Here is a 121,896-nt window from a genome sequence, read left to right as displayed (position 1 = left end):
AAAATGTGAAGTAAATTGAAAATGATGCAATCATTTTAATTAGAGAAAAACAAAAAATGGAAATAAAAATACAAGTAAATACCCTTACTTTTTCCTTTGTATTATGTTATCGAATGAAAAATGGAGGTCATTTATGAATAAAAAAGTGTATTAGCCAAGTATTGAAGAGCTTGGCTAGCATGATATACTTCAGATGGAATAAAATCATAATATCCTTGACCAACTTCTATCAGAGTAGGGAGATGTTTGGCCAAAAGGATAGTGAAAATAATAAACAAACAACCTTTGGTAATGTATTATATTCATCAAATATAATATTAAATATATACACTCACACAAAATGTTAAAATATTATATATTATGTTGAATAAAATATTAAAATATATTATATTCAACAAATATAATATCTAAATATTATCAATAAATTGTTGCTTTAAGTAGAATTAGATTTGAAATCCTTTAACAAATTTGAACGAAAAAATTTGATAAAAAGAGAAAGCTTGATTAAACTTGCGATTGAAATAGGGGAAAAAGAGTGGAAAATAAGAGAAAAATAAATAAATTTGAATCAGAAGAAAACTGAGAGAAAAGAAAATTTTAAAATTTTGTTTCTTAAAATCAACTTTACTTTTCCTTTTCTCTTTATTTTCTTTTAAACTAAACTATATATATATATATATATATATATATATATATATATATATATATATATATATATATATATATATATATATATCTTGAATGTGTGTTTTATTTTCTCTCTATTTTCTTTTCTTCGTACGAAACAAAGTGTAAGGGTAGTCATTAAGCCTTTTTTTTTTTTTTTTAGTAAAACACTCATCGAAATAATTTATACTTTGCACTAATTAAAATAGTATAAAAGATCTAAATATTTAATCATATTATTTTATTTGGCAATATATTAAATGTAACTAACCAATCAAATTTTCTAATATATAAAAATTATAATATTTATTCGATATAACATATTTGTTAAATATAATAATATAATATATTTATTGAAAATATGATATATATATATATATATATATATGTACATATTAAAATTTCCATAAAAAAATTATTTGTATTATTATTTAAACAAATTAAATTAAAACATACATATCAAAATAAAGTTAAAATATTTTAGCATATTATTAATATGTTGATAAATATATAATAATTTACTTCATAATTTTTTATATTTAATAAATATAGCATTTAATATTTTTTGGATATTTAATTTTATTACAATATAATAAATTTTAATCATTATTAGAGATCACAAATATTTATAATTTTTTTTAGCAAAAACAGTTTTTCTTCTATCAAAAGCATTCTAAAATAATATCTTTATTAAACCATTTATTTATTAAATTTAATAAATATAAAATATTTTAAGACACTATTTTTTTGTTATTAGCTACGTAATTAATAATTAAATTGCATATTATATTTAACAAATACAGTATTAATGTTATGGAATGGTCGAATAGTCAACATTATCTTTTCTGATCTTTTGGAAAAATAGTCACTATTATTATTATTCCAGAAAATACTGCTAATATAATAGAAGAGGAATGATTTGGGATTGTCGGTAGATCTATCTATTTTTCTATTATAATTAATTAAATATTTTTAACAAAAAATATAAGGAGTGAGAACAATTATCTAATAAATATCAATAATTAAATAATATGCATAAAAACATTTTTAATTAATACTAATAAATAAATAAATAAATATATATATATATATTAATTTTTTTTCTTGATATAATTTTTTTTAATTATACTTGTAGTGACTAGTCAGGATAAATGAACATTATAATAACAAATAACTAAAGGTTATTTCACCTTAAGTTTTTTTACTCATTAAAATCCTTAAGGTAAACTTTTAACTACAAATTAATTCAAACTTTATTCTTTATGATCATAGAATAATATTTTATTTTTATAAATGCACGAAGAAATAAGAATAAGATGAGTTTAAGATATCATTAACCAAACTATATTATATAAAAATAATTAAGCTAAATAAGTTTGAGTATTTTTCATTATTTAAAATTTAATAAAGTATAGTTTACATAATTGGAATGTATTAAAGAATATTATAAAATAATTAAACGACATAAACTAGGAACACCTCATTAATTATTAAGAGTAAAAGATATCATACATTAAACAAGTAAATGAGGTTAGAGATACCTTACTAAACAAAAATAATAATATATAAAATTTAAAAGGATAAAGATCTCCTCCCCTTACCTTGGTGTAAAAATAACCAAGTAATTTTTTTTTCACTCCTTCCCCGTACTTGTAGATAAGTATATAATTTTTATCCAAGATTTGTCCAGATAAGGTTTTCAGATAAAAACTATTTAATTACTATTAGTTATATAAAAATATATAGAGCCATGACATGAACCTTTGACATGAAACCTATGGTTCTTATGCAAAACTAAACAAGCCATTGAACCATTCCATTTTTTATGTATATGTTATTATATAATTATAATATATCTAACGTTTTTCACTTGTAATTATAATAATTAAGTTATTATTAAAAAAATTATAAATATTTATAATATAATTGAATATTATACATTTTTTTAGTCTACTGAAAATATAAAATTTTATAAGGTATTGAAAATAACACATCAATATTTATCTATTTATTTTAAATATGGTAACTAAAAATTAAAAAAATATTAAATATAGTAACTAAAAATTTAAAAAAATATTATTTTAAGAATAAGATAATGATAAAAAAAATTTATAATATTGTATTTAAAAGTTTTAGAATATTACAGAAAGATCTCAAATAAGGATACATAAATCAAATATGAATGTTTCTGCTATATTTAATGAGAGTGGTGAGAAGAAATAAATTATTCAAACATTACTTTGGTTATTTTTTAAATTAAACTAAAAATTAAATATTATTTTGTCACATGTCAAAATTTACTTAGAACTAGAATAAAGAATATGTGTCAATGTAATAATTAACTATTGTCTAGTCATAAAATTAATAAAGTTAGTAACTAAATATAATTAGATGACTAATTTGCATAATAAAATTAAAGTTTAGATACCAAAATGCCAAAAAAAAAATTCAAAAAATCTATGAACAATCTCTACCATATTTCAAGAAGCAAATTGAGTATTTATTCTATAATTATATAATATTTTCTCTTACGTTTTAATATTAATAATCCGATTGCATATTATATTTAATAAATATAATATTTAATGTTTTTAGACAATTAATTTTACTCACTCATTAAAAGTTATATTATTATATTAATTATGACACTTATTAAATATAACATATATATTAAATTTAATAAATTTTATTCGGTTTTTAAATGTGAGACATTTTGTATGAATATATTAACACACATATATTTTTAATTTAAGTTTAAATATATTCTTAATTCCTGTAAAACGAACTAATTTTAATTTTATAAAAAATATTTCTTTGTTTTTCATTCTTATAAAATTTAAAACTATTATTTTTAGTTTATGCTATTATATAATTATTTTTACTACTTATTTATTTATTTATTAAAATATTAAGTGATCATTTAAGGTGTTAGCCATAATTATTAGTGATTTATTAGTGATATCATATTAGTTTGTGACACTTCTAATTTTTTTTATAGGTCTTTAAAATAAATATTAATTATCTACATAAAATCATGGTTAGGAATCAATAATAATAATTTTAGATTTTGAAAGGATGAATTTTTTTTATAGAAACCAAAATTAAAAATCACTTATTTTACAAAAAATTATAAATATTTTACCATGACTAAAAATAATGTTTACAAATTTTAGAAAAAAATAATTTTTTTTACAATGACCGGAATCAAAAACTCACTCATTTTTAAATGAATATATTTACTTACATATACTTTTATTAATAAGTTCAAATCACAATAACGACGCGTTTTTTCTCTCTTTAATTAAGATAATATCGGTGTTTTTATTTTATATTAATATTTATATTCTCTTACTAATTTTTTCAGACAACTATATATGTCTTTACCTATTGTGTCAAAAGTCACATTACTAAAATGGTAAAAAAAAATATTTTTGTGTAAAATGAGGAATATATAAATAACATTAAAAATATAATCAACAATGAAATGCTTAATAAATGACTTCAAACAAATATAATATTTTATATATTTCATTTTTTAATCACAATTTCATTAAAAAAATTTGACAATTCGTATTATTAATCTAAACAAAAATTCACATATTATCTTAAAAATATTATTTAGAATGAATCGTTTATAATAATGTATAAATTGAATAAAATTTCATTTTGCACATGCTTTGATCATATTTTTTTATATTCAATTACAATGCAGTAGTATTACATATAGTTAAAGTAGTAACTTAGACCACCAATCTAATGGTTATAATTATTTTTTCTTCTATTTTTACCTAATATACTCTTTCTTGCATACTCCCACTTTTTTTTTAAGTCATGTATACCCTTTGAACTTATATACAAGTAAAAAATATTTAAATATTTTGAATTGAAATATAAATAAATTTTTAACAAAATTAATTTTATTTAATATTCTTAATTTATAAATATTTTTAAGACAATAAATAATAATACTATCTAAAATAAATGTAATTAAAAATATTAAAAAATATAGTATATATTTTATATAAAATTGTGAAAATTAAATATATTTCCTTAATAAGAGTGAAATTGACTTTTGTTTATACTATAAGGGAGTACAAAAGAAGCTAGAGAGACTGAACATAAAGGAAGGCACTATATTTACTTTGTCCATCCACTGCACCACATTGTTAGGCCACTCTCTTCAATACTGAATTGCTGAATATTCAAAGCTGGGTTGGCCTTGGCAAGACCATTAAGTCAACTGAGTTTGGTGAGCCTCTTATTCAACCAAATCCTTCTCTAAAAGTGTCTTCAAAAATGGAATTGGTACCCATTCTTGTTTTTTTAGGCCTTCGGATTTATTATTTGTGAAAGGCTGCTAGCATTTCATAATCACATTTGTATTTATGGCATTTGAAAAAGCCATTGAATAAAGATTGTACCATTTCAAATCTGTACCTCAATATGTTTGACTTTGTATAAACGTTTCCTCTTATGCATTTCAAATCATTGACCAAATCTTGAATGAACATACCAAATGACTATAACATTCCTAAACTGCATACGTTACTCAATTCAGGGATCAGGGTCATGTTGGTCATTGCATCTGAAATGGGAATACAATACACCTAATAGTAACTGCTTACTTCTATTGAAAATTTCAGCGAGCAAACCCAATAGCACAAGACAAAGAAGGACAAAAGTTGCAATGATCATAAAACATAAAACGTACAATAGCTTTGTAGAAACCTCATTGTTATTGTGATCTATGTTCCTCAGCATTCATGGCTTTGAATGTGATGCTTCTTCTTATTCTGAGCCTTGTTTTACAAGGTTTTGTAATACCAACCTGTCATAGCCAGACCAATACACCTCAGAACATTGAAACTTTCTATCCAACCCAAACTTCTGAACCAACCCTCACAACTCAACCTCCTGAGCTACCACCATCACCAGGACCAGTGGCTGCAACACAAACTTCTTCCTCATCATCCAGTAGAAAGGTAGCAAAAGCTGTGGCTGCAACTGCAGCAGGTACTGTAGTTCTTTCTGGTATGATTTTCCTCTTGGTTCAAAGGTGCTTCAGAGCAAGGAGGAGAAAGAAGGTGACAAACACTGCTTCTGCTGCAGAAAGGCGTGTGGTGCCTCAGGTACACGTGTTTGAGAGAATGGAGGGACATGTCAAGGGATTGATTGTTGATGAGGATGGTTTGGATGTGGTTTATTGGAGAAAGCTTGAAGGTAAAAACACAACAGACAAGGATTTCCAAAGGGGGGTCTTGCATAGCCCCAAAGACAAAGAAGAATATGATCATGGGAAAAGATCTGAGTCCATTCAAGAAATTTCTCTCCTTAGAGAGAGACCTTCATCTTCCCACATGAATATATTTCCTCCAGAAGATTCATATACAATCATGAGTATTCCACCACCTGCTCCTCCTATATTTCCTCCAGAAGAGTCACCATATACAATCATGAGAATTCCACCTCCTGCTCCTCCTCCTAATGTTCCTTCATCATTTGGAAGCTCTTCTACAAAATCATTTTCTCCACCTTTTTCCCCTTCATCACCAAAACCATTCTCCAATTCTTTCTCATCAATTCCAAAAATGACAAATCCTTCACCACCTCAAACAACTCCTGATAAAAAGAATCAATTACCAACACCAACACCACCACCACCAATTCTTGGTGGAAAAAGCTCATCACCACCACCAATCCTTGGTGGAAAAAGCTCATCACCACCACCACCTCCACCCCCACCAATCCAAGGTGAAAAAAGCTCAGCAGCAGCAGCAGCAGCAGCACCCCCACCACCACCAATCCAAGGTGAAAAAAGCTCAGCAGCAGCAGCACCACCCCCACCACCACCAATCCAAGGTGGAAAAAGCTCACCACCACCACCACCACCTCCACCACCACCAATCCAAAATAAAAAGAACTCAGCAGCACCACCTCCTCCACCACCAATTTCTGCTAGAAAGAGTCCAGCACCACCTCATCGTCCATCAAAGGCAAGTGGTATGAAGTCATCATCAAAACCACCACCTACCCCTATTGGAAGTGCATCAGTTACCTCAAGTAAGCAAGGCAACACTTCACCTGAGGTAAAACTGAAGCCCTTACATTGGGATAAGGTGAATACCAACCTTGATCACTCTATGGTGTGGGACAAACTTGGCCGTGGTTCTTTCAGGTAATCTTAATACACTAGATTTTGTAAATATCTAAATTTTGATTCCTCCATTTTAGCATTGGCTGATGATGATTTCTTGAACTTCAGGGTTGATGATGATCTTATGGAATCTCTCTTCGGGTATGTTGCCACCGGCCGAAATGATAATACCCCAAAAGTAAATAACTCAATCAGTCCTAGAAAGGATGGTTTGGCTCCATCAGCAAATGCTTCCCTTCTTGATCCCAGAAAATCACAAAATATTGCTATTGTTTTGAAGTCTCTGGCAGTCTCGCATATGGAAATTATTGATGCACTGACTGATGGTCATGGTCTTAACACAGACACCATTGAAAAGCTTGGCAGAGTAGCTCCAACAGAAGAAGAACAGATGCTTATACTTGCATATGAAGGAGACCCTTCAAAACTTGCTGCAGCAGAATCTTTCCTACATCACATCCTCAAAGTTGTTCCTTCAGCATTTAAGCGCTTGAATGCTTTATTATTCAGGTTGAATTATGATTCTGAAATGGTAGAAATCAAGGAGTTTTTGCATACCCTTGAGCTGGGGTGCAAGGAGCTTCGAAACCAAGGAATTTTTTTGAAGCTTCTCGAAGCAGTGCTTAAGGCTGGAAACCGCATGAACGCAGGCACTAACAGGGGTAATGCTCAAGCTTTCAACCTGGCTTCTCTAAGAAAGCTCTCTGATGTCAAGAGCACTGATGGAAAAACAACATTGCTCCACTTTGTGGTTGAAGAAGTAGTGCGTTCTGAAGGTAAACGCGCCGTACTTAACCGCAATCACAGTTTGAGTCGTAGTAGCAGCAGGAGCAGCAACAACAGTGGAGACTCGGAGAACTCTTCTGCTTCAAATGAACAAAGACAAAAGGAATATATAACACTAGGATTGCCAATTGTAGGAGGGATCAGTTCTGAGTTTACCAACGTAAAGAAGGTTGCGGTTGCAGATTACAACAGTTTTGTTGGCTCAATCTCAGCGCTCTCAGCCAGGATAGTTGAGACTAGAGAACTTGTTTCCCAGTGTGGAAATGATAAGGGAGGAAACTTTGTGAGAGAAATGAACCATTTTCTTGAAAATGCTGAGGAGGAACTTCGGTTAGTGAGGGAGGAGCAAACAAGGGTAATGCAACTTATGAAAAGAACAATAGAATATTATCAAGGGGGAGCTTCAAAAGATAGTGCACAACCTTTTTATCTATTTGTCATAGTTAAGGATTTTCTGGGAATGGTTGATCAAGCATGCATTGAGATTGCTCGTAACATGCAAAAGAGGAAGACACCTAAGGTAAATTAAGGAATAACACTGTAATAGTCTGCAGAGGAACCAGCACAAAGAACATTTGAAACATTTGAGGTTTAACATTGCAGGTTATCCAAGTCTAGCATTTGCCTAACAAATTTAACCATTTTTATTGGACCATTTGCCTAATGGAGCTGAAGTGCTAAAAGACAGAGTTCAAAATGATAACATTACTTGCGTTGTTCCATTCAAGATATAAATGAGATAGGTCCCAATTTGTGGTGGCTTATAAGAGAGAACCTTGTGCGGCTAAGTGCTATCCATTGAAGGTTCAGAAATACTGTGAACGCTTTTGCATTGACAGGTACAGTTTGTGTCTGGCAAATTCAGAAGTTAAAGCCATTCTTGTAATGTTATCAATTTTGCACAATTTTGTACAGAGAATTATTGTTCTTGAGCATTTTTAAGTCTCGTGTATAGAGATTTCGGATTCTTTTGTCATCAACCGGAAGTCCAGATCCTGCTCTGTTTCTTCTCATTTTCTATTGTATTTGTAAGTTTCACGAATGAATTTTCTTTCATTTAACATAGTGACGCTAAGTAGTTGACATAGTAAACTCATAAATCTATTGGTTTGGTGGTTGTAATACTTGTTTTGGAACATGAATCATATTTTATTTTCATTTATGTTAAAATAATATTTACCATATGGAAGTCACGTCTTACGAACATACATTTGAAATACTTTGTAAATCATATGTTACGGGCAAAAAAAATAAAAAAATTAGCACAACTCACAAAGGTACTGATCTAGTGCATTGAATTCATGTCATCAATGATTTTATTTTAACTTAACTCATGAAGACATTGAATCAGATTTGCTTTTGCAAAATAGTTAATACTCAGCAAATTTGGAATTACTATCTTAGCTGCATATCTCTCAGTATGCGTAAGAAAATATTCATAAATTGACTTACCATTGACAACTATATCTGTAAGTTTCTTTTAGCAAGTTTACGTTTTATTATGAAGGTTGGGTGGTTTTAACATTTCAGTGACAACTGTACCTGCTTATACATGCATTTGGGTACACGCAGTGTTAAAGCATGTTTGAAAACATGTTCGTACACCCAAAAATTTCACGTTCATGGTCTGAAAAATGAAAAAAAAACATGGTGAGTTCAACTTACCATGATTTGTAGAAGCAACAAATAGTTGCTTTAGTAGTAAACTCATCATGATTTTTATCCACAATGAGAAAAATCACATTCATGATCCGTTTCCAAACATGCACGTGGACAACTATATAACCCTATAAAGTAATACAAATTTTAATAGCGGGTGTGTGGGAAAGAAAGGATAATATATATATATATATATATATATATATATATATATATATATATATATATATATATATATATATATATATAAGTAGGAAAGTTTTTCCCTTGATGCCTTTCTGTACAGGTGTTCAAACCTCCATATTGCTAGAACGAGAATTTTTCCTCGTATAGGTAGCACAGCCAGCAAAATTTATTTTCGATTAATGTAATCTGCATTGTGTAACCCACTTAATTAGTCCTTTCCCTTGATTCTGAAAATACTTCAATCATGTTTCCCAGTGTAACAAAGTCTTGCATCAATGCACGTGAATGGGGAGATGGGTGAGTTGAACTCTACTGATCGACAAGGTTTATATCACCTAAGCTTCTTACAGATTTATGGTCTACAACGAGTTAAATAACATATAAATCACCCATAGGACGGGTAAAGAAGAAAATTGATGCCACCAATTACAAAGATATATGCACATTTTACATTACATACATTATACAATATTATTCTCTAACCAAGATATAGCCTAGGAGACTAGGAGGGGTGCGAGTGCCTTCTCCTTTCTCTTACTCCTCACAATGTTCACAAGCTCCTATATTTTAACTAGAGGATTGCTCCTCTGTTGCTTACTAAACAAGAATATCATAGCATTGAACTGTTTCCATTAACACTTCCCCTGAACATACAGATCTACCTGACACACTGATGTATTTAACCTCTTTTCTCCTTCCTTTACCATTTGTGGGGCCATTAAGGGTTCTAAGTTTTAGCATCGCCCTGCATGAGTAGAATGAAACAATAATAGTTAATGGAATAGGCTTTTCGTCAATCCCTTTTGCACCCCCCTCCCCTTTTTCCTTGGTACATATTGATGTAATAGATATAACATAATAGCACAATTTAGTAATGTTTATAGAGGTCTAGTTTTCTAAAAAAGAAAGGCGCACTATATAACATCATTGCAAAATTTCTCTAAATTAATAAATAAATCATGCCTCAGGGCTCATTTAATGGGATATAATTTGGATTGTTAATGAATATCTGAAAAAAAAAAAAAAAAAAAAAAAAAGCAGAATCCAACTTGGACGCCTAGATTTTGTATTTGTTGAATTTAGGAAACCAAAGGACATCATTAACACGTTTAGAAGGGAAATAGTAGAGGTTAGTAATGACTGACAAGATATCCCGGAACACGTTGATAAGTTGAGATCATACATTCTTAGTGGGTACTGTATTCCTAGAAATGCTATTAGAATGTAGTATAATGTAAACAGGAACTTTTATTATTATGTCTGGTATGACCCACAAACCACTGTTTATTTGGCAGAAAACAGGTTTATTTTTCAGCAAAAAAAAGTAGAAAAAAAAAACTAGGTCCCCTAGATCTCCCTAACTGGCCGGTCAACAACAACCAGACAGGCACCAATTATAAGTTGAGGAACGCAAGTTTTAGCTTACTTGAATCAAAAGAAGTTTTATAATTCTAGTCATTTTTTTTTGCATGTTTCTCCGGAATGCGATCAATCAATAAAAATAATAGTAGTTGTTTTTCAGATTGTTTTATAGCATTAAATAAAAAGAAAAGAAATAGTTAGTTGTTACCCCAGAGATAAAAAAGAAGGTAAGAAACAGTCAGTTGACAAACATTAACTGCAATTTATGTAGGGTACATCAACATGTATCAGATCAAATGCATAGCATATTATAATATTGGCATGTACCTTCTCTGGACGACTTTTCACTACTTTTTGACCACGGTAAAAAGCAGGTAAGGGTGTGCCTTTGACATTATGTTTTAACTTTTTCATCTCTGCCTCTTTTTCCTCCTGTGTTGGGGCATACAGAGTTCAGATAAGCCATTTATTCTTTATATATAGATGAAAATAGCAAGGACCATCTAAAAACCCCAGATCACCGATTCTACTGATTAGTATCATTATGCTTATCTTCAAAGTTTAAAACTATTATCTATACACTATAAATATAAATATATAAATTTATGCAAACACACTTAAGTGAAGCCAAGCGCATGATGGAATGTATGAAATGCTAGTCATTCTAGAGAAACATTCTGGAACATGGAAGAGTGCCATTTACCTTCAACTTTGATTGAGGACGCATTCTTTCCACCCCTTTTGTGTTAGATTTTTCCTCTATTTTTCTTGAAGACTAGTTAAGAAACAAAAGGTGAAAAAAGGCAGTGTTTGGTCAGTTGAACTATCATAATCTAATGAATATTGTTCGTATTGTAGGCACTGGAATGTGATAGTAAAACATCAAGAGCTAGTCCTACCTCTTTCCCTTTCTCTGCTCTAATGTTACTTTTTGGGCCCAAAGTATTTCGTACGACATTTCCACTTTTATCCAGACTCTCAACCTTAGTTGGCCTATTCAACAATAACATCAAGAGGGTCAGATTGAGAAAATTTCAACTTATGATGAAATTTCAATTAAAATTACAAGGAGATATTGTTGGATAAAATCAGAAGTAATAATATATATTTGAACCACTTGTATAACAGTATCTCCCTAACTTTCCCCATTTATTCTATCCATTTATCTATAGTTTTCTTGGTTAGAATTCTTCAAAAGAAATCTACCAACAAAAACATGATGTCATCAGATGGTATCTTAAGCACTTATCAATGCAGATTAAAGGAAATGAAACATGTGCAAATGAAAACACATCATAATGCAGATTAAAAAATTTACCGTCCATTTTCTTTCCTCAAAGCTGTAGATGTTGGAACCTTTGACACGGTCCCTCTTGAAGGAACCTACCCATAAAGAGGAAAATATTTTTTAAAATCAACATGATTTTTTATACAGTTAAAATATGCCCGTTTATACTGGATAAAAAAAAATCTGAAAACAATAAACAATTTTTCATTAAGATTTTCTAATTACCTGTTTCTTTATCAAAGATCTGTCTTCACCAGAACTTTTTTGCTGGTTGAAACTATTCTGGAATGTCTTAAATGCTCGTTTGACTATGTCCTTATCCCCCATTTTCTCCATAATCAAAGATCTCCTCATGGTAGTGTGAGGAGCTGGATCCGGATTACTTGGAGCCAAGCTCATGGACATGTGCAAAGATTTGTTAGCAACTTTTCTGCTCTCCCCACTGGAAGCAATTTGCCTCCTAGTTAAAGATGGAGAATTTCCCTTCTTAGTTGAAGAAGTCGGTGTGACTGTTTTGGTAGGAGTTGGTGCAGGCTTTGAACTTCTTGGTGTGGAAATTTGGGGTGCCTTAGCAGTAGGTAACTCTGACTTCTTCTTAGTCTTGACTGCATTGCTGACCCTATTCACAGATTTAACCTGTCCAAAATAGATGCCGAGAAATTAAAAAACAGGCTAACCAAATAGCTAAGCTTTAAGAAAGAACTTGAATTTGATGGATATATGAATTAATTCAAACCTTAGATTCCTTTGGATGATCCAATTTCACATCTTTTGCTTCAATTTCTGAAGCCTTTCCTGTCTCCTTGTACACAACATGTGAAATTTCCTTCACATCTTCAGCTTCAATGTTAGGATTTTCTTCTTGTTTCGTGCATACATCTTCAGGTTCATATATCTGGAAGAAACTATGTGAATGTGATCTAGTTTCCGGTTCTTTATTCTCAACCTCAACTGATGAACTTTGGTAATCACTTGAAACTGCAACTTGCTCCGCAAAATCGTTAACAATGGTCCTATGGATCTCAGCAGAACTTTGTTCTTGCTGAACCCCTTCATTGGAACCTTGAGTGGTGGATACATCAAGTTCTGCATCAGTGTTACCACTCAGATCTATTCCACTTTGATCTTGTGATCCGAAAGAATCTTTCTCCCTTTGCTTCTCTTGTGCCAGCAATTCGGCTTTCCGAGCAGCAACCTTCTTGTAATGGGCTTCAAAGTAAGCTTTCTTCTGGGCCACTGATCCAGGAGTGGCACACTTCTCAACCTCTTCTAAGTACTTGTTGGGAGAGAAAGAGGACCATCTCTCCCATGACAAGGAATCGTTCTCAAATCTACCAAACGAAACAGACACTTGCAAAGATGGATTGGAAGCAGCACTCTCTCCCATCTGCTTCAGTATCATGGAAAAAAACAAAAACTTGAGTGCATGATTGCAGACAACAACACAAGGACAACTCACAAACAACACCAAAAAGAGAACAGGATTTTAACAATCATAATTTGGGACGTGATCCAACCAGAGAGCAAGACAGATTTGCAAGGAACAATAATGTAAATATAAAAGAATCAATTTCTAATCTGAAAAAACCTTAATGAAAAATGGGTTCACCTTATCTTCAAGCACTGTTTCATCCACAAGAAATTCACCCATAGAAGTAAATTACTTCTTAGCCACAACCCCAAAGACAGAAGCTATGCACAGTATAGCCTGCAAACAAGCAACCGGAGACTAATCATTCCTGGATATCTCACTGAAAAGACCAGGAGTAAGAATGCTCACAATAGGACAAAAAGAAGAGTCTAAAATAATTTGCAGCAAATGATGAGGAAGGGAATAGCAGGGACATGTGCATGTGGATTTTCGAGTGAGAGAATACTCATTTTTTTCCTTTACATCAATTTCTATTTCACTTCTCTACAGTAACGAAACCCTTTGTCTGCTTGTGGTACTTCAGGAAACTCCTAAGATGAAAAAACCCAATCATAAACAATCCAATATCCCCCACAAGCAAGAATTAGAGCAAAGTGCTAAATTTCTTCAGGGTTCAAGATCACAACTGTATATTTTATTCCTAAAAGAAGAATTAACTTTTAATGGTAATAAGTACCACTCCTTTCTAGTGAGGGGCCAAGGTTGAATCAGTTTTGATTAGACTTCAGGGATCACAAGGACAAGACATAGAGCAATGAAGGGAAAACCTGTACATGGTAAAAACTAAAATAAAAAAATGGAACAAAAATATGCTATACCATTTTAGCAAATAATTATACGGATAAATGTGATTAGTTGTCTCAATTTATTCACAGAACTTCAATTAAACGAAGTGGGCATGCATTGAATAATAAAACAAGGAGATCACAAGTCAAGTCACAACCATACTTGAAAATCTTCCTCTAATTAAACTAACGAATATCTCTATACTAGATGGTTCAAAGAAAGAGACCCAGTAACAATAACCCCAAGGCGGTGATGATTAGATCAGATCAACAATGCAAGGCAAGAAAGGAAGGCCCACATCAACAAAAGCTGAACTATTGTGCAGCGTTTGGAAAGGTTGCATGTGACGGGTCTCAATTTATTATACATGTCACTTGGGCCACATGTGGACCATTATTGAATTAGATGAACATAATCCAAAATATATATCATACCATCTGTATATATAATTATGTATATGGAGTTTGTCATTACTAATTACTAATCTCGAATTTGAGTCACTAATATATTATATTAGTAATTTTGAATTTAAATCATGAATATACCATATATTAATAAATACTTTGAAAATAAATTTTATCATCTGATCTTATCTTGTCTTGACGAATAAAATGGTCTCTCAGAATATTTAGTTGTGGTGTACATAAAAAAAAAAAAAGGGTGTTAGTCCCTACAACCTCAAAGAAGAACAAAAACAATGTTGTACTAGCCCCTACTACTTCAAACGACAGCGTTTGAGTTGTAGAGTGATAGTCCATAAATGGGCCCAAGCCCAATTAAAGAATGAAATTAGCAACATTGGCCCTGGCCTGGGAATATTAAGCATGTTAATCACAAATCATTTTCAGTCGAATAGAATGTATACATCACCCCCCTTGTGTGGCTTACTATTACTTGATCAAATTTTCTTTAAGCTTTAACTTGTCCCTTCCTCAGCCTATGCTCTTAAGCTACTCAATCACCTCACCCCACAACACACATGAAAAGTTAAATCAACATCAACATCCACCACCTGCTCTCTCTCTCTATTCTACGTGTATATATACAATTTGGCTTATGCTGCTAGAATCCACACTCCAACAACGGTGCCACATAAATTATTATTGTCCTTTGACTTGTTTCCTCAATTATACCCAAAATGAGAACCCATTTTGATTTTCACTTTCTTCCACTATTTTTGTTCACCCTACTCCTTCTATTGGGCCAAGCCAGACCCGACCCTGACCCACTTCAAGACTACTGCGTTGCAGATAACAAAAACGAATTTTTCATCAACGGTGTTCCTTGCATCAACCCAGAGCAAGTTTCCCCATCCCATTTTGTCACTTCTGCTTTGTCCAAAACTGGCAACACTAGTAACACATTCGGCTTCAGCGTCACAGCCACTAACACTGTTAACCTTCCTGGGCTTAACACATTGGGCCTGGTACTGGCCCGCGTTGACATAGCGGCTAATGGGATCGTGCCACCTCACTCCCACCCACGGGCCTCGGAAGTAACCACTTGCCTTAAGGGCCTGCTTCTTGTGGGCTTCATTGACACAAATAACCGCGTCTTCACCCAGAACCTGAGGCCCGGTGAGTCATTTGTGTTCCCAAAGGGCCTGATCCATTTCTTGTTCAACCGTGACACGAAAGAGCCCGCACTGGCCCTTTCTGGGCTCAATAGCCAGAACCCAGGTTCGCAAATTGCATCACTTGCAACATTTGCTAGCAAGCCCCCCATTCCTGTGGAAATTCTCAAGAGGGCTTTCCAAATTAGCACCAGAGAAGTGGATATTATTCGTGAAAATCTTGGAGGGTGATTATTATGGTGATCCAATTATTGTTACAAATATTACTTAATTTCTTATTGCGTTTTGTTTGGGATCCTAGGTGGAAACATGGTGTTAGTTTGGCATATTTTAAATGTCAGATTGCGTTTTTAAAAATTGAAAAGAAAGAGACATGCAAACCGTCATGTTACAATACATGTTTTATAATCAAATTAAAATCAGGTGGTTGATCTGAGTCGTGTATTGAATATTATTGTGGAGTGAAGTACGTTTATCCTTTTTTTCCCCTCTTTGAATGGATGGATTGCTTTGCTATTTTTAATTTGTTGACATATTTTAAATAGCTGGCACTTTATTTTAAGGATAATGAAAAAAGTGAAAGTCTAGTAATCTGAATGTCTGTAAACTCTACCCACATGATCCATCAAATTACTCCGAGTATAACTGAATTTGAATTTCTTAAGGAATAAAAAAATAATAACTTAGTATGATACAGCAATAAAAATTATTTCTCTGTTTATACCTTCTTTATCTCAATCATTGTTCTTTTGAATTTTGATCTCATTTTTGCTGCAGACATGACGCAAATAATGCAATTGGGAGCATGTTTTTCAGTTTCCACTTTTAATTTTGACATTTTTCTTGAAAAGAATAAAATAGTTTTGTTCATACATGTTAGGTCATAGGTGTTAGGATTTGAATGGAGGAAATAGATGGATATAAATCATTGAAATTTTTTGATAAAAGTGAACGTCTTGTGCTATATTCGAAAGTCTGTAGAGCAAAAGTTTTTATTCCTGTTTAAATCACTGCAATAACTAATTTACTTTATGTTCCCCCAATCATTGTTTTATACAACTCATTTTTGTTGAAGACATGCTGCAAATAATGTAATTGCCAAATGCCAGCATGTTTGGCTGCAAATAATATTATGAAAATTTCCCCTGTAGTTCGATTCCGCAAGCAAATGCAAAATTTCATTTGAAACTGACATTATAACGGTACACCTCATCTGGTCAACTTTTCTAAACCAGGAAAGCAAGCCATGACTTCATGTTCGACACATGGCACGCAAGTCCTCTCAATGAAATAAATAAATAAATAAATAATCAGCATTACTATTTTCATTTGATATTTAAACTTATTTTAATTGATATTTTTTCACTAAATAGACAATTTTGAAATGTCTCCCATAATTTTATTTAGAAATTCAGAATTTAAAACTAACTAAATTGAAATGATCTTTATCTTATTCGAGTGGAATTATAAGTTTAATAGTATTAATTACGAAGTTTAAATGGAGAATAAAAAGTGTCCAAATTGGTATTAATGGCTTCCTTGGATTCTCTTGACGTCTTGAGAAGAGTCCGTGACATGACGGCTGTGTAGAAAAATTGGCAACAAGGCGAAGTTGCAATGATTTATCCTTACGCGTAGAACTTTCCAAATAACATGAGCTGTGTGGGGTCTAAAGTTGTTGTTGATAAGTGAAATTTACGATCACTTAGGTTAGGCATTTCAGTTTCCTCAAGCCAAAGGAAACAACCGTGAGTTTCCCCTTCCCTTTACCCTTAAATCATAGTCATTCCGTGATCAATTCTCAATCATAACATGACAAGTGGCAATGTGCCCTCACAAGCACCCTTAGCTACTAATTCCTTTTACAACTTTTTTTCCCAATACATAAAACAAAACAAGCCTCTCTATACTTTCCCTATTATAGGTTTTCGTGACAGTTTTTTTATCACTGTGTGAGACCTAAAACACTTGACGATTCATCACTCTGTGATGGTCACAGGTAGGAAAGGAAACAAAAGATGATAGAAACGCAATCCAAATAAAACAATGAACAACTGTCTGTTATTCTGCACTTTGTTTGGCACATACAATGAATGGTCCCATACAAACCCACCAAAATTGTTCCAAGAGAAGGAACCCCCCAGCAGAGAAAAGAATCGAAATTCCATATTTTGTAATAAAGCACAAGAATTTAAACACCTTAAAAGAAAAAAAAAGAAGAGAAATTCTACAGAAAGAATGAAGCCCCAACAAATCTCCTCTACCGAACAATCTGTACATCGCTAACAAAGAATCTCTGAACAACAAATGCACCAAAGAATCAGCACCACCACGACGATCATCATCATCATCATGATCATAACAAATCATGAGCATAACCAACCAAAATAGAAGAAGAGAAACCCCAATTCTGATCCCTAACCGTATCATCCCTGAGTTGCTTGGGCTTATACAAATCATAAGGCTCCCAAAGACGATCCAAAGGACAAGGCTGCTTGTCATCAAGCCTAACCCAAGGCTTGCCCTTACCACTCCAATGCAACAAACTGACAGGCCCAGGATGAAGGGACCTACAAACACCATTGACGTTGTCCCCACCAAGCCCATGCTGGTTCCACCGATGGTCAATAGCCTCAACATTGCCCGCAAAAACAAGCAAAAAAGGAGGCAAAGACCCCAACTCGTAAATCCTCTTCTTCCTCTGGAGTTCCATCCAGTTCTCGATTTTCTTCCTAAAGTTCCCCTCTCTCCACCTCACCAAGTCCATCACCATCACCCCCGTGTTGAAGTAGCACGGGGTCCGAGACGCGAACACGCGCGACAAAACGGGGTCGTTCCAGAACTCGTCCGTGAAGTACTTGGTGAAGTTCGCGTGGCAATACTCCGGCGCGCCGATCACGCGCGACCCTGCGAGTGCCACGCGCCAGAGCTTGCGTACGTCGTCGACCACGACCACGTCGGAGTCGAGGTAGATCACGCGGTCCACGCAGGGGTCCAGCATGTCGCCGAGGTAGTTGCGCGCGTAGTTCAAGGGGTTTTCCAGGGCTTGTCGGATTGAAGAGGAGATTAGGTTTATCACTGTGTCTTCGCGAAAGATGTAAACTTTGAAGTTCAGAGAGGGGAAGATGGAGCGAACGAGTCGGGTCAGGACCCGGGGGCTTGCCGGGTCGAACTCGGCGGCCACGAAGTGGAAGAACACGTTTTCCGGGCAGGAGGAGTGGCGGAGGACGGAGTGGACGGCGGCGATGGAGCCGCGGAGGTAGCCGGAGTCGAGGGTCATGGCGATGTGGACCAGAGAGGGGTCGCAGGAGGGGAGGAGGGAGTGCCCGGAGGAGGCGGCGGGGCAGCCGGCGCCGTTGCGGTAATCCGGGGCCTCCGCGTAGCGGTGGCCGCCGTCTTCGGTGGTCGGAAAGGAGCGGATTCCGAGGCAGAAGGGGGGGAGGAGGAAGCAGAGAATGAGGGACGAGACGACGGCGCTTAGGCGGAGGGGAAGCATTGGAGTAATGGGTCGGTGGCAAAATCGGTTCTTGGTGGAAGAAAATGAAAGGGTGCTTTGCTACAATGGCATTGCTGTGAGAAAGAAGAAGGAGAAAAACGGTGGCATTTCTTGTTCTGTTCTTGACTTTTGCGTTTCGCTTTCTTTGTTTCTTTTGGTGGTGCGTTTTAAAGAAAACGCGGTTTCGGTTTGGGGTTTTTCTCTGGAACGATTCGTGAAGTTCCAGAGAGAGAGAGAAGAAGCTGGAGTTCTGAGAAAGTGAAATCTATGACCTACTTATACGAGATTCATTTCATTCATTTATTCATCCATCACTTTCTCTCTCTTCTTTTATTTCTCTCTCTCTCTCTCTAGTTTTGGACGTGTCTGGTTTTAACACATTGGCTGCTCCTGTTAAGCAAGGAATTTCCTTTTCCTTTTCTCTTTTACGTATACTTTTTTTTTTTTTGCTTTCTGCCACCTGGTTCATTATTGGTGTATTTTTTATTTCCCTTTTTGTGAAATACAAAAGTATGATTCTTGTTGTGACATGTAATAAAATCGTCTTATCAAGACCAAAGTTTAAACTGGATACGTAATTCGAAACGCTCCCTATTAATTGCGTTAATCAATAAATACGTATTTTGAGAATATTTTGTATAGTACTAGTATTGAATTGGATTTGATTTTGTGAAAAGAGTTATGATTGTGATTAGGGAAATTGTCGCAGGGTCGAAGCATAAGAGCAGAAAGGACATGTGGATACGCAGTGAATAGGTAGGTGCCAAACACATTTGCTGGCATACGCTGTATGTTTCGAAATTGAATTCAACAAATAAATGTCAAATTTGTAAACGGATTATGGCACTTGAAATATGAACCCCATATGCTCAAATATAATTATTCACACAAATGGTAATCTCGATGTGGGTTGAAATTACAAGGGTAATTGATTTTGCTCTTTCTCTGCTAGCTTTGTAATGGTAATTTTTGATTATATCCAAATTCTCATATTCATCTGATAGCAAATAATAGTTTCAGGGAGAAGCATGGGATGTCTCTAGCTGTCAACTAAATTTTGAAAGCATGCGTATGCGTTGTTACGACTTACGATATAGGTTTGTAAAAAATTAAGAAAAAAATTAATAATGTTTTCCTTTTTATTAATTACTAGCAAAAATTTGGAGAAAGCCTTCAAATTTTAAAGATGTTTAATGTTTGTATATGTTAATAGTTTTTTTATATTAATAAAATAATATACTGATATCATACATTAATTAAGATCTTGTTTATAAGGGCCGATTAATTAAAAGATGAAAATATATCCGATCAAAATATAATATTTAAAATTTTATTATTACATGAATATATTATATTCTCTCGAACAAAATTATAAAATGAATATATGATAGTCACTTTGAACAATTTAATTTTATATTCTATTTACTAAACATTTATATTTAACTTATTTAATAGGTAAGATTGTCCACATTAAAAGGGCATTTAGTACATAATAATTTTTTTCATCTCCAAATTTTTTTGGAAATCATAAGTCTTCACAATTATAATTTTCAAGAATTATAAAAATCTGTTTAATTTATCATAAACTTTTTTAAAAATATTTTAAAATATTATATAAAAATCAATAATTTTTTACTATATTAAATAATCAAATAAAGATAATATAATATTATCTTTATTGTATTAAAATTTTATTTTTACTTTGAAAAAGTTAATTTTTCATCTTTTCATGAGAATAATTTCATCAAAAATTTATGTAAAAGTCATTCCCAAAAAATAATATTTTCTAAAAATATTAGTTTTTAAATAACAAACTAAATTCAGACTTACATAAAAAAATAAATCGTTATATATATTAATCTTACAGTTATAATATATTACTACATGTATAGTAATTTGGTTATATTTTATGACAATAATTAAATATATTTAATCAATTAATTAATATATTAAATTATTAAATTAATTTGATTGGTTATTTGATTGATTTATTTTTTCTTTTATTGATTACAAAGATTATTAAAAGACCAATTTTTATTAAATTTCCATAACAAATAATAAAATAAATATAACTTTATTATTTTGTTGTTCAGATACTTTATTGTTATAAATTAATGGATTTCATAAAATTAAATTATTTAGGTTAAATGTTTGTTATATTACTTAATTTTTGTAAAATAATTATTTACATAAATTATTTATAGGTTAACCTATTTTTTTACAATAACTTTCAGCAATGAATCTTTTATATATATATATATATATATAATTTTAATTTCAGTAAATAATTATTACAAATTATTCTAATAATAATTCATGTAATTAAGTGTTTTCAAAATTATGAATGGATTATTATTTTACAAAAAAATCATAAATTTATATGAAATTACTTTTTTAGATGTTTTATTATAATTAATTAAAAATTAACTTATTACATTTTTTAGTAATATTGTTTACAGTAATTGTTCACATTAACTATTAATAAATTAATTTTTGTTAATTATTTAACACTTATAAAGTTGAGAATTTTTCAAAAAAAATAAAGTTAAGATAATGAAATATTAAAAATATAAAATAATTTAAATATATTTTTAGTTCCTCAAATATAAATATAATCTTTTTAATTTTATAATTATAAAAATATTCTAATTTTTATATTCAAATTTTTTAAATAATTTATCAAATATAATCGCATAAAATTTATTTATTAATAAAAATATTATATTAAATCTAATTAATATTACATAAATATTTACATCTTTGAATGTATTATTAATAATTTAAAAGATTAAAATAAAATTAAAATTTAATTTTAAAATTGAAAAAAAAATCTGAAAACATATTTAAGTGGATTAAAAATGTGAAATCGAGGGTGTAGTATTTATTACAGCATTTACCTAAACCTTTTTTACCACATTACCGTGACAGCTAGCTATGAGCATTCACAGTTGGCACATTTGAGATTTTAATATTTTAATTAAAGTTTCCATAACGTCAGAGTAAATTGAAATTGGCAAATTGCATTGCATCTCCTCATGAGGTGCAGAGGCTCTTTATGAACATAAATGATGTTTGACCACTTCGATGCAAAGGAAAAACCCATGCAAACAACTCTCTGTCTCTTTCATCAGAATATTTAAGACCTCATTTCATTGGAAAATGGATACTCTTTTCTCTTCATTTCTTCCATGTCATGATTAAGATTAATATGAACCCTCAAAAATGCATTTATGCCATGCATTACTATTTACTCCATCTGCTTATAAATATACTCCCTACGTTCTATAACATTTATCATATTTAAACAAAATATTTTTCATATTAGTAAGCGATATATCAACAAAAAAAAAAAAATAAGTGTATTTCCTCTATTTTATAATGATTGTATTTTCAAGTTTTTATAAACACATTAAGAAGGAATATATATATATGAGGAGGATTCAAATGATATTGATGTAATTTTTACTAAGTATTATATTGTTCAATAATTTTATATTAAATGTGAATTTTATAAATTCAACCGTTAGATTGAAAGTTCATATCACTTTATATGTATATACCAAATTTTGTTAAAATTAAACAACAACTTGAAAGCAATCAAAGTGTTCATATTTTATTATATTTTAAAAAATATATATATACATATATATTTATATATATTACGTCAATTTTATTTTATAAGAATGAAGTATCAAATCATCTTGAATTAATATAAAATTTTGTATATATGATATAAGAGTAAAAAAAATTTAATCTAACGGTTGAATTTACAAAATTTATATTTAATATAAAGTTATTGAGCAGTGTAATACTTAATAAAAAATTTAGGTTTTTTTACTTGTATATAAAAATTAAAAAGAGTATATAAAGTTACTTATATATTATTTTTTATACTCTTTTTAATTTTTATATATAAGTAAAAAAATCTTATATTTTTTTAATTGAAATATAAATAAATTTTAATTAAGTCAATCTTATTTAATGTTTTCAATTTAAAAATATTTTATAAAAATATTATCTATTATGAATATGGTTAAGGATATTTTTTAAAATATAATATATATATATATATATATATATATTATGTGAAATTGTGAAAAGTAAATATATTTAATTTAATTTAATTTTTCTTGATTTTATCTCATCAATTTTATATTCGTTGATTATTAAATTTTGACATTATTTAAAGATTTATTATCATTTAAGTAATGTGATATTTAGTGACATAATGTACAAAAATAAAATAAAAAATAACATACAAAAATCTTTGTTTCTATTCATTTTTATAAGTAATTAATATTTATTTTATTAATAAAAAATCTTAATTGTATTTTTTAAATTTTTTTATTTCTAAATATCATGTTATTAAATGTCATATCACTTAAGTATAAGTAAACATTAAAATTTAGTAATTAATAGATGTTAATTTGATGGAAAGACCAAAGTTTTGTATTTTTTAAATTAGAGCGATTGTGGATTGATGAACATAGATGAATCAAAAGTGCAATTAAGCTAATGTATTTAATGAACTTTATTAATTTGTATGAAATTATTTATTTTTGCTTTTATATACAGATAGAGTACAAAAATAATTCCCTTTATTAATAAAATATTATTTTTAGTTGTGGTGGTTTAATAATTTATAAAGGAGCAAATTAGAAAGAAAAAAAAAGTCATTTCATATTAGATCAAAAAGTAAAAACATCGATTTCTTGAGACATTTTTTAAATGTTAAAATTACGGTCATTGTAAGACAAAGGGCGTAAAAAAGACCAATCTCAAACACATTAAGAAAGTTAATTAAATGCATTTAATTTTCACAATTTCACACTAAATATATGTTATATTTACTAAAATATTTATAACTACAGTTATAATTGATAGTACTCATAGTAGTTTTGGTTTAAAAACAGTAAGTAACATTGACTTAATCAAAATTTGCTTATATGTTAACCCAAATATTTAAGCATTTTTTTTGCTTAGATATAAGGGCTAAAGGGAGTATTAATTATATATTTTTTATTTATACTCCATATAATATCATTTAGAAAGTGATTATTGTATTGCATCTTTCTGAAAAAAAATTAACTATATGGTTAATTTTGTACTATAATCACTATTCCTTATAGACTTATATATAAATAAAAAATAATAATTTTTAAAACTGAGATATTATCAAAATTTGATTAAGTTAAATTTATTTAATATTCTTAATCCAAAAATATTAAAGTAATAAATGAAAACACTATCTACAATAAATGTGGTTATAGATATTTTAGGAGATGCAATATATTTTATGTTGAATTGTAAAAATCAAATGCATTTAATTGAATTTTTTAATCTATATGAAATTAATCATTTTTTCTTGTATAAAGATATAGAAAAATATATTATTCATTTATTTTTGTCTATAAAAAAAATCTAATTAAGACAACATTTATTATAAACTACAAAGTATTATGAGAAATTAGGTGATATATAATTTAATCATAAATTACTATTGATAATATATTATTAATTTTATAATAAACAAAAGATATATAGTATACATAATTGATTAATAATATTAAATTATTTTATATTATTAGACTCATAATATTTCACCTATAGGAGTAAATTAAAGTAAAAGAAAAAAACGTCTTAAAATCTAAGATAATACTAAATTATTGTAGAATATAGTGAATATAATTCTAATATAGGGATTAAATATTAACATTTTCATATACATTTTTATCGATTGAGAAATTATAATAAAAGAAATGAAAATCAAACTTAAATCATTTTCTATTTATCTCAACTCCTTTTATAACTACTGCATCTTCATACATTTACTTGCGTAAAAAATCTATGATGATACTTATTAGAAAATATATAAAAAAAATTACATTTTTTTAACAGATTAAACATAAACATTCTCAAACATTTTTTTATTGATAAAACAATTATAAAAAACAACAATAAAATTTAAAACGAAGTCATTTTAGATCTATTCCAATAGTCCCTCCATTTTAAAAAGAAAATAAAAATCACTACTTATTCATTCATTTATGCTATTTTCATGTATCTTTTACAAGAAAATTAGTTAATTTACTATGTAATATTTACTTCTTTTAATAATTTAAATTGATAAAAATTATTAAATCAATAAAGAATCTAAAATTTTTGGGGTGTCAGTGCGGAGTTGCTTGGAGTCATTCTTCTTCCTCTTCTCTCTTTCGGGTTCTTGAGTTCCTAAAGTGAGGGAAGTTAGAATTGAAATTCTTGATGACTTTTGGAGTTGCATGTAGTTTGATTTCATCTTATTGTGAATGTGTTGATTGAATTAGAGGATAAAAAACTATGTTTTGAGTTTTTAGTTGGTTTTGAATAAGTTGTGAGGAAAATGATGATTTGATGTTATTAACTGGTTGCATGTTGAAATTTATGGCATTTCTAAGTTGGTCTTGTTGTGTAGAACTATTTTCTTGTATTGCATGTTGAATTTCCTGGTTTTCAAGTGATGAGACCAATTTTGTGATCTATTTTGTGCAAAACTCATAGTTGCGTCGAACGTGCCTTCACGGTATCAGATGCAATTCAACTAGGGACAATTTTGTCTAGCTCATGTTGGACATAGGATTGGTAGTACTAGGTGTGAGAAAAGAGAATTGTCTCAGGTTGAATTGACGTCGAGTGTAGGTTAAATGATGTTAGGCATAAGATGAGAGAACTAACTCTACTTGGATTAACACCTTACACTAAAAGAATGACATTTGGCACAAGGAAAGAGAATCATTTTAGGTTGGATCACATTAGGCTCTAATGGAGTGACACCAAGCATGGATTAACTCAAGGCTCTCTACATGGTTGGAGTCAAGCATGCGTCAGGGACCTCTACCTAATCATGTCGAGTATGGTTCAGATGGTGTTGGGCATGGATGAAGTAGAAAGTCCCTATCTCATATGGCGTCGAGCACAAATTTAATAATGTCAAACATGGGTTGTATTATTTTAACGTTGCTTTATGATAAAATCGGTGAACATCTATAAGATAGTTGGACCTATTACATGTGTGATTATTGAGTTGTATTGTATGTTGTATATTGATGTAAGATATTGAATCCCTATACATTAATTTAGGGTAGTTGATTTTATTGAGCTGAGTTGCATGATTTTGTTGAGTAGTTGTGTTGAGAATGCTTAAGGCATGTTGTTGGAAGTTGTGTTTATTAACTTAGGATTAGAGGCAAGGTTGTTTTAAAGTTACATATCTCATTGTAAGGATATTGTGTTGTGGTGCTTTAAGAACCTAGTTTATTGAAACTCTTTTTTTGGAAGTTGACCCTTGAAGAAGATAGTAAAGTCTCCTCTAGAACCTTAATTGATATAGTATGTGAGTCAGGTCAAGACATACCAACTGAGTTTTACTGATTACAAGCGGCCAACTTGAGTAAAATACAAAGTCGAGGACTTAGTCCTTTACTGAGTATCGAATAGGCAAAGTATTTAGAGGGTATTCGGTGGACTAATCCCATAAAAGACTTAGTTAAGCTAGCTGATGTCATGATAGGCCTATCCCCAAACTATTATATCTTGACCATAATACTTGACTTTCTAGTTTAAGTGACAACGTCTAATAAGCCATGTTGTTAAGGATTGATATCACATTTGGTTGTTGATCTAGCTGGATTGAAAAGATTGGATTGTTGGTTCAGTAAGATCAAACCACTTAGATTGCTCAGTTTTGTTGTTGGAGATCTTTTAGTTGTAATGCATGATGATGTACATAGTTATTTTGTTGTGCATATGATGTGTTGATTAAGTTGTGTCCATATGTGATGTTGACTTATGATGAAATGTGTGTTGTGTTGCAAATTGAGATGATGTTTTATTGTGTTAAAAGGTTGTAAAATTGATATTGTGTTGTAGGAAGTTGAGTTGTTTATGTTGATTCTTGAAACTCTAACCTACACTTACATGTTTTCATGTGGTTAAATTTTGATAATCATACTTGATATAAAAGCAAAACATAGATAAGTTGTGGTTAGAGACCTTTGGAGGCCAAGTCTATTAGCAGAGCTCTTGATTTTGGAGTTTATTATTTATTATTTGGATTACTGTATATATTTATATACTTGTTTGGATTGAATTCTAATTTTATAATTGTTGTTGAAAACTCCTAAGTATGTATTATAGTATGTATTTTTTATATATGTATAGAATAATAATTCTAAATTTAGTAGATATTTTTTACACTATTAGTTATGAACCGTTAAGTATAGGTATCATGACGGGTTGTTATAAAACTCAAATCAAAATAATAATCTAATCAAACTCAAATAAAATTACTTCTAATAGAAAGGATAAATAAAAATTTATTTTCTTATTTTTATCACATTATGTAAATTATTATTCTTATATTTATAATTTTCCCTTTTTTTAGGACTAACTAGAAATGAATAATACTAAAAAAATTTATTAAAATTTCGTACTAGTTCTCCAATTTTTTTAAATGGTAAAAATTAATGTATTTATATATACAAAACATTGAATATAGTTAAATTTTTTATATAATGTTTCCTTCGGTCTTTTATATAATAATTAAATAATAAGGGAGTTTAGCTAGCGTGTGAATATTATAAATTTCTTAATTTTGAGTTCAGATAAAAAATAATAATAATTAAAAAATTAACTTATCAACACTAATAAAAATAGTTAAATTATTTAATTTAATTCGATAAAAATTTAAATTTAAATTTAATTGAAATATAGTCTTTGAATTAAATACTGTAGTTTAGAGTGTAATTGTATTTAATGATGCTATACTTAAATAATATTTTAGAGTGAAATTACATTTTTTAGTTGGGAAAAACTTACAAGGAACATGGTGGTTTAAACTTTCACAATATCTATAGTTTCAACCTCATAATGTTTGGTGTAAAAATTTGACAAGTCGCTACACTTAGTATAGTTTAGTCACTATGTAGTGAAAAAATTAGATAGGATACAACTAACATAAGATTTTCATGCAACAATTATCAAGTTATTCATGTATAAGACAAAAAATATAATACTAAAAACATAAAATCTCCTTACGGGGTTATACACACACCGTGAACACATACAATCTACATAACTATGTAGAAAATAAAACCTACTTATCGATCTAGCATCTAAACATCAATTATGCTACATTAGAAGAATATGTTGCCTCCTTGCTAATGAAACTTGGTCTTTAGTTTTGTTGTCTCCTCGCTGACAAGCCATTGGCTGCAAATGAGTATTAATAAATATAAGGTGCACTTAGTAGCTAAAGAGTTTCATCAACAACTAGATTTTGATTATACCGAAACATTCTCTCTAGCTGTTAAACTTGTCACCATTCGTGTTATCCTCACATTGGTTATTACTTACAAATGGTCCATTCAATAGATTGATGTCAACAATGCATTTCTTAACGGGCATCTTCAGGAGGAACTGTAGATGGTTCAACCTCCTGATTTTGAAGCATCTCACAAGTCTTTGGTTTGTTGCCTTCACAAGGCATTTTATGGACTCAAAAAGGATCTTAGGGCCTGGTATGAGAGGCAAACCAACACTTTGTTACATTTTGGGTTTGTAGCCTGTTGTTGTGATCCTTCCATCTTCATTCTCAAGAATGGGCATGTATGTATATATGTGTTGATATACGTTAATGATATTATCATTACAGGCTCCTTAATTGCTCTTATTTCGGACTTGATTACTAGGGACACTTGACTACTTTCTTAGTATTGAAGTTAAGCATATTCCTACTAGATCTCTTTTGCTAACTAAGTTTGAATATATTTGTGATCTTCTGCATCAGGCTAAAATGATTGATGCCAAGGATATTTCCACACTTATGAATATTGGCAACAAATAAAGTAAACGTGGCACAAACACTTTATCTTATCCTTATTTATATTGATCCATATTGGTGTTCTACAATATTTTACTCTCACTCATCTATAAATTATATTTAGTGTAAATAAAGTTTGTGAGTTCATATACAATCCTTTGACTCCCACTAGTAAGCTATGAAATAGATTATTTGTTACTTAAAAGATTTTATGTCGTATGAGTTGATTCTCTAACCAACTTCTCCTCATACTTATTTTCTCATACAACCATATTCTGATTTTGACTAGGCTAGTAATCTAGATGGTTGCAGGTCTACATATGGTTATTACATCTTTTGGACCAAAATTTTGTCTTGTGGTGGTCTCAGAAACAATTTTTTGTTGCTCGCTCCACCACTAAAGCAGAATACTGAAGTATAGCACAAACAATTGCAAAATTTTAATGGCTTCACTCCCTTCTAACTAAACTTTGAATTCCTCTTGGTGTTCCTATGTTGTTCTACAACAACTTAAGTGTTATTTCTCTTTCCCACAATCCTATACTTCATGTCTGCAAAAAAAACATTTGAGTTAGATCTTCATTTTCTTCGAGAAAATTATTTCCAAAGTTCTAACTACTCATTATGTGCCAAGAACTTATCAAATTGTTGATTCATTGACAAATCATTTATTTGTCTCATAGTTTAGTGAGTTACACACCAAATCAAGGTGCATTTTGTTTTACTAGCACCCTTAATTTGAGGGAAGCTATCAATGTACATAGTCATTAAAATGTATATAACAATATTTTGTTAGTTAGTTATACATGTTAAGTCAACATAATATTTAGATTTCATAGATGTATATATATTATTATATCATTGTATCACTAAGAACAATAATATTCACTTTCAATTTTTACTAAATCTGTCCTTGTAATTTTTTTTCTCTACTCTAGTTACTTCTTACACACCACCTTAAGGAACAACCATCGACAATAATAAACCGAATGTTCCTAGTCCTTGGAACCTAATTTAGAAACTGAAAGTCTCCTCCTCAACTAAAATGTTTCTTAGTTAATTTTATTGAGTTTATAAAATAAAATTATGATTTATCAATTTAACTCTTCTTATTTATCATTAAATTTTTATGAAAAATATGAAAATATTATCTATATCAAAACTTCTGCACTAATACAAACAAAAATGATAATTATCAATTAGAAAAAAATTTAAGAAATGAGAGAAAAAAAATGTTCAATCTTTAATAAATACAAAAAAAAATTAATACTTTTTATAAATTATAATACACCTTATTAAAAAAGATAAAAAATATTTCTTCTTAATTTTACCTTATAAAAATCTGAAGGAATATGTAATGAATTTTAACCGAGTAAAATATATGTTAAAAAAGTATTGAGTATTTCAGTAACATAATTGATAATAGTATTGACGATTAAAGAAGGGGAAAAATGGAAAACAAACAGCCCCAACAACCGCAGAGCACTATGAAGAGAGGAGCAATATGAACTGAAAGAATATTATTTAGTTTGCACAATGATGATGATGATGACAGTAAGAGACACTGTATTCACCATTTTCAGTGGCGTGGCTTCCACCACCATTGTCAAACAAACCGGTGACAGGTCACATATTAATTTTGCAAATCAAAAGAAACTCCAAATACAGTAACAATTAACAAATAAATAATATATAATTTCTCTACCAGACAACATAAACAAAAATACTTTACACTTTTCTGGAAGGTAATACAATGTTTTGTTTAAAATTTGTGATATTTTAGGTGAAACATGACTTTGAATTACTTACTAACAATATTTTATATAACAAATTATCAATACATATGCATTTGATAATAGCAAAAATTGTTATCAATATTTTATACACATCAATACACGCATTTGGTTTTTTTAATATAAGATAATATTTTAATGATATATATATATATATATATATATATATTTTATAGTTTACGACTAATGTAAAGTTGACTGTCTATTAAATAATAATTATGTTACACGTGATTTTTAAGCTGATTATTTAAAAAAACAAGTTATTATACATGTTAAATTGTGATTAAATAACCATATAAATCTTTTACATTATTGGGACATATACCTTTTTTATTTAATACAAATTATTTTAATATTTTTATTCAAAAAGTAAATCAGAATGTTTTCCTAAACTTGAAATTTCACGAAATATTCTCCCAATTCAATTCTATCTAAATATTTAATTTTTTTTGCTTAAATGAAAAGAAAAAAATACAATGTAAAAAGAGATAAGTAATTTATTGAAAATAATATATACTTTTCAAATTAAAATTAAAAATATAATTTATAATGGATAGATTATTAAATAAATTATAACAATTAGATAATAGTTCAAAACTAAAAATGAATGATGTTGATTATAATAATAAATTTATTTTACATTAATATAGAAATATAAAAATCAGAAAAATTGATAATATATACTAAAATTTAAATTAAAAATAAATAATTTTTGTAAGAATATAAAAATAATTTTGGAAAATTTAAGATGGATGAGAGTCTTAATCATAAACAACTTTCTTATTAACATAAAGACACGTCTATCAATAATTAGGCAGTAAGGGAATTGCGTGCAAATAAATAAATATATAAATAATTAAAAATAACAACAATAATAATTTTATGACGAGCAATAATTTTATGGGAGTTACTACGCTAACTTAAAAAATTGAAGGATTTTGATATATTTTTCTATGTAAATTCATAAAAAAAAAAATATTAATTTAATTATAAAATAAAAAGTAAGATAAAATTATAAAAATTAAAATTATAAGATTTCAATAAAACTATAAAACATTAAAATAGAAAAGAAATAATAACTAATAGAAATAAAATATTATTATAATAAAAAATTCAAAAATTTAAGATAAAAAGACAAAAATATAATTAAAAAATTATTAAAATTAAACTATTTAAATATATAATAATATTAGTACAGAGAAAATTAGAACAATATAAAATAAAAATAAAATGACTAAATAATTTTAAAAGATGAAAAAATAAAATATCATAAATATTATATAAATAAATTCTAAAACTTAAACATTAAAAAAGGAAATAATTAATAAATAATAAAAATAAAAAAAATTATTAAAATTACAATATAAAAATTAAAAAATTTAAAGTGAAAAAACAAAAATATACTTAAAGAATTAGTAAAATTAAACTATTTAAATATATAATAATATTATTACAAATAAAATTAAAATATATAAAACAAAATAAAATAATAAAATAATTTTAAAAATAAAAGAATAAAATATTATAAATATTATTTAAATAAATTATTAAAAAATAAAATTATAAAATAAAATTATAATTACAACTATATCGGTACCCTCTCAAATGATGATAAGGGTACCATAAAATTTCTCTAATTTTATTTTATTATTTTTATCAAAATTAAATTTTTATCAATAAAATATTCCTTTATATTCTTGGCCTAGTGGAATGAAAACATATTTAAATATTAATAATCTTATTAAAAAAGTATCGAAACGATTAAGATTAAGAATGTATTTTCTCATATATATATATATACAGAGAGAGAGAAAAAAAAAAAAAAAAAAAAAAAACGTTTATAAAAGGTGATATTCTTTGCGTCCAATGATGTGTAAACAGTTAAAATGAAAGTGATGCAGACATTGCTTCGCTGGCACTGCTTCAGACCATCCTATTGGTTACAACCCATGTGATCACGTGCCTCCCTACTTTCCTATTTTCATTTCAAAACCACTATTATTTTTTCATATTACAATATGCTACATCATAAAATATAAATATAATATGCTATTGCTACTTCGCATTTCATTTTATATTTTCCCCATATTTCCATTTTATTCTATTTAACTTTCTTTTTTTGTTTTTCCCTCAAGGATTCTTTCCATTAGTCACTTTCCGTACGTCTCCGTGTTACGTATTCCATCATAATTATAACTTCAAATATTTAGTTGCAAGACAACAATTTGAGTTTTGGAGTCTTATTCATTTTGGGTCTGCCATTTAACTAAAACAAATGAAGGGTCTTCCCATTATTTCTCTGAAAGTTACACTTTTAGAATTATAAATTGAACTATTGATGTTTAACAACACCTAACTATGTATGTGGTTAGGTCATTGAATAAAAACTATGATTGTCGATCAATTATCTACAATTTATTTGCAGAAATAATTGATCAATAATTCAAAATGATTACATTAGCCTTTTTTTTAGATTTCTTAATCTCTAAGTCTATGAATCTTTATTTTGTCAATGAATTACTAATAATTTACATTATTCAGCAAGTTAAATAATAAGAATACAGAAAATATGAATAAAAAGGGCGAGTAGTGTTGTATACGTGCTTCACATGCAAAATACTTTATTTTTATTTTGTTTGATGAAACTGTGACACGAAACATCAACAATATAATGGTGGAAGTTTAATAGCTACTTATATGATTTATTTATTTATTTATTTCTTCCTCTCTCTCTATTCTATATATTAATCAATGTCCCACATAAGTTTTTTTTGGGAGGTCTATAGTCTGTACACAGTTCCACTGTATGGTTTTGAACAAAAAATGTCAGAGAAAAACCAATGAATGATATCACACACTATAAAGTTCCCATGTCCTGAAAGTAAAAATATATAACATTATTTTCTTCAAAGAAAAGGACAAATCTACGTGAGATTTATGAATGAGGAAAAACTAAAAGCATGAGGTAAATTGGATGAAAACGTGACGCCAGAAAGTGAGAGATAAAAGACAAAAAAGCAGAGTGTTGGTACAATTTCACGAATTCATTTTTCGTACTATTAGTATTATCATCGTTGATCAAATTGATGGACGTGGCGATAAGAATATTATTGATTACATGCTTGACCAATTGACCCAACAAGGAAAATTGTTGAAGTGCCATTTCTGTTTAATTTGGCTAATTTGATCATATAGAGAAGAGATATAAGGTAAAGATGAAAGAAGCTTTCTATGTGAAGAATTTGCAATCTTCCATAAAATAATAATAATAAAATGTAATGAAACCTAATTTCCATTTGGAGGTCTAAAGGGCAGGGTATACCAATTATTAGGGTCATTATCTGTCACTAACTAATTTATGGTAAATTCTCCTACACTGTACTTACCACATACGTGACTAAAATGAAAGTCGTAGTGATGGATATAGCTAGTTGAGTGGGTATCAAAATTCATAGACTTGGTTTGAGTGAGCATCAAAATTCATATACTATACGTGTTTTTGCCGTAAGGCTTTGCTACTTTTCTCCATTATTTGTGCAACGTCTTTATGCCGTCATAAACATCTCTCTTTATAGCATCCAATTATTAGGACGAGATTAGGAAAATTATTTAGATAGGCTAGTACATTATAGTAAACATGTCTACATTCATATTTTAAAAACATATTCATACTCCTAAAATATAGCCACAAACTTATTTTAAAAACTTTAATTGTGTGTGTATGAATAAGGTTAAATCATAGAGTATCCATACTCATATTTAAACCTACATTTTTATTTTATTTTATAAATCATATCTTATATTTAGACTTAAATTTATTCAATAAATAATTTTTTATTTAAAAATATTTTTTTTTTATACATGTCTATCACTACCTTCCTTTTTATTGAGACCTTGCTTGTTGGAATGTATTCCCTAAAATGATTGACTTAATGTGTAACCCCACTCCATTTTTTCTTCTAAAGCACAACAAAGTGCATAGTGAAATGTAACAACTAAGGGAAATTTTATTGGAATCATTATTATTCTGTCCTTCGAATGAATGAGAACATAGCTAACAAGCAAGGAAAGCAACACAAGATGCCTTTTGAATCGCAATTACCTCTAGTATACGATATTCTTGCTAGGAGATTTACATTGCAACAAACTCTTCATTGATTCTTATATGAATAAAATAACATACTTCAAAATTTACCACCCATTTCTCATTTTTTAAAAATGATTTTTCATTCACAATTGTGTGTTTGGGTTAACGTTCCCAAAATTGATTTTAGTTAAAATTAATTTTAATTCAATGTGATTTATATTTAATATTTTGAATTCTAAAATAAAGTCTGTAAAACAGTATTAATTAAATCTTTTATCTAATGAAAAAGTTATACACTGTTAATTAATTTTAAATTCAAAATTAATTCCTCAACGTGAAATCTAATATGATTACTTAAAATTATATTAATTGATATATTTTAATATAGTTGACAATCAAACATGAAACTAAACGCACGTTGTATTGCAACACGAATGTCATTAATAATAAGTAACAAAAATAATAATTGAATAAATGTTTATTTTATTTTTGAATAAACTGTTAACAATAATTATATTTGTAATATCTCCTACCTCTTCTACATTTATTAACATGTATGTGGCAAAAATAAATAAAAGAAACTATTTTTTTAAAAAAAAAATCAAAGAATAAAGAATATCTCATTTTCAATACTCATTTTATGTTTAAAACTTAAACAAAGGAAACATAAAATCATAAGTAATATATGTACTTAATACTCCAAAGGTCACGCAATAGTTTGAAGAGCAAAGCTAGAATATAAGATCCAAAAACATGTTTGGACACTATAATCAATGTCATGATGTTACATCTATTAAAGTGTACAAACTCAAGCCAAAAACTTTAAATTCATACTTAACCTACTCGAACAAAACTATTTATATCCAATTGGCCCTCACCTATAAATGATATTCAAATAAGAGAAAAACAACACAAATAAATAAAGGAGGCAAAATACATTTCACCACATATTCCTAGTGTGAAAGTTTTTTTTTTTTTTTATTATCAACAAATGCTAGTTAATTAGTGAGTTATTTTGATTGAAAAAATTAGAACCCATTCCTTCCTTATCATTTCACTCCTTTGACTCTCCTCCCACACCATCTTGTAACTCCTATGAAGATGAAGATTAGACACTCATATATAATAGACAAATATACATGCAATACTTTTCTAGATTCTAATATCATATACGTATGTGGTACTAATTAAATCTCATTTTTGACATAAATAGTTTAGAAGTACGTACATGTAGTTAACGAATCACCATATCGTCACCGTTTAATACTAATACTCCAAACTATGTTGAAGCTTCCGATAACATGTCAAGCTTTGCAAAGACACTTCAAAATATGCATTTAATATATATAGTCCACACGAAAATCCAATACCAATACACCCATAAGGCAGGATCCAAAAATTAGCCACTTATAAGCCTCTCTAATAAGGCTGATATGCATAATACAAAACCATACTTTTATGTTATGATATATGACTTTCCACGTACAATACATTTTTATGTTAAGACACATATGACTTATATAAATACACACGCGATGATTCTTACATCACCTTGGCCATATCCTCATGCATCACATTCATCATATATGTAAACTCATGTCATATTTCATATGGCCAATGCATCACATATTCATTATTTAGAATACAAAACGTTCAAACATACAAACATTTGAATACCCCTATCCCTAACATATTAAGAACTTTTAGTGTGTACTTTAAAACGTGAATGTGATAGTTAATAGCTTTATTATAAACGTGAACTGATATGAAAAATGCTAAACCAGACATACACTGCGCGAGTGCCCAGGTGTTGAGCTAGTAAACTGGAGTCCAGCCTAATGAAGCCAAAAAACAATTTTTTTCTAATATTTTTTAATAGAATTTAATCTCATAATAAAATGTATGTCGGTTTGCTAAATGAAAACTCCACTGAAATAACACAAATATGATCGAGTAAATTCGATTTACTTCTCTAAAGTTTTTGCCTAACATCAAACTGGCTTAAATAATATTTTACTTATAAGATTTAAAAATGAAAGTTTGTAAGGTAGCTTTGGGATAGCACTGACAGGAACACTATGAAGCGAATCCAATCCCTCTAAGTCTCTAACAAAATTAAGAAACAATTCTGTCACAAAAATGAAAGCTGCTCGCAAACATTCAATTGGCCCGTGACAGTTACGAGTTTCAACGCACGCCCAAGTTGATGTTAAAAATAGCATCAAATGAAAGTACAACTATACTCTATATTTTTTTATTTATGTTTTCAAAATGTAAGCTACTATGTTATGTTAGAAAGTGGTAAAGCAAAGCTTATAATATTGATCGAGGTGATTAATCAGGAATTCTAAATTGGGATTGGGTGGGGTTTGAGATCTGAACGCCAACCAAGTTGACGTAAAATAATGACACTAATGATTATTGATTAAGATGAGTTTATTGTTTCAATGCCTTGTTTGGCGATCACTGAAATGTACCTTATAAAATAAGGGAAGGTTTTGTAAAGTTGAAACAGGTGGATCTTCATCTTGTAGTTCAATTCAAGAAAATGGATTCTCTTACTTCAACGATTTCCTCTTCACGAAACAGAACAAATTGTCTCTCACCCACTCTGCACACAAAGTATATTTTGTTATATAAAAAGGGTTGAAAACTGTGACCAATTTAACATGCACGTGTGCGTTGAGATGGCAGGTAATAATAATACAACATAATCGACATTTTTAAGGGGCAGGTTACGAGGGATTAATTTGTTTATTCTATTTTCAAAGGTAAATTTCTCCTTTTTGTTCCCAATACACGACTCACCTCCATAAGTTGGTGAATGTAAAAGAATAAACCAACGTATAATCGGTACAAAAATAAATTTAATATATATACATTTTATTACTTATTACGCCTATATTGGTTTTTCAAAATATTTATGATGGGTCATTATATTTTATAAATGTAAAAAATATAAATATTTGATGATACTATAAAAAGATTATTTTTTTCCATAAATATCAAAAATAGATGTATATTATACTTTCAATTTAGCCTATCGTTGTCCCTCTCCACTTGCAGTCGAGGTAAAGTTTTGTCTATTAAAAAAATGTTAAATCTTTTTAAACATGTCCTTTTCTTTTGAGGTATTTAATTAACTTTTGATATAAACAACTGTCTCTATGTATTTTTATCATAAGATTTTTCTAGATAATTATTTTAAAAATAATATATTTATTATAGGTGATAATTTATGATGAAAATGAATGTATGATTTTTTTTAATGATACATCAAATTATTTATAAATAAGAAGAAGAAAGTACTTTATATATGTCTAATCGTAACGTGTGTAAATAACTTTGAGAGCGCATAGGATACTCTGAGCGTTGGTACACAAAGTTAATGGTGCGTCCAGAGTCATCTACGGTGGTTTTGTCCTCATCTACAATTGACATAAGATTCTGCCACGTGGCAGAAAACCTATGCAATTGCAAACAATGATGGAACATGGACCCCATGTTTCTTTCATGCAAAGCGCAGCGGTGACCCATATCACTGCGGAAGTGGGACCCACACAACACAATGCAATAATCGGAAGATTCGAAGGCAATGTACAGCAATCATCAATCACTGATCAAAATATAAATCTGACGGCTACAACTCACCCGTGAAATACAGCAACCTTCATTATTTGCCACCTCTGCATGTGATTCCAACACTACATTAATGTTTTTATGCAAATTAGCCAAAATTTGTTGATCCTTCATGTATGCTAATAGTATCACAATTATAAATGATATGTCTAAAACAAATAATGTCCTTTTTTTATAGAAAAATACAGAAAAATAAATTAAAATGTAATTTAATTACTCTCTTATCTTTATAGTTTCAAAAAATTATCTTTAAGTTTTTAAATAATAATAATAGGATTAAAAAAATAAAAAATTAAAATTAAATATTTTCAACTATAGAAATTAAGGTAAAGTTTATAAAATTATAAAAGACTATAAAAGACAATTAAACCTAAGGAGAGATACACGAATTTTTTACTGGAATATTTTTTTTTTTAAATATCTAAAAAAACATCTGTTCCAATTTATTTACACCACTAGTACCCTTTACTGTTCACATTCAGAACGGGCCGTTTTGATATCAGAACGGATCGTTCCAGATGCAAAAATAACACATGATAAATGAATCAGAACGGGCCGTTCCAGATTCAAAATTAACACATGTCCAGTGAAACTAGAATGGGCTGTTCTGAATCCGGAACGGGCTGTTCTGGCCACTTCTAGTGGGCCGACATATGGAACAATAGACATGAGCACATATTGATGGGTCATCCAATGCAAGACCCATTGTTTCAAACACGATAATACATGGAATGGTACATGACCAATTCCATCTATTTCCTATCTGTGGCACGACTACTACAAGATCCAAGGATCCATCAACAACGAAGGACTTCTACAACATTTGAAACTGGTGCAACTTCCATGCGATCGTATGAAGAGACTCATCAGCATGTATCAAATCCTCCACACGACATCACCCCACAAGAAAACATAATTGACAGAAGACATTCGTTTGCAATAACTTCAGGGGATTTTTTTACAAATTTATTTGGAGTAAATTTTAGAACTTCATCTTCAGCACAATCATACATGCAATCTCTTTACCAACCGGAATTTGCTAATGAACCTGGTAGTTCTTCAGCAGCATTTCAACAACCAGTGATTGATGATGAACCAAATCCTTCTGCGCAACAACCTCCACGGCGTAATCCACGCTGTAACAGACGTCGCCTTCGTCGTGGAACTGGACACCACTACGAAGATTAAAAAACTTATATAATTCACTCTATCTTAATGTTATCATTTTTTACTTTTAATGCACTATGTCTCTTTATCAATGTAATATGAATTTTAATGTTATGCATTTTTACTTTTAATGCACTATGTCGCTTATAAACTATTATAATTATACATTATTTGGACATGTCTTCCTAGTGTGATGTGTAGGTTATCTAGGCTTGTCATTATTAGCCAATAATCTTCATGTCGGAGCTTGCATTGTAGTAGTCGTGGCACGGATAGGAAATAGATGGAATTGGTCATGTACCATTCCATGTATTCTCGTGTGTGAAACAATGGGTCTTGCATTGGATGACACATCAATGTGTGCTCACGTCTATTGTTCCATATGTCGACCCATCAGAAGTGGCTAGAACGGCCCGTTCCGGATTCAGAACGGTACGTTCTGGTTCCACTGGTCATGTGTTAATTTTGAATCTGGAATGACCCGTTCTAAACGTGAACAGTAAAGGGTGCTAGTGGTGTAAATAAATTGGAACAAATGCTTTTTGAGTAATTTAAAAAAAAAACATTTCAATAAAGAATTCGAGATACACAATATATATATATATATATATATATATATATATATATATATATATATATATATATATATGAGGATTTATCTGTTTACTCTAGGAGTAAGTCTATCTAAACTTACTCCGTTCAATAACTCATGTTCTATATCAAATTTCAACAATTCAACTGTTGAATTTAAAGTTTTTAATGTATAGATCAAATCTGTAAATTTTTAAAAAAATTTAAAAATTATTTGATACTTCATTTTATTAATTCAAATTGACGGATAATCATAAAATTATTTTATACATTGATTTGAATTAATGAAACGAAGTATTAAATGATTTTCAAATTTTTTAAAAATTTACAGATTTAATTTATGCATTAAGAACTTTAAATTCAACAGTTGAATATTTAAAATTTAATATAAAACATGAGTTATTTGATTATGTTTTGAACAAAGAATAATATCGGTTTTGAAGAAGGATATTGTAGAATATATTTCTAACATTTGATACATATATTTCATTATATGACAGACACTAATATACTGTTTAATTAGAAGGTTTGCATAGTTCATATTTTATACAGAAATGTAGAAAGAGTTGTGTGGTTAAGATGTTGAAAATTCATAAATGAAAAAATAAATGTGCGTTGTGTGATGGAGTGACAGCTCATAATGCTGCAAGTATATATCATTAGAGTTTCAGACACTTGAAAGGTGATCAACATGTTGCGGATGGTACCAAAGGAGGGAAAGACCAAGACACTAAACAACAAAACTTGTCGTCTGCTTCACTTTATTCCAAAGTGTTTCTAACAAATATGTATTATTTGTTTTTTATGACAACCTTTTAGAAATTATATTAATAAGAAACCACAATAATAACATAATTAATTAAATTCATTATTAATTTGTAATTACTTAGATTGGATGACATTCAAATCATGAATGCAATCAGTTCATTCATAATCACTCAGAGTTTGGTTGAATATAAATTAATTAAAAATATTTTTCAAAACTTTTTCTACTGAAAATATAATTTTTAAATTTTTTTAAATATACTTCTAAACTTATATATAAGCATTTTCTTAGTTTCATTTTTAATTATCAACTGAGACACATCTTTATTACACAAAATTCATTGATACTTGAACTTCTTTTGGAGTTCTTGTTGGTTTCTAAACAAAAATAATGTTAAATGTATGGTTGGAAATTTTTATAAAACTATTAGCACGTCTAGCTCTTCGATATTAGTAATATTATTTATATAATAATTTTTTATTCTTTAATTTTTCATCAATTTAAATTATTTTAAATATAATTTTATAATAATTATCATAAAAATAAATAATCTTACTATTATGTAGATAATTAATAATTAAATAACAATATAGAATATGTACACTATTAATACATTATAATCAAATTTAATTTTATATACTTATAACTTTTTATTTCTCTTATGTATAATTTTTTTTATAAGAATTATTATATGAACAACATTACTCCTTTAATAACAAGTACTTTAAAAAATATTTTAATAAAAAATGCATAAAATATTTGTAACTTTTTCAAATATTTTTTTTTTGGGGTTTATAGACTACATGTGTCTAATGTTAAAAATAATCCAACTTAAGCTAAATAAGATCGTTATAAATAAGTAATTTTTTTCTCCAAATATTGAATAAATTACGTATTCATGATTTGAATTCGAGACTATAAATATCAATTGATTACTCGCTCAATAATTTTTAAATATTTTCAAACCTATTAAAGTGTTTTTTTTCTTCCCGTAACTAGGAAAATTGTACGAGGCTTTGGATTTTCTTGAGCAAATAAAGTGATTCAATGGATTTTGATAGTCTTAATAAAAACACATCTAAATTGACCAGAAATTCTTAGCAATATAGACAAGGGACATATGGTTAAAGTGCCACATATGATATACCAACTCTAACAAAATAAAATGTAAAAATTGCAAGCGTTGTTGACTTCACTTTTCCCTTTTGATTAAAGTTAAGGTCAAGATTAATATAAGAATTTTTTTATTCTTGATTAAGTGAATTTGGTATTTTTGCGAATAGGATTCTCGTGAATATATATTTTTTTTTATACAAATTTTACAAAATATGTTTTGTTATTTAATTTTCTTAAAATAATGTTTATAACTAATATCAACAAAAAATTAATAATTATTATAAGAAAGTTTTATTTTTTAAAATTTTAAAAATCTCTAATTCTTTAGAAACAATTGTATGTTTTTTTTGACAAGGAGAAGCAATAGTATTATCTTTCATTAAATAGGACAAACTTTTATTTTAAAATCACATTTTAAAATATATTATTAAAATAAAATGGAGTTATAATTTTAAGAATTAGATTTCTCTTTGTTTAATTAATGATGTTCATCTACTTTTCTCGCTCATTATATGCCTATGGGCGTTTAATGCTTGTCCGGTAAATGGCTTTAATGAACCCGTTCCAATTTAACTCTTTTGTCATTTATCTTTCAAACTTCCCCTTAGAGGTTTGATGATCTCAATTCTAATAGGCTAACCAAACTCAAACATTCTCATTTTTTTAATACCTAAACAATCCAAACTAGTTTCAGACTGTCAAGTTATATCATATAATATTCACGTTTTTTTTTTCGCAAAAAAAGAAGAGAATACTTGTCTGATCAAGGTTAAAATCACAGTTGCCAGTATTAAAATGCACTTTAGCAATTCTCAAATGTATTTGGTAAAATTTTATTGTCTCTAATATTAATTGTGCTGAGGAAATTTCATTTATCATAAGTATTTTCAAGCTTTTTTATTTGCAATAATGGAATTTAGATACGGGACTTATAAACATTTACACTTTTTTTTTTATTATTAACACAATAAACATTCTACAAAACCGTTGTCATTGGACAATTATTGGTATCATGCCCAAGTTTTTTTTTTTTTTTTGTTTTGTTGAATAAGGGTTAACAACATCCTCTCTGGCACACTTTATTATTGGTTAAATTTACTGAAATTACAGAATCAAAATGTTAATCAGAAGTCGCAATGCAATGTGTCCAGAATAGATATTCTATCTCGCTGTTTCTACAATATTTTTTTTTTTGACAAAAATACGAGCAAAATATGAGATGAGTATTAAAATAGAAAAACTTAAAGAGAAACATCATAAAAAATAGTTGAAAAAAAATAACATAACTCATATGAATGTCACAAATCATTGCTAAATGTTGCATTTCGAATTGCTGGGTTCAACGGAAGTAATGTAATGACGTGCCTATTAGGTATAGTGTTGGGTATAACGGATTTTAATAGAATTGATTTTGAACAATGTATTTCTCAAAGACAAATGAATATGATTGAGATGTGTTTAAATTAACATGAAGTACATATTTGCAGAAGTGGACAATGTATTCCTGAAATAACACCTCAGTTGCATCAATCACAATGATGCTTTGCCTGTTAGCTCCTCCAAAATTACATGCCAAAAAAATAATAAATTCCTCCCCGTTGGTACCCAAGCATAAATTTCCTATTCACGAGGGTAAACTGAACCAATATGGGGAGGGATGACCTGTTGTTGAACCTTTTATTCTTCATTATTTTGAAGAGTCTGCTACCACACGGTAGTAAAATATTCGAATGACACAGTTCTTAATCATGGCAAAGTAACTTTCACTTCTTTCCTATCAGCACCAAATGACTGCAATTCAGAAGAAAAACCGATCATAAGTGTTAGTGTTAAAAGAACACCAGTATTAAATAATGGCTAATGATATATACACTTTTTTTTTTTATAAGTACACCTCTTATTTTTTTTTAAAAAAAATCTTAAAATATCCATAGTTTTTATTTTATTCTTTAAAATTTTTTAATTTTACACTCCCAACTTTCAATTTATTATTTTCTTTTATTTTTTCACACACCTTCCTTCTCTCTTTCAATTTTCATATGCACTCTTTTATTTTCTTTCAATTCTTCACCTATTTCAATAAGTAGTTTTAGTTTTTTCAATTTTTACATTACTCTCTTATTTTCTCATCTATCACTTTTTCACATGCACGCAGATCGTAAAACTGATACACAACATTGTAGTTACATGTAGCTTTCTTGATAGTTTCTACCGAATTAGACACATTTTTTTTTTCCAACACTTTCTTTTCTTTCACCCCTCCTAAAATCTTAACATTAAGTTTAGTGTTATAAAAGAGACATTTTCACTATCCCGGAGTACTGTACGAGATAGTAAAATTAGTGTTCTGAAAAGAACTTCTTGGAAATGTGTTTTTTTACATAATTTCATAAAGTATTTTCTAGAACGATAAGTTTAGTATTCCAGAACATACTTTCCAAAAGTATGTAAAATAACACACTTCCAGAAAGTACTTTCCAAAATCATAAAGTTAATGTTCCGGAAAACACTTTTCGGAACAGTAAAGTTAATGTTCCAGAAAGTACTTTCCGGAATTATGTAAAACAATCGGAAAGTATTTTCTGGAATAGTAAATTTAGTGTTCCAGGAAGTACTTTCTGGAAGTATGTTAAAATCTCAATTTTGAAACTTTCTTTCAATAAAATTATTATTCCAAAATGTACTTTTTGAAACACTAAAATTATTTGATGTTACATTTTAGACGTGTAAATGAGATAAGTGTTCGGAAAAAAAATACACATTTAGCTCGGTACTTTCAACAATGTCAAGAAAGTCACATGTGCCTATAATGTAGTTGAAAACTAGTTTTGTGTTCTGAGTGCGTGTGAAAATTAAAAGTAAGAAGAGAGAAAATAATAATGAGAAAACTGAACGAGAAAAGGAAAGAGAGTAATATAAAACTAAAAGAATTAAAACTACCTACCGAAATAGGTGAAAGTGGAGGAAAGGTAAGGGAGTATATGTGGAAACAAGGAAAGGAGGTGTGTGAAAAAAAAAATATTAAGTTAAATGTTGGGAATATAAAATTAAAAATAATAAAAATTAAAGATATTTTAGAAATTTAATTATTTTTTTGATAAAAAGGGGGTGTACTTATAAAAAAAAAAAGGTGTAAATATTATAAGCCTTAAATAATTTATGCTAATAGACACCTACGCACAGGCCCACTTGTGGGGTGGGCCTGGGAAGGGTTAGATAGATGGTATGCACTGTTATCAATTATTAACTGCTAGAAAGTAGGTGTAGTGTAGTTGCATGTTTTTTCATGTAATCTTCAAAACCCTGATCGAGTCATTTACCCCATTTTGATATTTGAATTGTGTGTAAACACTGAATCAAACTATTATTCAACTAAATATATCCATTCTCCTATAAAATTCTAAAGCCGTATAGTTGGATGAAATCAATACCTCGACTCCGTAACCTTTAACGTAGACATTGGTAAATAGATCAGATGGATCTGGCATTGGACTCTCCTAGAAAATTGAAATATAAGGTTAGGTACACAGAAAAAATTTCAGTTAAGAGAATGAACATCAAAGATATGCTTTTCACCTTTGCTTTAGCAATGGCTTCGTCAACTTCTTTCCTGATTTCTTTTTCAATGTCCTACAGTAAGGAAATGCTATTAACATTTTGACTAGCATTGCATCAAATTCAACAGACACTAGCATAAAAAGCCAGAAACAGCTCAAACTTCAAACAGATATTCCAAAAATCCCATAGGAAGAAAACATTGTAAAATATAACTGATAAATGCTATGATTTCATTAAGTTTATGGCCTAATTTGAAGCACTCATATCAATTTTCTTTGTTTTAAATCTTGTTTTTAACTCAAAACATATCTAAATTGTTAGGTGATCACATTTTGTCTTTGAATCATGTTTTTAGGTAACTTACAAGTATTTGGTTGTTATTTTGTAGTTTAGGAGAAAGCTAGGAAAGAAAGAAGGAAGTAAAGGACAAAGTGATGAACCCAAAGCAGGAAGAATTTTTGGTTCAGTCTCTGGGCTAAGCCTCAGATCTACGCTTAGCCTCAGTTTGGCAGAGAGTCAAGGAACAAACTTCAATGCTTAGCCTCAGCTTGGCAGAGAGTCAAGGAACAAACTTCAATTCTCAAGCTGAGCGTGGAAATTGGCGCTGAGCATGAGTGTTCCAGAAAAAAAATATAAAGAAAATTATGAAATATTATTTGTGATCCACGAAATTGGCCATTCCTCACATAGCAGAAATAGTTGTAGGTGGAATTAAACTCAATAGAACATTAGCTACCACCATAAAGGACTACCAACCCGTATGATACCCTATTTGGACTCTAATACCCATATGATTCGAATTAAATAAAGAATGAAGTTTCTACTATGGACTGTCTTCAAGAAAAAAAAAAAAAAAAGATAGTGAATTTTGCAACAGATATCATGAAGAAAATCATAGTATGTTAGGCATAACCGATTCTGAAAATATCACATTTCACAATTCAAGGGATCAATAATGAACTCCAATTTCATCCAATCACCTTTAGCTCCTTTTCAGCAGCAATGTCGTGAGTCAACAACAACTTTCTTACTCTCTCAATTGGATCACGCTCCTACAATCATATCAGCCCAGAAAAAATAATTAAAACAAATTTCTCAAGATATTAAACTAATAAGAAACTGTATGCTGGGGACTAGTGTGACAAACCTGTCTCACACCAGAAATTTCATCACGTGTGCGATATGTGCTACCAGGATCAGACATGGAGTGACCATGGTATCTGTAAGTATCCATTTCAAGAATCTGGACAGAATAATCAATAAGATAGAGAACTCAATCAAATATAAAAGAGAAGAAATCTTGATTTTAATCAAAACTACACAAATCACAGGTACATTAAAACAAAAACAAATTGTAAAATGCACCAATCCTTTGAGTCATGCATTTAATGTTGCTGTACTTTATGACTAAAAAAACTCCTTTTGCATACTGTATCTGATGATGAGCAACATATGCCAAAACCAAATCATATTTTTAAGAATGTAAACTATCAAATAATAAACCATATCCTCGACCTATTGCAAACAAAATATGATTAATTAATTAAAAGATCCAAAAAAAAAAAAAGTGAACCAATACTTTTCTCACATCAATGACCCATGACATTCAACGACTTTTCAGTAAAATAATTACCAAGAAGGTTCAAACAGCAATTAATTGTTCAAGTTCAGAGACACAATTTATTGCTCCTCAATGGCTTCTTACTCGGATGATAATTTGTCAAAGGATACAAACTTCTTATCAACATGCTATTTCTTAAGAATTATTGGGATTGGGAAAAAGAATCAAGCAAATTATCCAATGTCAATTCCATAGTTTTTTTTTTTAAAAAAATTATCCAGACAAACAATGCATTAAATTAAACCAAACAAAACATCAGGTCCTACAAATCAGGCATCCTAAACCCTATTTAATTATCTACTTGTTAATATCAGAATTATTTTGACCAAAGAAGATTTGAGGATAAAAGAAGAATCAAGATTATGGAAATTATCAACAAGGGCCACTAGAAGTTATCAAGACTTCAAGGGCGGTTACTAGAAGGTATTTGGAATGGTTACTAAAAGTTATTATTAGTTAACACGTTTTCCTATAAATATTAGTTTGTACAACATAATAAGCCAAAACAATCTAATGTTATAAGCAAAAGGTGTGGGCAAGAAAGCCAAAAAAATCTCATCTTAAACGCAGTGTATGGCTTAATTCTTAGATCTATACTTTCAACTGAGTCAGATAGCTAATTAGCATTTTCATGGTTGATTTAAGGAGTTCTGTCAATTGTTAGCATGTTAATGAACAAGTATAGCACCCTTTCCGTAAGGCTAACGTTAATCTGATAACCAATGAAATTGCCACAGTTGATCCTTCCAAATCTAAGGAGTTATATCATGCTTTAGTAGATGAATGGCTGATTCACAACATCCAATTACCAATAATTAATTCTAAGAAGAGAAATTCAAGTATACATAACAGCAAAAAAATTAACTCACAAGGGGCCCATTCTTCAAAGCATGTTCCTTTGCAAATTTGCAAGCTTGTTTAACAGCAAGAACGTCCATGCCATCTACCTGTACATAGAACAAATATTCGTTAAAAAAACCTCAAGATTGTTTAGAAAGAGAACTAAGTATACTTAATTACCCTATTTACAGATATGCAGGCATGCAAACATACATGTGCATACCAACACCCATAAATACACCCTTAAACAACGGTAGCAAAATAAAGACAACATATAGCCAACATAATCCTACATATTTAGACATCAAAACAGGAATAGAGCCCAAGGAGGAGGATGGAGATTCCACAAAAGCATCAGCATTCAATGCAAGAACAAGAAACATGTCCATCCCTCAAAAATCAAAACCTCATTCAGACCATTATAAGAGATCCGAGATCCTAATTTAAAAACAAAAACAACATAAAAGAAGCAGTGACCCTAAATATGATTGATATAAACAAAGAGAGAGACTGAGAGAGAGAGACTGAGAACTTGATATTGTAACTTTACAGACATTATCTATCTACATTTTCAAAGAACTCATATCCAAAGTAAACTAAAATAGGCAATAAGGATACAATGCACAATCGAGAAACAAGCCACCTAACACCATGTTAAATTTGGCAGCACTACATCTGAAGAAAGCTTTATCCATAACAGCACAAGTAATAAATCTTCATATTATTATGCTTTACAAAACCAAAATTCATTATTTCCGTGAACATAAAATATTCAGTCACTTGGTTTCGGATGCTCCTGTAGAAACAATTGCTTATTTTTCAAAAATTCTCTCAGAAAACTGGCAAAACTAATCAATCATCTCTCCAAAATAAGCTGAACCACAAGCAGGCACTTAACCCTTTAATCAGTGCACTGAATACAGTCATGCATCCCCCCACCTTTTTCCATTCTAAGACCTCGAAAAGGCATTGCCATATTGGCCACTTAACTAATCTCGCTCAGCAATCAACCAGATTCCAAACAAACCAACACACACCCATCCCTTCCAAGTTCCAACCAAGATAGTGCACATCAAAGTAGACAGGCACTTCTTTTCTCAACTAACAAGAACAACACTAGCTACCCACACACTCCCTACTACTAGATAAATTTCCTCGTGTAGGGGCCATTAAAAACATGAATAAGAAACACATTAAACTCACCCATTTTATACGACCAATTTGGATAAATTTCTCCAAAAACACTTCTAGTTGAAGAAAATATAAAGAGAAAATGAAATAAACTTCTCCAAAAGCTAAAATTAACTTATGTATCAGCTAATTTGCAAAAGTTCTCCCATATTAACTTCTCCAAAACATGTTTTTTAACTTATGTAGAAGCTAATTTTATTAGAAAAACTTACTTTTTCTTATAAGTTTATCCAAACAGACAAACAAACTATTAGAACAAGTTCATCAAATATTAAGAGTCTATTTAGATACAAGTTTAGAAGTGTTTTTGAGAGTTTCTATACCAAAAAATACTCTTTATTTCCGGTAGAAAAATTCTCAAAAACACTTCTAACTTGTATCCAAACTCACTTTAATATGACAATCTAAAAAGTGTTTCTAACTTGTATCTAAAGAGGCTCTAATCATGCATTCCAAACACACTTTGAATCATTGACTTTAAACACGGTGAACTAACCTTCAATCCAGGCACATAATCCCCACGCTTATAATAAGCAGGACTCTTGGCAGCCCTCCACTCCGCAGTCCCCATCCCATCTGCATTCACCAATCCAAAACCAATTCACCAACCCAATTCAGAAAAACTCAAAATAACGAAAACAATTGACATTAACTCACAGTGATTATTCTCGCAGACCAAAATGGCAGGAAGATCCCAAAGTGCGGCAATATTGAGCGCCTCAAAAAGCTGCCCCTGGTTGGCAGCTCCATCTCCATACAAAGCAAAGGTGACAGCCTCATCCTTAGAATACTTCTGCGCAAACGCCAAGCCACACCCCAACGGGATCTGCGCCCCCACAATCCCGTGCCCACCGTAGAACCCACTCTCCTTCTTGTAGAAATGCATGGAGCCCCCTTTGCCCTTGGAGCAGCCCTCTCTGCGGCCCATGAGCTCGGCGAAGACCTCGAGCAGCGTGCCGCCGCGGCCCAGGAAGGTGCAGTGGTCGCGGTAGGCGGTGATGATGCAGTCGCGCTTGGTGATTCCAGCCTCCATGCCGACGGCGACCGCCTCCTGGCCGTCGTAGAGGTGGCAGAAGCCGCGGATGAGCTTGGCCTTGTAGAGGGAGTCCGCGGCGATCTCCATGCGCCGCATCAGGGCCATGTCGCGGAAGAAGGTGAGGAGCTCCGGGGCGGAGGTGGCGACGTCACGCGACGGAGGGTCGCAGTTGTGCGCGGTGAAGGGGACCGAGGTCTCGATGGTGAGAGTGGCGTCGGAGGAGATCGGACGGGCGGAGAAGGGCCTCAGGAGGGTGGATCCGACGCCGCGGTGGGATAAACGTGACAGAGCCATGGCAATCTGGTTTCACAAAAGAAAAGAAAAGAAAATATGTGTGTGTGTGTGTGCGCTCTTTTGAAGAATTAAAGGGAAATGGGGTTTTGTGAGTGTGTAAGTGAGAGAAGATGAGGGTTAGGTGTAGCAGCAGAGAGTTGAAAGGAGAGGGAAGTAGATGAGAAGCGAAATGTGAGAGAGGAGACAGACAGAGAACCTTTTCTATTACTCTCTCCAATCAGGCAATCACAAGCGTTAACTTTATAAATATAGTTCTACTTTAAGATTATCATTTCTCCTTTAAAAGAAATAATCATTTATCATTATTGCTATTTTCACTTTCTTCATGGATTTTTTTAATAAATGTGTTTGCTCGAGTTTTTTTTTAAGGATAATTCAAAGAGCTAAGAAAAATAATTACCATAAATAGTTACGGGATAAAAAAAAATATGTTGTTACTTGTCAGTGATGTTTTCCTGTTAGAATTATCATACATAGTTACGGGGTAAAAAAAGATGTTAGTGAAGTTTTATGTAATAATTAGAAATTTATTTTAATAATATGCTTAATAAATAATTTTAATAAATGTTAAATGTAAAAATTTAATATAATTTATATTATTTATGAGTTAATAAATATAAATAGTTTTAAGAAAGAGTATGTTTACATGGATTATCTTTTAAAAAAGTTATACTCTTTCTATCTCATTATTGGTGTTATTTTAATTTTTTTATTAATATAAAAAATTAATAAATAAAATAGTAATTTTAATCTATATATAAATAGGAAATTCTTAAAAAAAATTAATTCAAATATAAATATATTTTAACTGACTTAATTTTATTTAATACTTTTAATTCAAAAATATCTCTACGATAATAAATAAGATTATTATTTACATAAAAATATGATTAAAAATATTTTAATAAATGTATCATATATTTATATAAAATCATAAAAATTAAATGTATTTATCTCTTTATTAACATGTGTGAAATTAATTATCTATTTTTTTTAATATATATGAAATGAGTTTTATTTTTTTTGCTTATGTATAAGTTCAAGGAGCACTAACATGTTTTAATATTTCAAATATTATAACAAATTACATTAAAACATTAACCACTCTCTTTATTTGCCACAAAAAATTGAATGAAAACATAATGATTTAAATATATTTTGAAAAGTGATAATAATACGTGTAAAAAAAAACAATTCTCTAGTTCCCACCACACTTCTATTAATATACTCTCTCTTATTGGTTATAGTTTATTAAATTAAAAAATTAAGAGAGAAAGACATTAAGTAGGATGTGAGATCCATTAATTTTTGTATTTTTTAAATAAATTTTAACAAATTTCAAAAAAGTAGTATTGTTTTAGTCTTTATACATTTTTTTTATTTCTCAAGTTTAAAATATGTTTTTAATTATAAATATATATATATATAATTAATACATCTATTCAAATGTTGCTAGTAAATATGTCTAATAAAATTAATCTATTACTGGATTTATAGCACATAAAAATTATTTTGTGTCATTTAAATTTAAATAAACCTTGAGATAGTACAATGTAATGTACTCTTTTTTACTATTAGTATGTTAAAAGACTTGCATTAACTCGGCAGCATATCTAACTTTAACATTTCTATTGCCTTTTTTTCACTATTAGGGCAATATGGATTTTTTTTATGTAAAGTATGCTAACAAAACAAATATTTTTCTTTATTACATATAATGGGAAAGACTGACATAAATCAATGACTAGTAGATGACAATAAAAGGAGAATGATAAAAGGTTGGCACATTATTAAAATATAAAAACTAATTTAGATTTTAAGACGTTATATATTATATCAGATGTGAACCACCAAAGTAGATTGTTCCGATAGAACCAATAGGAACTAAAAGGTATAAATGCTAATGAAAAACAAAGATAAATAGAATATATAATATTGATTAGTATAATTTAGAAAGACACGTTTTAACTTCTTTTTTTTTTTTTTTTTTGAAATGTCAAAGAATGGATTTTATCAATGACATCAAGACATGGTACAAGTGGTTAAGTTTACAAAAAGTACAAGATATTGGGAAAAAAAAATTCCAACCAAAATATGCAACCATATTCCATAAAATAGGAGATACATGAAACTTAATTACTTTTTAGTTTAGAGACAGTAGATATTTAATCAAAATTCTCTAAATGCTGTATTAGCTACTTCAAATCAAGTGGGATATAATATTGAAATTAGGTTGAAGTTTAATATCATATAAGCAAATCTCAAGGCAAGTGAAAATTACTCCAAAAAAAAAATTCAAAAGAACCTCGCTTCATAAAACAAAAGAATAAATAAGTTGAGTATCAAATATTTGACATTTGTTAATGTTAACATGTTAACTTTGGTTAATTAAAATATTGTTGGTATTTGTCTAAACTTTTGTTATTGAATTGATAAAATCGGGGTAATGTGTTGAAGTGTTATATTTGAATAAATTTGGAATTTAGTATCATTTAAATAAACTTTAAGATAGTGAATTGTAATTTACTCTTTATTTTATTAAATAATTAACATTATAAGTACAGAAGAATACACACATGCCACACAAGTACATCATAACGTGATATTATAATTTGATAAATTTTAAAAGAATTAATATCATGCAAATAAAAACAACATATATCTACGGATCCAAAATCTAGTTTAACAAAACTAGTAAATTGACAAATATGCTTTAACAGCAGTGATATTATCATGCCGATAAAGAATTAGTCCAAGTGACAAGATTACATTGGAATGAAGCAATTTCCTATCAACTAAACTTTTATTAATAATAATAATGATGATGATTATCATAAAAGCATTGTTGAAAAATAATCATACAAAATCTACAAACGAATTCATCAGAGGAAGAGAGATTACCCTACAAGTTCACTTATTGGAGGCCGATCCATGACATCAGAAGCAGCCTTTGCATTGCGCTGCAACAATGGATCAATATCTGGCAATTTTGGAATCTGAACTAACAGATCAATGGTTCGTCGAAGGAGACGAGCTAAATCGCCATCATCCATTGCACAATCCATCATTATTTCTCTCCAGGTCAACCCAGAAGCCCAGGCCTCAACCATACCACAAAATTGACTATCCAAACAGCAAGATATTGTCACCCCATGCTTATCTTGCATTGCCAATAGGGCGCTTCTTTGCTCATCCAATAACGTTACGAACTTGGTTACAGTTGCAGAAGGCTCATAAATATAACTGTTATTTTTCCAGGGTCGGATTTTGATACCCTCGGACACCAAACTTGCACACACTGCAGCAAGCTGTGCGGGTTTTAGTTCTAGTAAAATTTTATTGCGAAGAACCATCGCAAGCCATAACTCATTTTCTCCTCGAATTGCAGCTGCTGTTTCACCAAGTGGAAATATGACATGCGTATTAATATCTAAAGCTCTGATTTCATGTATGACTTTGCTAACCTGCATAAACTCCTTCCAACCCGAGGGTTCAATCTGTTCTATCCGATTAATTAAACGTTTAGATCTATTCTTCAGGCGCTTGATTTTTTCCTCAGTAAACTTGACTGCATCTATGATTTTAAAATATTCTTTATAGCCTTCACTACGACCTATCTTTTTCTTCAAGCGTGCAACTTTATTTCTTTGTTCCTTGTAACGTTCAATGGCATCTTTGTAGTCTTGAGACTGTAGTAGTAGCTCATCATTTTCTGACAAGCTACTCAGAACAGGGACATTCAAGCTCCAAGACCATGTCTCCAGAGATCCTTCCATGAACCATAAACCACCATGTTCAGAGTTAGAAAGCCTGTCCCAATTCATGTCCTCCTTATCAAGGAGAATACTCATAATTTCTCTAGGTCGATCATCCCCTTGAGCCAATGGAACATTAGGAAACCCTGTCCCATAAACCGTTTTAATCCACTTTTCCGTAAATAGATACCAAGAGTTATCTGAACCAAGAGCCATGTGATATGATGGTTCAAGATCTTCATTCGACTCAGAATCAGCAATACTTGGCCCTGCTTCTGCTAAATTCAATGCAAAAGAATCAACAGAAGAAATCATATTTTTGAGTTTTGGAGCATTAAGAGAGTCAACCTTCCCCAAATACACAGCAGGAATCGAATGTTCAACTCCTTCAGAATCTCTATACTGCAAGCACAAAAACGGTAAATGTTCACTTTCAGGCTCCTCTAGCAAAGGTTTCAGGGCAGATAATCTCTTTGCTTCCTTTTGTTTCCGCAATTCAGTCCGAACACGTTTTTCTGCCCTCAAATCTTCCTGTAGTTCTGCAATTTCCTTGTATTGTCGTGGTGATAAAGCCTTCCTGGTTTTTTTATCAATTGCTTCATCAGTAATTTCTGACATCAGCAACTCAATTTCTTTCTCAATTTTAACAAGTTCCTCTTTAGCAGCCAGCATTACATTACTACTAACATAATTTCCAAAACTCTGCTCAACTAATTTCTTAGCTTCTTCCAAAGTTCTCCCTGTTAAAGTTTTCATGTTATCTGATTCATTCGACCTATGGATGGCTTTCACGCCAGCAAGAAGATTCAAAACCATTCCATATGAAGCAGTAAACTGTGACACTAGAGGCTCTAGTCCTGCAAACAGTACTTTGCATCCCTCTTCAGCACCTTCATTAGGAGCTTGGATGAGGACTACATGACCACTTTCATCGATGCCTCTGCGTCCAGCACGCCCAGCCATCTGAAGCAGTTCATTCGAGCTTAATGGGATTCGTCCACTATCACCTCTTTTACTGAGGGATGAAATAACAGCTGTTCTAGCGGGCATATTGATTCCAGCAGCCAGGGTTTCTGTAGCAAAAACAACCTTGACAAGTCCTCTTTGAAACAACTCTTCTATGAATGCCTTCCACAAAGGTAGACATCCAGCATGATGTGCAGCAACCCCTTGCAAAAGTCCTCTTATAGCTGATTCTCTAACAGCATCAGGATACTGCATGCGGAACCTCTTGAAGGCTAGTTCAACCTCACTTGTTTCACACTCATCTAAAAGTTTGCAATTTTCCAGATATTGCACAGCTGCATCACAACCCTTCCTGCTAAAAATAAACCAAACAGCTGGCAGCATGTCCCTGGACTGAAGTTGCCATAAAGTATCAATTACTTGAGGAACCTGAAAAAGATTAAGATTATACTCCATATAAGAACGAATGCTCGTTATTATAAAATATGAGATCCACGAGTCTACATTTTTTTTTTCAACAAAATACAAAGTGTGCTTTTAACCCAAGTGTGTATTACAACCCAGATTTCATATAAAATGTTCACGAGTGATTATTGGATATATTAAATGAAGCCAAAATCTCCCCTTCAACATCAATATTTTAAGTTGTAAAAGACAGGAAACAGATGACCGGTATGATTCTCATAGAGTACAAAGTATAAAGAGAATTGATTCAGAGGCACTACTTGTGAACGACGAATTGCGTTTATGTTATTCTTTGAAAGGGAACGTTGTTCAAACATGCTTTCATCATCATCATCATATCCTGAGCGAGTTCCACGTTTCCGGGAATTCCTTTTTTTAGACCAATCATCCTTGTAAGGTTTAGCTGCTGCAGCTTGAAGTTGAAGATAATTGAGTGACAGCTTCCTGCTTTAAATAAAAGGAGAAACTAAGTTTCCATTTTCATTTGATTCAGTAATAAAATAATTCGGTATTTAGGGGTTTATATTTTGTTAACTAATAAATAATTCATAGTAGTTTATTGCTATGTATATATCAGAATAATGATATCGTCACATTTCTTTTGGAAAGAAGACTTGATACTTATATATTCACTATGACACACCCATTCAACGATTCCATAGAAAATCTTGCAGTTATCACTATACTAGTATTCTCATATCAATCAAAGGAAATATAAAAATAACTATCACAATCAATATCATCATCATTCATCACCACAAGCATCAATTATGCCACCAAACCTATTGCTGTAGCCACCACCAGTCGGCCAGTCCACCACCACCACAAACATTGATGCTACAACAATCACAACCACAGTCCCACAACATTGCTCGACCAATCACTAGTTAACAACACTAGCACTAACCTAATTGGATCCATTGGTAGCCATTTATGATAATAATCACATGGATATTATCCCTTGTCTTATTAATAGACCAAATTCCGATTGATTAGTTAACCTCAGCAATTGTTATTGCAACAGATTATGCAATATAACCCTCAACTTTAGAGCAGCCAGATCCATGCCTCCCACCATTCTCCATCAGCCCTGTCTGTTGACTATTAATAACACTGTGAACCAGGAAACACTTGAGTTACAAAGAATAATCACCCATTAACCAAATATCCTCTGCCCTTCCCATATGTCAGGGGAGTATTAAGTGGCAAAAATTTAATATAAATAATTACAACAAAAAAAAGTCCACTGGGTAAGTACGCCATCAAACTTAAAGCTCACCAATAACAAAATGTGATTCTTTTGACTGCTAAGATTGTTTTCTTAGTACCAACCAATTGTAGGTCCAATATAAACAATATCACATCCACACCAAAAAGACAGAAAATATAACTGCCAGACACCACCTTCACAAAGGTTTGACTATTAGGCCACTAGTAATCCCGATTATCATGTTGTGAAGTGAAAACAAATAGGACAGTTGTTTATCAACAAATAGGGCTTTTACAAATATAGAATATATTACAAGTAAAAACCAACAACTAAAGTGAATAAATGCAATAAGGATCCTAGATAGCAGTAGCACCTGTTCATGTGTGTTCCTTTCTCGTTAAGAAGTGGTAATAAGGAATTCTTCAAAGAGAAATGCCATGTCAACGGAACTGGGCGTTTTGACGATGTTACCAATTCTGTTCCACCATGAATCTAAAAGCCAAAAACATTTTGCAGAGGTTACAAAGAGAATTAGCCCTAGGTAGATGACCAAATAAAATGAAAGAAAACTACATTTAATTTGCTATTTGAACTTTTTCACTAAAGTACCACACACAATTCCATCAGTCAATGAAGATGCAATCATACTGAACCCATTACTTGTGGCACGCTTAATCACATAAAATGAAACAAAATCAGAGAAGTCATTATCATGGAAGGTAATTTTACATAAAATCATGTAATGTAACTTCTTTGTCTTGTTCTTTCTCCCCAAATATAGTATGAAAAAAATCTGATAAATAAAAGTTGAATACCAAGCATCACATTAATTGGAGAATTCAGGATCCTGTACTTGAAAAATGGATAGAATATTTGCATTTTCAAGCATTGAAACAGTGCTTCATACCCAAACCGTTCATCAAGATGATCAACTGAATAAAATTCCTTAAAAACAATACCAAGTTAGGGAACTTTTCAAATGAATTGTCTACAATTCAAATCTTTTAGATGTTTCCAATTAAATTGTGAAAAATCTTTCATGCCTTAGAACAGGAGAAAAAACCTACAATGATGAGATAATCTTTATATGGCAACCAATGTTAAATGCTTGATATTTAACAAATTTAAGCAAGTTTTCAATGCCCATTTGAAGCTTGGCATTTTATTAGATATAATAGCCATCCAGAATCTAGATGCTTCAGCAAATTAAATTTTCCTTCACCTTTATTGTGGGACATGGATATTTTTAGCTGCATTGTAGGCTCAGTTGATATGGCTTTTAAGGGGAGTTCATTTGTCTATTATACAGTGTAACTGGTTTCTCTTTTGACAAGAAATATATTTTTCTTGTCAACAAGAAATAATTTAAATTCTATGGGGCAGGGGGCCTGGATTAATCAATAAAGTTTTAATGCTGGTTCGTTTTACAGGACCCGGAAGCCAGCACAGTGCATTCTGCAACTTTAATAGACATCACCAGCACATTCTGAATACCTGACCAATCCACCCAGCCAACTCATCTGGATTTGCAACAGTTGCTGACAAGCAAATTAATTGAACTTCTTTTGGGCAATAAATAACCTGCAGATATTGTCAACATATGCATGAACAAATCAGAGAAGTCAAGCAAGCTAAGTAATACGCAAAGACAATAAATCATTCTTACAATCTCCTCCCAGACTGTACCACGAGATATGTCACTAAGGTAATGAACTTCATCCAAAACAATCACATCAACATTTACAAGTCCACTTCCAGAAGAAACATTACCAACACTGCATTGAAACGCAACAGTTAATAAGTACCCATATTTGCAACCATTGACCTGGTTCAAATGACAAAATCATACTCTCATTCCATAATTTTTAATGTTTTATGCTTTCTCTTTTGTTCCAAATTTTTTTATGCTTTACACATTCCAAGTGACATTAATTATTTTTCCAAATATACCCCTACTTAATAATTGTTATTCCTACTCTATAATTGCTCTTGTTAAAGATCAAAATTATGGACCAGAGGGAGTAATTGAAAAGAGAAATTATAGATGCCAAAACTTTTAGACAAGGTATCGACAACAAAATAAAGGAGATATGAGTAATAAATTTGATAATAATACAACTTCAAGTGGAAACAAAACAATAACAACAACATTGGCATAATCAAATTATTAAGCACAACACAAGATTAGGAGTGACTTTGTAGGTTTGTAACCTCATTCCTAGGAATGTGAACATGGAAATGTTAGATTCTCATGCTCATGACAAGCCCTAAAAAGACATTCGTAGGTATCAATGATTCTACCGAAAGTAGTATTATCTTGTTTTGCTTTTTATTCCCTCAATTAGGGGTGGGTATTCAGCAATTACATGGGAATATGGAAAGTTATTTTCTATACTATTATATCCCATTTCCACTCCAACTTTTTCCTTCTTATCATTGGAATTTTGAAAAGTATTCCAAAGAATATTAAAATCTAACCAAACATATTTTTGAATTTACTCAGCAATAACATGCCTGACTAACGTATTCCTAGGGGGTTTTACCAGGATTGTAATAAGATAGCTTAAAACAAACACTACCAAAGATAATAATCAACGGAAGTGCATACTAAATTTCTCCTAGCTCAAGATAACATATCCAGCATTTATTTCTAACGTCGTGTGCAACTCAAACTCTCAACTTCTTGGTTCTTGCCCACAAAAGACTCAATCTAGAGCTATTAATGAAACTGGAAACACAAGACCTAGACAATACAAAACCACAATCTACATTTCCACAGCACAATAACAAAGAATCAAGAATAAAGAGTACCGAATCAGTACTATCCCCGTCTTTTATCCAATGTACCTCTGATACAACATGTTGCGCAATATCTCCGTGGTCATAATCAAAACCTGAGCATCCTTGTTGACAGCAGAATCGCCTGTTAGAAGGCCAACATTATTGTCGCCAAAAGTCTCGCTGAAAATCCACAACAAAACAGCAACTACTTAACCTCCAAATAATAACAGCACCAGTAACTCTCCCTCACTCACTCACTAAGTCACAAAAAGCAAAAGCAAAAACAAATCAAATTCAAATTCAGATTCAGATTCTTATCGTTGCGCACCGGAACTCGCGAAACTTCTGATTGGACAACGCCTTAAGCGGCGTCGTGTAGAATATTCGCCGTCCCCTAGCCACCGTGGCCACCGCGGCGGCCTCCGCAATCAGCGTCTTCCCACTGCTGGTCGGAGCAGAAACCACCACCGACGAGCCTCTCAGAAAAGCCACTATCGCCTGGCGCTGCAGAAACCATAAGCAAAACTCAACCACACGCGTTCAAATCCAAGGAAGTTCCTCCTAGCAAATTCGAAACGCGGAACGAACCTGAAACTTGTCGATGCGAAAGTCGTAAACGGAGGCGAGCTCGTCGACGTCGATGAGGTCGGCGCCGAACTCCCTGACTTCGTTGATTAACTTCTCGACTCTCTGCCACTTGAATCCGTCGTGGCGAGCGAACGCATCGGCCTCGTCGTCGGAAGCCTCGGCCGGTACGTCGTCGTATTCGTCGGCAGCGACGACGTCATCGTCGTCGTCGTATTCTTCTTCATCTTCTTCTTCCTCTTCGTCTTCTTCTTCTTCTTCTTCTTCTTCTTCTTCTTCATCTTCCTCGGCGTCGGAGAAGGCGCGCAGGGGTGAGGTTGGGGACTTGAAGGAGAAGGACGCTCGGAATCGAAGGCGAAGGAGAGAGAATGAGTGAGTGGCGGTTGGAAGAAATGTGAAAGGATTAGAATGGTAACGACGTGGGAGTGGGAGTGGGAGTGAGAGGATGAGTTGAGTAGTGTTGGTGGCCATGGCGGGAGAGGACGCCTTTTCTTTTCTTTTTCTTTTCGCAATATCTCTAAATATCTAAAATCGGATGAGGCCCAAAATTCACCAATATTTTCCGTCCTGCATGTTACCCTTTCCCTCACGACATTTCTACTTTTTTTTTTTTCTAGCCACATTGATTGTCACATATATAATTTTCCTTCATACTTTTTATTCTTTTTTATATATATACAGAAAAATGCTAACGATGTGATCTGGCAATTTGAATCTCACTCTATTATTATACTTATAGCATAAAGGGTGGTTGCACATTTTGGCTTGTGGTTTTATTATGTGAAGTGCTGAAAATTTATTTCTCTTAAACTAGACTAGCGTGTGACCTTGTTCTAAGAGCAATCATAGTTTCATGAATAATTCTAGTTGAACAAGTTGGATCTTACCAGTCTACAAGGCTACAAATATCGTATGAATAGATATTAAACCCGTTAAGTTACCTCTTGTTTTATTAAAAAAAAAATGCTACGTGATCGTATATTCATTTTTTCATTCAAAATTTGAAAAAGCAATGCATGCGTAAAGCCCGTGAATTGGGTGCACGCAGGGTGGCACGGCATCTCGGTAACTGGGAATTTGCATCAATGGGGCATGACGTATTGCTATTTGCCACCCTGCCCCAATGGCACTATTTCAAATTTCAATCGGCGTTTTATTAGTTTTTTTTTAAGAGAAATCATCATTATACAAGTTCATATAATCCATTTTAACCCCCAAACAAGAACATATAATTATGAGATAAAACACTTATTATAACTTGTAAGGACAAAAATAATTATATATATATATATATATATATAGATTCTTCTTTCTTTGCACCATTACAACAGGCTTCTAACATGATAACTACAATAATTTCTTTCCCTTCTAGTGCGTGTCTAGATTCACGTAACCCACCCACGTTTTAACCAATTTGATGCAAAATAAGAAACTATAGCGTCTTATTTTCGCGTTTAGGGTAACAGTAAAGCTGATTCAGCTCCTTTCAAAGCCCTACTTATCTTGTATAAGTTATATCCTTCTTGCCATCAGACATATTTGAAACTTATAACAAATGATAGATTGATAACCACTATAATTTCTTTTTAATAAGAGTAGCGCTGATTCAACTTTCAACATGCTACTCAATCTGGTATCCTTCTTGCCATATCAGCTACCAACATCCCCAAATATACTATAATTTTTTTTAATTTAAAAAAAATACTATGTTAGTCAAGTACCTAATTCAATCCATTACCTCCCTCTTCAGCAAGCAGCCTTTCAAGACAAACAAAAATGCCCAAAGTTACATTCTTCTCGTTTTAGATTGTGTCCAATGTACACCAGAGCGCACAGCATTTCATACTAAAATTCGACCAGAAGAGAAAGGAAATGGTGGGGGGAGGGATGCGGGCACGCTCTCAGTATACAACACTTAAACGGCAGGCCAATTGCGGCCACCGAATGTTTCCATAATCAATAACCTCAATATTTGTAGCAGCTAAAGTAAAAGGGGAAAATTAAAACTAAATAACAAAATTAAGGATGAATGAAATAAAAACTCCTCTAGTTACATCACAAATTACCTCTATTTACATTATTGTGACCCATCATTAGCCATCAAATTACAGTATACTACAATCTCCTCTCCTCTCCACGCCGCGCCACCCGTGCTGTAAGATTTATTAGATTGCTCAAAGAAAATGTGCAAAAATAATTTCAGAAAAACATCCCTTGATCAACTTCTTGGATAGGATGTCGTTTTCATCCAGCGCCTCTGCCAATGACGTTTGACAAATACTACTGAAAAGGACAACCAAATAACAATTAATTAGATTTTCCGTTTATTAGAAAATCATATTAACTAGCAAAAAAACAAAAATCAAAGGAAAAGCTTTTAGTTGCACTTATATTTAATTCGATAAAGCAGTAAGAAAAAATTAATTATAACAATTGATCTCTGTCCTCTGATGAAAGTAGGCGTTCTGCATCTGTTTGAAAGTATGACGTCAAGCCCAAATAATAAAGTTAGCAATATTAAGAATTATGCATACCATGCCCAGCTCAAAATGGACACTTTCATGTAATGGGAAACAACTTGCGGAATCGTTGTAATCTGCTTGAACAAATGTTTGAAGACTGTGCCTGTTCATGGCCTGAGCTCTTCGGATGCAAGCGTCTTCTTTTCCTTCTCTTCCGAAACAAGAAGTCTTCGGTATCTAAAACGTATGAGACCTAACGACAAGCAACAAGTGCCGTAATATTGGCAATTCAGAGACACAATCTAACAGACATCATAATCTAATCAAATGCAGGAATCGGCAAAATGAGCAAGATTATTAGGCTTCTGTGGAAAAATGAAACATATTTTGACAGAACACACACAAGTATAAAATCTTGTAATATTAAATACCTTAGAAGAACTGCAAGCTATCTTGCATTCCAGACCATTAATAATTTGTAGTCCTTCCATAGCCTGGCTTGAGAATTCATCATTACTGGCATATTTACGTTTATTCCTGAAAAGATGAATAAAATAAAATATTTATAAAAGTAAACATTAGTATGCAATGTCACTAATAAAAGTCTTCTGCTGTCCAAAAAAAAAAAAACTAATAAAAGTCTTCTGACTAATCCAATATACCTCTTCAAGAAAATTCCTGATTTCTCCTTTTTCTCAGGGACAACAGACAGGAAGTCATTGTGTAGATAGGTTGAAAAATTAGGGTCCACTGACACAGCAGTCACTTCGGGTTTGTCATGCCCAGAGTCCATCAGCTGAATAGACAGTTTCATTGGTCCAGGTGTCTGCAATTAAACAAAGTAGATAACGGAACTTGTAACACTATTTAAATCATTCAGTAGGAGACCTAAGTAGACAAGAAAGTAAAATAAAAGCTTACATATTCAATACGATATATGTTGTCCTCATGGAGAAGAACACGGGAGTTTTCATGATAAACTATATCGACAAATTTTCCTGGTTTTCTCGATTTCTCATATGCATATAATTGTAGAAGCTTATTATCCATCTCATCAGCGGCAACAGCTTGAAGCTGTGAAATAGAAGAAGAGATATTTTAAGGGTCGGAAAGATAGTATGACATGCAAAAGACAGAAAGGAATTTATGTATGTGACCTGTTTAACAAGTTTATATATCAGCTTGTCTAATGTGAATAAGACATATGATTGAGTTCCAATTATAGCTCGACAATCATCCTCAAATTTTGTGTTATCAGAAGAACCATCCAGCAAATTGTAGAGGGAATTCATGAACCTGTAGCATAAAGGACACCCCTCAGTCTTGCACAGATATTCAGATATATATTCAAATTTCTAATATAAAGCAACATTTCATAGGCATGTCACCTGTCATATTGATCAGTGGAGCTTGTATCACTTGAAGCCTTCCATTTCCTATCAGCAGATGATGAGTTTATCTTTGCTGATTGTATCCTCTCATACAATGTCTGTCAGATTCATAGAAGAAAATATTACAAAATGAATATATAATAAACTCCAAATATATATATATATATATATATATATATATATATATATATATATATATATTGTCTACGACCATGCATATATTCATAGACACCCAAGATTGAGATCTGTCCAGCTTTTCAAAACAAAACCTACATAAAGGTTGCTCGCTGCCCTAAATTTCAACAAACAACTCCCTCTCCTAAGTCCTAAGAGAATCATCTAGTCAGACTCAAACTTTTTGGGATGAATCTATTGGTAAATGGTGACAGAGAGACAATCACAAACCAGTAGCAGGAATTAAACAAAACATTTTCATTTTCATTGAAACATAGAAGCAAAAACCAAGCGAGACAAGTAGTTTAGACATTATATTTCTGACAAATCATTTTCATTTCTTTGGCAAACAATAGAATAACAGAGCAATAATGATAAATGAAAACTTAACTCTGGTGCTTGTACAGTTTGAAATAGCAGAGATCAACAATGTTGGTTATGAAAACCAGAGAGAAGGTGTATGTGTAAATAAATATTTTTGTACCTGATGAAGTCTAAGCAACACATAGAAGGAATCATTTCCATAGAAAACTTGTGAATTCCTGTCCTTCTCAAGCAACATTGGAGGTACATGCTTTGCTAGAGGTTTCACGGTTAGTAGAAAGCGTTCAGAATATGGCAATGGCATTCCATCACCTTCAACATCATGGGCATCAGCTATTCCTTCGGCTTCACCTTCACTCTCAGCCTTGTTATCATGTTCCCCATCGTCGTGCTCTTCTCGAGAACACTCCTCACCATCAGCGGACTCGCTTCCAGAAACATCAGCATTTTCAGATGCATTTTCACTGTCCTCTGATGATCTGTGAGGGCTTTCTTCACCTTCATCATCTGCATCAGCATCATTTTCTCCTCTGGTTTCACCACAAACTTCCTCCCTGTGTCTATTTTGGTATTGCCGACTCACACCACCATCCTTTCCTTTATGCACTGCATCCAAACCATTACCTCCATAAACTGCAGAGTTATCTTCAAAGTCTCCATTAGGAGATAACTCACCCTCTTCTCTTTCACCTTTGAAGGGTCGAACTGATTCCTCTTGGTATCGATGAACTTTGGTGCCTCCAGTGATGGCCCCATTTGTGCATGTACCTGGTCTTGTAGAATCACCACCCTAAGCCATGTAAAGAAAAAAAAATCATTGTATTATTAGGAAATGCCTGGCCTAACAAAACTTCAGCACATTACACAAAATGATGCCAGAAAATTACTAGTTTTAATAGGACAAAAGCACATTAATATTTAGTCAACAATTTTGATTATGTTAGAATACTGAAGATATTTGAAGACTAATGATAACCATGAACTTAACAAGGATAGCAATCACTTATAGTCCCTTAAACAAGTGTACAAAGGAAATGGTGTTCTTCACACACTGTTTTGAAAAGCTAACAATTTATGGCTTAGCCTTCAAATCTTAGTAATTACAATACGAGGACCAGTTCATTGTAGAAAGAACATACATTAACCATATACATGTTACAAGATGTATCAATCATGAACATACTTTTACCACAATCAACTTGACCAAATTCAAGGAGAGAAAATATCACCTATTAGTAAAAATCTGGTTTGCAATATATTATAATGGCTCCAGATCTCTAAAGTCAATTGGCATTTGAGTTAAGGACAGGGAGAAATGTCAATTGTAGAATGCTTACAACAAGGAAAAATAGAACTTGATCCATAAAAAGCTATCATACACCTTTCAAATCCACATGGTATATTTTTCCTTATACCACACGCTGTCATTTTATTTAGAACTTAAAGACAAACATACTCAATACAATTATATGATACCAGATAACAAGTGCCACATCATTGGGATAGTTAAGGTGTTTCACTTGCAGTAGAAAGTATTTCAACCATTTTTTCAGTAGGTGGCATGGCAACAAATGGTTTACTGGCAGTGCAAAAAACCTTCATATTGACATCAAATCAAAATTTATCCTCAAGATGAATCTAAACAAGTGAAATTCACTGGCAAAAGCTGCACAGAGTTAACATATACCTCTGATGACGGCATATCAAGTCCTCCCTCAACAGAAACATTACCAGGTCTAGATGGAGTGGCAGTGAGTCCTTCAGCAAAAAAATGCATCTCAGTTCCATTCATGCTCAGTAAGTAACAATTGAATAATAGGAGAAATTAACGAAAGCATTTTAAATAAATGGTGGGGTAAGAGTCAAGAAACATCATCATTGTTCAAGTTGCTAACCTGACAAATTATCTTTGTTTGTCCTTCCATTGCTTTGCTCCATTCCAGATGCTGGTGACACATTAGCATTCACTAACCGCTCACCAGGCTGGTCTTGCTTATTATTAAATCCTGATAGTTCATCAGGTGTGAATGCAATACTATTCATTTTACCATGCTGAGTATTACTGCTTAAAGCTTCAGTTTTACGCAATGCACGGTCATCAAGATACCTATTCTCTCTAACCCCACTATCACCATTTGATTGCCATGCTTTACTAGAAGTTGATTGATCTAATGGCATACACTCATCCCCATTTCTGGAAACATTTATAAGCTTTGGATTCATTATGGTAGCACCAACAACAGGGCTACCATCACTTTCAGCAACACTTGCAATGCCATTTTTGACATAATTATTCTTAGCCTTTACAACATCTTCTGTATCCTCTGCACCCTGGGGCCGAGAAGGAACACAAAGCAAGGGTTCTAAAAATGTTGTCCAAACCTTCATAACTTTATCCACCTGTTCGGTTGTGCAAATTTCTCCACAGGAATATTTTATGAGCTGATACAAATCTTCGTGAATATCTGGATCTGAATACTTAAACTCCAAATTTGAAAGAATTGGCCGTCTATTTCCAGCAGCAATAGCAAGAAGAACATCATCTTCTTTGCGTTTCTTTTCACTAATTTCTTTGATTTCTGCCAACAAGGCTGCAATAAAGTTTTATAAAAGGAGTTAGGAAAATGGAAAGAATTATTGTATCATGATCACCAACATATGCCAAAAATTGCACAGTATTCAAATTATAGCATACCACTGATTTTGTTTCGCATGGTGTCTAGACTTCAGAGAAACAGTAGTGTGATGTGATCAATATAAATAAGTAAAAAAATCAAGCCAAATGCACTTTATGGGAAACACAGAAGGTGCCAGAATTCATCAGAAATGGCCAGAGATAGTATCAGAGAATAGTGGGTCATGTTTCAAAGGCAAATGGGCACACAATTGTTTTATAATAGGGTTTCAATTCTGATCCCCAGATAAATCACAAAATTATCCCACAAAATAAACCTTAAACGGTGCAGTATTGTGGGGGTAAACAGGGGTTTTCAACCATTAATAAATGTTGAGCCTGCTAATGCCACGAATGTGAGCATGACACAATGGGCTTCAACAGAGTGGCCCAAACAATGGCCCTTTAGCATCATAACATGCAATTGACAAGTCTGATTTAGCTATGAAGCCCACATACTCCAAAAATGAAAAAGTATCGAAGTCGTACCCGGAGGAGTATCCGATTTTTTTTTTTTTTTAAGTTATTGGATATGGCTATGATACGGCTCACAATGGCTAGATATGGCTTTATAACATGTGATATAGCTTGGATACGTTTTTTTTATCCAAATGTTCGTTTTATTAATATTTTTAATTTTTATTTTTAGTTTTAAAATTTTTAAACGGAAAAAATCTTTCAAAAGTTAATATGCATACTCTACAAAGACACATTTCTCTCTTTTTTACCAATATTTTATATTTATATAAAATTTTCTATTTTTTAACGTATCGTATCCTTAATTTTCAAAAAAAAATTGTATCCCCGTATCCATGTCGTATCGTACCCGTGTCGTACGAAGTATTTAGGCTTCATAGTGATTTAGGTAGATCAATAAAATGATGATGATATCTCACATGATTAAAGCTTTTTCAGCCTTAAAAGAATACTCTGATTCAAACATTAAAAGCCTCGAGAATGCAACATTATTGAAATGAAAAGTTATCTATTACCTTTGGTGCTCAAGCTTTTCGTATCCTGTTGCTTAAAGTAGAAGCTACGATGATCAAGAGATTTGTGATAGTTCTTGGCATATATTTCAGCCCAAACTTTACTAAAATCAGCACGGCACCTTGCCCACTCTTCCTGTTTCTGCTTCAAGCGTGTTAATATCACTGGCAAAGCTAGAGCCGCATTCTTCCTTAACACTTCCATCACATCAAGCCCATGGTCACCATATAATCGTTCAACACACCTAAGATTTATAGCTAAAACAACATAAAGAGAAAATCACATCAGAATATGGAAAACTTCAAGAAATTACCTTGTACTGCATATTTGCTTTCAGAAATTCCACTGTTTAATTGAAAAGAATTACCTGTTAAGTGTTCCTCAATACGAATTGGGCTGTCTCCTTTAATTGTATTATTATTGATCTTATCTAATAGCTCTTCAACTCGTTTGGTTGTCACATTTACAGACTCTAACAACATATCAAGTTCAAACCTGCCAGTACAGTTAACATAATATCAGCAAGTGCCAGTGATAGAAGGAAATCATGTCTTATTCAACCCAGTGATGTCAAAAAAAAAAAAAAAAAAAGAGGAACAATTTGGTACTCATGACAATGATCAATAAAAGATAAATCAACAGAACAGGCATTTTAAAATTTACTTAAACATCACTAGCAAGCTCTGACCTGTCATCTTCACATCTAAACAAACTCTCTTCATACTGATTTTTGCGCATATGTTTGAAGGAATAATCCTCACTTCCCGAAGTGACAGAAACCCAGTGATCATTCAACACTTCTGCACCAAGTTCTGTTTTCTGGCTAGCTACAGGTATTGGGTACTGCATAAGCACAGATAATACACACACAGATCACAATCAGCAAGAGAATCTCAGGTTCCATTAGCGAAAGATAAAATACAAAGACACAAATAAAACAAGTTTACATTTTTTGGTAAGAGGCGGTAACTAGGAGTGCACTGGTCACAGTTAGAGAGGTCCAGCTCATTTATAGGTTTTGATAAATACTTATCCTTGCTGGGATATAGAGACATCTTAGGACCTAAAACATCCTTGTTGGCAATCACAGTAGATTTGTCCCTTTCTCGGAACTCACGATCCCTTTCTTTCATCCCATCATCCCTATAACGGTCTCGATCTCGATCCCGATCTCTGTCCCTGTCTTCAACCTTCATCTGTTTCAGTCCATGTCCATCATTCCATAAAGACTCTGATGAACACAAAAGAATAGGCAAATTTTTGGATCAGACAATAAAACTCAAAATGTTCACATGAACCCAGATCATATTACATAAAAATAAAAAGGGGAGCATCTATCAGGAGATAACAGTAAAACATCTTACATACTTTTATTCATAACACCAGCAAGGAATCCACCATCTGCATCATCAAACTGGATTAGAAATAAATTAAAATTTTAACTTCATAGAAAGAAATATATTAGTTTGATTGTTACCATTCTTTTCAGATTGTACCAAAAATTCATTAAACCCCTCCATAAGATCTGGATATTTTCCCAGTAAATCGCCCACCTGGAAGAATAAGCGACCGAGAGTCTATCTTATTGCATTGCATATCTTAATATAAAAAGACTATACTTCAAGGGAAATATATATTGCAGTATGAAATACAGTAAAAGCAGTTCAAGTTGATCCTTAGATTGAAAGAGAGAACTTCAGTTATCTTCAAGTTTTTAACATTACATTCTATTTATACAAGATATCAATCAACTGTTCTATTACTTTTAGTTTTTCATCAGCGAATTCAGTTAAAATCAAAGTTTAGCAAATTATTGAGGTTGAAGTAAGCTGCAGCATTGAAAATAGATCTACATTAATGCCCCAAATTTGTTTTGTTATATTTCTTGACAGACAAGTGTACATAGATGAGACGAGGGATTTAAAAGGAACAGTGCACCAGCTCTGTCCAGAATAAATGGTCAAAGACTGAAACACCACATACAAAGACAACGACCACTTTAGAAATAACATAAACCATAATTATAGAGCATTTGCCTCTAATGTAATCATTACAATTGGAAGCTCTAACTCTAACAACTAGTGTTGTCTCGTGCCACCGTGGGCCTGTCACAATTTATAGGATCAAAATAAATTTGGCCTGGTCCAGACACATGCTGACCCAATTCAAGCTGTCATCCCATATTACCAAGGAAAATGATATTACACTGCATTGTGGGCCAGAGAATTTGAATGTTTGACTGACGGCCCAAGCATTACGCTACTTCTACAATTAGTAGACAGAAGCTGTGGCCTTTGGCCCAATTCTCATCCTGCAATTACAAATGTGCACAGCCCCGGAGCAGTCTCAATCACAAATCTGGAAATCCCTGATTTCTTGGTCTTTTGAGGAGGGCGTTTATCCATTCCGGCTCCTTCTGGAGCTACTTGACTTCATATTCCACATTAAAAAGCAAACTTGCAAAATTGAACCTGCCATCTCTCTCACAAGTAAGGTTAATTGAGGAAAATCCAATGCAAATTGGAAGGAATACCTTGAAAGGATTGAAATCTGGGTTAATGTGTGATCCACATCACTCATCCTCTTATGTGTACAAGGCGATTTGGGAAGGCAATATTAATTATGGATGGGTTAGAAAGATACTGACTGGGTGCAATTAAAAGAGGTTTAACTCTCTTGTTGTGTATGATTTCCTATCAATATGAATGGTGCATGTAATGAGCATGGCCTTGGGGCATATAAAGCATACTAGATGGCATAACCATTCTGAATTTTTATTTGTCGTTGCAAATTTCTCTAAACCCATTGAAGTCCTTTCCTTCAATAGCTACACCAACATTCCATTCAGAAGGTCTTTCTTCAATGTATTGCCTTAATAGTACTTGAATTTATTGCATGGAGATTAGTTATTCCTTCAATTTATTGAATGTCTGTTCTCATCACAAGACTTCATTAATAGTACTTAAATTTATTGCATGGAAATAGGATATTCCTTCAATTTATTGAATGTCTGTTCTCATCATGGGACTTCATTATTCCTTGAATTTGTCTGCTGGCACACCCATCGCCCCCATGGGACTATGCTGGCCCAACTTTGGTCTCCAAATTGACAGTTCAGAATACACATCTCCTTTTGTGCAAATAAATTCTCGAGTTTATGCAACAACAATACAATGAATTTGTCTTCCTTCCATAGTTTATTACCATCACATATTTTAAGGAATTAAGGTCAATCAATTTTCATTGCCAGCCAAACCAACATAGATTGACAAATTAAAGTCACCCTAAATCAGTTAAGTATCTTATAAAAATTAATATGCAAAAGCTTACCAATGACTGCAACTCTTGTCGGGTTATTATTTCCCTGCTGTAAATATGTAAGCACTTCAAAAATTCCTGGTAGTCATCAGGATTTCGTAATTTTTCTTTGACTTTTTCACAGAAAGCGAACTCTTGACTGTACATACCTGAAATGACAAAAAATAAGATAAATAACAAGCCACAAAAGAAAAGGGAGGAGTTAAAAGCACAAAAACAAAATTGGAATAAACTAGATTTCTCCTTGTACACGAAACAAGGGAAATACTTGCACAGCCTAAGATAATAAATATAAAATCAAAGCATTTCTTGATTACGGATAATTCTATCACCAAAAGATATTATATTCTTTTTTATTTTAATATTTTAGCATTATAAGTGGCAGAAAAGTGATGACAATTTTGTTGCATTCATTAATGAATTTTAGGTTGATATTTTGTGTATTTTTTCCATTGGTTTATTTCTTTCCCAAGTAAACATCAAAGCATATGTTCCATAATTAATGCATTCTACATCATAGAATAGTTCGGAAAGGTAAAAATATACAAAACTAAGTTTGTAGATTCAAGATTAAAAGTAATAATGACATACTCACTTTTCAGAGAATTTTTATCATCACAAGTGGATGACATAGGACGCGTACCAAAATTTTCATCTGCATCAAGCAAAGGTTCAGCTCCTGAGTCTTCAGCCTTACGATTCCGTTTGTGAGTGAATCTCTCCCTATCTCGTCCCCCATCATGCTCATAATCTCTATCATCCCTTTCACGTTCTCTCTTGTCTCTATCTTCTCTACGTTCCTTGTCCATACGTCTCCTATGCTCCTTTTCTACCCTTAACAAACCTCTGTCATGATCTGGGTCAGGACGATCAACACTGGGGTCACGATCACCATGTGAAACAATGGTCCTTTCTCGCTGGAATGCAGATGAGTAAAAATTAGCTTGATGAGCAAAATATAAAACTCATAGGAACAAAGCCACCAAGGTCGTAAAGCTGGGCCTTTGAGGCTCTACAGGGTTTTAATGTCTCAGGGAAAAGGTCATCAAAGACTAACGAGGCATAACATTTGGAGTAAAAAAATAAATGATTTAGATGTTCAATTTACAAACCCTGGTCAGCTTACAAGAGTCCCAAATATCAATAATTGTGAAAGTTTTAACATCATAACTATCCAACCCAATTTACCATCCTAGTTAGCAAATTAGAGGGCTGGCATTTTAGGTTTGTTTTTAGTTATCAGTAATATGTTAAAGGCATGCCTCATTGGAACCATAAATGCGCTAGAGGCAAACACCTAACTGAAGGGGCTGCGCTTCAATGAGCGAGAGATGCTGACCCCTTCTGGCACCTCAGCTCAGTTCCTAAGGTATGCCTTGAACAACAGAGGGATATAAGAATTTGAGATAAACCTTTTCAACATGCATTTGCCGTACTGTTGGCATTGCAGAGGTCCTATCACGAAGCATAGAATTTCGAGCAGAAACATAATGAGTGGATGCAGCTGCAGAAGCGTCTGGAAGAAAATGAGTAAACTCGTCAAGAAGATCAGGGTGGTCCTGGAAAATAGCAGCAACCTGAAGAAATCCAATATATGATCAAAATGAGCATCAAAAGAAATATTAAGATTATCAGAGGAAATGAAGAAAAGAAAAAGGGATAACATAAAATCATATTTTCCGACTATAGCATGATAATACATGACATAGGCATACACAATACAGACCTCATGGTAGACCTCAGTAATAGACTTGTTTTCCTTTCTGTACATATTCAATATGTCAAGAAATGATTTGTACACATGATCGTCACCTTGAAAACGAGTCTGCATGAAAAGGATCCATCAGACTCAAAAGCAAAACTATCCATTGGTTGAAACATATCTGCATAAAAAGAACTCATCAGACTAAGCAATGCTCTTTCTTACCTTTATCTTGTTCACAAAACTAATGGCTTCTTCAAATTCAACAGGTTTCTTTGGGGCAGGTTGTTCATCCTCCGATGCAAGTGTGATTTCATAACCCTTAGGCAAGAAGGTGTTAAATCCCAATATAAGATCTCTATGGCCTTTAAATAGTTCCTTTACTCTTGCAATGACACCCGCAGTATCAATTCTACAACGCACCAAAAGCAAACATAACTCAATTTACACTAATAAAAACCAAGACCCTCTTTCCCAATATGATACAACAAAAAAATAAATGAACAAATAATTGAGCCACAGGCACGGTGCAGGAAGAATGTGGTGCAATATGATCCAACCTTTGAGCCTTGAAATCTTTCATAACCTCCAAAAAGTCATCATACTTGTCCCTCTTATCTTGAAATATATCCTTTACAGCCTTCAGATATGCAAGGGCATCATTAGTTGTCAGTTTCTGAGAACCTCCATTCGTCATCTGCGGTTGCCCGGACCTTCATTCCAAAAAATTCATAACATATTTAGAACCGTAACTCAATGCACAAGTAAAACCTAAAAATCAACTCATGATGAGAACGATTCAAACATTATCGCAGATAAGAAACATCCGATCTCATTTCACACAGTCAAACAATCCAACAAAACAAAAATCAGACGCTCCACTAAAGCCTGTACCTTGAAAAACAGATTATAAAGCAAAAATCTATCGATACCCCTTCGATTTCACACAAGAACACGAAAACACAAAATTTCACAGTAGAGAAAAATGGAAAAGCCTCGTTACTCGATTGAAGTTGCAAACCTTTGATCAAGCACGAAAAATAACAAAAACAAAACACGAGCAGAGTCTAATAAAATTGAGGATAACAAAACAACGAAAACACGCGAGCTTACGCTTCTCCTCGTGAAGACACCACAGGCCGTTTGAGTTGAGAACAACTCGTGAAAACTTCATCTCTAGACCTCTTCATCTCTAACCACAAAGCACAGAAACAAGACTCTCTCTCTCTTCAACGACAAATCATGCTGCCAAACTCCGAAAGAATTCAAAATCCTCAAACCTCAACCTGCTCATTCGAACAAGAGCAACGAGCACAGTTCAGATCTAACCGCAAGGAATCAACGCGAAGCGAGAATCCTGACCCCAAACTCCGCGAAGAGATCACCTCCAAGGAGCCAAATCCTGAAACAAAAAATAGAATCGAAGCGAAATTCGCATTACTTCAATGTAAAGCAACGTGAGGATGAATTGAAACGAAGGAAGCCGAAATTTACAGAGTGATCGCCAAGTCTCCGAACTGCGAAGTCCCGAGAAAAAAAAAATAGAAAATAAAAAAAAATATAGAGAAAATGCTTTGTGTAACAAAGTTTTATCTCGAGCCTTTGTGATTCTATAGAAAGCGTCCACGTTGAAGTGCTGAAGAGAGCACAAAGGTTTTCTGAGAAGTTTCTTGTTTTTTTCTCTCTCAGTTTGAATTTCAAAGAGGATTTTTTTTATTTTTTATTTTCTCTTTGATTTTCTGGGCAAACAGAACGAGAGAAAGAAGAGACAACCAAGAAAATAAGAGAAAGAGCGACTTAACATAACAATGTGATATAGAGAGAACGAGTAAATGAGGGTGGCGTGGCGGTAGTAAAATTTAACCTTCGTTTCCCGGTTACCGTTGTGTTTACCGCTTATAAGCGGTTAATCATTTTCCCTAAACACATTTTGTAAAATGAAATTAGGGCAAATTGATATTATACGCGAGGGTGCATTGATCTTTAAGAAGGTAAAATTGGAAACGAGCGTTCTTTTGGGGATTTTGATAATAATGCTTTTAGGGTTTGTTATTTTTTTTTATTATCATTTTTTTTTTTTTGTTTGGTATGAGTTTGTGAGTAGTAGTTGTTGGTGAATAGAATGTATTGCAAGACTCATTCTAAGTGATAAATGATAGATGATGATGAAATTAGGTCTAACAGATAGTGAGAGAAATGGTAATCTCTTAATATTGTCTTTCCTTTTTTTCTTTGTAATAACCCTTATCTTATGATAATAAATTATGATTATTTTACTTTCCCATTTTAATCTTGGTTCTAAAGTAGTAGTTTGTAGTTTCGCGTAGTGAATTGTGGTTTGATCGTTAAGTGAGTTGGAGTGGCCATAGAATGATTCATTTGTAGCCTTTAAGGTAAAATGGAACATTGAACTTGTGCCTTAGTTGATATATGCTTCTTGGGCTATTAAAGGTTAGAAAAAAAATCCGAAGTTTTGTTAACTTAGCTTCAATATTGAAAATGGGTATCAAACCCAATTGAACCCCTATGTCAAGGCCCACCTAGTTATGACATGAGGAAAAGTGTTTATTATCAAATAGTTCACTTTAATTCTTAGGGTTATAACTAGTCACTTGTTAAATAAGGCAAGAGGTGCTTTGTTTCGAAGGACAAGGCATATAAAGGAATAGTGATCATTTATACTGTTTAATTAATGATCATAAAGCAACGTGACCGTTTAACAGACACTAAAAATGCTTCATTTATTATGTAATTAATTTTAATAATAAATATTTAGTAATATGCATACATTCAATACTATTGAAATTAGGAAACACACTTGAGATATTTCTTGCTAACCCTATCCATTTCTGCACATCTTGACCGTCCTCCTCATGGACGTGGACAGATTCGAAAACAAATAGAATCCCTTTTATGCTTGGTGTAGTCGGAGACTAAAAACAATGTAACGAAATAAATAAATAAAACAAAAATAACTAAAATTTGAAAAGGATAAAAAAAATAATTAAAATTAAGAAAATTAAAATTAAAATATTTTTATTTTAAAGAGTCTAAATTTCTATTTAAATTATATTTATATAATTTAAAATTTTAGATATAATTGATTAAGTCTTTTTATTTTTATTGGTTAAATTTATGATCGAATTCGACTTTTTTATGTTTTATATCTCTATGCGAATTTATGTTGAGATGGAATAAGTAATCAATAATCTTTATGAAAATTCTATAAAAAAATTGGTAGTTGATTTCAATCTTACATAAAGTCATGTTTTGTCTTAATATAAGTTTTTTATAAAAAAAAATATAAAGTACATAGTAAAAAATATGACATCTAAAAAGGTTAAATTTTACATATAAGACTTCATAAAAGTTATCTACTAAAATTGTAATCAATTTCAGCTTATGAAAAAAAATATAATAAATGAAGAACAACAAAAATAAAACACAAAGTATAACGTAAAATGTCAAAATGAGTAATATCACACAAGCATGAAATAAAAAAAAATGCTTAATGTAATTTATAAGAAATATTAGAATAACACATCAAATGATGGTATTGTAGTTTTTATTCTTGGTATGGTTTCTTTATTATTTCATGTTTACATGTTATGATTAAATAAAAAAATTTATCTTCAGACAACAGACGATTCTTTTAAGTTTTAATGATGATAAATAAAAGATTTTTTTAAAAGCAAAAGTCAATACTCTTCAAAGATAAAACATATCAGACGAAATGTGAAAAAAATACATATCATTTGTAAGATGAAAGTAATCAGATGAAGCATATAGTCTGACATTAAATGAACACCGTTATGTAAGTCTAACGATGAACTTCATTTAATGTATTATTTCTCAACAAATTGAACATAACGAAACTTGGGAACTCTTGAAGTGCATTAAAGAGGAAAAAAGACAAAATGTTTATGAGAAGCAAAAGGCAAGATCCTGAATATCATGGAAAAGGAACTAAAAAGGATTGCTCTGCACCAGTCCCAACTACTCTACACTGACACCACTCAAAAAAATGGAAGGAAATGATGATAAGTAGCTGCCTAAATCATATAAGAGATACATGTCTCACTTGTAAGCATTTAATGCATCAATGGTAATCTTTGGGATTTGCAAGGAAGACAAACAAAGCAACACGTGAAGAAATTTGAACGTTTAAATCCATCGTTATTGTAACACTCATCTTCTCTAAAACTACTATATAAGGATCATGTCTTCGTACTACAAGTTAGTGGTGATAGTTTCAAAATACACACATACTAAAAAAAAAGTGTTGTACAATTTCAACATTCACTAAGCAGTTCAACGTAATCAAACATTTAGAAAACTAAGTTGAAGCACTTTAAAGAGGATCTTCATTGTAAAAATTTGTATATAGTTTTTGTAGTCAAATTTGTGTTGTATTTTCATAACATCATATCTAGAAGAGACGAAGCTGTAAGTGTAACACTTAGCAATCTTTTTACAAAGGTTGAACCTTTAGAGACTTGTGCAAAAAGAATACTTAGTATTAAGGCTTGAGAGGTTTGTGCAAAAAAATACTTAATATTGAGCTTGAAGAGACTTGTTGGAAGAATACTTAAGTTTGAATCTATAAAAGTTTGTTGAAAAAATACTTAGAGTTGAGCCTAGAGAAGCTTGGTAAAAAAAATACTTGATGTTGAGTTAAAAGTAACTTGTGTAAATAATACTTGTATTTTGTATAAAATAGTAAAACTCAATTTGGTTAGATTTAAATTTAGATGTAGTCTTTGAGTTTGAGACGACCAGTATAAAATACTTGTGTCTTTTCATCTGTTGCCTTTTTAGTATTTCATTTGATCACATTTCAGTACTTCATTTGTCGCAACTTCTGACACTTCACTGCACTTAAAAAAATGCGAGCTTTTGATACACTATTCACCCTTCTTATAGTGTGTATTTTTTTTTTCTCCAATTCATTTTATTATCTTTACTTTATTTATTTATTTTTTACTTATTTGTTATATTTTTTTTCTTCACATCCGTAAAGGGTGATTGTGTCATTATATGACATTTACAAAGTTGTATGTTTAACTTTTATAAAAAAAAGTTGCTAATTATTGATGCATTTGTTATATTTATTCTTTTTATATGGTTTGTATTAATGCATTTATTACATTTTAAGATTTAAATTTTATAAATTTGACTTAAAATTTTGTTATTTTCATTTTGATCCTATCAAATTTTAGTTGTTTTTGTTTTGGTCCCTTTTATTATGGTTATTATAATTTTCTTACTCTTTTATTTTGGTCCCAGTAATTTTTTGACTTCTTTCCTTTACAAGGATTACAAAATTATTTAGATCTAAAAATAATTATGTCATTCTAAAAAGTATTTATCTTTTGGTGTGGATCCCATGACACCATAATTTTTTTTATATAAGAATATAACAACACTATCAAGACTTTAACATCAATTATATTGAGGTTCTCAAAACCTCCAAGTGGGCTCTCAACACTTTTCTCCCTCAGCCTTCACACATCAAAATCTCATATGAGTTCAAAATTTCCTTCCTCATGTTTGGATGATAAATTTAAATGAAATAATTCATTTATTTTAAAAATTTTAAATTATTTGAGGTGAAATACTTTGTTTGAATAGAGAATTTATAAAGAATTTGGAATTCAAACATTTGTGAAATTTCTTAAAATAATAAAATTTCAAATTCTTCCAAAAAAGTAAGAACTTGAAATTTCTCATATTTTTTTTCTTCTTATTTCATTTATTTTTTTTTATCTTATATCTTATCTTTTCATGTTTTTAATTATTTAATATTCAAAATTATTAAATATTATCTAATATTAATTTTTAAAATATTAAATATATAAAAATTAACTAATATTTATTTCTATAAAATTTAATTTAAAACTCTCAACATATAAATATATTTTTAAAATTAATTTTATCATGGTAGAATCAAATTAATATATAACCTAATAACTTATAATTTAAGAAATTTGAATTGATTTATTAAAATAAAATATTTTAAGAATGATAGAAATTGAAATCAAAATAATTTAAATATCAAGAATTTAAAATTTCTTGAATTTATAAAATTCTTCATCCAAACACACCATTAATTCTAACACAGATCTATACTCATTTTGATCAATTATTAACTATACATGGCCTTTAAAAAATAAGAAAGAGTAATTCGTCTATTGTGTTACATTTTTTTTCTTGTGCTAATGTATTTCAATGACACTAAAATTAATATATATAATATCATAATAGCTTGCTAGGTCTTCATATATTGACTTACACATTAATTGTAGATTAATAGTTTTTTACTTCATGTTCTTTTACTATTTATGGTAATGTGTTTATTTTTATACATAAAAAACTCTGAATAATATATCCCTGAACATAAAAATAAATAAATTGTACATAAATATAAGCATACATAACAGTAAAAAACAATAAAAATAATGTTATTGATGTACAATTGTGAATTTTTAATTTTAATTTTTTTTTAATTTTTATGTACAATTGAGAGGTCAAATAATGATTACATCTAAGAGGATTTTTCAGTTTCTCTGTGATTTATAAAAAAAAATCCAAATGTATCATTATTTGTAGTTAACATGTAAAATCACGCACCAACAAAATAGAAAATATATTAAGTTGAATAGTTATTACATTTCAAAGATTTTTCTCAATTGTTTGTAGGACATGTCATCCATATTTTTTTTTGGATTTTTAAAAACTAAAAAATAAATAAAACAATGCAATGTATAAACATGACATATTTTACATGAGTTATAACATAATAGTTAACTAAAAAATTAATTTCAACCTCAAAAATGCAGATTTTTGTTTTGTAAGAAATGCGTTTATATAATAGTTGTCACTTGATATTTTATTCTCAAATATCCTAATAATAACTAGAGAAAAGAGTTATAATTTAGAAAAAAGGTTAAAATTCAATTAAAAATATTAAAATGTTACAATTAATTAATTTTAAGTGTCATGACTTATTATAACTACTACAATTATTTATACATTTTTTTACAATTTTTTTTATACAAACATTTATTTTAACATTTAAATAAATATATTTGTGCAACTTTTTTTTAAAAAAATTATATTACCTTTTTTTGACTAATTTTTTTTATCATTTTTTAAAATTGAGTTTTATCTATTATTATTGTGAAAATTTAACCAATAGTATAAATTTACGATAAACCTGTAACAAAAAAACTTGAATTTTGTTAGTAAAGTGATAATGATATCATATGAAAACATTATAATTGAATATTAATTTAAATTTATTGTCAATAAGAAAAATTGATGCAAATGATTGTCCATTTTTTAAAATGTTTCATAACTTTTCAAATTTTCCCTCCTTAAAAAATAAGTTAATTATTTTAAATATCAAAATAAACAAATTAATAGAATAAAAGATATTTTATTACTTATTATCTATTTGTCAAATAATACATTCAATTTTTTTTTTTTTAACTTTTCACTTAAATACTCTCTTAAAATTTTAGTCTACCTTTAAACCATGAAAAATACAAAGTAATATATATATATATATATATATATATATATATAATAATAATAATAAAATGGGACAATACTTATATATATTTTTCATGAAATTTTCATCTTTCAAGTTGTCACGCTTTTAATAAGGTTTCTTTTTTTAAAAGCTTAAATAGATATTATTGACGATGACTAAAATCATGTCGTGAAAAATAAATTTAAATAATATTCTGTATATCTTGTACATACAACTTATTTATGGTAATTAAAAAATTTAGTTTCACTGAAAATTATTTTTTAATAAATATAAACGAGAGTCACACTCTTTATTGTCTTATTTTTAATTATAGACAAAAAAAAGTTTTCTCCAACATGATAATATATTAGGATTTTGACATCTAACAAATCCTCAAAATATTTAGGACAAACATAAGTTGTATTTAAGATTAATGTTTCACAACAACATCAATGCTTTACTTTCTTTTTTTTTACTTGGATTGCAAGTAGTTTTATAGATATAAGTAATGTGTGTCCCCCTCAATGTTATCAAGTGATAATAAGTTATGTTCTCATTACTTACAATTTATATATCTGTTATTACACACACATGCACGCATAAACTCAACAAACTATAAAATTGTATAAGATTTTTTATTTGTTTAAATTTTGTAAAAATATATGTATAATTTAAATATTTTTCTTTATTTTGAAAGATGAAATGACACACACAAAAAAATATAAAACTAGATGATAATTTATTGTTTTAAATTTTATAAAAATATATGTAAAATTTAAACTTTTTTTTTGAAACATGAAATGATAGAATAAGTCAATTGTTTTATATTTATGTTATAAATTAAAATAAGATTTATAAATAATATTTTGAATAATTTAAATATAAAATTATTTAAATTAAAAGCAAAACGTTAAAATCAACTATTACTTAAAATAAATTATTCATTATTTTAATTGATAATAAATAATTTGTATTTTATCAACACTTATACAAGATAAGTTTTGTTCCTAAGACAGCACTTGTGTAAGATGAGTTGTTACAGATGTTTAGTATTATCTTTTATCAGTGAAAAAATAATTATTATTAAGTTATTTAATAATGTAGATAATTTGTTCTCTATAATATAATCGTGCAGTATTGACTAATCATATAAAAGCATATTAATTGTAATATATATACTTAAAAGTTAAAAGAGTGAATTTTTTGTTCAAATATTTCAATCAATTTTTCATGAAATATTTTTAATGATATTATATAATATTACATGTCTTATGTATATTAAAGTTTAAATAAAATAATATGTGTAATTAATCTAGTGCAAGTACTTAGTAATAGTGAAATGCTACACTTTAGCCTTTAAACACACTTTATTTAATTCATCAAATTTTATCTAATTTTTTTTTTAATTGGTCTCACACTCTATTTAAATGTCTTTCTTTCCTGATTTTATAATTTTTAATAAATTATAACTAATAAAAATGTGTATACTAGAGAAAATATATTAGAAAGTGTGTTGTTAGCATTTTTTTTTTAGTGTTATTCATGTATGAAGTTGTATATGTTGATGGTAACACTTTTTCTTTTTGCCCGTTGGTTGAGATTTTGCAAATTACAATTATTAATAAGGATTAAAAATATCTTTTTAGTTTTTATAATTAAATTTAATATTTTTTCTTCCAATTTTTATAATTTAAAATAGACATTTTTAATTTAAATACACACACATATATATATATATATATATATATATATATATATATATATATATATATATATATATATATATATATTCAATCCTTTTTAGAACATGTTTGTTTTAGGTTATTCCCATATTTTGTTCCACGTTAAATAGAAATGATCTCTCACAAAACTTTGACGATAAATGTAACGAATGATAATACATACATATCCTTAGTTTATATAATTTAAGATAATTTTTTTTAATCTTTATACTTATAATTTTTAAAAAAATTATTTTAGTTCCTAATTTTTTTTTTTGTAATATTGTCACTTTTGTGTTGATATAACAAATGTATTAGTTCAACTTTATATATTTTATATTAGATTTATTTTACTTAAATGACTCTAAATTAAGTTATTAACGCTTTATGTTTCTTTTGTATCATTACACAAGACCCATAACCGAGAGTTGAGATACCTTTTTTATCTTCACAAAATTAAAAATATCTACCACATCAACACAAAATAAATATTACAAAAATAATTAATGATAGGGACTAAAATAATTAAAAAAATTAATAAATATAAAGACTAAATTTTTTTATCTAGAACTATAAAGATAAAAATGATTAAAAAAAAATACATATAATGACTAAAAATATTTATTTTAAACTATAAAAACTAAAATAAAAAAAATAAATGAAACTATAGAAACTAAAATAAATATTTTAACTTATTAATAATAAGGTTGAGAGCTAATTTTATTCATATTGTTACACTAATGACAAAATTCTATAACAAAATCAAACAAATTACATGGTGAGTAAAAATATTTGAGTAAAGTTAAGAAAATTAACACATCAAGGAGATGTACAAATCATGTATATAACAAGAAAAAAAGTTAAAAACTATATACATATATATCATAAATTCATAACCATATAAGATAAAAAGTTAAAATTCATAATCATGTATCATAAGATATGCACGCCTTATATTGGATATAAGCTGAAGGTACTCTCGACCGTCCAATTAATTCCAAGAGCCAAAGCCCATAATATGCACTAATGGATCTCATCAAGTCACTCGTTGGATCATATTTGATAGACACATTAATCACTTATTTCATCTAAAATAAATAAAAGGACCAAATTTTGATGGGCCTTTGTATCGTTCATTACCAAAAAAATGGTATAAAACTTCTTGATGTACCAAAACTATAATTTCTGCCGTGTAATTTATTTATCAATAGATATTAAAGTATTAAATATATATTTATGTAACTTATTTGTCAATAGATATAAAATATTAAATAGATATGATATTAATCTATAACAATATATAAATATAAATATAAAGCACAAACTTGTACATGCATTTTCTAGTTTGCTAAAATATATAAGTAATTATTAAGTCGTTATTAATTTTTAAGATAAATATAAGTATTTTTGAGTCACAAACTTTTCAAGTCTTAACATAATATATCATATTCTCTCTCTAAACCTTTCTTAACAACTTATATTAACAAAATCAAATTCATTAGTGGACAAATTTGACAAATTTTCTTTAATCACACTTTAAGAGAGAGAGGAATCAATGCCCAAATTGACAAGTTAAACAAATTTCTTTTTATTTTAATCTTTTTGTAACATGGAAGACTTGTCACATATTGACAAGCCAAACAAGTTTCTTATTATTCAAATATTTTTGTAACATGATGAAACTTGTCCTCAACAATCAAGTTTTACTGTTTTGGTACATACCATAGATTTGTTAGACTTTAATTTGTCTTGTTTTTTTTTTCAATGATAAAAAAAAACCCTCTAAATCTTTTATACACACATTTTCTAATTTGCCAGAGAAAACAAAACGTTATGTTATCCAAAACACTTTGAAATATATTTTATGTTATAAACTACGTACTCTAAATATACTTTTTAAAGTAATAATTATAAAAGATAATAATTTTTAATTATGGTGTAATTTTTTATTATATTACAATCTTTTTTTATCTAAACCATAAATATCTTTTTATTAAACATTTATTAAAAAAACAATTTATTTATACATTTATGAACTGATCAATAGCAGTTATAAATTACATCACAAATTTTATTCGGTGACAAAATTTGCCAAAATATTTTGAGAAACCAAAATACTTGAATATATATATAATTATTTATAATATAATATACATGAAAATTATATATTTTTAAAAAATAAAAAAATAGGGAGCATAACCTTCCCCGTTCCTGAAAAGCTCCGCCACCGATCAGATAATAATATAAAAAAATTAATTTAATTATAAATATATTTTAATAAAATTCTTCTGATAACTTCAAGCTATGTGAATGATATGATTGGTAAAATAACATGCAATCTTATCTTTTCATAAAAATTACGTCATCTCTTATCTAGATCAATGATCATTATATTGTTTTAATGATTAAAAGCAATCATAGAGTATTTGTTGTTGCCAAATGACAATCTCGCAAATGATTTTTAGCTCGTCTTCCTCATCACATACAGCTTTACCAGTACCATTATAGTATATATGACAGGTATAACTGCTTATCATATTTGATTTTTTAAATTATTTTTGTTAAACTGAGTTTGAATTTTAAAAGCTTTTCCAGGTTAAAGAGGAAGAAAACCAGGCTATGATTTGTTGTGCAGGTTCCATGAGGAATAATGAAGGTTAGCTGATATATTATATGATATAATAACGTAATATATAAAATGGTAAGTAATTATTCAGTACCATGTTTGTTGACAGAATAAGGACAGAAGTAACACCTAAGTATGGCAGAGCAAGGACCACCCCACTGAGATCCAAAGGCACAAATTTCTATATTTTTCTTAAGTTAACTTCATGCGAACGGTTACCGTCATGCAAAATCTATTCAAAGGTTGTTTCGCAGTTAATCTTGTTTCAAGTTTTAGGTTTCTATGCCAGAGTTTGCCTTAATTAATTAATTAATTAATTAATATATATATATATATATATATATATATATATATATATAATTGCATTTTTATCTTTCTAGTATTATAAATTTATAATAGGAAGATTTTAGTTTTTAAAATTTTAATTAAATAATTTTGATTTTTTAAGTATCGTAATTATATGATTTTGTTCTCTCAAATTTTAATTTATTAAATGTTATAATTGTATAATTTTAGTCTATTAAATATTACATTTATGAATTTTTTTATCTAATTAAATTATATATATATATATATTATAATTTTGATTTATATATTAAATGATATATATTCATTATTATTAAAATTAATTATATATACATAATTTAAGTAAAAATTTGTATAATTGTAATATTTATAGATTAAATTTACATATTTGTGAAATGTTAGAGACTAAAATTATTTTATTAAAATTAAAAGTTTTAAAATAGCATAATTGTTATATTTGAGGGAAAAACATAGTGAAGCCTAGCTAAAATTTTTCTATCGGCATAAAAATTTTCTGTTAGCAATTTTATATTATCAAAGTTTTTTCTGGTGTAGGTGTATGTGTAGGACTAAAACTTACAGGGCCTAAAATTTAATATGAAAGCAATCATGTAAATAGTGTAACTAAATTTAAATTATAAAGATTAAATTCTTTAATCCTGATAAATAGAATAATATTTGTTTTTAATTCATAAAAAAGGTAAATGACTTTTTAGTCTCACAATATGTCATCTGGCCTTATTTCCATATATGAGAAACAAAAAGAATCGAAGATAATTTTTTGTGTAGGATAGAGTACACATTTAAACCATTTTTTTTAATAAATGAGGGAATAAAATAACTAAATAAGACGGTATTAATAAACTAAAATCACTAAAAATATATTTAACTCAAAATTATGATATTCCTTACCAACAATATAAAAAATTACAGTGGATAATTAGAATCAAAAGAAGGACAAAGTCATATACTCACATTGATTCTTATAACGAGGATTTGAGTTCATTTTCAGGACTACGTTTCATTTTCTTTTTGTCAATTTATCAAAAACCAACCAAAAGTATCGTTTTCTTGTTGAAAGCAAGCTTAGCTGTAGCCTCCACCTTGCATGACTTGTTATAAGCATCCTCTGAACCCCACTTCTTAATGTTTTGTATTTTCTGCCATGTTCTTGTCATATGGAATCAATCGATTTGTGATATACCCGTACACCATATAGAGGTTTTTGGGTTGTGGGGGAGTAACAAATAAACACCACAAATATGTACAAGAGGCAAAACGGATTATCATTTCTCATAACAACAACAGTGCCCATTCTACAATTATTCAAGTTTCATTTTCATATTACGCAACATAATTTGATGATTGTGTGTAGTTATATTAGTAGCACAGTTTTACTTAGATACTATACTAGTGTCTTTGATTTTGTACATGTATGCATGTATGTAGATATATCCAAATTGATGGGGCACGTGGGAAGTGTGACGTGGCGAAAGGGCATAGTGGAAGCAAGGGAATGTTTTGGGGGAGATGCTCCCTCTGCACCAAATTTCTCTCCCCAATTAATAATGAAATAATGGAGCATGAGAGTGATCCCATGCTGGTGTTAAATTTTCTTCTTCCCCAAGCAGAGAGTGCATGTGGGGGTGTCGCTTGAGAAGGAAAACAAACACACATGATTCATGAAGATGCATAGTGTTGGATGGTTTTGGTCTACTTTTTGGGCCTTCCCCATGTGCCCTAAGGGCCTTCTCAATCTAAGACAACTTCGGTAGATGGGGTCTTGCCCCTCAGTCAAACAACATTGACCTGGGCCAATACGATTATCCTTGCAAACACACCCATCAAAACCCTACATTTTACATCATACTTACTGTTTATCCACCCCCTTTTGTTGTCTATATCTTTTTCATCTCTTCAACTTCATAAACTCTTGTCCTGCCATTTATATCATATGTGGGGATGGTAAAAAATATATAAAAAAATACCCCTCGGATAATTGCCATGAAAGCTACATCCAATTCGATTTAAATAGCCTAACATGCATGTAGATATCAATCAAATAAATAGATTCTTTGTTCACTCGTCACTATGTTCCATGATTTCGTGATTTTTCTCACTAAATTTTCATATATTTTTGTAAATTATTAATTAATTTTTCTGAGACTCGATGTGATAGTGATATGAATCAACAATATAATATATTTTCTTTTATCTATTATAATTTTTTCAAATATAAACAAATTTTGACCACATACTTTTATTTTATTTAATGATATTTTTTAAAAAAATATTTCTTCTTTAATACATAATCTTTCAATTGTACTGGTCTTTGGGTTCAATTAGCATCTTTAGAGTTCATGTTCATACAAGTTTACCTTTCACCAACACTTGTCATCATCCTCTAATGATTTCCTCCTTAAGTTCCCCCCCTCCCCGTTGAGTTAATCGCTTAATCCACGGGCTTTCACCGTTCGTGGAGTGGAAGACGAAGAAATATACAATTGTTAATACCATGCATGCTAGACCTTGTAAGTGCCCGTGCTAGTCTTTCAATCGACATGTTCAAAGTAAAAATAAATAAAAATAAAAAAAGGAATGGGCTATAATTAAAATTAAGTGAGGGTATCTTGATGGGAACAACTTTAATTAAATAAACAAACTTAGTATTAAAGGGTTCCTAAAGTTGTTCCAAGTGTCTAAAGAGAATTCCCCGACCTCGTACAACAATTCCTGTACTTTTATTTAAACCCATGGCGGGGCACAATAGATTTCATACTTCAAAGCTTGCATTAATTCCCCCTGCCCCCTTTGAATCTCTATGCAAAAGCGATTTATTTTGTTTAATTTAACCCTCTTTCTACGATCCTGCTGAAATGCTGAGTATATTATTGATTTCTAAATCGATATTCAAATATGGACTCCAAAATAATCTATCCGAAGATATTTAATCCCCCAACAGAAGGAAATTGTACGAAATTTCACTTCAAGTTGATTTTAATTTGGAGACTAATTGATTTCAATTGGTAAAAATAACCAAAGTAACACTAACAAAGTCTTATTTGTATACATGACGTTAGCACACATTCTAACACACCTAAGTAGATACCATAACATGTTGTAAAGCAAACAACATTTACGTGAAAATAAACACATGAATTAATACGTGTTGGTGAAAACAAAAAACTAAGGAGATAGCCAAATTCTTGTACATGTATATGATATGGGTGGTTTAATTACCCAAACGTGGTGGCCGCAATGTGATAACTACAGCACAAGGCCAAGAAGTGCCAAGTCTTCGTCACGAAAATGAATGCGAATGGTCACAATGTCACATGCATTCATCATCTTATTCTTTGTCCAATTGTCCTTTTCTTATTCCATGAATTATGGGGTATATGTTATGTACAATAATGAAACACTCTTTGTAGGTTCTCGTAGATATAGTAGATAGATAGATAAAAACCAATAATCTGTTGTCGTTGCTCACTCTTCTTGCTTTAAATCATTACTGCATCTTAACTTAAATCACGGAGATGCAGATAAATCTCTTTAGTCTTTTCCACTCTAGCTAGCTAGCATGGTAGTTACGATAAATAAAAACAACTTTTGCTCTTTTCGTTTTTTTCCTTCTTCATTTCACCTTTCATAACTGTGGCATAATTTTTGGGTAGTTAGATTAGTCACCACTCACCAGAACCATAATTCTTTGGTTGGGTCCTTGCTTATAAAGATAATGGTTCCGTTGGAGAATATTATGCATAAGGCTCAATCTCTTACTATATTAGAGAGACAAAGAAAAAGATTTTTCCCTTATTGTGGAGCAGAAACAAATTTAAGCACAACACAAGTTGGAAAAAAAGGTTCATTCTCCCTCCATAACAAATCCAAATGTTTTGCTTTTTACAAGAAAAAATAAATGGGTACGATTCAGTGGATATCCATATTCGAGGGTCACGTGACATCCATACAATATTGAATCCTGTGTGCTAGCTCTATGTGATAACAAATTATATATATTTCATCCTTACCTCATTCACATGCTCCACATTTAGTCCTCCTTAATTAGATTTGCAAGATACTTTTCTGATTATTATTACAATATAAAAAGAATGAATATTTTTATCTTATGTAGTTTTTCTGTCTAATAATTTCAACTTCCACATGAAGCAACAGATGCTCTTGCGTTACATGTGGTTTGATCATGTGCTGCTATTCTCTGGTACATGTCTATGGTTAGTATTTCATTAAAAATGATTACGAGGTGCATAATCAATTCATCTTAATGTTGGGGAATTAGCTATCAAAAATTAGATTAAACGTTAACACGCTACATAAGTTCATTTGACCTATGCTAATCATTCCTCTTTTATTTTATTGCTACTGCTACGTGGTGTTTGATGCATGTGAGTAACTGACTCCGAGACAGAAATTGAAGCAGACACGTAGGAATGCATAACTTGGGGTGAACGGGTTGGTGGAGCCTTTGGAGTTTGGAATCATCGCCATCTATTTCATATATAGATAAATTTCTATTTTTTTTTTCATTTTAAAAGGAAATAATATGATTTTAGTGATACAAGAAATCGCTTTATTACTTCTCTCACTCGGGGTTGAATTGAACATGGATGTCTAAAAATCATTACTAGTTTGTTTTTCATTTTTTCTTATATAAACATCTTTAAGTAACTATAGATATAAAATACCTAATGCTATATCGATGAATATCTACTATAGAATTGATTCATTACTTTTAATATGCTTTAAACTTTTACAAATCACAAATAAATCAAAACGAGAGAAAATAAAAATGTTTACACACTTGTTTATAGTATTAATTTAATGAATGGGTTTTAATTAACTTTATTTATAATTTATAACTATAATAAATAAAATATTTTTATTTTAGTCTTTACTTTTTATTGGTCTATTTTATCTTTTAATTACTCTTTAAATTATTCATTATTTTATCTCTTATCTAATCTTTAAATTACATACTAAATCCTCTCTTTTATTTATTTTTATTTATATAAAAATGAAAAAAAGTTTTCCCTTGTTTAAAATAAAGGGTATATTAAAATTTTGAATTTAGTCTTATTTGTTAATAGAATTTCCTTGTTAATATTAGAATAAAAAATTATTTTATCAAATATAATTATATTGATTATAACTGTATTTTATTACAAAACTTAATTATCAACTTTTCTAATTATGATACGTTATAGTAATGAACAATTTAATCAATATGATTTTTATTTTTTTTTGTTCGTCCTTGAAGTATCCATCGTCAATTTCATTACGTTAGAAACACTTTAAAAGATGGGATAGCTAGTCTCAAGATTTCAATATGATAATCTATATATATTCTAATCTATAATTTTTTATTTATATAAATTATAATGACAATATTAAAGTTTAAATTTAAAATTATGTACATATTATTTCAATTCATTATTAAACCAACTTTAATAATTATGTATAATCATATGAAATGTTAATGTAATATACCACATATAATTTTAGTGCAAACTTATAATAATATATAATTTGGTTTCTATTAAGTAAAATAATATTTATGAAAAGACTTTAATACTTATTTTTTATTATTATTAAATGATATTTTTTTAATAGAGGTGTACAGTTATTTTAGACTACAAATATTTGAAATTAAAACAAAAACCTTTCATTTAAAATTCAGATTATAATATATTGTTAAATTATATAGATAGAAAATAAATTGATATTTATTCGATTTTATTCCTAAATTGAACATATGAAACTAATGTTTGCAAATAATAACGAATAACTGCAATGTAAGATCAGATAGTAAAACAGCGTAGTTTATAATTTTGCTGTAAAAAAAAAATAGTTTATAATTTTATAAAAAAATGATGTAATAGATTAAAATTATAAAAATTATAGACATATCTCATGTCTGACCTTAAAATCAATCGGAAAAGAGGCTTACATCTTTTTATACATTGTTAGAGATAACTCGGGAAAAACCCAAAAAAGTAAAATAAAACATGAATCATCCAAGTCTGAAGTCCAATGCATCCACGCGCACCGCACAGCTTCAACAGCGTCAATATCATATATAAATCCCAACGATAACCAAAACTTGCTTCTCAAACCTCTTCCAAACACTGCCGCCAAAATCACTCTAAACGCACCGTTTTAGCGGTTACTCGCTCTTTCTCCGCCATTCTCGAATGCCCACTCACTGACCATAGCCACCCAACGAAAGAAAGCGACAATGTCTTCCCGGCGACACTCGCTCGGCGGCCCGCTCCAACTCGCCGGCACCGAGTCCACTCAGAACCTCCGTCAGCGAGTCATCACGTGCCTCAACAAACTCTCCGACCGCGACACGCTCGCCGGAGCTTCCGCGGAACTCGAATCCATCGCGCGAACCCTAAGCCATGACTCTTTCTCCTCTTTCCTCTCTTGCATTCACAACACCGACTCCTCATCCAAATCTCCGGTTCGGAAACAATGCGTTCACCTTCTGAACATTCTCTCGCGCTTCCACGGCGACGCTCTTTCCCCGTTCGTTTCCAAAATGGTGGCCACCGTGCTCCGCCGCCTCCGCGACCCCGACTCCGCCGTGCGATCCGCCTGCGTCGAAGCCGTCGCGGCCATGTCCTCGCGGATCACGCGGCCGCCGTTCTCCGCCGCGTTCCTGCGGCCGCTCTTGGACGCGCTGGCGCAGGAGCAGGACGCCAACGCGCAGATCGGCGCTGCGCTGTGCCTCGCGGCGGCGGTCGAGGCGGCGCCGGACCCCGACGCGGAGGCGCTCCGTCGCAGCGCGCTGCCGCGGCTCGGGAAGCTCGTGAAGAGCGACGCGTGCAGGGCGCGCGCGGCGCTGCTGGTGCTGATCGGAAGCGTGGTCGCCGCCGGCGGCGCGTCGAGCCGCGGCGCGATGAACTGGCTCGTGCCGTGCCTCGTGGAGTTCCTCGGCAGCGAGGATTGGACGGTGAGGAAGGCCTCGGCGGAGGCGCTGACGAAGGTGGCTTCGGTGGAAAGAGATTTAGTGTCGCAGCATAAGGTTTTGTGTTTGGATTCATTGCAGAATCGGAAGTTCGATAAGGTAAATATAAATAAATATAAATTACTAAATTTAGTTTTCTTTGATTATAATTATATTATACACTTGTGAAGGTAGTGAAATTGGAAAGAAGTAAAAAATAGAAATGATAATAATGTTGGTTGAACGTTGAATTGATTTGAGTGAGTGACACTGTTGTTTTGATTGTCATAGATCAAAGTAGTTCGGGAGACTATGAATCGTGCTTTGGAGAAGTGGAAGGAGGTAACTGAGGACGCTCATGCTTCGATCAAGTCTGAATGTGCTTCTGTTGGTAAGGCTTGTTAAGTTCGCAATGAAGTTACTTTCAAAATAGTGATGAGAATTGAGTTGAAGAGAGTGTGTGTGTTTGTAACTGTGTTGGATACACACGTTTGGCTAGTAAATTCACGCTTACCAGTGATTCCCCCCCACCATTTTAAAACACCAAACTGAACAAAAAAATTTCCATTTCAGACATAGAAGTTGAGATCTCTTCCGTCTTTTTTCTTTGTATATATATATATATATATATATATATATATATATATTCTCTATATTTTTAATGATTTTAAGGAATAATGCTGCCAAAGTAATCCTCATCATTCTTTATTTTCTTGGCTTCATGCAGGCACAGATGACAGTAACAGCCGGAGTGTTACTAAGAGTTCACCTAGTGTTGGCTCTAAGTCGTCTAAAACAGTCCCCGCCAACAGGTCCCCTCCATCTGTGGTTTCGTTCATGTCCTCCATAAAAAGAGAGAGTTCTCTGAAGAGTAATGAGAAGAATTCGAGAATGGGGACATTGCATCAGCAGGATCATGAGAAATTCTCAGATGAGAAACTCGAAATTCCATTTTCAAGGTTCTCCCACTCAAACATGTCTATGGACGATGATATTAAAAGGTGTGATTTCAAAGTTTCTAAGTCAACCCAACATCAAAATGGGGTAAATTCAAGGGCAGAGATAAAGCGTGTTCTCTTTAGCAAGACCACTGATGAAAAAGTGAGAAGATTAGGTGGTTCCAAATCTCGTGTGGTTCCATATTATGCTGCTGATGATGATGTTGACGCAGATGTTTTAGCCAACGATGCAAATGAGATTTGTGAGAGCCCACAAGATGTTGAGGACTTCTCTTTGATCCGTGAACAACTTATTCAAATTGAAAACCAACAATCAAATCTGTTAGACCTCCTCCAGGTGTACTATTGTGCCTCCATATTCCTTATACTCTATTAAATCCAACTTATTTAGGCCAGTGCTATTTCTATCTATATGACATTTTTATATTTGCCTTTTGAATTATTCTTCATTTACTCTATTAAATCTGTCATGTTTGATAAATTGAATTCCTGTTCCTTTCTTTTTCTTTTTTACTTTCTGTTTCAGATTTTCCTTCTTGAACTAGTAAATTTGTAGTATCAACAAACTTCATATATTAACAGAAAATGCGAAGTGGATTGCCGCATCCTTTTAGCTAATAATCGCTTTCTTTGTTTGGCTGAAATACTAATAGTCCTGTTGTCAATATTCCTGTTTTAGGTTTACTGTTATTGAGTTTTATCCTCCCTTATGACACGTGTATAATGAATAAGGCACTGTTTAGTTGTTTGAAGCCACAATTATGACTATTGGGAATGAAACATATATCTCATCTCTAATGTTCTCCCATCCTATACTTTATCTTAACTTTGGTGATCGTAATTCTGATTTAGTCCTCTACCACCATTTCAATCCCCTTCTCCTGCACTTCTTTAAATTTTAAATTACCTTCTCCCTTTGTATTTAAGCTGTCCTTAGTAAATTGTAATACCCCATCACCTTGCTTAAAAAGCTTATCTGAAAGACATTTCTAGTAATATTTTTTTTCTTTCTAAATAATAAATATATATATTTTTGACTCATGTCTTTGTCTTTATTTGAATATATAGAGATTTATTGGAAGCTCCCAAAGTGGTATGAATTGTCTGGAGTCACGTGTACATGGCCTAGAGATGGCCCTGGATGAAATATCATATGATTTGGCAGTTTCAAGTGGCAGAATTTCCAATACTGATGCCACAGGTGACACATGTTGCAAGCTACCCGGTAGTGACTTTTTGAGTTCTAAATTCTGGAAGAAGACAGAAGGTCGGTATTCCACGTCAAGGCTCCCTTTAGGAAGCACAGCATCAATAAATGCTATGCATAATGCAACCGATAAAGATGGAAGCAAAGAAATATTAACTTCAAATAACAATAGATTGCAGCATGGTAAGGGTGGATATTTTATGAACCCATTGGCAGAAGTTCAAAGCGATATGAAAGGGAATTTAGGCCATCATACGTATAAAATGTCTAAAAACATGGTCCAAGACGCAGCGAGAGGACAAAGTGAAAACGCCGGCGTATATGATGCCATTCAACCAGCTAGGGAAGGACTGAGGAACCAGAAAGTCAGGTAACTATATACAGTATTTGATTTTAGTATTAAGTTAAATTATACTTTTAGAAAACAATATTCTTGTCCGCAATCGTAATATTTTTTGCTCCTTTTATTTCAATTATGTGCAGTCTATAACCTGTTGACTTTGGTTAAGTCATTTTAAGTGCCATGTTGCAACTGGTAAATCATATTTTCTGTAATTTCACAATGGTAATTGTGGATTTAGAAAGTTGCAATTTGTATTACTACCTGAATTAGTACATATACAATTACAGTAATAACCTATTATGAATAAGTTAGACGCCTGCTATTTGTGCTGGGCTCATAATGATCCTTTTATAACATTAGAAAATCACCATCGTGGTTTAAGGCAGCCTAAACTGGATATTAATGTCAGTATTCATCATTATCTGCATCCATCCCTAACAATCCGCTAAAACATCTGAAGTTATGTTAATTTTATATGTAAGAGATAACTTATAATATTGTTTTCCTTGCACTTCATCAGGTCATCCGTGTAGTGAAGACAGCATTTCTCAATGGCTATTTTATTGCAGCAAGAATGAGAGACTCACGGATCACCAATTTGTAGATGAATTGGCGGAAGTCAATCTTCTTGCTTGTTGTTGTTGGTCCAGGTTGCAGTGCAGGAGAGTTGTTTACTTTAAAGGCATTATTAGTAAATTATTATTTAGAAATTGTCCGCATTGAGCAGCGTGTGGATTCGGATGTAATATAGGAGCAGGGGTTTTAATGGCGTGTAGCTTAAGAGAAAAAATGTGATGCAGGCGTAGAGTTGTGTTGGTATGTATTTTATCATATAATAGTACGTCTTTGCCGACCTCATTAAGAGGGGAAAAGATGATGTGCTCTTGAGAAGAGTTGGCTTCTGCCATAATTGACGTATAGAATGGGTAAGCACTTAGCAGCACTAAGGAGTTGGGTTGGGGGCGTCTTTAACTTTTTATATTCTACACTTCCGTCAAAGATGGAGCAGGCTCAAGATCCAATTTACAACAGATGAAATACTTAAATCATATCTTATTTTTGTCGAAATTGACTCCATTTTTAAAAATCATATATGTATATATTAAGCAGGTTTAATTATTTTTTAGCACTTATAATTTTTTTCTTTTTTAACTTTTTTAGTCTCTATAATTAAAAATATTTCATTTTAATTCTTATACATTATTTTGTTTATTTTTATTTTTTTTAGTTTTATAAATATTACTTTTAATTTCTATAGCAAAAGATGACAAGTAGCGAAAATAAATAAAAATTGTATAAATAGAAATTAAAATAAAATATTTTAATTATAGAAATTAAAATAAAATATTTTAATTATAGAAATTAAAAGGTAAAACTTATGAAGTTATAGAAATTAAAAGGATAATTAAATCTAATAACTATAATTTAATTTAAATGATATATAAAAACAAATAGATGATATTCTAATGAACTTGACAACTAAATTATATTTACTTATTTAGTACTAGGCTAAAGATCGATTTTAATAGAAGACAGTACGGAAAATTGAAATTCAATCTAATTTTCATCGAAATATGGCAAATTGACTATTTTTTTATTAAGTATATTTTAAATATTTTTCATTTTGGTAATGAAATCGTTCAGATTAGAGTAATGTATAACTTTGTATAAGGTCTGAGTCAACCATCAATTTATTTTTAAAGTTTTCAATAAAATTATAGATTATTTATTTTATTTTTAGCACAAGTCTAATTAGTAGGATGTAAAAAGAAGAAAAAATTAATTTAACTCCAAATCTTAGTTAATAAGAATAAATAAACAACTAATTATGTCTTGAGAGATAATAAATTATATATAATATTTTAATTTAAAATTTAAATAATAATATACAAAAAATTCTTAAAATATATGAAACTTAAAAATGAAATTATATTTCATACTAAAATACTATATCTTTTCTAATTATTATGAGTTTAGGGTTTGTTAGATGAGCAAAACACATGAATAATTTTCTTATTATAAATATATACACGAAATGATAAAGAGAGCATATCTACATTTCAATTGATATCAATAATTTGCATGAAGGGAAGTGTCGGTTATTTATACTAATATATAAAAAGAATATTCTTTTTAGTAATCACATTAATTTTCACATTTTATTGATTATTATATCTTTTTGTTTTAAGAAATTAGAAAAAAATAATATATATTTTTTATCAAATTTAAAAACTCGAAACTATGACTAATCATAATATTAATTAAATTAATATATTTTTATTACTTAATTTTTATTTTTATTTTATTTTTAATAGAGGCACCAAGTATCTCAACCTCACTGATTGAAGATAGGTATTTCATCTAATTTTTTTTTTATCAAATAATTTCAATATTTTACTACTTATTTGTCTTCTCACCTGTTCTCTTTACTTTCTTCCACTTCCATCTTCACTGACAAACATATTTTAAGTGAGAAGATTTTTTTTTTTTACATGAACGAGAAAATTAAATATTTTATTGACTAATAGAATTTATTATAAATGATCACCCACTTCTTAAATGTTGTCCACGAGCATTCCGACTTTATGTTTGACTCATCATGACATATATTGGACAACGTCTTAGACTTGTTACAGTGGGCAGGTTAGATTCATAATCTTTTACAGGTTAAACGTCACTCTGAACTCGTTACTATTAGTTGCACAAGTGTCTTCTTTCTTTTATATATACAAAAAAAAAAAAAAAAAACGCGTTAATGGTAGTGATGGAGGCAACTTTTTTTTATTTATTTATTTATTATATATATATACCGAAAAAAATGGTAGTGTTCTTACTAATTTGGGTAGAACTCAATTTGGGGGATTAATTAGAGATCACAGTATTTTGTAAAGGTATGTGTTGGAAGTATTAGGAGTAAAAATCTAACATGCTAAAATTATGGCTGGTACCAGTGTGAAGATTGTTGGGATGTTGGGTGTAGACTAGTTTATAAAAGAAAATTAACAAAATGGAAACTTGTTTTTGTTGAGTTAATTTTTTCAAAAACAAAAATCAACTTCCATTTATTATTATTGGTAAAATATGAACAGAACGAAAACTTATTTTTGTTAAAAATACTTTTGTAAAAAAATATATAAAAAGGATATGGGAAGTGAGAAGATCGGCGATGTGTGAATATCACAGCCCACAATAATTGGGCTAAAATTCCAATTCGATAGGGGCTGATCCCAATTAGGATGGCAAATATACTCGTACCCGCGGGGTAATACCCGAATCCGTCCCGACTTTGACGGGGAATATCCGGTTTGACCGGGTACGGGTACGGGTACGGGTAAAACCCGATATATTAAATCGGGTACGGGTACGGGTACGGGTATGTACTTACCCGCCTCGTACCCGTACACGTACCCGTCCCCGTTTCTATTTTTAATTTAATACTCACTTTTAATTTAATTATATTAAAAAAATTTAATATTTTTTTATGTGTGATTATTTATTATAATATGAGAGAGAAAAATAACTTAATTATAATTATAATATAATAAAAAAAATTTTAAAAATATATTTTTTTTACAAAAAATAAAAAATAAAAAAATTGACGGGTACAGGTACGGGTACGGGTATACCCAATACCCGACGGGGACGGGGATGAGGATGAAAACCACATACCCGACGGGTACGGGGACGGGGACGGGGACGGGGATGGATTTGACTCACGGGGACGGGGACGGGTATCATAAAACCCGTACCCGCCCCGCCCCGTTGCCATCCCTAATCCCAATCCAATACACTCACACATCAAAAGCATCCTATATTCTCTAGGTTCATGATATATATACCTCCTTTTTTTTTATAAGTATACCTCCTTTTTTAAAAGAAAACTAAAAATTTAAAATATTTTTAATTTTTAATTTTTTAATTTTACATCTACAATATTTAATTTAGTACCTTTTTTTTCACACATTTTCTTTTTTTTTTTCTTCATTTTTTACATGCACCCCCTTACCTTTCCTTCACCCTACCTATTTTGGTAGCATGTGAAAACTAAAAGAGAAAAAAAAGTGTGTGAAAAAGAAGAAGAAAGTAGCAAATTGAAAATTGAAGATGTAAAATTAGAAAATTAAAAAAAAAACTACAATATTTTATAATTTAAAAAAAATAAAGGAGGTGTACTTAAAAAATAAAGGAGGTGTATATATCATGAGCCTTTTTATAAGTGCACCTCCTTTATTTTTTAAAAAACTATAAAATATTGTCATTTTTATTTTATTTTATTTTAATTTTCACCGTTAACTTTTAATTTGCTACTTTCTTCTTCTTTTTCACACATTATTTTTCTCTTTCAATTTTCACATGTTACTAAAATAGGTGGGGTGAAGGAAAGGTAAGGAAGTACATGTAAAAATTGATAAACATAAAGTGCGGGTAACACAATCGTTTAATTTAGAGTAAAGCAAAAGGATTGGCACCCAAAAAGGGTTAAAAATGAAAAGAATGAAGTGAATCAAAACAGGTAGCGTTACACGTAGGACTTTGGAAAAAGCTCATCAAAACATAAAGTTTATCTCTTATCCTAACTCGTAAGCTTGAAGCAAGAAAAATAATGTTTCTATCGTCCTATATCTTTGTTCTCTATCATTTTCATTCTATATGGTTCTGCATTATCTTCCTTTCTTTGAGAATCAACACATTGACGTATTTGATTTGAAAGGGTGCTCAATGGTCACCTTCCACTATGCAAATTGCAATTGATTTATGGTGAGAAAGATGTTTGGCCAATTCCACTATGATTTTCAGCACCTTCCCCAGTTAGGAGATGAACTACGTAAATCTAAATCTCTAATAATGGTCACACCATGCCAAAATGATAGAAGTGAAAGGTTTCCACGTTTTTCATTGGTTTAGGGTTTGGAAACTTGAGAAAGGCACAAAGAGGAAGAATTATTGTCTTTGTGTTCATTGTTATTATTTTTGAATTATATATATAAAAGGAGATTTTTTAGTTTGTGACTTTGTCCAATGTATTGTTGCTAATTCCGTATATGTGAAAGATAAAACGAAAACGAAAAGGAAAAAATAAATGGATGATCAATTCCTTCCTTTTAAGGTATTGAAATCTTGTTTAAAATATACACAAGTTTATATTTTGGTCGAGTGAGAATGAGGTGTTTTGCAAGAAAAAAGAAAGATAACACAAAAAAAACAATTATAACAAAAACGGTGCAAATATTGTGTAAAACATTTAACTAAATATCATTGTTTGTTCCTTAAAAAAATTAAATTATGCTTTTGCTCTTGTATAACCTTCAATATGTACTTTTGGAGTTAAAAAAATGAGAAGTTAAAAATAGTTAAAATAGAAACGAAATACAAAAATACTGTATATTTATATTTTTTGTATGAAGATATATTAAATAATAAATCATATAATTATTTATTATTTTATTATTATTATAAATTTTTTTTTATTAAATTTAAATTATATTTAAAATAAAAATATTAAAACTAATTAAACTATACAATAATGTTATATATAATATAATATTCATATCGACACTATAACTAAAATAATACAAATATTTAATAATTTAAATAGTAAATTTGATGACGAGGAGTATCATTCTAATTTTTATGAAAATATTATTATTATTATTATTATTATTTAAATCATATTTTTCTTAATATTAGTCAATTAATAAGTAAATTAAAAATTATATGACAAAAATGCAATTTAACTTTAAAAATAGTATATTAAAATATTATCTTTGACTTTGCGCATACCAAGTAATACTATTCTTGACCGTTGGTCAACTAAGAATTCGTGATTTGTTGTGAGAAGCAATCCATATTCAATAGCTTTTTCATTTCATTAAAGTTTAAATTTGCACAACTTGATGGTAGATAAATAAAAAATCCCTATTAGAGCAATAAAATAAGATAAATAAATTGGGACAGTAAGAATAAGAAACAGTGCGTTTCATTATAAAAAGCCAAAATATCCTACAAATAAATATTTAAATGTGCTTATAACAATTACTGTAGAAGAATCTTTTTCAGGAAAAAAGTACTATAGAATAAGCTTTTTCTGTACAGAAACTGAGAAAAGAAGATACATCTAAAAATTTAGTTCTATATTCAATTATAGTCAAAATAACATTTAAGATACCAAAAGTGATTGCTACAATAGAATTCATCGCACCATCTATATTAATTTATATTAAAGAATAGAAATTGTCTAATCAAGGGTCTCATTCATCTATATATTTCTTTCTCTATTCTAAGCTTTGTAACGCATGAATGGATGTTTGGTACATCGTAAACAATAATCTAAATGCATAATAACTCTATCATTTCAATTTTAACCTTAACATGTCCATAAGAAAAATCATTTAATAGTAGTTAAAAATAAATTAAAATATTTTAGAAAAAAGACTTTCTTAAAAGTCACTTTATGATTAAAACATTAATGTTATGCCTGTTTTAACTTTTTTTTTAATTTTAAAAAAGTATATTCAATACTTTAGTTTTATTTTCTTAAAAAAAATTATTCATTTTAATATGACATGTTAATAAAGTTACCATTTACCTTCATTATATTTCAATGTTTTAAATATATTTGACAATTAACTTTGAATTTTCAAATATAAAAACTCACAGTCAAATACGTTATACATCACGATAACACTAATAAATACGATATTACACTTTATATATTTGCATAAGATATTAAATTTAAGAAAAAAAATTATTGTTGTAAATCCTTTTCCCAATCTATAAAAAAATGGTAAGATATTAAATTTAAAATATTTAATAGCTATATTATTTAAATGTGTTATAACTAATAATTAATCTTCCTATACAGCACTTTATTTTTAAAATGGTTTATATTTATTAGCAGATAAATATTTTTTTACATAGAAAATATACTTGTGTATAATATATTTTGTTAAACCTCTTTTGTAGTTACATATTTAATTTTAAAATACTGTAGTCTAAATACTTATATATTTTTTTTTACCCTACAGTACCATACTATAGTACAAAAATAAACAGCAGACCTATGATTTCTTCTTCCATCTTCCAGCAGTAAGGTACCCGGGTTTCTTGCTGTCAATTTTTTTTTTGTTATTATTATTTTATTTATGACTAGAACTCTTGAAGGTATTCACAACTTTTATTTAACATTTAAGTATTCTATCTATGGTCAAAAAGTTTGAATATTGGTTTCTATCGCAAAGAATACGCCAAATACGTTTATATGAACTTGTTTTTAAGCAAAATGTTGATATTATTTTTAAAATTTATTATTGTTGTTATTAGAATTGTCTTCATTATCTGAAGTCTTGATAATGACTCTTTGAAATTGATATATATATATATATATATATATATATATATATATATATATATATATATATATATATATATATATATATATATATATATATATATGTGTGTGTGTGTGTCATTTTCCATCTTCTAGAGTTAATTAATTATGTGTTGTTGAGTCATGAATCCCATATATTTTTTTGGGGCAATGATAAATTTATAATAATCTATGAAATTATGTCATTTTCTTTTATTACTTCCAAGCCATGCACCTATAATCTATATTTTCAACCACACTCAAAAAACTTGGTTGCTGAAACCAACAAAGTAAAAGAAAAGCAAAAGCCTATCTAACTCAACAAAACAAAAGAAAAGGTGGTGTTTTTGTAAAGCTAATTAAAGTGGATCACTATCAAAATTTGCCACGACTAAACATCTATTGGCTCCCCTTTTTGGTACAACTAAATATTTATGGATTTAATCAATCATCGAATGATATGTATTTAAATTTTTTAATTTATAAATATATAATTATATTTAATTATATATCACTAATAATTTCTCCTCCATTCCCTCCTCCCTCTCCCCTTAAAACTATTATTTTTTGGGAATTGAATTAGTAGCATATGATAAATATAAATATTAAAATATATTGTTATTATTATCAAATTGACTTGTATGGAGAATTTAAAAAAAAAAACACAACTCTTAAAAATATCAGCTATAACAAGTTAAAGATACATTACATTAATTTTATGCTGAAATCTTGTTCTCATTATTGTAAAAATAGAAGGATGCATGACATCCTATATTCAAACCTTGTTTACGTAATTTTTTTATATATTTAAAATATCATTATAAGAAATATTATATATATATATATAAATATTTAACATATAGTTATATTTAATTTTAATATTGATTTTGGATAAAATTCAACAATATATATTGTATGTTATATAATTTATACTTATACTTTTTAACAATATATCAACATATATTGTATCAATAGTATGAACAAAAATAGTTTTTAATAATAAATATTGTGTTACTATAAGGTGTATATTACTGCATGTTTTTTTTTAATGAAAACATTTTTATTGTAGAATTTATTAGGGAAACAAGAGAAAGAATGCCTTATAACATCTTATTCATTTATAAAAAAAATAATTAAGAAATATAAAGAAATAAAATAAATATAAATTTTTGGCTGTTATGTAAGACACTTGTTGAACTTAATTTGAGTCTCATATATTATATTTAGTGGAAAACTCGTAGATGAGTTATCTTTTTAATGAACTAATCAAGCACAATGACCGAGTCTTGTGAAATATGATAGCGTGATCACTCGGCAACCTTATTTCAAACCATGGCATAGTATTCAATTAGTTTAAAGGTCTTTTAAGTTACTAAATGATTATATTTAGATATCCATATATATACCATGGACGATGGTTAAACATAAAGTTCAAGTAAACTTATTTAAGAAGTTACTATCTATATAAATAGAGACATTTTTGTTCACTCCAAGAGTGTTTTTATAGAAGTTACTATTTTAATATTAAAAGAGTATATGAAAAACAATAAGTTTTCCTTCAAATCTATCCTACTTATCTTGACAAAAACGTGTGAATAGAGCCATGTTTAACTTATAATGTTTATTTGAGTGTTATCATGATTCTGTGAATTGATGATAAATTGATTTTATCTCATGCATTCAATTGCTCGATTAAATTGTGTAACATCGTCATATCACGAACAAGATGGTGGAAAATTATTATGAAATATTGTAGACCTCAAAAATAAATAAATAAATATTGTAACAAATAGGTTGTAGCCAGGGACGCATTACATAATAAATGTGTATATAAATATAAATATATAGAGAAAGCAAAGCACATGGCCATAACATGTGTCCTTCGTTCGTTTTAACAAAGCATAAGCCGTCACATGCAAGACATTCCCCGTTTTCTTTTTATTTTCCGTATTCAAAAGGAGAAAGGCGAATGCGTGATCAACTACAAAACCATCTTTTTTTTTTCTTGGTCATAATGATACTACTAATTAATTATAATTTATCACAGAATCTATTGCATCCCAACTCACTTTTTTTTTTGACATTTGCATGTTTCTACAAGATAGGCAGACATACATCCCATTAGTGTTTCAATTAATACAATTAATATAATTAACTTGTTTTAACAAAAGGATAATGGGACTTGGACCAATTTGCACAAAAGTATTGAAAATCATTATTCTTTATGCCATAATAATGGCAGCGCATTAACACACTGAAAGGAAAGAAAGAATAAGATGTAATAGCATCAATTGGATAGAAATATATAAGAGTATATTCATGGTAATTTCTTATGACATGAGCTCGAGTCTAATTTAATCTGCTTGTAGTATTTTATTTTTAATTAATGTAAAATTTGAATTTTTATATATATTTTTTATATTATTATTGAGGTGGATAAATAGTAAATAATTTTTTTTAATGATTCAAGATTGGGGAGTTTTGAGTTTTTTTTTTCTTTCAAAATTCACCTTTTCACATGCAATGTTATTAGACTTTATACGTGTATAAATAGTGAATGATCTTTTTAAGAGATATGAGATAATTTTGATGACATTTTAAAGAGTAGTTAGAATTTAACTTTACGAATCAAATTTGTAAGACGAATATTGTTATTCACTTATGTATATTATTACAATATCATTAATTAATGTAGAATCTCTAATACATCTTTTACGTTAAAGATTAAACATCTCAAGCGTAAGGTTTGTAAGAATAGACTTTTATAAGCAATCTCTAATAATGATTTAATAACAGATAATATGATAAGTCCAACAATAATTAATAATCGTTAAGACATGCTTTAATATCATTTTAAGAAAGGAAATTATAGACCTAACTTTATTTAATAAAATTGACTTGTAAAATCTCACATGCACTTCTTAAAAATAAAAACAAAAAAAAGTATTTACTTGAAGCTAAGCATGTAACTTACATATATACAAGTGAGGAAATAGCAAATTTATAACTAACGATCGACCTAACTTTTTCATTTCATCTGCTTTAACTAGATCACAAGTTAGGTTTGGCAAGATTGTAACAGTAAAATTGAGATGGGTTGATCATGTTTTTATATGTTGTTGAGGGCAAAAAGTTTGCAATGCTTGAGAACAAGGGAACGAATTTGCTGCCCGATGCTTTATCCATTTTCAGAGAATCTGTCATAACTCTGTTCCTTATCTGGCAATAGGAAAAGAAACAATAAGTGACTATCACATGTGGACAAATTACCTAGCAAAAGGAAGAACCAGATTACCTAAAGAAAGTTTGTCCCTATCGTATTGTCCATTCAATTTTGGTTGCATTCTTTAAAAATCATATTACCAAACCAAATTGTAGTTCTCTTGGTGGAACGAGAAAAAGACAAAATTAACGTGTCACATATATGATATATCGGCGCTACCAAGCAATAATTGGTTGGAGAGGACATAAGCCACCTATTTTTGGGTATTTGTTGGAACAAGTTGGACATATTTTGCATAAATAAGGCATCTAGTGTAATCAAATTTTATGGTAAGCAAGGGATGTTCTCATTTGATTTATATATTTCGTTTATCATGAGTTACATTTTATGAAGAAGTAAAGGGAGCAAATATCCGAATTATATGATCAAATAATCTTTGCCTTCTTCTTCTAGAAATTAAAAAAAAGGGTAAAGAAATTAGGCATGCACCTAATAATGTTAATTATGAGTGGAATTTAAATATATTATAATAAAAAAATATTGAAACGATCTTGCATCTTGTAAAGAGAAACTTTAAAGCCAAAACGTGTTTTAATTAGGTACGGAGCCATTTGAAGTCCACTTCATTGACTAGATCTGTGTTTGTAAAATCACTAGGGGTGAGCAACGGGTGGGTTTGGTCGGGTTCGGGTGAAAAATGTCCAATCTATTGTAAACCGACTTTGAAAAAATGTGACTCATATCCGATCGACCGAGCTTTCGATTTGAGGCGGTTCGGGTTGAAACAGATTCGGATTTAAGCGGGTGGGTATAATCGGGTTTGAATTTTTTTGTAAACCAATTTATCTTAAGGAAAATGAAGCTTAAAACGATAAAAAATATTTTTAAAATAGTGTATAAAAATAGAATGAAGGTGACAATAGATGGTGTAAGTAGATTCGTAGTTGAAACATTTACAAACTAAAGAAGCAAAAATAAAAGATAACAAAATTCATAGTTGTTACATGGAAAAGAAATATAAAGTTAGATTACAAAATCATAAGAAATCACAGTCACACAAAATGTACTCAAAATGGAGATAAGAAGATGGAAAAGAAAGACAAAGAAAGAAGCAAAAAGATAACTCTAAAAATGGACTAGTGTGTTGAGAAGTTGAATGAGGAAGGAGAAGACAAAATAAATATCTAAGTTATGAGAAAAAGGAAAAAAATAAGTTACAAATTGATGGCTATATTATACTTGAAATAAAGACTTTTAAGTTTGGACCATTGTTATTTAGTTATACAAAAGTAATAAAAATTTAAACTTATCTCATTTTCGGTTGGGTTCGGTTTTTGGCGGGTTTAAAAATTCAAAACCGAACCCGCCCAATATAACCCGTATAAAATCAAAATTTTAACCCGATTTACCCATAAGACCCGCCCGAACCCGCCCAAAAACAATATTTTTTATCGGGTTTTTCGGATTCGGTTCGGGTGTCGGTTTAATGCTCACCCCTAAAAATCACGTATGGAAATTTTTTAATAAATTATAATAAAATAATTATCGAAATAAAATAATGTCCAGAAATTTTATTGTATTATCACCCCCTTTTCAATGATTTTATGAGGGCTTACAGTGTTAATGAAAAATATCATTAGACATGTTAATATTAGGAGTTCAATTTTTCACAATTCTATAGCATAATATTTGTTTGAAGAAACAAAAATATATTTCGATATTCTCTACATTTTGAACAAAATTAACCCATGATTATATTTTGGAGATATTTTTATACAAACTGAAAGATTAAACTTACATAAAAACCATTAAACTTCTTGAAAATTAATTTTGGGAAGTAATAAAGATTGTTTTTATCTTTCATGCTCTATTAATGGATTTTTTTCTTTTTTATTATCGACAAATAAAAATTATTTAAACTTATTTTTAAGATAATTATTATAAAAATTAAATTCACAAAGATTAAGCATGTTGAGGGGGGAAACAACTACAAACTAGTTGGCACTTGCCATTTTCAAACATTGACTCTCAATGTCTCATGGATTGTATTAGCCAACGCATTGTATGAATGGGGGTCTTTCAAAATCCACAAAAGAAAGACTATCGTGTGTGCTTGTATTCAACTATTTTAATTGCATTAGTTTTCTTAAATAACGAGTGTTAGAACTTTGTCTTGTAAAATAATTAAAAGAACTCTCTTGTTGACTTTTCATAATTTTTTTTTGAAAAGCCATTTCATAAATCTTGATGTGTGGGTTACTAATTTTTATTATAAGCAATTTTTTAAATAATTTTTTTCCCGTACATTCTTCTTTAAAACTTAGCTTCAACAGGTTTACAATTATGGCTCATGATGACCGCAAAAATATAATTAAATTAATTTTTTAAAATTTAGTTGGTTTAAATTAACAAGTTATAATTAAAACAATACTAAAATATGTTTAAGTGTAGTTTATTAAGTTCATTTAAAATATAAGTATGAGTATGTTAATAAGTGTCAGGGAAATTTACACCCACTTATTTTAGTTAGAGCAAGTTAGGAAACTATAACTAACTTTTTTTTTTAAAATGCAGTTGGATGCAATTTGCTAACTTAATCTAATAAAAAAAAAAGTAAGTGTAGGTTACCCTCTGCTTTTTTATTTGTAAATTAATTTATAATATCATTTTAATTTTTTTTGTTTAATCTAATATAAATCAATAAAAAAATTAATCTTCCCTCCAATTCTCTTGTATTTCTCTCATATCAAACAATCTCAATTCCACTTATTTCTCATTTACTGATTCTCTTTTTCATTTCACATCCATTCCCTCCGCTTCTATTATCTTTTTACCAAATACAGTATAGTTTATTGATTCTCTTTTCATTTCACATCCATTCCCTCCACTTCGATTATCTTTTACCAAATACAGTGTAGAATTGTATGGTGACAACTAAAGTGCTATAATATTAAGAATGAGAGAAAAGTTAAGTGGTTTAGTCCAAATTCTAAAACTTTTTTATTGGTAAAATCTAAACTCTTGTAAAAATATATAAAAATACAACAAATATATAAATAATAGGATTAAATTAGATTTTTGACCACCAAATTCATAATCTAATTTACATTTTTTTTTCAATCTCATATAAGCCAATAATATAAACCAATATAAAATTTTCAATTTGGATTAGTTCATATTCTTCGAATTTTGATAAATCTTAAACCCTAAAATTTTGATATTGATCCAACTAGCTAACCCTAATTCAAATTTTGTATTTTGTTATAAAGGTAACAAATAAACTCATTTAACAATTATGACATTATTATTATTATTATTATTATTATTATTAATATTATTATCATCAATAATTAATAAATAAAAAATGTGTCTACAAATTTTATTTATATAAGTAAAATCATTCAAGAGAATTCAAATTCAAAATATTGTAGGTACACAATAAAATTTAGTTACCACTTATTATTTGTTTATTCACGTGATTAAAATTAATTACTTATTTTTATTTATTATGTTGCTAATTCAAGATTGGCATTAGGATGTGCATCATGATCGATCAAGATTCACATTATAATGAGTAAAACATTATGCCTCCACTAATTGAAATTGACACAGATTTGCACCACTATCAACCAAGAACAATACTAGAATGTGCACCATGACCAATTGAAATTTGCATTATGATTAGTCAAGATTTGCACCTCAACTAGTCAATATTTACACTACGACCATCGAGTGATCAAAATTGATTAAGTAGAAAATAATAATTATTTAGAACCAAATTAAATACTTGTGAAACATTGAGACATGTTATGTGGGTTTATAATAAACATGTATCATCTTAACCTATAAATATATTTTTTAATTTGTTTATAATGATAACGAAATAGATTGAATCAAATAAAAAAAAATAATTAAAAAAAGGAGAAAGAGTAGGCATAACATAATGTACCGCATTGGGTTCACGCGCTATAATGAGCGTAATTAATAGTTATAGTAAATGCAAAACAATCATGCAACGCATAATCGTAATCCAATTTATTCTCGTCACAGTCCAAATCCAACCAGAATCTCTCCAGTCCAGTTCAATTCAGTAGTTTTGTTTTGGACCTTTAAGTCCCTCCCTCAATTTAGGAGTTACTGGTTAGTAGATAGTAGGAGTAATTTTACATTATTCCATTGGAGCGCACCTTCTTTCTTCTTGCTTTTCTTTTCTATTCTTTTCTATTTCCAAATCCAACGCGTTCTTCTGATTCTTTCTTCATCTTCATTCTTCATTCTTCATTCTTCATTCTTCAACACCGCCCTCCCCAACCCAATCACCATCTTCTTATACATCTTCCAAGCTTCAACCATCCATTCAAACCAAAGATGGAACCAGAGCAACGGCGGAAGAGGAAGCGTGTGGTGGCAAGGCACCTCCACATCTCATCAAGATCACTTTTTCTTTGCTTCTCCTTTTTAATCTTCATCTTCTTCCTCTCTTCCTACCATCATTTCTTCTCGCCCTCCACCTTCAGACCCTCTCTCACAGCCTCCACCCTCTCACTCCTCTACTCCTCCGCAAGCCACTCCGTTCTTGACCCTCTGCAATCCACCACATCCTCCTACACCCTCCAACACCGTATCATCTTCCCCGACCACCACCTCCTCATCCTCACCAACCGCCAACAACACCACCAACTCCGCCAACTAGAGTGCGTATACTACACCCTACACCCCAACGATTCCTCACCCGGTTCATCTGAACCGCTCCTCCATGTTCAGGTTCGACCAGTCCTCTCCACGGACCGCTATGACGAATCTCGATCCATCGTTAGGTGCCCATTTACTGAGACCAACTATTCCGCCGCCGGCGCCTCCCAAGCCGTCGACTTGCGGCGGCGCGGCGAGGTGGGTCGCCGGAATTTGGGTATTTTGATGAACCAAACGGCTCAATCTTGGGACAGGGTGGCCTACGAGGCGACCCTTGACGGAAACACCGTTGTGGTGTTCGTGAAAGGGTTGAATCTCCGACCCCACAAGATCTCGGATCCGACCCGGATCCGGTGCCATTTTGGGCTGAAGAGCTTTCACAAGGACAATGCGTTTTTGCTTACCACGAGGGCGGTTTCGGTGGCTCAAGAAATTGTGAGGTGTATGTTGCCGCAGAGCATAAGGAATAATCCTGATAAGGCTCGAGGAATTTGGGTAACGGTGAGTAATTTGGGTGGCAATGTGAGGCACCCGGTTCGTGCCCTTGTGCCTTCTGTGGCTAGAGTTAGTAGTCCTGGTGGTGGTAGAGTTCAGAGGAGAAATAGAGGCAAGTATGAGTTGTGTGTGTGTACTATGGTGTGGAACCAAGCTTCTGCGCTCAAGGAGTGGGTTATGTACCATGCTTGGCTTGGAGTGGAGCGTTGGTTTATCTATGATAACAACAGTGATGATGATATTGAGAAGGTTGTTCAGGATCTTGATCTTCAAGGGTTTAATGTTAGTAGAAAGGTCTGGCCTTGGATTAAGACTCAGGAAGCAGGGTTTTCCCACTGTGCTTTGAGGGCTAGAGAGGAATGCAAATGGGTCGGGTTCTTTGATGTTGATGAGTTCTTCTACTTCCCCGGTGAGTTTCATCAATCGTTGGGGGAGGGTGTTCCTGGTGAGAATTATCTGAGATCGGTTGTTGCCAATTTCTCATCTTCGAGATCCATTGCGGAGATAAGAACAGCTTGTCATAGCTTTGGACCTTCTGGGTTGAACTCACCCCCTAAACAAGGGGTTACTCTAGGGTACACTTGCCGGCTTCAGAGCCCCGAGCGGCACAAATCCATTGTGCGGCCGGATTTGCTTGATATCAGTCTTCTGAATGTGGTGCACCATTTTCAGCTGAGGGAAGGATTCAGGTATCACAACATGCCTGAAGGTACTGGTATAATAAACCACTACAAGTACCAGGTATGGGAGACCTTCAAGGCCAAGTTCTTCAGAAGGGTTGCTACCTATGTGGTGGACTGGCAGGAAGACCAGAACAAAGGATCAAAGGATAGAGCACCGGGATTAGGAACAGAAGCCATTGAACCACCTAACTGGCGGCTACAGTTTTGTGAGGTTTGGGACACTGGACTGAAGGACTTCCTTCTGTCTTACTTTCCTGACCCTGCAACAGGGATGATGCCCTGGGAAAGGTCTTCTCTATAATGGATACTAATGAGGGTGCTAACATATTGGTAGCTGGTACCCATGTAAAGCACGATGATCACACTTGTTAAGCATTCATTCTTTTCATTGTTTTTTGGGGGGGGGGGGCTTTCTGTTACAGAAATTTTGTTTTCTTATTTTTTAAATGATTTTATAGATATGAAACAGACTCATACAGATGTATATTTGCAGCAATATCAATGGATTTTCTTCCATTTTTTCTAGTTAAGTACTATATACTAAGTTTACATAAAGTATATATCATCCAGTAGGACTAAAATATTCATGCCGACAAAGTCTGTACACATCAAATTTAATTGTTACGCCTTTTTCAATTTAGGACAGGAAGAGATATAGTCACAGGTTTGAATTTCTTTCCTTTACGGTACTTACTACCTAGTGTGTTGGATTTGGAGTTGCTCCCTTGGCGCCCTCTTGATAAATTTCACTTTTCTCTGAGAAAATGTGGGGTTAGGTTTGCAATATTTGGGGCCCCTATTATTGTACAACAAGCTTCATTGCAATAATTTGTGCCCTCTATTTTACTTGCCGTAAGTCGTAACCAATTAAACTTGTCTTGAAAGAAGTTTCAGCAATGATAAACTGCAGTCCAATACCAAATTTTTTATTCTCTGCGACTGCAAGCTAGTAACTTAATAAGAAAAACAGCGAACATAATAACAAAAGTTCTTAATACAAAATTGTGGGAAGGCCACAACATAATTAATTAGATGTCTCTGTAGGAAGGACTAGGAGATTACACGAGCTTTGGCCATGTGTGTTTATCCTGATCTTAAGCAATATCATTAAATGGGAATAATTTTTTTCTCGATGGGCGGTAGATAGAAATGAAAACCCAGAACTGAGGTGGATACAAATGAAAACTCAGAACTGCAAATGAAAGTCAAACACTAAAAATGGTTAACAAAATGCGCTGACGCATACAAGTTACTGACTCTGAATTAGTTTGACTGATAATCAATTTGAGCACTGCCTTAATTAATGGATAACATATACATGGGATCAAATATTAGCCTCATATCGCCAAGAAGTCGGCTGCAAGTTAGAGGGTTTATTTCCATTAAAAATTATTAGAAACAAACGAGAGGTTACCTCGCAAATCTTTGAAACTTAATCTTGTGAAGTCACTGGGTGATGATTCACTTATTTTGCAAGGGTAGAATCCAGCTTCTCTCCAACATATGTAATCCATGCCTGTAATCATTTGAATATTTATGCCACTAACCCACATATGCATCTCACTGAGTTTTAAAATAGGAAACAATTTGCAGGACCTACAAAATGTACTTGTACTACGGACATGTCTGAACTGAAATTCGACATCTTAATTAGGGTTGAAGTGATGCTTCAGGAAACAAAGGATACTTACCTAATTTCCACATGCCGTAGGATCCAAAGATTTTGACAAATTCAGGTAGAACATTAGAAATTAAAAATAAATAAATAAAAAATGAAGGCTGAAATATACCTGATCAGAAGCAGTGAAACCTCGTATCGTGTCGCCACCAATAATTGCAATCCCTTTATCTCCAAGTGGTTGTAAAATTACTGCCTAGCAAAATAATAATTGTATGAATAATATTTGCTATTAGATAATAGATATTTATGAAATCTTCAACAAATTCATTGATCACAAAGGAGGTCGGCGGTGCTGCCCAAGAGAACCCCCTTCCCCGTGAAAAATTAGGGACGGACCGAAGACTATGCACACCGTAACCACAAAAATGATCATAAATCGCAAGAAATAAATAGAGTAATTTATTTCGGTTTGAGGAAAGGGAATCAACAGATTTTACATTTTCTTTTTCCCAACTTCATTCTCATAAATTTCACCTTACATGTTTGAACATTAATACATTACATGATCTTTTACATGCAGGTCAGTCAGAATTTGGGTTGCCAAAAGCATACTGATAGAACATCAATAAGTAAACCAATCCAGTATAATGCTGAACATAAAAATGACATAATACGGCAGCAATACACTTGCTTCACAGAGACAAAAATCTCCTACAAAGAGTATTCCTTGTCCACAATCTGCAAATAACAAAACATTCTCCCTAATTACACACCCTACTATCAAATATATACCCTAATACATAACTAAGTTTATTTTCAATGAATAACTTATCAAGGCTGTTTCTAATTCTAACATAGTACTACATAGAACAGCTAATGCAAAATAAGTTATTTTATATATTCTAACTAGAGAAGTGCTAGTAACACACTCTAATACTTTTAGTTAAAATTTATTAGAAACTACAAAATTAGGAAACTCTTTAAGCAAGAAGTGAGACTTGCAATATTTTGTAATTTTCAATAAATTTCAGTTAATATAAGAAAGTGTTACTAACATTTTCTCTTCTAATACCTTACTCCTCCAAACTTCTATCCAAAGCTTCCAACATGAGAGTTATTCTCATACTTGTATCTAATAAAGTAATAATACATGACTCGACAGTTATTATTAGTTCCTATTATCACCATCCGTTGAAAAATCAGCTTTGTCCCCAAGGCTGAAAGTAGGGAAAAGCTTCTTCCTTATTCTCTTCATACACTTCAACAGCAACTATTTCAGCCTCATCATTTAGTGCATCATCAGCTAAAGTCACCAATCTTAACTGTTTCTCTGCACATAGGTGTAATGAATGGAAGTTTTCTTCACACCTAAATCATAATCCTTTGTTTTTCCTTTCGATTACTTTCGTATACGTTAGAAATACCCTAAACACTGCTTTTCCAGCAACCTATAAACTTGTAAAGATAGAAATTCAAAGGCTTCAATTTATTCCTGTAATGTTCTCAATCACTTCAGTTCTGATAATTCCTTTCATATTGTCTGGCTCCAAACCTTAACACCATCACTCTCTTGAATTTCTCTCACATCAGATCGTCTTCAGCAACTAATTGAGCCAACTGATGTCCGATGGTTGATTCTTCCATACTTGGGCAATTTGATCATCACCTCCTCTGAAATATTCTGCACTTCAAAATATGTTTCTGCTCTTGTGATCATCCTATAGGGTCTTCTTCTCCATTAATAGGCAGGCAGCTGTTCCATCTTCTAGATTGCCATACAGTATTCATCCATATTGTATTGATAATCTGAATCAGACTCATTTCTTGCACAATTTTTGCTCACCTTGATTGAAAATTCCTCCACATGTTTTCTCAATATTTTCCTCATTTTGTTTTAAAAGCCTCTTCTCAGTTATAGTAGTTTCCATTCAAGCCATCTTTTCATCCATTCTAGCGTCAATTTGGGCCTCCATCCTTCAAGCTTTTCTTCCAAAAAAATTCATATGTACAGTCCCCCTAGCATAGTAGTATGAAACATTTGCCTGCCTCCTCAAATTCTCGCTTCTTCTTCTAGATAGAGTAGGTTGGACCAAGATGATAGGACACCAATTTATAAATCAGTAAAATATAACACTGAACATATAAATGACATAAAATACAGCAATACACTCATGAGTTGTCTCAGAGACAGAAGTCTCCTACAAAGTATTCTCAATCCACAAACTGCAAACAACAACACCCTATCCCTAACCTAATTACTTTACACACCCTGCTATCAAATACTCCTTCCAGTTCTGAACATAAGAAGAAAAAAAATATCATACTCGTTGTTCTAAAAAATATAAGCAAATTTCAACTAATTTCACTCTATTCAATGCTGTCATCTCTAAAATACCCCTTCATTTAATTGAGATTGCATTTGTAATGTTTCTTTTTTATTCTTGATATCAAATTTCAAGGAAGAACAGTTTAAGAAAATAAGTTACTTTTTGAATGAGATTAGCAAAACTAAATGATGTAGAGTAGATAACCTTTCTTAATTAGTGTGAATGGTTTTTTTTTTTTTTTTTAATATTCAGAACCAGAGGGAGTATACCCTAAATCATAATTGTCATCGAGACACTTTCTAATTCTAATACAGAACAATTAATGTAAGATAAGTTATTTTCTATATTCTGATAATACATTACCGCTCCTAACTTGTACTCATAGTCATATCATAGTCATAACTTCTAACATAAGAGTTATTATTACACCTGTTCATGACAGTTATTATCGGTTCCCATCACATACATCGTAATTGTCTGCAGTGGATGAAACTGGTGGTGGTTAACAAAATATAAAAAGGAAACAAATCACTAGCCTGAAGGTCACTGCTTAAGTATACACTAAAGCGAAAATTGCCCTTATAATATATATATATATATATATATATATACACACACACACAACACTGTCATTAACGGAGTTGAATTAAACTAATGGAAAGGACCAATTTGTTGGACTCATGAAAGTTAGAAAACTGAAGCAAAATGAATAGAAGTTAAATGTTCAAACAAAAGAAAAGAATTAAATTAAAGGACTAAAGTATTAATTTTTCCGATTGTGTTATATGTTGAAATCATAAATTATGCATCTTCTATCTAGAGATCTCACTCCAAAACTCTAGTTCATCGGTTGCCAAAACTGTTAAGAGACAAGTCACTCAAGTAACAAATTCACATGACAATTGAACAAGCAGCTAGGTTTCCAGATTCACCTGTCTCATTTTACACCCACATCCTACCCTATGTTTCACTCTTTCTATACAAAAGTTTGTTCTTCACACAGGTTTTGAAAGACAGACCAGGGCAATTAATTAGAACACACTGTAATAATCAATAGCATAGATGTATGATGTATCATGTATGTCATTGGTTAAATGGACAAGTTTAGCACATAGAAACACAATACCTGAGTATTTGAAGGTAGAAATGGCAACTCAGATTTCCCAGGATAAAGAGATAAATTAGCCAAGTAACTCTCTGAACATGAAAAAAAGATTCGAGACATTTTAATTAAAAGCAGCACACCTCTTCATGAAAAATACCTTACTGAAGTAACAACAGTTGTGATAGATGACACATGGCAGACATATATGTTTAGAAACTTACGAGCACCAGATTTCATAACACCCTGGTATACCGATCCTTGCATCAATTTATTGGCATCCACACTTACAGCCTCACCATCCCCAGCGGAAGTTTCTGCAGCAAAACCAATTTGGAGTACACAACTTCCATCATAAACAATAACAAGCGAACGACAACAAGTGGCATCTGATAGGGATTTCCACACCCTGAGAACAGATTATCAAAGAAACTGTCAATAAACAGAAGATTAAAAACTATTGAAAGCAACAACTTCCATACCCACTGATCACAGAACATGAAATTCTCCTCCATTACATAAAATAAGATGTCACATTGTTAAAACATCTAATGATCTAGTATTTTCTTAACAGCACTTGATCAAACCTCGGCCATGGATCCAGCTTCCCTGCAGTTAGGGATTTCGACCATTCACAAAGTCAACCAATCAGAACTATTGGTTGAAAATTGCACAGTGAATATGTTATGTTATCTATCTCACTACATCGGACTTCAAATACACATGTGATATTTGAACCGTCAAATCTTCATCTAACGGACCCAATTCACTAAAAGTGTGAAAGCGTTAAATCACTGACTGCAGGGAATATCCTAATAAGTTTACAATCAAACTTATATTATGAACTTGTTTGAGTAAACTTCTTCAGGAACACTTAAAAATGAAATAAGTTTCTCCATAAGCTAAGCATAAACTAATTTGTAGAAGCTTTCTATTATTACCTTCTCAAATAACCTATCATCAACTTATCCATAAGCTAGTTTTCACTCGTAGAGCTTCCTAATTTTCTTTCCCATAAGTACTTTTAAAAAAGTTTACTCAAACGGACCCTATATGCACTTAATTAAGTTATTCACCCGAATGCACCTACCAAAGCAACTCATTACGTGCAACGTCAGGGAGTGTAGTGCAGAATCTCTTGCATTCAACTCCTTGAGGATTCACCTGGACCAAAAAACACAAGCCAATTGAGAACACGTTCAGAATGAAAAAGAGTAATGCAAAGAAGTGAACGAGGCTCGCCGCAGTTATGGATTTAGGTCTTATTGAAAGCCAAACGAGGCCAGTCAAAATATTGGTAACGGCCAATCCCAAAGTCAACAGGTCAGCTCTGGACTGCGAACTGCAAAAACAGCACAAACGTGACAGAGGAATTCGTATTGTTTTTGTGAATTATGAAGTTAAGGTGAGCATAGAGAGAAGAGAGGTGCCTGCCGGCGTCGGCGACGGGTGCGATGCCGGAGAGGGCGCGGTTGAGGAGGACGGCGAGGAGGGAGGCGGCGCCGACGTAGATTGGGAGGGTGCGAACGGCGTCGTCGTTTTGGGAGACCCAATCGGCGAGGAAATCGCGTTTTGGTTTGGGGCCCGTGTAACTGTGAGCGGTGAAGGGAGAGGGAGAATGGGACGAATGAGTGAAGCGCGGTTGGAATGAAGCGTTTGAATTTGGAATGGGAAGGCGAGTTTGGAGTCGAAGGGTGAGAGTGAGCGTCTGTGCTGTTCCCGCTTCCATCGAAGTTTGTTATCAGATGACGTGGATGAGGGAGACATGGGTCTCCAATGCCGCTACCCATTTTAAGATGTTAGAGCATATCCGATGCCAATTCCCTTTACCACATATCTGTCACATTAATTCTGACCTATTTTATGAATTATTTAAATTTTAGTAAAGTTATTTCATAAATAATTTTATTAAAATTTAAACAATTTATAAAGTAAGTCAGAGCTGATATAGTAGTGATGTGGCACAGAAGGTTGCTTATAAATAACCTCTATTGCGGATAATCTAGTGTGTACTCACGCGTTTATAATTGCATCGCTCCGAGTTGTTATTTTCACTCCCATTTTACACTTTTATACTATTTTCCTTTTTATTTATGGAGATTCATCTTAGTATTTTGAAAAGAGTTAAGTTACAACTAGTTGTAACATGAGATTCAATCTGATTATTCTTGTTTCAATTTCAAATTTTCTCTTTCACTTTCCTTCCTTATTTTAACTCTGTGGCTCCACAAAATTAAAATGAAATATCAAGTTTTAATAATGTAATGATACATACATTTTGCAACCTTGAGACTCTTCGAAATTAGTTATGTTTGATAATTTAAAAGAAGCTAAAATAAAATAATAATAAAAAATGAGTGAAGGGATACTGAGGAAAAAGAAGAGAAGGAAGAACAAGCAACGAGGATAGAAGAAAGAGAGAAAAATGGAGTGGGGAAAAGCATTGATAGGGACTAAATCATACAAAAATTGTCTATATAAAGACTAAAAAGTAAAATATTTAACAATATGTGACAAAATTGGGCAAATGAAACATTCATGATATATTGAGTAGGATAAAAAAAAAGTAAGATAAAATAAATGAAAATAAAGAAGAGAGAAATAAGTAAATGAATACAAGTAAGAAATAAAGTGAAAATGAAAGTGTTTGATTATAACCAATTAAATAAAAAATAAATAAAATTATATTTTAACCAATTAAATAAAAATAATAATCAATTATGACAAAAACTATAACAAATTAAAACTCAAATTTGTTTTGATCTTTGATGATAATGAAATAGGAGGAAAGAAAAGAGAAAGTAATGAAAGTTATTGTACATTTTTCATTTGGTGGCGAAGAAGTTGCAATGATTTGCAAGAAAAGGGAAGTGGGATTTACAATAAAAACTTTCATACAAAACATGTGAATATGTGAAGAGGTAAATGATGAAAGATATTCGATTATGTTACAAGATATAGATCATATTTAGATACAAGCTTAGAAGGATTTTGAAGAATTTTTTATTTATTAAAAAATACTTTCTCTTTTTGTTTGTAAAAAAGCTTTTAAAAGTTTATATAGACCATATCTAAATAGATTTATACTCAATTATGTTTTTAAAATTTTCACACAAACAAAAGCAACATAATTGATTATGTTGTTAATTATGTTAACTTTTTAGACTATTAATATCAATTTTTAATATTTTGAAATTTATCAAGACGGATATACAAATTATCTACCTGTACTCAAAAATCATTATTTTAATTAAAAAAAATATCTTATCCACTCTCTTTCACTTCTTTTTTACTTTCCTTCTACTAAATAACCATTTTGCATTCTAATTTTTAGTTACTTCTCTTGTTTTATTTTTTGTCTCATTTAATTACTATCTACCATAACTTTTTTCTCTTTACCAAACACAACATTAAAATTATAATTGCACGTTTCCTTTTTCTGTTCGCATTGTTTGTCTATTTCTTTTTTTAAAAAAAATATCCGTCTGTGAAAATTAATTTTCATGAGTGGTATTAGAACAAAATTACGTTATGAAAATTAGTTTCATGAGCGTGGGAATGCAAAGACAAGAAGGTGAGAGAAATAAAAAAGATTATTAAGAATATAAGAAGAGACTAAAAAATGGGAAGTGTTGTGAGTAGGAAAAAAAGAGAGATATAAATAGCACGGGCCTAAAGCCCTAAATGATATGGGTTGAATATTTTGCAAGTTGGGTTGTCGGTTGTAAGGCTCCCAACCCGTAAAAACCTGGGCTCAACCACAGCTAAAAATATTAGGTCCCTACTTTGATGGCAACTGTATCCAAAAGAATGCAAATAGTGCACACGTGGGTTTTCTTTTTGTCCTTGAAGGCTATATCTTTGGAGTTGAAATTAAGCTTGGAATAGGGAAGCTTATGTCAGGGTTTGACTCTTCACAATTGAATCCAATGTTCACTTGGAGGCTTGGAGCTATCAGCAAGTGGCAAACAGCTCAATTTCAACTTTCACCAAACATAATAAGATGAAATAAGGTTTTGGTTCGTGATAACTATTTTATTATTATTATTATTGGATTTGGATAATAAGAAATGTCACTATTTAATTATTTTAAAGATTGAATGTGTTTAGTCTCTTATTTAGAATAATTTTTCTCTTTAAATTTAAAAATATACATAGTTCTTGCAATCTTAAGAATAATGTTTTAATCCTCTTAATCAAATGTTTTTACAAAATTTACTTATTAATGCTATTTTTAATAAAAATATCATATCAAACTCAATTATTATTGCACAACTAACTTACTGTGCTTTTGATACATTAAAGTACTAGATAAGGAGAACAGTACAAGATAAATGTTCAATTTATTAGATAATTTTTGTTTGGTGAATAATGGATGACACAAAATAATATTAAATTTATTTTAATATCTTTATTGTTGTTATTATTATGGAGGCAATGGTGGCAAAAAATATGATGACTACAATAACAATGGTGGTGTTGGTAACAACAACAAATATAATGGTGATACATGACAATAACGATAGTTGTGGGTTGCCATACTGAGTAGTAATAGTAGTAGGTGTTGATAGTGGTGGTATTAGAAGACAACAGATAAAGGTTAAAATATTCTTTTTGTATGGTAGATTGATATGTGTATAGGTTACACTTTTATATCTCCTACTTTATACATATATATCTATGTGTATGATAATCCTTGACAAGTTTATTTTTCCCATTGTGAAGTACTATAATAAGTGTAGTAGTTTGTCAAATCTTATAACAGTTCCTATTAGTAATATTATACATGATCTCAATGATTAAAAGAAACATTTAAAGAATACAAATCTTAAAAAAAAATTATAGATAAAAAATAACATAATTTGAAGTATTAAAAACATGTTTAAATTTTATTTTTATTTATTTAAAACATTAATTATTTTTAACGATAATTATATATTGATATGTCATATGGTATGTTTGTTTCATATCCGACACC

The 121,896-nt window shown here is 30.8% G+C and overlaps 10 protein-coding genes across 25 annotated transcripts; 4 read left to right on the top strand and 6 right to left on the bottom strand.

The window, feature by feature from the left end:
* Window positions 1–5,073: 5,073 nt before the first annotated feature.
* LOC109800353 (uncharacterized) lies at window positions 5,074–8,795 on the top strand. Its single transcript, XM_083066647.1, has 3 exons — window positions 5,074–6,841; window positions 6,929–8,126; window positions 8,210–8,795. The coding sequence occupies exons 1-3, from the start codon at window positions 5,430–5,432 to the stop codon at window positions 8,222–8,224; spliced, it is 2,625 nt and encodes an 874-aa protein (XP_082922773.1). The 5' UTR covers window positions 5,074–5,429; the 3' UTR covers window positions 8,225–8,795.
* A 958-nt stretch (window positions 8,796–9,753) lies between these two features.
* LOC109801472 (neurofilament heavy protein) lies at window positions 9,754–14,692 on the bottom strand. 8 transcript variants are annotated; one of them, XM_029271593.2, is made up of 9 exons: window positions 14,546–14,692; window positions 13,711–13,809; window positions 12,838–13,491; window positions 12,327–12,737; window positions 12,132–12,196; window positions 11,713–11,806; window positions 11,517–11,588; window positions 11,141–11,245; window positions 9,754–10,196 (listed from the first exon to the last, which is right to left on the bottom strand). In XM_029271593.2, exons 2-9 carry the CDS (start codon window positions 13,750–13,752, stop codon window positions 10,179–10,181), a joined length of 1,461 nt encoding a protein of 486 aa, XP_029127426.1. In that variant the 5' UTR covers window positions 13,753–13,809; window positions 14,546–14,692; the 3' UTR covers window positions 9,754–10,178. The 8 variants fall into 8 exon arrangements, with proteins under 8 accessions (XP_029127426.1, XP_020218136.1, XP_029127429.1 ...); XM_020362547.3 differs by having other exon boundaries at window positions 12,838–13,488; window positions 14,546–14,691; XM_029271596.2 differs by lacking the exon at window positions 14,546–14,692 and adding an exon at window positions 14,352–14,483.
* Window positions 14,693–15,377: 685 nt separating this feature from the next.
* GLP7 (germin-like protein 7) lies at window positions 15,378–16,389 on the top strand. Its single transcript, XM_020362449.3, has one exon. It carries the CDS (start codon window positions 15,458–15,460, stop codon window positions 16,121–16,123), a length of 666 nt encoding a protein of 221 aa, XP_020218038.1. The 5' UTR covers window positions 15,378–15,457; the 3' UTR covers window positions 16,124–16,389.
* Window positions 16,390–17,931: 1,542 nt separating this feature from the next.
* Window positions 17,932–19,866, bottom strand: LGT8 (glucosyl transferase family 8). Its single transcript, XM_020361029.3, has one exon. The coding sequence runs from the start codon at window positions 19,386–19,388 to the stop codon at window positions 18,249–18,251; it is 1,140 nt and encodes a 379-aa protein (XP_020216618.1). The 5' UTR covers window positions 19,389–19,866; the 3' UTR covers window positions 17,932–18,248.
* A 23,963-nt stretch (window positions 19,867–43,829) lies between these two features.
* LOC109801411 (pyruvate dehydrogenase complex E1 alpha subunit) lies at window positions 43,830–51,174 on the bottom strand. The gene is made up of 8 exons (XM_020362468.3): window positions 50,274–51,174; window positions 50,113–50,192; window positions 48,455–48,532; window positions 47,112–47,207; window positions 46,945–47,016; window positions 45,983–46,036; window positions 45,838–45,903; window positions 43,830–44,197 (listed from the first exon to the last, which is right to left on the bottom strand). The coding sequence occupies exons 1-8, from the start codon at window positions 50,944–50,946 to the stop codon at window positions 44,153–44,155; spliced, it is 1,164 nt and encodes a 387-aa protein (XP_020218057.1). The 5' UTR covers window positions 50,947–51,174; the 3' UTR covers window positions 43,830–44,152.
* Window positions 51,175–53,583: 2,409 nt separating this feature from the next.
* Window positions 53,584–61,314, bottom strand: EMB25 (DEAD/DEAH box helicase). The gene is made up of 8 exons (XM_083067053.1): window positions 60,712–61,314; window positions 60,452–60,627; window positions 60,190–60,303; window positions 59,009–59,117; window positions 58,837–58,923; window positions 57,716–57,834; window positions 56,393–56,576; window positions 53,584–56,096 (listed from the first exon to the last, which is right to left on the bottom strand). Exons 1-8 carry the CDS (start codon window positions 61,177–61,179, stop codon window positions 53,844–53,846), a joined length of 3,510 nt encoding a protein of 1,169 aa, XP_082923179.1. The 5' UTR covers window positions 61,180–61,314; the 3' UTR covers window positions 53,584–53,843.
* Window positions 61,315–62,615: 1,301 nt separating this feature from the next.
* LOC109800922 (paired amphipathic helix protein Sin3-like 3) lies at window positions 62,616–73,618 on the bottom strand. Of its 3 annotated transcripts, XM_020361849.3 has the most exons (19): window positions 73,454–73,618; window positions 72,637–72,958; window positions 72,054–72,190; window positions 70,201–70,276; window positions 70,092–70,124; window positions 69,671–69,954; window positions 69,412–69,566; window positions 69,091–69,218; window positions 68,726–68,980; window positions 66,955–67,650; window positions 66,747–66,817; window positions 65,220–65,849; window positions 64,559–64,659; window positions 64,328–64,466; window positions 64,092–64,244; window positions 63,833–63,996; window positions 63,602–63,707; window positions 63,243–63,423; window positions 62,616–62,991 (listed from the first exon to the last, which is right to left on the bottom strand). In XM_020361849.3, exons 1-18 carry the CDS (start codon window positions 73,508–73,510, stop codon window positions 63,268–63,270), a joined length of 3,663 nt encoding a protein of 1,220 aa, XP_020217438.2. In that variant the 5' UTR covers window positions 73,511–73,618; the 3' UTR covers window positions 62,616–62,991; window positions 63,243–63,267. The 3 variants fall into 3 exon arrangements, with proteins under 3 accessions (XP_020217438.2, XP_020217439.2, XP_082923178.1); XM_020361850.3 differs by lacking the exon at window positions 73,454–73,618 and having other exon boundaries at window positions 72,685–72,817; XM_083067052.1 differs by lacking the exons at window positions 66,955–67,650; window positions 68,726–68,980; window positions 69,091–69,218; ... (5 more) ...; window positions 72,637–72,958; window positions 73,454–73,618 and having other exon boundaries at window positions 65,220–65,665; window positions 65,735–65,849; window positions 66,747–66,816.
* Window positions 73,619–91,931: 18,313 nt separating this feature from the next.
* Window positions 91,932–96,477, top strand: LOC109801391 (TORTIFOLIA1-like protein 4). The gene is made up of 5 exons (XM_020362446.3): window positions 91,932–93,020; window positions 93,192–93,291; window positions 93,628–94,196; window positions 94,928–95,436; window positions 95,930–96,477. Exons 1-5 carry the CDS (start codon window positions 92,187–92,189, stop codon window positions 95,940–95,942), a joined length of 2,025 nt encoding a protein of 674 aa, XP_020218035.2. The 5' UTR covers window positions 91,932–92,186; the 3' UTR covers window positions 95,943–96,477.
* Window positions 96,478–110,366: 13,889 nt separating this feature from the next.
* LOC109800110 (glycosyltransferase family 92 protein RCOM_0530710) lies at window positions 110,367–112,393 on the top strand. Its single transcript, XM_029271598.2, has one exon. It carries the CDS (start codon window positions 110,367–110,369, stop codon window positions 112,167–112,169), a length of 1,803 nt encoding a protein of 600 aa, XP_029127431.1. The 3' UTR covers window positions 112,170–112,393.
* CCB4 (cofactor assembly of complex C) lies at window positions 112,269–118,710 on the bottom strand. Of its 7 annotated transcripts, XM_020360808.3 has the most exons (8): window positions 118,349–118,705; window positions 118,161–118,260; window positions 118,009–118,082; window positions 117,143–117,327; window positions 116,943–117,013; window positions 113,659–113,742; window positions 113,283–113,384; window positions 112,774–113,060 (listed from the first exon to the last, which is right to left on the bottom strand). In XM_020360808.3, the coding sequence occupies exons 1-7, from the start codon at window positions 118,645–118,647 to the stop codon at window positions 113,334–113,336; spliced, it is 864 nt and encodes a 287-aa protein (XP_020216397.1). In that variant the 5' UTR covers window positions 118,648–118,705; the 3' UTR covers window positions 112,774–113,060; window positions 113,283–113,333. The 7 variants fall into 7 exon arrangements, with proteins under 7 accessions (XP_020216395.1, XP_020216397.1, XP_020216394.1 ...); XM_020360806.3 differs by lacking the exon at window positions 112,774–113,060 and adding an exon at window positions 112,269–112,772 and having other exon boundaries at window positions 118,009–118,260; window positions 118,349–118,706; XM_020360805.3 differs by having other exon boundaries at window positions 118,009–118,260.
* Window positions 118,711–121,896: the final 3,186 nt, after the last annotated feature.

The sequence above is a fragment of the Cajanus cajan genome, chromosome 11 (genome assembly GCF_000230855.2).
Source record: "Cajanus cajan strain Asha chromosome 11, NIPB_CcT2T_4, whole genome shotgun sequence".
In the NCBI taxonomy this organism is placed as follows: Eukaryota; Viridiplantae; Streptophyta; class Magnoliopsida; order Fabales; family Fabaceae; genus Cajanus; species Cajanus cajan.
Note: the sequence above shows the minus strand (reverse complement) of the source record. Positions and strands in the feature narration are given on the sequence as shown.

Excerpts from the sequence above, each read along its gene's own strand:
- LOC109800353 (XM_083066647.1), top strand. The coding sequence starts at position 5,430 with ATGGCTTTGAATGTGATGCTTCTTCTTATTCTGAGCCTTGTTTTACAA. Across the intron at positions 6,842-6,928 it reads CTTGGCCGTGGTTCTTTCAG|GGTTGATGATGATCTTATGG; the intron begins GTAATCTTAATA and ends CTTGAACTTCAG.
- LOC109800110 (XM_029271598.2), top strand. The coding sequence starts at position 110,367 with ATGGAACCAGAGCAACGGCGGAAGAGGAAGCGTGTGGTGGCAAGGCAC.
- GLP7 (XM_020362449.3), top strand. The coding sequence starts at position 15,458 with ATGAGAACCCATTTTGATTTTCACTTTCTTCCACTATTTTTGTTCACC.
- LOC109801391 (XM_020362446.3), top strand. The coding sequence starts at position 92,187 with ATGTCTTCCCGGCGACACTCGCTCGGCGGCCCGCTCCAACTCGCCGGC. Across the intron at positions 93,292-93,627 it reads GTCTGAATGTGCTTCTGTTG|GCACAGATGACAGTAACAGC; the intron begins GTAAGGCTTGTT and ends GGCTTCATGCAG. Across the intron at positions 94,197-94,927 it reads ATCTGTTAGACCTCCTCCAG|AGATTTATTGGAAGCTCCCA; the intron begins GTGTACTATTGT and ends TTGAATATATAG.
- CCB4 (XM_020360806.3), bottom strand. The coding sequence starts at position 118,647 with ATGGAAGCGGGAACAGCACAGACGCTCACTCTCACCCTTCGACTCCAA. Across the intron at positions 117,014-117,142 it reads TGTTATGAAATCTGGTGCTC|AGAGTTACTTGGCTAATTTA; the intron begins GTAAGTTTCTAA and ends TTTCATGTTCAG. Across the intron at positions 113,385-113,658 it reads GTTTCACTGCTTCTGATCAG|GCATGGATTACATATGTTGG; the intron begins GTATATTTCAGC and ends AAATGATTACAG.
- EMB25 (XM_083067053.1), bottom strand. The coding sequence starts at position 61,179 with ATGGCCACCAACACTACTCAACTCATCCTCTCACTCCCACTCCCACTC. Across the intron at positions 58,924-59,008 it reads GTACAGTCTGGGAGGAGATT|GTTATTTATTGCCCAAAAGA; the intron begins GTAAGAATGATT and ends CAATATCTGCAG. Across the intron at positions 56,577-57,715 it reads AAAGGAACACACATGAACAG|GAAGCTGTCACTCAATTATC; the intron begins GTGCTACTGCTA and ends TATTTAAAGCAG.
- LOC109800922 (XM_020361849.3), bottom strand. The coding sequence starts at position 73,510 with ATGCTTCGTGATAGGACCTCTGCAATGCCAACAGTACGGCAAATGCAT. Across the intron at positions 70,125-70,200 it reads GGTACAATCTGAAAAGAATG|ATGGTGGATTCCTTGCTGGT; the intron begins GTAACAATCAAA and ends TTGATGATGCAG. Across the intron at positions 63,708-63,832 it reads TCAGGAATTTTCTTGAAGAG|GAATAAACGTAAATATGCCA; the intron begins GTATATTGGATT and ends TCATCTTTTCAG.
- LGT8 (XM_020361029.3), bottom strand. The coding sequence starts at position 19,388 with ATGCTTCCCCTCCGCCTAAGCGCCGTCGTCTCGTCCCTCATTCTCTGC.
- LOC109801411 (XM_020362468.3), bottom strand. The coding sequence starts at position 50,946 with ATGGCTCTGTCACGTTTATCCCACCGCGGCGTCGGATCCACCCTCCTG. Across the intron at positions 47,017-47,111 it reads AAATTTCTGGTGTGAGACAG|GAGCGTGATCCAATTGAGAG; the intron begins GTTTGTCACACT and ends ATATGATTGTAG. Across the intron at positions 44,198-45,837 it reads TTAAAGGTTACGGAGTCGAG|TCATTTGGTGCTGATAGGAA; the intron begins GTATTGATTTCA and ends TCTGAATTGCAG.
- LOC109801472 (XM_029271593.2), bottom strand. The coding sequence starts at position 13,752 with ATGGGTGAATTTCTTGTGGATGAAACAGTGCTTGAAGATAAG. Across the intron at positions 13,492-13,710 it reads AAACAGTGCTTGAAGATAAG|CAGATGGGAGAGAGTGCTGC; the intron begins GTGAACCCATTT and ends ATGATACTGAAG. Across the intron at positions 12,197-12,326 it reads GATCTTTGATAAAGAAACAG|GTTCCTTCAAGAGGGACCGT; the intron begins GTAATTAGAAAA and ends CTTTATGGGTAG.